Source organism: Homo sapiens, chromosome 8, assembly GCF_000001405.40.
Source record: "Homo sapiens chromosome 8, GRCh38.p14 Primary Assembly".
Taxonomy (NCBI): domain Eukaryota; kingdom Metazoa; phylum Chordata; class Mammalia; order Primates; family Hominidae; genus Homo; species Homo sapiens.
Genome location: NC_000008.11, coordinates 115,823,358 through 115,948,001, shown reverse-complemented (window position 1 = coordinate 115,948,001; position 124,644 = coordinate 115,823,358). Strand labels below are relative to the sequence as shown.

The window sequence follows — 124,644 nt, the reverse complement described above, 5'->3', positions numbered from 1 at the left end:
GAAATTGGGTCTCACCCTGTTGCCCAGCCTGGTCTCAAACTCCTAAGCTCAAGCAATCCACTTTGGCCTCCCAACATTTTGGGATTAAAAGCGTGACACACCTCACCTGGCCAGTTACACAATTCTTTAAGCCCAAATCACCACGTATTGGAAATGGGAATAATAATTCTGGCCTGATAGAATCATGAGAGGATTAAATGAGAACATTTCTGTGAAGCACCTAGCCCACTACCTACTAACATGGTAAATACTCATTACATGGCGCCTACCCTATTTTTATTCTCTTCTTTTAAGAATGATTTTTTTTTAGGATTATAAATGAGTTCTACTGATATATTGCTGTGAGGGCACACTTATGTGGTTATTTTTTTAGGTTAGACACCAACAAGTATTAGTAGAGACAAATTCTGGTTTTTGTGTTCTGTATCTTCAAAGCCACCTAAAAGATTATCCCCAAACAAGAAATATTTATGAGAGCATAGCGTAAACATAACAGGCACAAGTTAGAAAGTCCCATGGTTTGCTTTCCAAACTTAGTTTATAGCATTTCAGCTGCGTGATCTGAGGCAAGTTTCTCAGTCTTTAAGTACCTCATATTCCTCATAGGTAAAATGGGATAATACTAGCAATGTCATAGGTTAATTGAAGGAATTACATGAGATTGCCTTGAAAAGAGCTCAGCACAGAGTCTGACACAGGTTGTGTCAACTGTTCTAATTCTTGACTAACATGACTCCATTCTTGGAAGCTGCTATCCTGGAGACACTTTCAAAAAATGTAATTGTTAGGGTTTAAAAAAAGAGATGGTTAAAAATAGAGCATAGTTTTCTCCCAAACTGCTCTGTCATAAAGTACGTTCCATGTTTTTTTAGATTATCACATTTTTAACTTTTATTTCAGTATCCTTTCTTCTTTTGCATGTCACTTTACTGTTGACTCTCAGCCACTTAACACTGAAACTCAGTCTCCATGTGAAGTTTACCCTACAATCAAAGTGCCAGTTTTCTTCAAAAAATCCTTTGTGTGTGAGGTTTAGAATCACGAAAGACTGGAACCCTTTCCACCTTTTAAGACAGAAAGGGAGCATGCTGCACAGAATATTCTTGAAAAGACAATATTGAGATTTACATTATCAAAAATTCAAAGATGTTCTTTTCAAAAGCTGAAGCCACCAAAGCCCCAGGCAGATCTAGACAGGGTAATATGCAGCCAGCCAAGCTGGCCAGTGGTATTACTGTGGATGAGTTAAAGGAGGAATCGCCCCCAAGCCATGGTAGCTCTCAGAAGGAGGCCTGCCCTTCACAATTTAAGCTCTTTGAAGTTGCATTTCCTTCAAGCAATAAGAAGTCTTTGTGGTAATGGGAAACATACATTTATAATTATAGAAGAACATAGTGTACACTAGACATGGTAGAAGAGAATGCATGGATCTGAAGGGAAGTCCTAATATATACCCAGCCTTGCTCACACAGCATCTTTCCTGAAATATTGGATATTTCAGTTGTATCTGATTGAAATGCCCAGGAGGCAACACTTTTCTATGGCTTCTCTCTTTCCAGCACCCCATTTGGCCCTGAACCAACCATGCCAGCATGGTACTATGGGGTGGGGCTCTCTGAAAATCCAGCTATTGAAATTTGATATATAAAAGTCATGAAATGATTTCAAAATGAAATGAATATATTCACATATAGAGCATCTGAGAAAGTGGGCAAAATGGAATTGAATGGTGTCTAGAATATTTTTAACTCCTTTGAGCAAAGCTTGAGTTGATTAACCCATCCTACCTGATCCATTACTTTTTTACTATACAGGTGGAAACAATAATATCTCTTAATCATACTTCAGACTTGGAATAAGAGATATTCATGTTTGACAGATGAGAGAGAAAAGGACAAGATTAGCAAAGGGATCAGAAGAAATGATACTAGTACATTTATTAAAACTTCAAATTAGTTCCATATTTTTAGTCATTTACTAATTACTATAAAAATGTTATATTATAATTTAAAGTCTCGGTGGAGAATATACAAAATGAGAATCTAAATAATAAAATATGTAGGTAAAGCTTCCTCAATGGTCTTTAAGCATAAAATAAATGGAAAATAATGAAATTTACAACTTTTCACCAACAGTGGAAAGGCCAAAGATTAAAGAAAAAGCCTCAAAAAATTCCCAGAGAATTTTGTATTGAATGTCACATTGTAGATACACTACTAGAAATACAATGTAAAATATTTCTGAAAGAGATTTTAATCTAATAGTCAATCCCAGCCTGTTGAATGACAACAACAAACTCTATAATTTTATCTCTAAATGGTTGTTAGTCAGTCATTATACAATATGGTATAAATGGGAACACATGGGTTTTGGGGCCCAGATAGACCTGAGGTTTGCATTCTGGATTATTATTCACTAGCTACATGAATTTTAGCAACCAGTAACCTTCCAAGCCTTGTAAGTTCCTATGTATCATGAATATGATAGCCACCACAAAATGTGTTGAAAGACTAAAATATAAAGAGCCATATAACAAGGCTAGCTGAAGTACTGGAATATAGTTAGTACTTAATAAACTGCTTTTTTTCTCTTCCAGGCTATTTTTTCTTCTGGAATTTGAATATGCTTGGGAGAGAAATAAGATTATTTTCACCATAAAAGACAATTTTGGTCCTTTGAATGGTAATGTTTTTAGCCTTTTTTTCAACTTTATCTTTCATGTGTGCATGTACCTTTGTGCATGTGCATATGTGTGTGCATATATACAACCACCTGTTTCTGTGTGTGTCCTTACTGGCCATGAGTAAGGTAAGTTTGAGGCAAAGCAAAGTCTAATTTATACATAAGTTATTCTAAAGTTCAGAGGGTGACTCATTATTTAGTCGTGACTTAATAGCCTACATAGGTCACGGGAGGTAGAACCAGATAATGAAGTAAGTGATTCATTGAATTGACAAGATTATTATATTCATATATTTCAATTTCATTATGATGAAGTAGATGGCACATTTGACTAGAAATCCTCACTAGATTCTCTTCTTGACACCACTACTGATTTATTATATGATTGTAACTGGGATGTGTCAATTTCTTATTTTCAAAATAGAAATGACAGTATAGTTTCCGTCTTCCCCACGGCAATTTTTTTGCGTATAAATTCTATTACATTGTTAGTAATTTGGAGACTGTGCTACCAATTCAAAATAATATTTTTAGCATTTCAAATTTGCCATAAAAATCTCCAGTCTCTTGATTTGTCTCTGCAGTGCCTCCTTTGAATATGTTATTTTGGAAATATGCTGAATATATCTCTTTTTGAAAAAAGAATAAAAGAAAAAAATTGTGATGATATATAGCTAGGAACTTCTGGTGGAGTTGAGAGCAGATACGAAAAAAAAGCATTTTGGAAGTGATAAGCTTTGATGTAGTCACTAGTAAGCTCAGTAGCAGAAACCACTGAAGATAAGTGGCAAGTGTCACGTGGTGTTTGGAAGCGTTGACAGCAAGAGGTGATATCAAAATCTGCATCACAAAAGGGCCATGCCATTTTCCAGGTTATTAGGAAGGCGGCTGAGGGATAATGGAGACCAGATACAAGCAGCTCCGATGGAAATGATAGTTGTTCCATTGTATTTAATGTTTGACAATACAAATACAGCCAGTACCCAACTACCTATATATGAAAAACATGTAGTATTCTTTGGGAAATAAATAATTACAAAATAGTTATAGGAATCATGGAAGAGAACTCCCTGGAAATGAGTATCAGTCATAATGAAGGACCCAGAAAAGAGACTTAAATGGAAGCTCCATGAGGACAGAGGATCATGCTTGTTTTCATCATGGTGCTTGACACAATGCCTTACCTGTAATAAGGAAGCAATGCATATTCATTGAACGAATAAGCAGCATTAAGCAGGAGGTAACTCTCAGACTCTTGATGTGAAGAAGCTGGTGTTCCCACATAAATTGCTATCTACATAAATTCAAGAACATTAACTTACAAGACTCCACTTTAGCACAGTTACCCCTAACTCATACAACCAGAGGAGACGTCACATCAAGGTGTAATTAATCAACTGCAAACACCTCCTTCCTCCTTGGTACATCACCCTCTTTACATCTCCCCATTGCAGTCTCCCCTTAGTTGATTTCAGCTGTGGCATGCTCACTAGCATATTTACTTTAATTTATAGCTACGCCTCCCTCTAGCCAGAGGGCAAATACAAGGGCTTAAACTATATCTGTATATTGCTTCACTAAAAAGATTAAAACTGAGTTGGAGAAGCTTGTTCTTGTATATCTCTCACAGAGAAGTTGATCAATAAAAACCTCTAATAAGCTACCATTTATTTAACATTTACTACGTGCCCCACACTCTCCTGAGGGTTGTGTCATTTTTAATCCTCAAAATAACTCTACAAGTTGGGTAGTACTTTTGTCTCATTTTTAAAATGAGAAAATGGAAAGATAGAGGTCAAGTAACTTGGCCAAAGTTGGTCAGTTATTAAAAGACAGAACCAGGATTTGAACAAAAGTCTGTCTGATACTAGATCAATAGATCAATCCATTGTTTCAAATCATTTGTCTTTTCTTTGCAAATCTGTGACAGGAACATTTCTAGTGACAACTAAAGTCTTCTTTATGTCAACACATCATAACTTATCTTTTACACCTAGCACTCTCTTGAACTATCTCTGAATTTTTATTTTGCTCAGGACTACTACATTTTAAGGAGAGCCGCCCTATTGAACTAACCGTATTGAAAAAAGGTTAATTTTTAAATGCCCCAAACTCTTTGCTCATCACATTTTGAATTATTGTTGGCTTCCTCATGAATATCCCATAAATCTCAATAGTCAAGTGTGGTATGGTTAGGGTTCTACTCTCTGCCACAGGCACTCTTAGAAGCAAGACCACAAATAAGAGCAACACTCTGTCTACTTCTCTCTTTCTTTCTGTGTGGATAGTTGACTCCATTCTGAGACTGGCTCCCTCTGTATTCCAAGAAACACAGCCACTGCAAGGGGGATGCCTCCCTTCCTTTAGGCTCATCTGAAAAGCATGGTGGAACCCTACCCATCTCTGCTCGGCCCTACATCTGAACCCATCACCTGTGGCCAGGGTAGCAGTTCTTATTAGAACCACATGGAGCATACAGAAAGAAACAATTGTTTAAGAAAAGGAGGAGGCTAGGTAAACAATAGATTTTCCTTACAGTCTTTTTAGGAAGTATCCTTAAGTAATACAATTTTTAGATACTTCTAAAAAGAAAAGAAAAGGAAAGGGCTAAGACATATTTTATTCTAAAGTTAAATAAGAAAATATAGAATAAGTCTGTTATTGGTATCTGCAGTCCCCTTTTTTCAGGGTAAAAAATAGATAGCTGGTGATATACTTCTTGGGATCAAAGAAGAGTTCTTATAATGCTCCCTTAAACTGCCTAGCAGAATGCTATCCATTCAGCCTTTACTATGTAAGGAAAAAAAGAAAAAGGAAGAAAGAAAAGAAAAGGAAAAAAATGGAAGAAAAAAGAGAGAGAGGTAGAGTAAGAAAATACAAGAAAAAAAGATGAGAAAGAAAATCCTATTGTTCTATAATTCTAGTGAAATTTGGCATGAAGTAAAATAACAAATGATGTATATACGTGGGAAATTTTAACTTATACATGACCTCATTGGTTAGACATTATGTAGTCATAGTTTTATTTTCTTATGATTAAATTTCATGTCTTTTGATAGCACGTTGAGCTCTTCCAGGGAGTCAATAATGACTGTTAAATTGGATTACTCACATATATCCCTTGCATTCTCTCTTTGTTCTAGCTCATCAGCTGGCAAGCAATTGCAAAAGGTCAGCCAGGAACTCAGGATCTTAACAGGAGTTGTCCTTATACTCTATATTTACCCTGCTTATTCTTAACAGTACAAAGCAAGAAGTGTCACTTTGCAAAAATGATGTTTTCTAAAAGTCCAAAGTTATCTGAACCTATACAAACCTAAAAAAAGTCTTGGGTTGGGCTTATGGTTTGAGGTTTGGATTAAAGCTTAGGTTATTTTATCTGCACTAGTTTTCCATCAGTAATTATACTCTTTCTATATCTCTGTCTTTCAGAGGGGGACATTATCATGGGTTTGGATACAGTAAGAATAAACTAACCAAGTTTTCTGCCCATCTTTCAAAATGAACCTGGGCTAAACATGTCTACAGGTTCAAATCCTTTTACACGTATGTTTGGTTCTCTGTGCTTGGTTTCCTTTTCACAGTTTTTAGCAGGCCATATTTGTATACCAGAAACATATAAGATACCTGGATATTTCAAATCCCAATATTACACAAATGGCTAATCATAGGATAAGGGCATTGATATACTTACTTGAAGAGAAACTTCTGGATTCTTCCTTGGTGAATGAACTCCATATGCCTGTTATACCTATAGCTTCTTCTATGTGAGATAAATCTGCCTGTAGTTTCTGACAACAAAAAAAATTTGACATATTTTGCATTAGCAATTACATCCTCAGTTCCACCTCTCTCATAGCATTAGGACAAGACTGGGTATCTGACCCTAAAGTGGCCAATCTACAGCCCAGCCATGTACCTATGAAGTAGTCTGCTATGAAAGATTATATAGTCAATAGATTACTTTTTTGAAAACTTCAATTGGAAAATATGGAAATAATAAAGAAGTTAGTATGGAAGCCCAAACTTCCAGGTAGTGTTGTGAGTCAAGTCAGGACCATGATAATCCTTAAAATAGTAATAAATTAATAGTCAATTGTATTGATCTCTTATAGGAGATATTTTAGTAACATTATCTCATTAAAATAAATTGGTTACTACTTTTATTTATCCTGTAGATTATAAAACTGAATATTTAATGAGATAAAGTATATTGCCTATGTCTGAGCAGTTAACTATTTGTAAATTTTGAATTTAAATCTAGATCTATATCACTTCAAATTACGGTAATTTTCACCATCATATATTGTAAACCAGAATTACAAGGAAGCAGAAACAATGAAGAAGTTAAATAAAGAAAAGACACACAGCAGAGGAAAAAAAAAACAAAAAACTATGCCCACTGGTATTAGAGGAAAATGAAACTACAGGGTAGAAAGTTGTTACGTTAATTTAATGGAGTTTAAAAAGTCTTCTTTTAGTGCTGCCGTGATTCCTGAAATTAAAATCTATAGCCTATGTTTCTGAGGAAGCCTCCTTCTGTGGCTTCTATTTGGGGATAATAGTAAGATTCCTAACTCTCAATTTTTCCTCTGAAGTACTTCTAAGAAAAACTCTTCATTTTGAGCTACCTTGAATGACAGTCCAGCCCTCCCAACTAAAAGAAGAAGCTAATTCAAACCAAGCACTGACACCTTAGTGAGTTCTACTTAACCACTTATTCATGAATAAGTTTGCCTATACATGAGCAAACTAATAACTGAGAATAGCACTATCTAGTTATGATTATTTTTTTCTTGGAAAAATAGAGGCAAGACATTCTACTGCTTTTACGTAGAAAGAATTTAAAGATGCTCCAGTCTGTGCAATTTACTAATTCAATTGGAACTGCTTTTCTGTTTAGACAACAATGGAGGGTAAGGGACTAACATCACTGAAGGAAATGTCCCTAAGCACATAAGGACATTTCAAATATATTTCAAAGTATGTTAAATAGAAAACAATATGAAATTCACAAAGTAGCTGCAAATATTTTGCCATCATATAGTGCAGAAGAGGGATCCTTTTACATCAGTACATGGATTATAATAATCTAGGAAAGAATAATAGAATGTGAAAAGTAAAGACAATGTAGCAAGCTTTCCATAAAAGATAGATTGTTTATTTTGGGTATAAAAGTTCCTTTGTTTTATGAAAACAAATGATGACAATAATTGTAGTTGCTTTTATAATACAAGAATTTGGCAGAATAATAGATTGCTTACTGTATTTTGGTCTTCAATTTATATTTATTTGCTTATTATTTTCTTATAGGTAGAATTCTAAATTACTGGTGTTGAAGATGACCATTACAGCCAAGCTGATGGGAAGTTTTGGTGATTAGAAAGGAAATATGGGCCGGGTGCAGTGGCTCATGCCTGTAATCCCAGCACTTTGGGAGGCCGAGATAGATGGATCACCTGAGGTCAGGAGTTCGATACCAGCCTGGCCAATATGGTGAAACCCCATCTCTATTAAAATACAAAAAAAAATTAGCTGGACATGGTGGCGGGTACCTGTAATCCCAGGTACTCTGGAGGCTGAGGCAGGAGAATCGCTTGAACCCAGGAAGTGGAGGTTGCAGTGAGCCGAGGTCATGCCACTATACTCCAGCCTGGACAACAAGAGTAAAACTCCATCTCAAAAAACCAAAAACAGATCAAAAAAAAAAAAAAAAAAAAAGGAACTATGTAGATGACAAGAGAAAATGGCTTCTATAAATTTATTCTTTGGGAATAATTTTTTAAAAGTTAAGAAGGAGAAAGGAGACCTTTGAAAAGTTAGAGGCTTTAAGAACATTTACATTTAAAAGCTATTCTCTTTTTTAATATATATAAACATTGGGCTATGTATTTAAGAGTTATGATTTTTTTGAGGTTTTCTTATTGTTGATTGTATTTATATTTATTTATTGTCCATGTGAAAGAATAACTGAGTGATTGATAAGATAGTACTCATAAAGCAAACATCTAGAGTCATTTTCATTAAAAAGTCAGAGCTAATCTTACCACAGAATCTCATTGGCAGAATATGAAAATATTGCAACTCACCACAATAAAGTAAATATTTTAACAAGATGAATATCCATTTAAAAATGAAAACTGCTGAACCGTGGCAAGTGGAAGCCACTAAACATTTTGCTACACGTTTCCGTCAGATTCTAGCCAAACCGTGGAATTGTCCTGTCAAGTTATGGGCATCACATAGGAACTCAGAGAGGAAGAGAGAGCAGGTCCTGGAAGGCAGGAGAGAATAGGAACAGGTTTAGATTTCAAAAGTAGCCCTCTAAGCTTTGTGGTTATTTCCTGATGCAAAAGACACTTTTTCCCAGTGCAAAAAGACATTTTCCCACCTGTTTTAAGAGCGATTGGGTTTCAATTATTTTCAGGTAGCTTAGTTTTATTTTGCTATTTGCACGTTCTTGTTTTCTTGCCAGTTTTGAGTAGCATCCTTTGTCATGCCAGATTCTTTCCCTCAGTCATCTTTCCTCTGAAGTTTCAGTTCACACTTTCTATAACAGACAATAAAATAAATATCTATGCTTATTACAATGATTTTCACAAACATTTTCATTATTGAGATACAGGGAATTATATATGGAAAAATGACTCAAAAGTGCATTATAAAGGCTGACAATTATAGTCGTGGAAATGGACACTTAACGTATAAAATTCAAATGACTTTATTCTCAATGCAGCTTAATAATTCAGATAGAACTAAATTTGAAATGGAAATAATTCAATCAGAGTAGAATGAAGATTTATTGCCTACTATCCTTAAAGCAGGGGAATTCTACACAAATGACAGTAAATCGGATTAAGTAAGAAGAAAAGAATCAGAGAAATAATGTTTAATCTTCAGAGAGAACAAGTGTAAAGAATTAAAATTGTTTGTATACAAGTGAATGCCATTACTTCTTCTTTCAAGCAAATGGGAAAGATGTCTTTATTCATTATTTATGATGAACTGACCTTAATAAAATTAAATTTTATTTAAATATTCTCTAATTTTTAGGTTAACAAATAATTCTCTAATCTGTAGGTTAACATTTCCCTTCATTAGTCCCAAATCATGAAGCTTTACTGGAGAAAAGGAAACCCTTTTACACTGTTAGTGGGAATGCAAATTAGTACAACCACTATGGGGAATTGTTTGGAGGTTCCTCAAAAACTCCTCCTGTCCCTTTGTGTCCTTAACATCTTTTCATTACAAAATTTTTGGGTCATGACTATTTGATCAATGTATTAAAAAAAAGTAGAGGAGTTGACAAAGTCACCTTATATGTCATAGGAAAGCTGAGTGAAGGAGATGGGCCAATTTACCATAATTCTGTTCATTGTATGGATAGATAAATGGAGGAAACCCCTCTTTAGTGTCTCTCTTTGTCTCCCAAGAGAAAGGCAGAACATTTATTAAAAGTGTTTAAAGCAGATTTTATTTAAAATGATGTGATATAACTTTCAGCAGAGACATGCTAAGGTGAAAAGAGCATTTTATAAATCCAGAAATGTCTAGCTTAAGGGAAGACACTGAAAATCAGGTCTGGAGTTGGCAGACAGTTTACTAGGGAAGGCATGTTATAAAATTGGATTTTTAAATTATATATTTATATATTTTTTATTATATATTATACATAACATTTTTATTATTTTAAAAATAGCCTGGACAATGAGGGTTATAGTAAAATGATTTTCATATTGGTCTCTGAGACGGCATTCGAGCCCGATCACTGTCTTTTGTCATGTCTGAAAGAGAAGTCATAGCTCTGATCTGCCTCCTGATTAGGTATAAGCACCATTGGAACAAGAACCCCATGGCCAATATTTGCAAGTATTGCATTTGGTCCTGAAATCGAGTTTCTTTTAGAAAACAAATTTTTTTAGTCAGTTTAACAGTACATGAAACTAGTAAAGGGAGGGCCTGGTGGAAAGTTAAGTACTACAGAGTTATGTCCTTGTCTTTCAAAAATAAGAGCTAGAAGAGTGAATACTAAAGAGAAAGTTGGCTTTTCAGGTGTCTAGGACACCTGAAAAGATAAAATTGTTACTAGAAATATGTGAAGGTAAGTTTGTCTTACTATTACATTTCACAATAATTAAGGAAACAGCAAAGAGATGAAAAAAATCGTACATATCTAAATTAGGTGGTTTATATGTATACGTTTATATATCTAGCTACCTAGCTAGCTAGCTCCTAAGTCTTATATAAATTTTGGTTCTGAAAACCTGTACTAGGAGAATTAATGGAGACTTCATTGTTGTTGATGTGGGAAGAAAATGAACAGTGAGTGAGTTTATGGAAAAGAACCAGGAGGGGATACCAGGAAGTTGGTTCTCAGCTGCTTCTTATTCTAGCTAACTATACACCATATTGTTTGACCCACCTCCCAAGCATCCATATGGTGTAGAGTTTTCTGGGAAGTAGTTGCCTAGCAGGGTCTACATTTCTAACCTCCATTAGTGAGGTTATGTGGATGAGAATAGAGTGGGGCACGTGTCTCAGTTTCAATGGGTGAGCCTTCCTCACTCTGTCCTCTGCCTCTGGCCTGATGCAGATGAATATGACAATCTTACAAGCCTCCTGTGGAAGATGGATGAGCCAAGTTGGAAAGGGTTTGGAGGAGAGCCACCTACTGATTAGAAAAGTAATTTGGACTGTATGTAAGCAACAAACTAACTTTGGTAATATTGTTTTCCTTGGAAGAGTAGCTAGCACTATCCCAATCAATATCTGAAGCATTTATATTTGAAATTAGATATAGCTTGGTTCTGGATCAAAAGTGAACATTCAAAATAAGTTTTCTCTAAAATCAAAGAACATTTTGCCACCAGAATCTTTGCAACAGTGACATTTCTTGCCATCTGTGGTCCTTGTTTCTATTTCACTGAAGTTAACACCACTTAACACCATAGTCTGTGTTCCACCCAACAAAACAGATAAGAATTTTGTGCTGTTCACATGTCAAAAAATTGTTTACATTTTTTCCAGTATTATTGCTTAATGTGCAGAGAAAGCTGCTGTTCATGGGGCCTTCTTAACGCTTCCTTTTAATCTTTGAAGCTTTAACTTTTTTGTTTTCTATAACTTTACTATGTCATTGGGTTATCTTGCTCTTGTGACCCTATACCATTGTGAAAACCAAAAAAAAGAAAGAAAGAACAAAAACTACTGTATGCTAATAGCACATGGCATCAGTTCTGTCAAAATATCAGCACATTAATGATATGAAAGTTTATAGTTAAGGAGATAGTTTTCTAAACTGTCCTTTTCTTCAGCATGTTGTTTTATTTCCACAAAGACTATGATGAGAATAACCTGGATGTAGGCTAGAGACGTGTTACACATCCTGTGAAATGAGTACATCCTAGTAGCCTCCTATGGCATAGAAATTCCTGGATTTAGTGAGGAATATTGGATATGTCATGTACTTGCAATTTAAACCAAAAGATCTCACTCTTGAATGAAGTATCTAAGAAGATGAAATCAATTCAATTTGACAAGAACTCAATCTCCAATCACCTTTCCTTCCTTCCTGGCAATATGTACTCTTTACCCTCAGAGTAATCATTTCGCTTACTGCTCATCTCTGATAGAGCAAATCTCAAGTACAGCAATAGCCCACAGCTGTCATTCCACACCCCATGTTTTAAAATCACCACACATTTCCTTTTCCCTCTTCTGAAATTGTCCCCTGCATAAAAACTTGTATTATTTCACAGCCAGATATTAGAAGGAAACTATATGATAAGAAATAATTAGAAAGGTGCTGTTTTCAGAATCTGGGATAAGACCACAGATTTCCTCTTACTAGCTGGCTGATATTTGGGTCTGTCCCTGAGCCTCAATTTAATCTTTCATAAAATGGGGATATAACATCTAAATCACAGGGAAATCACATATAGTGACTCTCAATAAAAAGTAGCTATTGTTATCATTTTCAGGAAGCCGTGTGATGTACAAGACCCTTTTCAACGCCCAAGTGAAACTCTTCTTGGTGAATTTTGTGGGAGGCAAAGCAGTACAATAAAGGAGAAGTAAATACTCTTAATTACAGTTGGACAAATTTTACTAGGCAAGGGAATGGAAAGAGGAGAAATAGGTCACATAAACGATAACAAAACATCTGTTTAAAATCTGCCTTTCTATTGCTGGAGGAGAAACTTCCTGGTGATCAGGTAAGTGTTTTATATTACTGCGTCTCAGTTGTCGTCACTACATAATTGAGAAAACTGGTCAATCTGCCTGAGACACTCCCTGGTCCTCCATGAGCAGATTAATATCTACTGACACCTCAGCATTTAGCTTAAAGCCATTTCCTTCAGCAGGTCTCCAGTGACCTCTTAAAACCAGGCTAGGTACTCCTCCTAAGTCTGCCCTGGCATCCTCTTCTCATGCAATTGTAGCACAAATAACACTCTCTTGTCATGGTTTTTACTGTTTCCACAGACTGAACAGTAAGTTTTGAGAACAGAAGACTTGCTTTGTTCCACATTGTATTCTTGATGCTTAGGGTAGTCCTTAGGTCACAGGAGACATTTAAAATATTGTTGAATGAATGAATAAATAAGTTAAAATCTTCCAAGTGAGAGAATAGAAAAGACAGACCACGGGGGGATAAATGTAAAGGAGAATAGGTTAAAGTAAAAAGTAAAAGTAACTGTAAAATATATTTCCTCAGAGATGTGAAGACTGTGAAGGAACATCATCTCTGTCTTTAAATTGTGGAAGGCTGCAAATTAATTGCCTTATATTTAGTCAGTTATTAAATGGAAGCCAACTGCTTATGAGAATACAAGGGCAGAGAAAGAAGGTTTCTGACCTCACAGAGCACAAAACATAGTGGAGGAAATACAGATGTTAACAAACAGTAACAATATGATATGACCGTTGCCACACGGTGGGGAGGATGTTCACCTAACTCAAGGTAAACAGAGTCCAGAAAGTCTTTTCACACAGTGTAATACTTAAGTTAAATCTGAAAGGTACACAAAAAGGGAAATAAAGAACTAGACAGAGATGACCTCTGGTACGCATCCTCCAGTTTTATCATGAGTCTGCAAGTCTGACATAAATTGTCTGCATAATGAAGAGGAATATATTGGCTCACAGAATTGAGGTCTTCAGGAATGGTTAAGTCAGGAGCTCAAAAGTTGTCTTCAGACTCTCTTTCTCTCTTTCTCTCTCCTCTCTCTCAATCTCAATCTCCTGGCTTTGATTTTCACTTTGTTAACCCCTTCTTTTTAGATTTTTACTCGTGGAGGCTAGACACCCACCAGTAGCTACAGATTACCTTTTCCAGATTACCATCTCACAAATTCTAGTAGAATGAGAATGATCTGCCCTACTAATAGCTCCAGTAAAACCACAAAATCAAGTCACATTAATCTGGCTCATTATATAATTGTCTATTTCTTAACAAGTCAGTGTAGCCAGAGAGATACACTGCTCTGCCACAATGTCTTAAATCCTTTGTCCACCTCCGGAATCTAGGGTGAGGTCAAGCCCATAAATTCACATGGCCCGAAAACGAGGGAGTTATGTCAAAATTAGGGGAGGGGCTGATACCAAAAGAGGACAGGGATGGACATCAGACAGCCAGAAGCTATAAGTATTCATTATATATATATACACACAGACGCACAAACACACAGACACACACGGACCTTAGACATGTCTTCTACATGTCTCTTGTGACCAGCTTATTATTAAATATTTAATTATTACTCCTGTACCCATATCCTTGTAGAATACCACACACTTATACACACAAACACACACACAGCAAATCACAAGAAAGCATAATAGAAAATTAACAATAACCAAAGTTATTTAAAGATGTATAATGCCGTAAGTATGATGACACTTTTTGGTAGAATCTGTACTAGCTGAAGTTCTGTATGCTTTGATTATTCACTGCTTGCATTAGTGCAGGCTCCTTCACTCATGGCCTACAATAATCATTAACAAGTGTGATACAGACAAGGCTTGTACTCTGCATGACTGTGAGCATTGATTAGGTAGGGATCACTGTAGTTTTTTAAACTGGAAGAGGCCTTAAAGACCCTATTATTTACCCTCTTATTTTATAAATAAGAAATTATGTCTAGAGAGGTTCAATACCTTGCAAAATTTTCAGATTTGACAATGATTTCCATAAAACACTGCAGGGTACTTATTTAATAGAAAGATAATTTTACACAAAGCCATTTCCCCTACCACTTTCTGCACATGAAAACCAGAGAAAGAAAAGAAGAACCAGGTGCCCTCCTTTCTGCCAGTGTAAAAACTCTCCATGATAAAACACCTAAAAATGCTGTATAACACATGAAAAACTAGTTTCCGTTACTTGAAAGCAAGAGGACACTTTACTTTCTAATCACATTACAAGTTAGAAAAGGTTGTGGTCATTCTAGGGATTCTAATGAGAAGTGATTTGTAGGGAAACTTGACCAAGCTGGGAAACAAGGACCAGTGCCTAATTTTTCTCTTGCAAATTCTTGAAGAAATGTGACAAGGTTTTTATATGACCTATTTCTACGCCTGCCTTAAATACCAGAATAAAATAGGTGAATGATTCGGAGGCAACATTGAGCTTCTGTATTCAGAAATCTAATCAGAATATTTCATGTGCCTTACTCAGAGGAGGCTCTACACAGAACTATCGCTATCCATATTTTTTTGTCATATGACAGCAAATTGACATTTGTTCTAACATAAAGAGGAAAAATAAAGGAGAAAAAAGGAAAAATTATTGCCATTTTGTACAAATGGAAACTAAGAAGAAGGAATAACAGTAAAAGAAATCAAAAGAATAACCCAAATATATATTTTATTGCTTTGTCAATTTACATATATGAAAAATTTGTTATTTAACATGAGCGTTATATTACCAATAATATTTATTATTAAAACATTTAATAACATATATTATTTTTCTCTTTGAAGTATTTTTGAGATCCGGAAACTATCAGCAAAAAATAATATTAGACATCACCTACAGAAAATAATTCTAAAAATCAAAGGAATCTTAAATCTATTTTATTTCTCATCAGAGTCTCAAATTCCTGAATCCTTGGATTATGGCCCATCCTGTGAATATTCCTCCCTCTTTCTAGAACTTGTTTTGATGTTCAAGATTGATGTGGATGATAGATGTAACTTGATATGGTAAACAATCTTATATTTTGATTTTGAGGATTACTTCACCCTTGTTCAGGAAGGCTCTGCTATATGGCTTTAAGAGATCCTACTCTTTCAGTTTTCTTTGACTTGAGTTTACCTACAATATCAAAAGAAAAAAAAATCCCTGTAGGCATTCACAGTTATATTTTACTCTAATTACAGAATTCTTCAGCAGTAGACTCTGAAACTTTCACTTTCTGAAATGAATGTTTTTGGGGTAGATTAAGGTGACAGCTATAACACTGGGTAGGACTTTGAAGTGTTTAAAAATTCCTCCCCACAAGATAAGCCTGAAGCTGAATTTCAGCCAAGAGTCTGTAATTGCCTCAAAGTGTGATGTTTTCCATTTGTCTCTTCAAAGTTTCTTCCAGTTTATCCACAAAGGCAGCATTTTCCTATTCCAAGCCTCTTCTTTTCCACAACATTTCTCTACCATTGGAGGTTTTAGAGGGCTTATCTCAGAGAAGGTTGATATGTTATGACTGGTAATCACCAGCCAATCAGTATTTAATTACCTATTCAATATATTTACAGTGCTTTTAGAGAAATATGATTGTTCAGGTTGGCCATCCCTAAACAACATAAACCCCCATGAAATTATCAGGCAAAAATACAAGCTAACTGTGTGTTAAAAAGTCAAACTGAAAGAAATGAAACAAAGAACAAAAATTGCAATAATGTCAAAAAGGTAAGGTTAAGGTGAAGGTCAGCTACAGTTTAGAACAATGATTTTTAAAATAGCTCTATTGAGGTGCATTTTAGATATCATAAAAATCACCCATTTCAAGTGTGTAATTTTTGTGACTTTACTGAGTGGTACAGACATCACCACAAATCAGTCTTAGATATTTTCATCTCCCTCAAGAAAATCTCTCATGCCTGTTTACAATTAATCCCTATTCCCACCTGCAGGCAGCCATTAACCTACTTTCTGTAGCCATAAACTTTCTTTTCCTGGACATGTCCTATAAACGGAATCATACAATATGTGGTCTCTTGTGTCTGGCTTTTTTACTGAGTAATGTTTTTGAGGTTCATTCATGATGTAGCATGTGTCCTTATTGGTTTCTCTTTATTACTGAATACCATTCATTATATGAAATGATTTTAAATGGCAGTATTGTAAAACTGTGTTTTTCACAGTGCCCTTGCAAGCTGTAAATGTTGTGGAGTTAAAACCTGTTTCCACAACAATCAGTCAACACAAGGGGTCCTATGACCAGGAAGAGCTTGCAAACCATTGACCTACGGAATACTGCACAGTTCTTTCATGCAATAATTCAACAAATATTTATTGAAGCCCTACCATGAGCCAGGTACCATGCTGTCCACCGAAAAGATAGGAAGGTGTAAAGGAGATGTAGTTTCTGTGCTTATCCGCCCGCCACGCCCCCCACCCCCCCCCCCAACCCCCCGACCAACACCATTATGGTCCTTTAGGAAAGATGGGATTTAAACAAATAATTAAACTTAAAAATTTTTGGTTAAGATTAAGATGAGTGCTACTACAAAAACGAAACAAAACAAAACGTACTTACTGTAAAAAATGAGTAAGAAAGACATTCAGCCTAGTCTGAGGCTCGAGAAAGATTTCCCTGCGGTAGTTATATTTAAGCTGAGATATGAAGGACAAAATATTTGGACAGGTTTACTAAAAATAAGGAAGAGAATGTTCTGCTCAAAGAACAGACTTGAGAAGGACTGATGCATCCAGGGAACTGAAAGGACAGCAGAGCTGCAGAAGCACTGTGTTGGAGGAAATCAGGGATGAGCGTGGTGCAGAAAGGGGGCTGGGAAGTGGAAGAGGCTGGGTTGTTCAGGGCTATGTGACCATTGTGAGGATATGAGATTTTATCTTGAGGGCAAAGGATGCCATTAAAGTGTGTGAGGCAAGAGAGTGCTATGATTGCCTTTGTGTTTTCTGAAAAAAGTTACTCTGGTTATTGTATACAGAATGAATATTTGAACAATGTCAATATTATAATAAACTGGTGGAATGAGATCACTTCTAAGGGAGTTACCATGTAATTTGTTCCCTGATAACTAATGTTTCCCCATTCCCTAGGACTGTTCCTATTATGCCACATAATAGGGTCTTTTCTGGGTATTTATCCAAAAGAATTGAAATCAGGAATTTGAAAAGATATTAAAATTCCAATGTTCATCGCGGCAATATTTATAGTAGCCAAGATGTGAAAACAATAAAAATGTCCATCGATGGATGCATGGATTAAAAATGTGTGGTATATAACTACAATGTAATATTATTCAACCGTAAAAGAAGAAAATTCTGCTATATATGACAACATGGATGAACCTTGAGGACAATATTATGCCCAGTGAAATAAGCCAGTCACAGAACCACAAAGACTGCATGATTCCACTTATACAAGGTACCTAAAATTATAAAACTCATAGAAGCTGAGAGTAGAATGTAGCTGCCAGGAGGTGAAAGTTCGGGAAAACAGGGAGTTGCTATTCAATAGATATAAAGTTTCAGTTATGCAATACGAATACATTCCAACAGTCAGCTATATAACACTGTGCTTATAGTTAACAATACTGTACACAAAAAGTTGTTAAAAGGATGTATCTCACGTTAAATGTTCTTACCACAATAAAAAATAATTGTTGGACAAATGAACAAATAATAAAGGCACCATTCTTGAATTTAACAATAGCATACTTTTTTATAAACTAGAAAAGTCTCTTGGTTATTGCATAGTGAAGTAGTTCCTGATCATTTGCTTGTTCATCTGTTTATTGAGTAGGAAAGAAATGGGTAAAGTGAGAGCTAGCATGCTAAGAAAAATGAATAACTCCAAGCCTGGGCAGGAAATGCTTCCATCCTTCTTCCATCACAGCAAGCAAAATGCTGAGTAACTCACTATAGATTTACCTGACAGAGGATAATGCTAACTTCTCTTCAACTAGAAATGCAAGCCTATTCTAACCAGAAAACAAAACAACAAAACAAGCCACTGATTATTTCAGGGAGAGTACATAGACTCAAATAGACATTCCCTGGTATTAAAATGATTTTGGGCTTCTGACTCTTGCTACTGGTAAAACTGTATGGCGAATGTTATTACATCACAGCTGCTCACCACCTGCTGAGTGATGTCTTTCTTCATCAACCTTGAGATTGGTTCTTTCATCTCTAAACTTTGCAAGATATAAAAACGTTTCCCTCTCTTCTGGACTATTTAGTTGCTAGAAACAGATTCCCAAATCCTCTGCTGACATGTTTACCAGGAATACTAGTTCTGCTGTCTTCTCCCATGAAAAACACCACCCGCCTGCTCAAAGCAAAGAACTAACATCTTGGGACAGCAAACCTGAGATGACCTTTATTATTAGTGCCAGTATTTTTTTTTATTTTAATATTTTTGAAGGCTCTACTTTTGAAATATCCACGAATATTTTAGAATTTCTTGTGTGTGCGAAAAATCTTGGCTAACTACTTGCCTCCATTTATCAAAAAATTGGAATGGGTTTATACTAGGCATGAAATGTCTCTTTGTATTTTTACTAATGAATTAATGGTGCTAATAAACATTCGAGGCAAAGGAAGAAAGCATGGTGGAATGTTTATTGTACTCACTTCTAAGAACCTGTTAAAAATAAATGGAATCATTTAATGATTGAATGTGCTTGTTTACATTTCAAAGCTGATTAACTTAAATTTAATCTTTGTTTTCTTTCATTAGATGCTGTGGAAGTTCTCTGTCACGACTTTAATTAGATGCATTAATAAGGTTTTAAGACATCTCTGCACAGAACTATGTGCAAATTCAAGAGGATGAACCCAAATCTGGTGATGTAAAAGTCTTATTTTCGATGTGCTAACTGAAAGCTGCTTATTTTTTTTTAGCCTTTTTAAACTATTTATTTTAATGTATGTATGTGAGTGTTTATAGAATCAGTAAGAAATCATAATTCATTTTAGTTCCCATTTGGGTCTCTAGAATGTACCAAAGCTCTTAGGAGGAACTCAAGATTCTTATCTGCCTTTCATATAATGAACCTAAATACTGTGGTGCTGAGAATAAGGACAAAAAATGTAAACAAGCACGGATTGGCTCCTACAGGAGACAGAGAAGGCTGCATACATACCCATAACACGAATTCCATTTTAAGTATATGTCCATTTCTTATTTATCTCAATGGAAAATAAATGCAAACTTGAAGTCCATTTTGGAATTAGCTGTCTCTCTGGCACTAGATGAGTTCTTAGGAGCTCTGGGATTGTGAACCCTTATAAGTTATAAGCCAAGGAATCCACCTTGACTTATAATGGTTAAATGGGTTAACCCATTTAAGATTGTGAACCTATAAATGTGGTTAACCCATTTAAGATTTGGAAGGGTGGTAGATTCTTTGGCTTAAAATCAAAGATAGGTTTGAAAACTTGGCGCAGCTACATTTGATGTCTGAATTATATTATACTTGACCAATCATTAATGGAGGAATTCATGTGTTTACATATAGAAATAATAGAGATATGTAGAGAGCATTTCAGTATTCAATGTTTTAAAGTTTGCCTTAAGACTTAGAGTTTATAACTTTCTTTTTATTAGTGACAATTTTTGGTCTTCTTTTCTGGAACCCTATGCTCAGTTGACAATAGTGACAATTTTATATGTATTGATGTAATTTTCTTTCATTTGGGAATTATCTTTCTCTTACCTGCATACAGAACTTGAACATGTAAGCTAAGATTTATAAATATGTAATTGGTAGTCTAGATCAGCATGAACTATAAGATTCTTTCTTAAGAAGCACTCAGTAATAAATGACTCCTATTAAAATGGTCTAATTAGTTTTAAGTATTTAACTAGAATTAACAGAGATTCAAAACCCAGCCTACCTAGACTGCATATTAGCTTATAATGACTTAGGAGTAATCAGATTTCCCAGATGGCTTCACAAGGAAAAAAGAAAATAAAAATAAAACAGTTTTAAAACCAGGTAACTAATTATACACAGATTATTTGCAAACAGCTTCCCTCCTTTGAACAAAAGAAATAAGCTTAGCTGAACTGAACTGAAGCTCTCATTGCCAAACCCACAACGGAATCATTTTCCTAGAAGAATAGGCCCATATTATGAATGTAATGATGAGTGATATCAAACTGGGCCATGATCAAAAATGAACAGGTACTTGCTCTAGCTAATTTGAATGGCTGGTCTTTGGGGGCAGCTGGGTTGAAGTTTGCATCTTTTTCTTTCCTTCTTTCTTTCTATTTTTTTACTTTTTTTGAAAAGAGGCCTTTGTCTGAATTCTGAGTGAAATGCTGGATTGCAAATGACTGTATTCTTTCCCACCTCCTTTCTAGTAGCTACAGCTTTCCAAGGAGGTCTTTGCCTCTGTCTTTTCTACTCGGAAACAATGGGTTCTTGGAACTCATAAGGATAGTTGGAATCCCAAATAGATGAAATTGGAGAAATTGGAAATTTTATTTCAGGTATCATGACTTCCTTGGCAATAGTCTCAAAGTTTCAAAATTATTTTTTAAGTAAATCAGATCTGTGTTTACTTTGAAACAAATCGTTAATCTCTGAGTAAGTTTTGTTTCTCATTATCATTATATTAATTGAAGTTCAGTTATAGTAGTCAGCAGCTGTTATTGTTTTCCAGGTGTTGAGCTAGTGCTTGACCCTGGCTCTCATTTATTCATCACAATACCCTATTATCCACATTTTAGAGATAAGAAGAATCCGAGTTACAAAGGTTAAGAACTTATCCAAGTTACATAGCCAGTGAGTCAGAAGGCAGGAATGGATCCACCTCCGCCTCACTCCTATGTTTTGTGCTCTTAATCATTATGCTAGAGAAGAGAAAATGTTTTCACAATCCTTACTTCTTATACGAATGAAAAATTGGTTACTCCACATAACAAGGATCCTGAATACTATGAGGAATAGTTTTATAAAGTCTAAATACAGAAGGCTACACCAAGGAGTTAAAGTTGTTCTTCATCCATTGTGTTCAGAAAGTGCTCCATAATCAACAAGCATGTTTATCTTTCTCAACAACGTTCATGTGGTTGCTTTGCAAAGATTATGGATTTGCTTATCCATATTCTGGGTCATAAGTAATGTTCATTTACTCTAAATTCTTTCATAAGGAAAACTGTCGAAATATTTTCCCAGAGGTCATTTTTCATATGAAAGTGAAGTATGGCAGAGTATATTATGTTGGTCTAGAAAAATAGAAGGCTTTTAGGAGAACATACCCAACGTTGCATTCCAGCTTGGCTAGATTAACTATTTCTATAACACTGGACAACATATTTAACTAGGAGCCAGTTTATTCAGTATGGAAAAGCCAGGGAAAATCAAATGAGATAATGTGGTAACATCATCAGGCATAGGGATGTTTATTTTCTTTCATCAACCTTATTTTTCTCCTTTGTTCTTTCCCCACACAATTCTTTGCTTTCTATTTTTCTTTCTTTCTTATATCCTCCATTCATATTTTTAATTTTGCTACTCATTTTTGATTTGTTATGGGAGAAGTTAGGAAAGGTGGTCTCTGAATTCTCTAGAAGTCATTCTGTTTTGCTACTGTTCACTTACCTACTTAGGATGGTCGCATCACAAAACCTTTCTTAAAATTTTCATCTAAATAATTTTTGAAGATAATAGATACGTGAACAGTGGCCACTAAGTCTGTTAAAAATGGATTCTACTTTTCAGAGTAAATCTTGAGTTTTGTGCTTATTTTGTCATTTTTTTCCAATAAAATTGCTTGATGGAAATTTTCACTTCATATGTGACTTTTATAGAATGACCTTTGTAGAATAATGAGGATTAATTTTGCTAACATGTTCTATGTCTTCAATAATTTTCCCAAGGCATTCATTAATTTCTTGTTGTATATGTTGTATTCTTTTCAACTACCTAGACTGTGACTGTCCTTTTTTATTTTCTCTTTCTCAGTTGATAACCGGTAGGGATAGATCCAAGTTTGTGGGAGCCTCCAAGAAAAAGAATATAATATTATGGAAACAATGGTTAAAGAACAAACAGTTTAGAATGAGCAAAGGAAACACAATAAATTATAAAAATCTGACAAATATCTCAATCATAAAATCCAGAAAAATCACAAAATGTTTTTGTTAATGAACTGCTTGGTGTACATCCATGTTAATTTTTACTACTTTATTTGGCTGCATATGCTTTGATTGAGTCTTTATTTGACAATGATTTTATATTTTTTGTAATGAATGCAAGCATATTTGAGATTTTCCTCTAGCATGACCAATAAATATTTTTCTATTATTATAGTTTAGAAGATTTTATTACAGCTCTACCTGATATTGCCAGTGTCATGTACCTTTCAACATACATGTCAAATTTTGGAAAAAAACTTCTAACAAGTGTATATATATATATATGCACTTGTTAGAGATATACATATATATACTTGTTAAAGGTATATATATACTTGTTAGAGGTATATATATATAATGCAGTAAGTTTATATATATATATGCAATATATTTATATATACATATATATATGCAGTAAGATTTGGAAGAATTTTTTGTAGAAAACTAGCTTCTGGCTCTAGCCAACTGTTTTCATCTGGGACTGTTTGCCCTGTGTTGCCAAATATTTTAAGAGAACCCTGAAATGCACATTTTGTATGAACTGTCTAGACAATTTCTTTTCTGACTTTTAAATGTTGGTAATATTCGGGTTTTTAAGAAACACTGTGAATAAACAAAATTTATCTGTTGTTCTACACAATGGAAAATTAAGATACTACATTTTTATTTTGTATTCATTTTATTCTTATTCTTTAGGGTTTATATTAATGTTGTTTTCTCATACCTTGATACTGACCATTCTTTAAAATGATACTGTTTGAACCAATCTACAGTTTACAATGCTTGCATCATCATTTTATACATTTATAATGCTCATATTTGGATGCCAAAATACAAAAGCGGGGGGGGAATATAGAGAGGTAACACGTGAAGTTGGAATATGGCCAGTGTATTCGCCCACAGAATAGGACACAACTGTAGAACGCCAGAGTGAAGTCCTGAAAGCTCTAGCATGAACTGGATTCCTATTTGCCTGTGTCAAAGAACAATGCTTGAATTCCACAGCCTATTTATGAAAAAAAAATTCTTAGCAAAGAAAGAATAAAAGAAATTTCCTTAATGTGATAAAGAGTATCTAACAAAAACATAACACCAAATGTCATACTGAAAAATAAATTATTGAAAGCCTCTCCCTGAGATTCAGAATCAGGTAAGTCTATTTTTTGTCACCTTTTATAATCAACATTATCTAATAGAATTTCAAGTGGGAGGCCCATTCAGTTCCCTTTTCCTCATTCTTGTCCAGTTTCTCTTCTGCTTTATTCCGAGGCTCCTAAAGGGATATATAGGCTAACTTTGCAGCTCAGGATCCCATAAAAGTGTTCATTGAAAAAAAGCCTTCGCCAACCCAAAACACAAAAATCAAAACATAAAAATCCTTAAAACTAGTGCCCCGATTCGTGGTGGCTCACGCCTGTAATCCCAGCACTTTGGGAGGCCAAGGCGGGAGGATCACAAGGTCAGGAGATGGAGACCATCCTGGCTAACACAGTGAAACCCCAGCTCTAATAAAAATGCAAAAAATTAGCCGGGCGTGGTGGCAGGCACCTGTAGTCCCAGCTACTTGGGAGGCTGAGGCAGGAGAATGGTGTGAACCCAGGAGGTGGAGCTTGCAGTGAGCCAAGATTGTGCCACTGCACTCTAGCCTGGGGGACAGAGCAAGACTCTGCCTCAAAAACAAAACAAAACAAAACAAAACAAAACAAAACCTAGTGCCCTGATTGCCCTTATTACAATGCATGCCTTTTCTTTTGGGACTAATTTCACCAGTGGATTTAGTTCCTTTTGTCTAAGTCTTCTCCTCTTTTTTCCCATTCTTCTTAAATTTTAGTAAGTAAATGCTCCATTAAGATTCCAAATAATCCTATAAGCAAACAAATCTCAAAATCTATTTTTGTATTTTAAAACTATATTTAAAATAATGATGTGTACTCACGTTATCTTGTAGTCCACTGAAGTTCCATCTATTTTTGCGGGGGGGGCTTTAATAAACAATGAAGAATATATAAATGATAAATGAATTCATTCCCTGCTATACTTGTTATCTACTGCTGCATAATGAATGATCAAAAACGTGATGTCTAAAAACAACAAACAGTTATTAGCTCATAGTTTCTGTGGGCCAGGAATTCAGAAGCAGCTTAGTTGGGTGGGACTTGTGAGTTAGAGTCAGGGTGTTGTCCTGAGCTACAGTCCTCTAGGACTTGTGTCCAGCCTCACTCATGTGCATGTTGGCAATAGGTCTCAGTTCCTCATAGCTGTCAGTTGGAGGCCTCTCTTCAAGACACGGCAGCTGACTATCCCTAGAGCAAGTGATGGAAGAAAGAGAGTGAAAGAGAAAGCAAGCAGGAAGCTTTGGTGCCTTTTATGACCTAGTCTTAGAAGGGACATGCCATCATTGCTGCTGTCTTATTTATTTATTTAGGCAGAGTTTTGCTCTTGTTACCAAAGCTGGAGTGCAATGGCGCAATCTCGGCTCACTGCATCCTCTGCCTCCCCCAGGTTCAAGCAATTCTCCTGCCTCAGCCTCCCGAGTAGCTGGGATTACAGGCACCTGCCACCATACCTGGCTTTTTTTTTTTTTTTTTTTTTTGTATTTTTAGTAGAGACAGGGTTTCACTTTGTTGGCCAGGGCTGATCTCAAACTCCTGACCTCAAATGACCCACCTGCCTCAGCCTCCCCAAAGTGCTGGGATTACAGGCATGAGTCACCGTGCCTGGCCGATGCTGTCTCTATCGGTCACATAGACCAACTTTGGAAGCATGTGGAAGAGGACTACACAACAGGGTGCATGCCAGGGACCACCCTGAAGGCTGGCTACTGCCTATGATGAAGGGAATTCCTTTCATATTTCATCTTCAATGCTCATTTCATCTTGGAAATAGCTGGTGAAACCAGCTAAATTAGTTGAACCCCAAAAATCTGTTACAATTTATGTCATAGTCAGCTAGCCATTTTCAGAAATTTTTAACAGTGATTTTCCAATTGGCAAAATAGGGCAATGCTTTAATTTAATTTAAATATACGTCTAAGTCTATCTAGCCAACTTTCCAAAGCCAATTTTTTTTTCTTTTAAACTTGAAGGGATTGGATATTAGATTCCAAGTAGTATTTTACATTGTCATTGAAAAAGAAATGGTTGAAAGTTTTATATTCTTTCAGAATAAGTGAAATTCGTAGTAGATGGCATGCAAAATTTTGTCTCTTTGCAATTGAAATGAAACAAATGAAACCCAGACTTATTTTGAGTGAATTAACTCAACCTGAGCCTATAGCCCAGCTACTGGCTTGGCCATAATTAAGTGCTAATCACATGGGTGTGCTGTTTTGTGAGGCAGTAAACCAGTTTCCTGAGTGTATAAACAAGGAGATTGAAAGCTGAGGATCTTAAGCTATCAAGGAACTGCAATTTTCTTGTAGGAAAAAAAAAAGCAGACCTACCTGTTTTTGCTATTAGAATAAGAGTGAAAATTCCAAAAAAGTGAAAGAAAGGGTTGTTTTAAAAATTGGCTAAGGGCAGTGCTGAAGTAGAAAAGTGTTTCATATGCTCACAGTCTCTTTGTTAAGTATCTCCTGTACAATTCAACAATCAATATGTTTGTCAAATACTTTCTATCTGTAAAACATCATTCCATAGGGGCATTTAAACCCATGAGGGTTAGAGCAGAAATGAGCTACAGATTTCATTTCATCTATAACCAGTTTTCTATCCCACTCACATTATGAATTTCATAGATTAGCAAAAGGGGATTCTAAATTGTTAAGTAATTTGTCCAAAGTCACATATATGTGACTTTGACATATGACACACATACAGAATGTTGTTACAGAAACGTTGTTAAAATACAGATTCAGAATTCCAACACTGGCTTAAAATTAAACCCCAGTTGTGCACTCACTATTTGACACTGGGAAATTTAAGCTTTGCGTGGTTCAATTTGTAAACCAAGGAAGCAATCCTTACCATAATCATAAATTCTACATATATGAGCCAGGTAATAAGGCTATACTGCCCTCAAAAAGCTTTTAGTCTATGAAGGAGATAAAGGTAAGCAAAATGTGCTTTGGAACATGGATATTGCTATGGTCTAAAACTTCATATCCCCTTGAAATTCATATGTTGAAATCCTAAACTCAAGTTGATGATATTCAAGATGGGCTTTTGAGGGAAATGATTAGGTCATGGGGAAAGAGCCCTCATGAATGGGATTAGAGTCCTTATAAAGGGGGCCTAAGTGAGCTTGTTTGTCCCTTTCCCCACATGAGGACACAGCAAGAGATCCTATCTGTGAGAAATGAGCTCTCACCAGACACCAAATCTACCAGTGCCTCCACTTTGGACTTCCAGCCTCCAGAACGATGAGAAATAAATTTCTGTTGTTTATAAGCTACCCTGTATAAGGTATGTTTGTTACAGCAGCCCAGAGGGACTAAGGTAGACTCCAAATCCAATTTCTCATAGGTGGTCACATATGAGCTTTGCATAGCAATGGGAAGGTGAAGAGGGAGACAGTGGTCTGGGGGAGAGTGCAGCATGTACACAGGCCCGGAGACTATAGCTGGCATGGCAAGGCAAGGAAAGGCCACACTGAGGGTGGCTGGATAGAGATGACGAGCTGGGCTGTTGAAAGGACTCACTGAGGAAATAAATGAAAAGAGTTTATCCCAGCTCATGGTACACCCTTGGTAAATGATAGTTGCTGTCATTAATTTTATTATTGCTATCATTAAGCATTAAAACTGCAATTGGGAATCTAAATTCCTATTTGAACTTATCTCTGATTACCAGTGTCTTTTTTTTTTTTTAACTGTATCAGGGTGATGTACCATAGAAACTTTCCAGTGACAAAGATTTTTTGCTTGGCTGCTCTTTTCCAAGCACTGTTCTGTTCCAGGCATTGGGGATTCAGCAACAATAGAAAGAAAAAAAAAAAGAAAAAAAGAAAAAAGAAATCAGACAAGGAAGGCCCTGTTCTTTCAGGAGAAATGGATTTAAAAAAAAAAATGGGGAAACAAATACATAAATGAAATAATTTCAGTTGGAAAAGTGCTCTGAAGAGAATAAACTAAAGGAAATGAGGTGGGACATAACAAAGTGCTGGAGGAATGCAGGGAGACAATCAATGTTCCTCCAGCTCATGATAGTCAGGGAGATCTTCCTGAGGCCATGGCCATGGAGCGGAAACCTGAAGGATGGGATGAAGCCAGCCAGGCAAAAAGAGCACTCCAGGCAGAGGCCCTGGTCAAGATCCAGACAGACTTGAGAAAAGACCTTCTTGCTTACAGTGAGGAATGAGACTGGAGGGAGTTAAGAGTCAGGGAGACCGAGAGTGAACAAGAGTGAATTTAGAGGACAGGACGGGCTCATATATGGTGAAGTGACTGGGTTTTATTTTACATATATTAGAGAGATTCAACCCGAAGCATAATGTGGTATATGATTTATACTTTCAGACACTTGTTCAACAGTAGCACTCTCCACAGGTGGGATTAGGTACTTTTTTGTTATGGGCGCTGTCACATGGCAGTGTAGGATGTTTTGCCGCATCCCTGGCCTCTCCCTGCTAGATGCTGGTAGCAGCCTCCTAGGTGTGACAATCAATATTATCTCCAGGCATTGCCATGTGTCACAAGACAGGGGACAAAACCTCTTCCAGTTGAGAACCACTGCTGTAAAAGTATATCTTTTGTTGCTATACAGAAAATTGACTGGAGAGTTGGAGAAGTGGGGAGGGCCAGGGTGGAAGCTAAGAGGCTCCTGTGAGGCTATTGTAGCAATCCAGGGGGAAAAGTCACTTGATGGTGGAGCAGCAGAGACTGTCAAAGGGGCTGGGAGGCAGGGTACCTTTTGGATTTATTTTGAACAGGCAGAAAGTGTTTTGGAAGTTAAAATGACACAACTTAAGTGACCTGTCAACCATATATCTCAATTTATTTGAGAAACACTGGTTTCCTCCTATTTTCCTGGTACAATTATTTATAGTGCCCCTTTCCATTTCAAAAGTATCCTCTTTGGACAATAAATTACAAAATTACATGTTTGCACTAGGGATACTTGAATGACAGGGCTGAGATATCCATTTTATTTTCCATATTACCTTTCTCATTTAAGGGCCTTTCATTTTCAGTCTTTCTCACCTGATGAAATGAAAAGAACACAACAAGTAGATATTTATATAGAGTAAGAACTAGATTAATTCAAAGGGGGATAGAAGCAAAATATTATACACACTAGTCTACTCATTTATAGTGTGTTAAATATAGATTTATAGTTTAAATTACCGTTCATTTCTGAGCTTTTTATAGATGGCATCTGGGTGAAAGAGAATGTGGCACATATAATAGCGATGTACATATTTGTTCATTCCATTTAACATATCTGAAAGGGATATTCTTTTCTTGATTCCATAGGTTATGTAAATTACATATATAGTTAGACATTTTAACAAAACGTGAATTTGCAAAACATTTTTAAACAAACCGTCAATTTAAATAGTGTAATTTTCTTATTTTTACTGTACACGACTAATTAGTTTTTGGAGCCCACCCTTTTAGTAAGGTTGAGGAGGGGTTAGCCCCCATGTGGACTGGGAAGGACACTTGCCAGCAGTATTTTTTAAAATAATGCATTATTTTTGCCACACAAAAGAAAAGGAGAAGAGAAAAGAAGGTAAGGAGAAAGAAAATTAGTGTCTCAGCACAAATTCATCTCTATTGCTGGAGATAAACGAACAAATATACAAGAAAACATACATGCCCAAAAGACAATTTGTGGGTATACATTATATTTAAAACAGAATGGTTCACCAATGTTCAGAGTCTCTTCTAGTTATTTGTTTTCCATTATTGTGGGTTAAACTACTACATTTGAGGAAAGTTCTCTAATTTAATCTATACTTTAGCCTTGTGAAGTTGTTACTATTTAAATGGGTGAGTTCCCTGACCCCCTCATAGGGGTGTGGCTTGTTTATTTGGCTGCTGGGTGCTCAAATCCCTTACAAGAGGGGAAGCACACAGATGGGCAGGTGCAGGAGCCAGGGCAAGTGCTTTTGGGCTCTGGCCCCACGGAAGCATCTAGAGGTGTGTTACAATTAATACTCTTTTAGCAGTTGCTGTCCGTGGGTGGCTAAGTGTTAAACAAGCTCAGTGGAGAGTCAGGGTCACAGTCTTTTACACCCTGCCTTCTTGGTACCTGGCCCCTTTTTCAGTACCCAGGAAGAATCAGGTCACTCGGAATTAAAGGATGGTGAATGCAGGGATTTTATTGAGTGGTGGAGGTGGCTCTCAGTGGGATGGATGGGGAGCTGGAAAGGGGATTTAGTGGGAAGATGATCTTCCCCTGGAGTTCGGCCATCCTGTGGCCAGTCTCCTCTCTGACCATCCCCAGCCGAACTCCTCCTAACGTTCATATACTCCTTTTCTCTCCTTCTCTGCTGCACTGCTGTGCTGCCCTGCTGCTCTGCCGCTCTGCTGTTCCTCTGCTCGTGGAGCCTGAGGTTTGGAGTTTATATGGGTACAAGATAGTGGGGGACATGGTGGGCCAAAAGACAACATTTGGGCATGAAAACAGGAATGCTTGTTCCCATTTAGGGCTGCGGGTTTCCAGGCTTGAGGGTGGGGCCTTTGCTGGGGCACTGCTCTCTTCTGCCCAGTATTTCGCTGCCTACTGTCCATATCACTATTATCATCACCATTACTCAGACAAAGAACATGAGACTCAGAAACGTTTGAGTAATTTGTACAAGGTCACATGACTCCTCACAAAATTCCCATCTAGGCTCCTCTAGATCCAAAGTCCTTCTTTTTTCTATTTTACCTCTTTAACATTGTAATATTAGCGAGAAAAGTTCTGTTTTATAGTTGGGAAACTGATGTTTAGAGTGGTGAGAAATTTGCTCGAGGTCCCACTCACAATTAGTAAAGAAAGGCCTTGAATAGAGGTCCTCTGATTCTTAGTCCAGTTGATACCATAGTATTTCAATGGTTGGAGCGCTCAAATCCAATGAGTTACTCTAGCATTTTCACTAGATTCATTTTCTCAGATTGTCTCAGGAAATTAAGAAAAAGTATTTTCACTTAGACCAAAGGAAGAGGAATAATACAAATAAGCCCATCACAGAGACACTGGAGTTTTAAATGTGACAGTGTATGTTCTGGCTTGAAGCACAAGCTGAAGATGTCTTTACTTTACTATGCCATCTACAAATGGTGATCTAGAAGAGTGCTTATAATTACACAGTGATTAGTAGAGTTTGAACAGTACGAGACTAAATCCTGGTTTGCCTCTTAGAACATTCTGAGTCTATAATGGTATCTCAGTTGACTTATGTATAAAATTTATATAAAACGGCATCTATCTCAAAGGATTGTATTGGACTAAATAAGACTTTCTACAAAAGTAATTCAAATAGTAAATGCTCACTAGATACTAGTAAATATTATTTATGAGTGTTCCTACAAAAATTTATTTGACTATTTGTCCTCTTTGTAGCTTTCAATAATAAAAGGTGTTTTTGAAGATATCTTGACAATTTATAGCTGGATCTTCCCTTTTATGCATACATGAAACAATTACTTTAGATTCTTTTCCAATAACCAATCCACATAACTGTCTTCCTTCCTTTAGATTCATAGATATTTTTGAATCACAGAGAAACTTAAGAATAATCTGTTATCCTCTTATTTCCAGACATGTAGCCTATAGATTTCAAAGTCTAAGGACTGACCAGAAGTCACACAGCTATGAGAGCAGAGCTGCGACAGGAATCTGGTTCTTAGCTCTTTGTTCTTCATTCTCTTGCCATAATACCATTTTATCTACATAATATGCCGAGCTTATTCATTTCTCCAGTCTATTTTTTTTTTGTTTCAACAAAATGCAATAGAGCAGAAACAGCTCTTTTTATTGCTGTAGTGGATGGAGTTCAAAGGGAACTCAAATTTTAGAATTATCTTTTTTTTTCTTTGCTAGCCAGCCTTTCCCAGGCTGCCTTTAAAGGTGTCTGGAAGCTAAATATGTATCGATAGTAGGTTTGCCTGGGGGAGATCTAGTTCAGTCTAATTGACCCAACACTTTCAATTCATTTCTGCTGAACAGGCCTTTGATATGAAGAGATTTATTGCTCCTCTTTTTTTTCCATCTAGAGGATAAATACAGCCTGAGATCAGAAAAGCCTTCTTGTAAACCCAAGAAGGTTTTTCAGATTAATGGGTTTTTATTTGTTCTAACTTGTACTGGGCTTTAGCTCTGACCCATTGCTGTTTTCAAATAAATTTTATTTTAATTTACTTTTACATCTTTCTTCGATCAGCTGACCTATGTCTCTGCTTATTCACTAATTTGTGTTAACTGAATATTGTTTAAACCAATGGATTAAGCAGGGAGTCTGTATTGCTTAATAAATTTGCCAGAAACTGGGTAAGTCACTTTGCCACAGTTCAGGGAAATCATGAGTGTTTTACAGTTCATTCTGGGAAAACTTATGAACCCATACAAAAGAACAACTTGCTGTCTTGGACTTTGAACACCACAAAGAACTATTCAATTAGAGCTTCCATTCAATCATAACTGAAAACAGTGTTGGGTGAGAATATGCTCACTTGCAAATGGGTAGTTGAGTAATTGTCTCTTGATAATCCCTTCTTGATCAGTTCTGTATGTGCCCTATATTTTTCTTTCTTTCTTTCTTTAGTATTTCATCTTATTCACAATGTCTGATTACAATTTAGTCCCACGCTAACAGAGACCTTTTAAAGATTCTTTTCTTCCCAAGGGTCTTGACCAACTGGCTTTCCGTTGTCTTCCACACCCATTTCATGTCCAGCGTTGCATCTCCACAGCTGCTTCTTCATATCTCTCCCATCTTCCCTTAAAATGATGTGTCCTAGAAAAGACTTCAGATAAAAATTGTTATTAAAGACTCCAGGCCCCAAATATAACTAATATGAATTAATATGAAATAACTTATGTGAATTAATGTGAAGACAAACACAACCAGAACCACCTACCTCCATCTCCATACCTCCACCCCTACCCAGTATATATCAGGATATTCTCTAACTGGGCCCAAGAGAGTCTCAATAAAGGTGTTCTCATCTATTTTAAAAACCAACCATTTACATTGTACATAGCACCCTGGTTGCAAAAATTAACAAAATGTGATCCACCTACTGAAGGAGACATGTAGCCTGCTAAGGATGGAGGTAGAGCTAGAGGAATTTGGAAGAACCGCACATAAACCTGAAAAATAGAGTTGACTTGCGTGTACCATGTACTTCTGTGCTAAATGTCATTTCTAGTCCATTTTGAGTGTCTTCTGAGTGAAACATAGAATGCTATTCTTGCTGTGGGGTGCCATTCCTGTTGTGATCTCACCAAAATTCTAACACATACCAGTTTGCTCAAGATTTCTACACTTACGCGGGGGAAATCATATCATTATAAATGTTTCTAAATTTGCAAACCATTTTGAAAATGACACGTATCTTTCTTTGTACGCCATAGGCTCTGATCAATATAAAAACAGAGGCATACATAAAGAACTATTAAAACAACTAATGTGTAATCCCAGCACTTTAGGAGGCCAAGGCAAGGGGATCGCTTGAGCCCAGGAGTTCTTCAAGACCAGCCTGGGGAATATACTGAGACCTAATTTCTACCCAAAATAGAAAAATTAGCCAGTTGTGGTGGTGTGTGCCTGTAGTCCGAGCTACTTGGGAGGCTGAGATGAGAGGATTCCTGGAGCTTGGGAGGTCAAGGATGCAGTGAGCCATGACAGCCACACTGCACTCCAGCCTGGGCGACAAACGAGCAAACTAACTAATGGACAGGCACTGAGCCTTCTTCCACTTGGTAAGAACTATGAAATTGTGACCATGAGAAATGTAATGTATTGTCTTCCTCTTCTATTTATTTTTTGCTTAGTTTCTTAGCTAAAATGAATTTGTATATCCCAGGGAAGAAAATCTGAGGTAGGGCTTTTCCAACTGTTCCTAGAGACTGAGTAGGGCTTAATGGTTGACTAACAAATGAGCAAAGTTAACTGGATCTATCTTAGTTGTTTTCACATTTTAAGTTTTATATAAGAATTTCAATTCAATTTCAATTTCAATTATTCTGAATTCAATTTCTTATTCTATTTATAGATTATATTATTACTTCAACAAGAATGTACTTTTGCAAGTGAAATCCACAATCATGCTAGAAAATGAAGAGTACAAATATTGTTACTTTTAGACATAAATTGAATTAAATCTAAACAGCCAAGGTGATTTTTAAAGAGTGAACAATGTTGATATGACCTTTCAAACTTTCATCCCCTGCTCTTTTTTGTCCAGTACTTACTATTTTAAAATTTTAATTTATTTTATATATATATATATATGTGTATATATATATATATATATATATATATATATATATATATATATATATATATATATATATTTTTTTTTTTTTTTTTTTTTTTTTTTTTTAACCTCAGAGTCTTGCTCTGTTGCCAGGCTGGAGTGTAGTGGCGTGATCTTGTCTCACTGTAACCTCTGCTTCCTGGGCTCAAGCGATTTCCTTGCCTCAGCCTTTCGAGTAGCTGGGACTACAGACGAGCGCCACCACACCCAGCTAATTGTTGTATTTTTAGTAGAGACAGGGTTTCACCATGTTGGCCAGGTTGGTCTCGATTTCTTGACTTCATGATCCACCCGCCTCTGCCTCTCAAAGTCTGGGATTACAGGCATGAGCCACCGGGCCTGGCCATTTATTATAATTTTTAGATCCAAAAACCGAATTACAGATGTTTTAGCAAATTTAGACTTATCAAAGATTAAGGTGAGATAGAGACATATACTTTTCTGAAAGAGTCTTTCTGACAAAGTTTTCCTCTCATTTTATTTCCTCTAAATTGGTTTTCACACAAAGCAAGATGACTATCTTTTTAAAATATGGAGTTTGGTAGAAGAAGCAATTGACTCTCTCTAACTTCCCATAGCCTTTCTTCTTAGTACGAATGATCTAGTCAGAGGCTTTTATTTGTCAGAGGTCCAATGACCACCAAAAGATTTGTCATATCACATCTTATAGCAGGAATATTTATTTGGGAGGCCAAGTTAGGAGGACTGCTTGGGCTTAGGAGTTCAAGACCGGCCTTGACAACATAGGGAGATGTCATTTCTACAAAAATTTTTAAAAATTAGCCGGGCATAGTGGTGTGCTCCTGTAGCCCCAACTACTAAGGATGCTGAGTTGGGAGGATCACTTGAGCCCAATTAGCTGAGGCTGCAGTGAGTAATGACAGCACCACTCTACTTTAGCCTGGGTGACAGAGTTGAACCCTGTCTCAAAAAATTAAAAAGATGGCATAGTTTACTAGGGCTTATGAGAAACAGAAAAATGAAACATGAATTAAATCTTTTAAGTTACTTTCTGAGTTTTTTCAATATGAAAAGTAAAACAGCAAATGACTTCTAAATTGCTTTGAATTCCTCAAACATTCATGAGCAGTTTGGATTAATTTTATTGCACATTTTACCTAGCATGAATAAAAGTTTGAAAATTAATTTTAGTTTTGCTAATAAAATGACTGCAAAATAACTTCCTCAATGTGCTAGTAATCAGGACATTTATTCATGACTCTCAGTAGCAAATGCTGGTAACCCAACTTGCACCACCTTAGGCATATAGATTTATTGGCTCATCTGATCAAAAGATGCACAAATCAAATCACACACTCACACCCTATACAGGTGTTAGGGACAACTGGGTGCATGAGCAAAAATGTTCTCCAATTTTAGACGCTTTCAAAAAGGAGAGCAAAAAATATTTAGCTTCCTCATTGCAGTGATGATTTTCCAGGTGAATAGATATGTCAGATCAAATTATACACTTTAAGTATGTGCAGTTTAGTGTACTTCAATTATACTGCAATATATATTTTTTTAAAAGGGAAAAAAATGAGAGAGAAAGGAAAGGAATGGAAGGGAAAGGAAAGGAAAAAGAGAGAGAGAGGGAAAGAAAGGAAAGAGGAAAAGGGAGGGAGAGAGAGAGAAAAGTGGGGAGGTTCCCAACTGAAGTTTCCCGAGTTTACCTTAAAGGGACTGAGTCCTGCATGCTTTTGCCACAATCCCAAGAGCTCTAACTGCTCTGGCTCTGGTCAACAGCCATTGCTGGGCTGTTGCTATGGCCAGGGAGGTGGGATCTCTGAGAAGATGGCCATTCCTATCCTATCCACATGGTTAGAAAAACATTTTTAATGCCCACACGCAAAAAAAGGAAGGTGCTGTTATGATTAGAGAAAAGAATATTTGTGTCCTATGTTTGGATCTCTGATATTCATGGGCAAAATATGCAAGTGAATCTCAAGTTTATAGCATGAAAGAAAAGTAGTGGTTAGAGAAAGGCTGGTAAAAGTTATATCAATCGTTGTTGGGGTGTGTGTGTGTGTGTGTGTGTGTGTGTGTGTGTGTATGTGTGTGTTTAATATGAAAGGATTAAAAGCCCATGGTCAGGATTTTTAAATATTAGGAAAGTTTCTTGATGAAAAGTTCCCATCTATTTTCCTAGGGCAAAGCACCTTGTGAAGAGGAGTTGATTGGGAAGAAAGGGAAGGCTGACATTAATTATGTAATTATTCTCTTTTTTAAATTCAGATTTAAAGGTTAGTTAATTATTACTTCTTAAGGTCCTCAATAACCTTCACCAAATATTGCTATTTAAGCAATAGACAAGCTTTGCTGAAAAACTGAGGAAAGCAAAGTGGTAGAACACATACACATCCAGTGTTTCTGTCTTTTCCTAACTTGACAAATACTGATAAAATACAGAGAATGCTGTAATTTGGTTGGGCCAGGGGAATATCAATTTAATTAGTGTAATACCTTCTGGTTTCTTTCCATTTTCTTTTTCTTGGGATAGCTCTGAGTCATTAGCTGGTAAACACAAAAGGAGAAAGGGAAAACAAAAGAGAATAACTAAAGTTTTATTTTTTAAATCTATCATGAGACAGACACTTGAAGACTTTACGTCGTCTTCTTTAATATGAACAACACTTTTTTTTTTTTTTTTTTTTGAGAAAGGGTCTGGCTCTGTCGCCAGGCTGGAGTGCAGTGGCGGGATCTCGGCTCACTGTAACCTCTGCCTCCCAGGTTGAAGCGATGCTCCTGCCTCAGCCTCCTGAGTAGCTGGGACTACAGACATGCACCACCACACCTGGCTAATTTTTGTATTTTTAGTAGAGACGGGGTTTCACTGTGTTGGCCAGGATGGTCTGGATCTCTTGACCTAGTAATCCACCCACCTCTGCCTCCCAAAGCGCTGGGATTACAGGCGTGAGCCACCATGCCAAGCCATGAACAGCCCTTCTTTATTATCCTTGTTTTACAAAGAGAAACAGGCTTAGAAAAAATCCAATTACTTACATTTAATCAACATAGTAAATGCTAAATCTCTCAAACTCCAAATTCCATCATGTTCTTTATATTTTACTAGGCTGTTTACCATTTACAACCTGACTGAGTAAGGAAGAGAAAGAGCATTGAGGATACTTATTTAATTCTACAAATTAGTATGGGTAAATTAATTCCAGAAGTCCTACTCTCTTGCACTCATAGTCTAATCTGTCCCTTCTTCTCTTGTTTCCTTTTCTCTTTTACATTTTCAGATAGCCAGGAGCTTCGGTAGGTAATTCATCTTTACCACCCACGAGATAATTCCTATTTCATGTAAAAAACAGAATTATCCCCATTTTATGTAAGAGACATGAGTCCTCAATAACTTACATGATCATTAATTGATGGATTCAAATTCAGATCTAACACCAAAAGTCAGACTCATTCCATCTGATAAACAGAGAATAATTATGTGTTCCATTTATGAAAGATTGTATTCTTAGGGGGTTTGATGTATAACCTACTCTAAAAGACTCACTTTAACAAATATACAGTTAGGTCTTAATTTATGCCTGTCACTAAGCTAGGTCCTTGGCTAAAAAGAGGACTAAGACATTCTTCATCCTTAAGGGACTCATAATCTTTTACAGGAGACAGAGCTCTCCCATATAAGAGAAGTACATACAAATTAATACCTATGTGTCTAATCTCGAGAAATCCTTTTCTTATTCTAAAAAATACACACATACACACATTCTACTTCTGTTTTAATTTGTAGTCTCTTACTTAATAAAAAGCCTACGTTCTTAATGATGAGCTCTCAGGTTTAGCAATTATCTTTGTAGTATTTGTCTCAAGAGTGAAGAATTTCCTCACAACACTCATAAAATATTTTGAAAATTTTCTGATTCAATTTTTTTCCTAAAAATATGTATCACTTTCAAAAGAAACCTTGATTCTAAAGCTCTAATGTTTCTTTAGTACTAATATAAAATGACATATTCTTCTATAATTTTAAAAAGCTAAGTCTTAAGTGAAAAAAATTATAGATTTCAAACAAACAATCTAAAAAAGTTTGCTCTATTAGACTTGTAACAAATTTGGTTAAAGTCTTATAAGAATTTTATAATTATTTTCAGAATGGAAACAACTTTTCATTAATATAAACTGGCAAAAATATTTTTATGATCTCCCTCTGTGCCAGCATGAAAATTAACTCTAGGCAAAGCCAAGCTGGCTTTCCATGGTTCCCAGGTAGTTTAGGTTTCCTTGATACTCAAAATATCTCCTTGGTAGTTTAATTTCACAATTGAATATTTAGCCCTATGGTGTAAGAGTTGTTAATGCTTCTTAAAATGTAAATAAGCCAGAGAAAATAACATCTTAAACTTTGCCAGTCCAGTATCTACTAAATCTAAGCATACGTCTATCCTTTGATATTGTAATAGCTCAATTTGATGTGTAACCAGCAGAAATATATACATATGTTCAAAGAACTATAATGTTCTGACAACACTCTCTTAATAGCACCAAATGAAAACTATTTAAATAGTCATCAATAGAAGACTTGATACATAAACTGTAGTTTATTCCACAATGGAAAATGCAGCAATGAGAATGAATGAACTGCAACTACTACAACAATTCAGGTGAATCTTACAAACGTAATGCTCAGTTAAAGAATTCATACACAAGAAAATAACATGCTCTATGACTTCATAAATACAAAATTCAGAAAAAACTCAACAGTAATCTTTGATGTTAGAACTCAGAAAAGTAATTCCCCTGTATGGGAGTGAGATAGTGACTGAAAGTGGGCAAAACAGGTTACTTTGAGGGGGCTGGTAATGTTCTGTTTTTTGACCTGAGTTCTCATTATACATACATGTTCAAGTTGGGAAAAAAAACATTAATCTGTCCTTTTTGATTTGTGCAGTTTGTGTATGTAAGCTTTACCTCAGTAAAAATATAAAAATAGGAAAAACAGAAAGAAAAAAACCACAAAGCTTTGCCAGTCATTATAATTCATATCAATGAGATGAATGTGTTTTTTTGTTTGTTTGTTTTTACTAAGGTGTGTTCCAGAGTCAGAATACTCAAATACGAGGTCAGAATTAGCACAAAATACAGGTGAACCAAAAAGGAAAGGTTATCAGATGCTGGCTATATACACAGTTATACAGGTGAAGACAGAAATGGGATCAGTGATTTGCCAAGAGTTCATTTCATTTCACCCTAACTGGGCTTTGATCTCCAAGAGAAAGACAATTTATTTCTAAGTGAACACACTCATTAACACCCGAGCATCCTTTATTCTCTCTCTCTCTGTCAATCTAGGTGGAAAGTTCTTTGCTTCCAAGTCATTTCATAACAACCTCATATTCTGTAGGTACACACTGAATTAAGATTACCATTTGGCTGCTTCTTGGTGCAGGTCTGTCTTTCTAAACACAACTTCGTCAAGTACCATAACTGGCATCTTGAGTTCTAACTTTACACAAATCAAAAAGTACCTTTAAATATTTCTCACGTGATAAACACGCGCGCACACACACACACGTAAGCTATGCAATCTCCACATCACAGTGCTTCTGGTTTACTTTAAATTTTTATTTTATTAGCTGTCTATTTCCTTCTGTGTGTTTACGTATGTAACACTTGTCCTAGTAGTAACTGATTCAGCTAGTTGGTGGGCAGGGAACATTGGTAGCCACAAGATGCCATGCTTAGCCATAGAATAGTAAATACAATTCTTTGATCTCCTAATAATCAAAGATTTTTACTGCCTTCACCCAACATAACTCTAGCTGAAAGAGAGCAAATATCTAGCTGTTTGTTCACTTACTATGAATATTGTTTTCCATGTCACTAAATAGTAATGGAACAATTTTTAATGGGAAAATTTTATTCCGAATTCCAGATTTGCCTACTTCAATTAGTTGAACCTCTACTATTGGATATTGAAGCTATTTTCATTTTTGCTTCTACAAAAAAAATCTACATAGGTATATTTTGCACACATTCACAGTTATTATCTTTGGGAAAATTTTAGACGTAGATTTGCTGAATTAAAAATTATGCACATTTTAAGTTATTAACTTGATAGAATCATTTTTATCTTTCTTCAAGTTTTCCAAAGGGATTAATTTGGCTTTAAAATAACATCATCAGTCATAATTGAATTCTCAAATGCTTCTCTATATTGAATAGAAATAAGTTAGCGCTAACTTTTTTTAAAGATATAGACTGTGAGATGGAAACATATTACAAAGTAAGAATTCTTTTATTTTGTTTTGTTTTGTTTTGTTTTGTTTTTGAGACGGAGTCTCCCTCTGTCGCCCAGGCTGGAGTGCAGCCGCGGGATCTCAGCTGACCTCAAGCTCCACCTCCCAGGTTCACGCCATTCTCCTGCCTCAGCCTCCCGAGTAGCTGGAACTACAGGCGCCCACCACCACGCCTGGCTAATTTTCTGTATTTTTTGTAGAGACGGGGTTTCACCATGTTAGGCAGGATGGTCTCATTTTCCTGACCTCGTGATCTGCCTGCCTCGGCCTCTCAAAGTGCTGGGATTACAGGTGTAAGCCACCATGCCCAGCTAAGAATTCTTACAGACAAAATAGGTAATAGTTCACCTGGGTAGATTCATAAATGATTGAACTTCTGCATTCAATGTGTGCTGCTTAACAACAGTCAATACCAATATGTAAGGTGGTCTACAGTGCAGTGCCATGGGAGGCTATATTCATTCTGCCTTGTCCAATAGTTTTATTAATCATTTTAATAAGAGCACTGACTTGTATTTTTGCATATTGATTATATGTTTAGTTGACATTGTTTAGGGCAAAAAATCTAAACTTTTGGAAGATAAAATTCTAAAGAGACTATACAAACTAGAATGGTACATAAAATTTAATATAAGGACAGTCAACTATGATAAATTTGCTAATTATGAGGAACGACAGAAATCTATTAGCAAATATGAAAATAAGAAGTTTTATTTTACCAAAGTTGCATAAGAGGTTAATTGTGGTATAGATAATCAAGTTATTATGATTTGAGATTTTGTTACTAGATACATATACTTTGGAATGAGGGAGGTGATATCACAAATCTACTCTATGAGTCTCATACCAAGAACATTGGCAGACTAGAATTTATTCAGGGAATAAAAATTATCTTGGTGTGATTCCCTATCAAAGATGTTAATGTTTCATTGGACAATATAATGCCTTTGCAACAAAAGTCATGAAAATAAGAAGTGAGGGAGGGGAAAATGGAAAGGAAATATAAGGTGGTATCTCACAGAGTAGTTCAGAGCCTCATAAGAAAACAGCCAATTGCCTGGTCTTTTGCGAGGTCTCCAGAGAGATACATAGAGCAATCTGTATTGAAGATGAAGAGTGACTTACTTGTGTGCTTCTTCCCATATCTTGTCCATATTGGGTTAAAAGTTGTCCGACAAACTATTACATGTTCTGTATTTCCAGCCTGAATTTGCCAAGCCTTCTGGTTAGCCACGTAGAGGCCAGAGACTCCATGGATCTGGTTGCTTTGGCATTGAGCCCAGAGCTACTGGACCTCCTGTTGTAGTAGCTATGATGAAAACCTTGTAGAAGCCCGTATCTTTGAAGAAAGGTGCAACAGTTGGAGATCCTAGGAGTCAAGGCAACAGAAAAAATGAGCAGGGCTCTCGTCATGAGAGAACAGATTACAGGCCCATAAATTGTATCCAATATAGTCTACTACTTGAGCTACTCAGATGCATTTTCACTCTTTATCATATCCATATTTCATATAAGAACTAGACAGTCTCACCCCTGAGATGAAAAGTGCAAGAACATTCCAGGAATATGGTGACAAGGCAACCTCCTAAAAATATTTAAAGAAGATTAGCCAACCAAGCCACAGTCCCTCACTGAGGTAGCTAGACCTGGAACTCCAATATGTATCATTACCCTCTTTTATTGCTCCTTCTAGATTTCCTCATGTTTGGCCAATATTTTGGCTGGTCTCTGTTGCTTGATAGATGGAATAGTACAACATCCATTTTTCAGGGGTCTTCATTTGCCCATTCACCATTATTCTTAGCCGTGGAAACAGAGTTTCTCAATGAATATTCTGGGTTCCAGACAAAATCTACCTCTAATATATAGTGGCAAACCTATTTCTTCACAATAATCAGAGCTCATTATCCCAGTCAGTACAGAATCTCCCTTCTTTGTCTACTGGCTCACTGGTATGAGGTATAAAAAAATGACCAGGTGAATTTAACTTCTGACTTAGTAGGAACTTTTCTGTGTCCCCTTGTGGAAGCATCCTCCCTGGGAATTGGACTCCTAACTGTAGGGATGAGAGGTACCAATTTTACAAGAGGATCTCTCAGAATGATGACAGGGGCTAATGATCTTCTATTTTCACTCCTTGATTAAAGCCATATGCTTTGTTCATTTGGGACACAGCACCACAAAAAACATTATCAGTTGCTTAGCATTTAGGACATCTTGAGGTCAAGAGAGGCAGGAGGCACTTTCTTCCCATTCTTGCCTTTTGTTTGTCAGAGTGCCTCATCCCATCTTAAATCCTAGGACTTCTGGTTCTATTGCCAATCCCTCTGGGAACCTGGGAAAACTAGAGTCTTCATGGGTCCAGTAAGATTGGACCTGGGCACTGGAACTGTTATAAGTAAGGCTGAGAAAGCTGGTGCTATTAGGTGGGGATGTGGTGGCATAGGGCCAGATGAATTTGGAAAGGCCTTATACAGTGAGGAGTATAATAAGGAGAACTAGTATATGTCATACGAGGACCTCTGGGAAGTATTACATTCATTAAACTCCAGGGACGGGATACTTAACTACCTTCACATGTTTAGTCTCTTCAGTCAGAAACTTGACAACCATTTATTGAAGAATCATATGAAGGAATTTGAATAGTACCTTGATTCAAGCTCTGTAGGTGAACTTAATCATTCTGCCCAAACATGAGGCTGTGATTCTTAGGACAGTAAAGCTTCACTTATTAGTTAAAATTTTGAGTTTCAACCAGCCTAAAAAAACCTAAATAATGCACAGAACACCTTTGGAAATCTCTGGTGTAGTAAAGCCCCATGACCAGTTAAATCTATTTTTGTCTAATGAGATTGTGTATCTGAGTTTTTCTTCCTGGGACATAAAAGAGACTAGATTATGAGCAGAACCTGACTGCAGCCACAGGTTGAAAGTGATAAGTTATACTAGGTGACTTCAGCCTTAGCTGATGTCCACCAGCAAGCTGGCGACACTCAATATAAAAGTATCCAGCCCCCATAACCTGTACAATATGACCCCAAAGAACCATTAAAAAAACTGCACTTATGGTTGGCTTACTCTACTTCCATGTGATAATGAATATTACACTATATTTTAGAAAAGTCTTTTTATCATATCTAGTTAAACAAAATTATTTTGTTGACAAGACTAATTTAACTTAATTATTTGTAGAACACTTACTTTAAGTGAGTCCTTGTTTTCATATACAGAATATGAGATAGATGCCTCGAGGGTGCAATAAATATTTATTGATTGATTATGGATGCATTTAATGCAATATCTAACCAATGACTATATTCTTTTTAAGTAAAGACTAACTTGCCAGGCAAGAATAAATATTTCTGCTTTATATGATTCTAAAAGTGCTCTAAAATTATAAGGTATAATTTTAAAAGCATCAGCCATTGTTTCATTTATCTAGGTATGTGCCAAAAATCACAGAAGAACTTAGTGATTTAAAAGAACAACAATCGTACTACTACTTCCAAAGTTTTTTTTATGGCTCCCAAATTTGGGTGGTGCTCTCCACTGGGCAGTTCTTGCTCAAGGTCTCTCTGATATGGTTATGGTCAGATAGGAACAGCATGGGGCTGGAGTATCTGGGGTTTGTCCTCTCACGTCTCTCTCTTCGGGCAGTTTCAGGGCTTTTCCATGTGGTTCCTTTGCTTGTGCTAGGTTGGGCTTTCTTACAGCATGGAGGCCTCAGGGTAACCAGATTGCTTACATTGCAGCCGAGGGCTTCCCTAATGAATTCACCTCAGAAGTCATTGTTCATAATGGCCACAGAGCCCCACTGATTTCAATAACAGAAAGCATCAATCCCACCTCTTGATGGGAAGATTGTCAAAGTCACCTTGTAAGAGGGGAATATGGGATGGGAGATATTGTTGCAGCCATATTTGGAAAATCCAGTCTACTACAAACATGTTCAAAATGTGAAAACTAAAAATTACTTGCTGCCATAGCTATAATAATGTATCCATGAGAGCATGTTTACGCTGTTGCATTCCACAGAAAAACACTGATATTTTTCTAAAAATTTAAACAGTACCTTTAAAAAGGTGATAATATTCAATGTAATCTGCATATTCTTTAGGTTTATATAATTCCACATGTTGGGGATTAAAAAGGCAAGGAGTAACTAAGAGCAGATACCCTTCTGCTTCTCCTTTTCTGTTCTTGATTAGAGAATAAAATAGAATTCTTTTGGAGGAAAAGGAACTTAATTAATATTTTGCTCATGATGAGTGAATCTGGAAAGCAGTGAAGAACTCTTGGCAACTTCTCATATTGTGTAGTCTGAGTGATGACAAGCACCTCCAGAGTGGGTGACCTAGTATATTATAAAATACATTGTTCAGAAATGAAGAGTCTGCACAACGATGTGTTGGACGATTCTACGGGGTCCTCATAGTGGCTGGGTTACAAGTGCACAAAAGCAGTCTCAGAGATTCTTCTGTGGACCCTCATAAGAAGGAGAAAAATAAGAAGGAGAAGGAAAGGGAAGGAGAGGGGGAAGGGAAGGAGAAATAACTAAAACTTCTAGCTATTGGGAAGAAGAATATTCCTGGCTTTATCTCAGTGCATGCAGTTAACAGATCAAATCAATATCTTCTTTTTAATATTCTTATATTTCACTGTAACATAGTTCAGCTCTTAAGAATTACTTTCTTTCTGCTTTCCCAAATTTGACTAGCATTCAAGTGTTTTTAGCTATTGTGGATTTTTATTGTTATAAAAGTAAATATGAAAAAAGAGTTTTTATTTCACTAAATTCTTTTTAGGTGTGTGTGTTCACATATTAACAGTTTTTTATTGACTGAAAATGGGTTTATTTTCTTTTTCACCTGTAAATGAAGATTGTGGTCCCCAGTTTGAGATCCTATCAATTTTACCCTTTGGATCAAAATGGATTAAAAAATAAAAACATATTGCTTGTTTTAAGGAGAAGAGAACAAAAAAAAGATGGTGCAAGTGGCATATTCATTTTAGACTGCTTATTTCTATAAGATAATGTTGACATATGAAAATTTTTTCTGAAGGATGTTTTTAAAAGCATAAACTGTTATTTGGGGTTTTCTCTACCTGTGGTGTGGTATTTAGAGCACAGTTATTTTGAAAACTTGATTTTTGTTCCACTTCAGTAAGGGAATTTCAGCCTTAGTATAGACCTGTAAGTAAAAAGTCAATTCCTAATGTAGATTCCTTTTTAAAAGCCACTGAAAATCCAAGTGTCAAAGCGGGAGAATTATGACTTCGTAATGTGGCCCTAGCATTAAGAAATGATTCCTAAGGCAATTTCAATCTGCAACATCTTTTTAAAAAATTAGTAAGAAAAATGACCTCGCTTCTAATTCGTTTTCCCAACATTGATGTATTTGACTTAGCAGTGTCTGGATCTAAATTAAGATTAGTCTCTAAAGTACCTTTTGGCGAAGGAAAACTATAATGATTTTATTACTCTTTTACATGAACCAGGAAAGGAAATTTTACAAGCATGAAGAGGTTCTTAAATACAGCGGGTAATGGAGGAAAATGAAAGAACAAAAAGAAAAAGTAAAATCAAGATCTTTTTTCCATTGCATTGTTTAGCTTCCCACATCACAGAAAGAAGTAAGGCTATTTGCTCACTTAGTTAATCTCATTTTTCCATTATCAATCCACCGGGCGCGTTTTCAACTAGTTTTAGCTGGAGCTGTAAAATGGACTCTAGAGTAATGTGAATGAGAACAAACAAAAGGGGCTATTCTCTCATCACTGCCTGTGTGTCATTCCCATTAATGTCAGCAGGGATTATGTACTCACATGTAGGAAAATGTCTGTTTACAAATGGAGTGGATGCATTACTCTTCCTGTTACCACCATTTCCATTCATTGAAACTGGAATGGATTTGTATGGGGTGTGTTTGTGTTTGCTTCAAAAAGGCATTATTTTAGAATGGGCCACTAATGTCATAAACCTAATTATATTCTTTTTTTCTTATATACTAAAGTAATACAACTGGCTTTACGTATTCATTCTTCTCTTTCTGTGCCCTACCACCTAAACCTGAAAAAAAAAAAAAATACAGGCAAAGCAACTGTTCAACTTCTAGCTCATTTACATTATTTTTTTAAGGCAAGCAATATAGTTGAGTAATGCTAAACTCAACAGATTGTAAATGGAACCCAAAGTACCTTGTTAAGACAAGATGTGTTTGCTGTCCACTTAAGCACTTCTTGTTGCTGGTAATTTTCCCAAAATATCTGGATGTAAGTGATGTAGCCGGTGGTACTTAGGCCATGGAAAGAGCTGTGACCTATATTTTCATGCTTTGGATTAATCCTTATTCTGCTTTGGGTATTGATATTCTCCACTTACTCTTTTCTCATTCTTTCAAAGTAGGTACTCTCAGCATTTTAAACACACACACACACACACACACACACACACACACACACACGCTCTGCTAATACAGAAGCTGCAGATTTGTAAGCCTGCTGCAAAGATCTCTGACTTGTCTTTGAACAAAACACATTGGTGTGATTAACATAATGCTGTATGTTAGACCTCTTGCTTGCTTTGGTTTCTGTCAGTGTACCAGTCAATAAGGCTAAAATTATACAGTCGGGAGTTGTTTACTTTAAAGCTGCTTGCAAAATATCAGGAGACTTTTTAAAGCATTAGCCACCAATTTAAGAGAAAATGAGTGGTAGAGAGGTCAGGGGGAAATATTTACTTGGGAAGGTCAATTGAATATTTGAAGAGAGTAACAGGTTTGGCTTCTAGGGTCATGTTAATGTACCTAGTTGTCTATTTGATCCTAAATAATTAAGCTGTAGAAGCAGGAGGTTGCAGAGTTGGAGATTCGGTCCCCAGCAGGGATCATGCTCAACGTGGTTGGAAAATAGAAGGGCTATGTCTTCTATGTAAAGTATGGTTAGTTGCTAGGGCAGGTCATAGCCTGCTGTCCTGAATGCTTAGTCTGGACTCCTATACCAGAAATCAGGGCAGTCACGTCTTCCTCTGTAAAGCTATGTGGTCAACATTTGTCCTTTGATTTTTATTTTGTCTGTTACTATCACAAATGCTATTGACTCTACAGATGACTGCTCGAGAAAGTGTATAACCTGGTGGCTTTTTGGAAGAAAAATATCTCCAGTCTTTGAGTCTAACACACATTCCAACATAGTTGGCCTTCTTCAAATTGAAGTACAACCCTTAATGTGTTAATTGCAATTACTGCACTTGAATTATATCTATGGCAAACGAGCACTGACATCTATCAAATTAACTTTTTTTTAGTGGAAGAATTTGTGTCTTTTAAAGTGATTGTGTTATCTGCAAGAAAATTTATGCTATAAAAATAAGGGGGTGGGAAGTGGGAAAGGATTGCGCTTTTCCAGTAGTAATTGTACTGTGCTTGTGGCTGACATAATCCTCACAGATGGATGGCGGAGCTTTTCTTTTTACACATCACACTCTATGAGTTAAGTGGTCACAAACTTAATAATGATTAAAGTAAACAAAATGCTGTGTTTTCTATTTTAATATTAATTTGATTATATGTTTTTAAATGTACCAGATCCAAAATCCTCTTTTCTTGCATTATTTAATTTAAAAGTAAACTGTTTAATTGGAAGTTAAATAATTTTTGAGCCTCTATCCTCTGATTTAAGGAAACCAAAACCAAAGAATAAAATCAATTTTATTATTAAAAATTACATTTACTTGGAGACATTTTCTTTGTTATTTCTATGACCTGAACTTTTACTGGTTCTATTGGAAAAGTTCAGGAAGAAATTTAAGGTTGTTTTCATATATAAATCTTGCTTGTACTCACCATGAATCTTGAAAAAAAGTATATTTCTTTGCAAACTGATATTTATGCCTGAACTTTAAATATTATAGAATTTTAAATAAGGACTGGATTAACTCACCAGGTTCAGAATACTTTTCGGTTAATAAAATCAAACTATGTGAAATTCAATTTTACGTTAATGTGTATAATCATGGTTAGATTAGGGTATTTTGTTTTATGGAAAACAGAAAACCAAAACTCTGTTGACCTCAATCGAATTCAAGTGAACAAAAGGAATTATGTAGGGTTGAATGGAATGATTTTTACAAGTTTCATTTTTACTTCCCGGAGATTACTCTCAAAGGTGTTTCCGAGATGTTAATACTTTAGGTATCATCCGCACTCAAAAATATTTTAGATTTTGTAATAGCAGTCATTGTCATCACATAATGCAGAAAAAAGAAACATCAGCCAGCCTGGCTCTGGTATAATCATAATATAAAATATATTTTACATTTAATAAAAGTAAATTATGTGTTGAAAGGTAAAGCAACCTATAATTAATAGCAACTTGGCTTGCCATAGCAAAACACATCAAAGCAGTCTGTTTCTTATTGACTAATGTATGTGCTCTGGGCAATCGCTCCCCCTACCCGCATCCCCACCCACATCCCCCCGCATAAGGTGGGATCTTTTAAGTTTAATGGTATGAGATGTCAATTGAAAAGATTATTTTTAAAATATGATATCTGCTTGTCGTTAAATTTCCTGGATGATGGATGATTATTCTAATGGACTTTTAAACATTATAAGAGAGGCAGACAAAATTGTACACATGCATGTTTGTGACACAATTGCACAGCCTTCACTTGTAAGATGAACAGGGCACACACAGATACCTTTTGTGATTAAAAATTAAGCAAGCACACATTTCCCCCTTAAAGGAAAACTGTGTTTGTAAATGAAAACAATCCCCATGAACTCTGCATTTGACACTCCTCATGCCAAATGAAGAAAAAAAAAACAGATATATTTAAGATATTAGGGAGAAATACACATTTATTACTCCTGAGCATTCTCTCCTGTCAAATTGTCAAGGTACACTTCCACTATAGCCTAGATTATTCCTGTTTGTTTTTAAGGAACTTTAAAAAGGTTTGCAAAAGACATGGTATTGAAAACATCAGACACTAGAAAAAAAATTGTATCCCCCTTATAGGAAGTAATAAAAGTAAAACAAAATTGTTTAAAAATGTTTTCTAAAAGAGATTGGAGAACTGGACTAGAATGTCTTACAATTGTCTTTTTAGAAATGGAAGCCAAGCTAAAACTGCTCATTTTATTGTTATTTTAGTTGTAGTCGCTCCTTTTGTTGTTTTGATCTAGTTGAATCTTTTCATAACTGGGCCAGCCCACAGTCCAAAGGAGAACTGCATTTGCTAAGTATCCTTGCCACCTTTCAAAGGCAATGATTTGATAATGAGTTTATGCTGCAAGCAGGAGTTTGGGAGGAGTCAGCTCGCATATATTCCCATTTTTAGAAACTCTGTGACTAAGGGTTCACATAATTAAGAATTACACCAGAAGTACACACAGACCCCAGATCCTTCCCTGCTTTCCTAAATGTCATTTACTTGAAATCTTCCCAAGTAATTTACCTATTACAATTGTTCTAACTAGAATTTTAAAAACCCACACATTTTCCCTAATTTCTCTACCTCAATCTCTTCTAGATGATGCCCCATCTCTGTTTTACTTATTTTGTGTAATGTCTTTCTTCAAAAACTTTATTTTAAACAACATCCAATAGAGATAGAATGAAGGAAATGTGTTGTATATATCAAGATCATCTCTATAATCTTAACAGAGTCATCACATTTGGTTACAGCCCTGTTTTATTTTATTTTTTTCTCAAATGCTATTTTCTTACAGATGATAGCCTTTATGCATATCTGAATAATGGCTTGCTGTTTGCTGAAGAACTTCAAAAAGTATTCAGAGCAAGGCTTCATTTTCTGTGTATCATCACAGGGTAAGGGATTATTGTAATCCCCATTTTATAGACAAACCATTTGAGGTTTAAGTAACTTGGCCAATGCCTGTAAGTAGGTTAGACATTAAACTAGAGTAATATTTGCAGTTTATGATTTTGATCTCAGGCAAACTTCTCTGTCTTTTAGCAAATGGGCTTGTTTTCCAGTTTTCTAACCTGCAAGAACAAGGTTATTTGGTATGACTATCAGTAAAAATCAGAACTGAACTCATAATGTTAGATCATTTCCTGACCCACTTTTAACTCTCTTACAATCACTGAAATAGTTAAAAGTTTATCTTCCTGTTTGCACTTTAGTTTTCTTATTAATCAGAAAAACAGCTTTTGTTAGACTTTTGCAAGGGCCAAATATACCATTGCCAGTTCTATCAGTGAAAGAAGTGCTAAGTAAATAGCTTTTTTTTCTTGTTGTTGAATTAAATGTATGGATAATAATATCTACATTACCATACTCCCTTTAAGATAATATGTATAGTTTAGAATGCACTTAAGATTTTTCCTAAGTGATGACTTCAGGATTTCTAGACTATATAACATAAGGATTGCTAAGCTAAAATGTAACTCCACTGTACTAGAAATATTCATTTTTAGAAACCAGCTTTGCTTGTTATATTGCAATAGTGATAGCAGTTATAAGGCTGTGATACGAAATGTGATTTTCTTTATCAAGAGAAAAAAAGTCCATGTAATTGAAAAAGTTGAGTTTGTTTAAGCTTTTCATTTAAAAAAAGAAAAGCTCTGAAATTTTATAGGAAATAGTCTGGGATTTCTGATGTCAGTTACAACAGTTTCCAAATCATAAAATGGTTTCTTAATCAAAAGGCAAATAATTTTATGAAGTAAAATTAAGCTAGTTCTAGAAAAAAAATAAAGCAGCTTTATTTTAACCTGCCTTGAGCATTCCAATTACAATGTAAAAAATTAATAAAAGCCTTTTCTTCTATTTGAGACGTGGGATGTTTTATAGTTGACTTAAAGATTCTCATTTATAACTTTAATTGCTTGCAACATTCTGAATCATTTTCCTTTCAGTCTAAAAGTTTCCATAGTTAATCTCAGGCAATAGTAACTTTTTGTATTTTAAAAATATTTAAGGAAGAAATTAATAGAACTATTTTGGTGATTCTTATATCCTTTTACACTTAAAATATTATCCAAATAATTCAAAAATACACTCTCAAAATGTCAAACTTTCCTAAGGTCTTTAATTCAATACAGGATTATTGCTCTTTGAAAGTTTAAACATATAACAGCAATACATTTAGATGTTAGAAATACTTTTAATACATGAGTTATATAGCATTTCTACAAATCTCTAATGCATTGATTTTAGAAGCATACACTCCAACATTGTACACTCCATAATTTCATAGCACGGTAACAGAGAATGTTACAAATCTAGAAGACAGCATTGCCTAAAGGTAACATAATTAGAGAAATTTTAATTATATTTCACCAACTTCGCTTTCGCTGATTAAAAAAAACTTTAAAGTTGAAACAGTAAACGTTAAAGGCAATTTTACATTGCTAGTTTTAAGTGAATAATATGTAAATCAAAGCTGAAAAAAATGAGTAATTCAGGCACATGTAATATTCTTCTTAATATTATTGTAAGACAGCTACATGAAAGACAGAAGGTAATAGTTGCTAATGTATTCGAGATTCAAATAAATCGCCTAGTTGTGGTATTCATATTCACATTTTATGCAAAACTAGTTTGAAACAATGCATACATCCTATTTAAATAAAGCTCAGTCAAGCACTTTGATCACTACACAGAAATAAAGCAGAAAAAATAATTAGTAATTAAAATGCAAGTTCCAAGGGGGAATACCTTTCAGAAGAGAGCCACAGAAGCACCTGATTCTAAAAATGTCAGTTTTCATAACTGTGAGTGCCATTTGTTAGCAGGTGGAGGTACAATTTTTATAACAGCACTTGCCTGTCAATAACTTTATTACAAAGCTGGTAATTTAGTGAAAAATTTAAAAGAAACCTATTAAAATAATCTCTCACTCACCCTGTTAGCCACCATTTTAATCACTGCAGACAATATCCTTATTTAGTGATTTCTGCTCTCTCAGTTCTTCAGTGTTTTCAAAAATTAGTGACTTTTCTAATTTGTTTCTGTGAAATACTGAAATGCATACTCAGACATTATATATACTTTTAAAAATATAAACAAATACTTTACATGAATGTGTGTTACAGAGCAATATAACAGCATTTATAAAAACAGTAATATAACAAAATAGTTCAGTTCTTACCAAGGTGGCTCTTTTAATCTATCCACTATATCTGGCAAACATTTAAGATCTCCATGTGAACATAGTAAACAGGCAGAGAATAAATCCCTTCACTGTTATTATAAAACCATTAAAAAACTGAAATAAAATGCTGATTTATTTCATCAGCATTTATCTGAAATATTTTCTCAACCAAAAGATAATTTAAAATATACTTTTCTGTACCTAAACGTTCCTTTTATATTTCATCTTCCTTCCCTGGGCTAATGACTTTATTATTGGAAATAGCCAATTCAATGTTAGTTTCTCCAAACCCAAAAGTAAATCTTGAGCTATGTCCATTAGCTTTCACAGCCCCTTGATTTGCTCTAGGAATCGTTGCCTTAGACTTACCTTAGTAACCTTGAAAAGCCTTCACTTTTCTCCTGCATGAACATATATTTTTTAAACTCTTCTATCTTAATCTTTCTAGTTCTCTTCATTTTTACATTTTGGGAACTTCTATAAAGGCTCGTTAAGTACCAAATATAGTTGGTGGTTGCCCAATATTGACGGGTACCAAGTGTAAACGTCTTCTCTCAAATCTTTATTGAATTCCTACTATGAGAATTTAATGTATAAACTACTTTGCAATTTACATTCATGTTCCTGAACAGAAACTGATTATATAGATAGAATTCATAGCCATTATTGGGTGAATAAGTTAAGATGTACACACTGAAATGTATACCAGAATATCCCTTTTTTAGCATTCACTCTGTCCTAGGCATTATGTTTGATACTTTATATGTGGGATCTCACATACTCCTCATGATAACCAGAGACTTTGCAATTTTCCTTGAACTCTCTCTTTCTTTCCCATCTCATATCCAATCCTTCAGCCAATCCTTTGTTCTATTTTTAAAATGTATACAGAATGTGACTGTTTCTTACCACCTCCCCTTCTATCACCTTGGTCCAAATTTCCATAGTTTCTCACCTAGAATATGGCGTCAGCTTTCTATGGGGTCTTCCCTGTTTGTATTTTCTACAACACAGTCTATTCTAAGCACAGCAGCCAGGATGAGCTTTTCAAAACACAAGTCTGATTCTATCACTAATTTGCTTACTGCCCTCCGTTGACTGTCCATTTCACTCAGAATAAAAAACCACAACTATTTCTTTGACTTCTTTTTTTTGCTTTATTATGAGAAATTTATTTTTATTTATTTATTTTTTATTATATTTTAAGTTCTAGGGTACATGTGCACAGTGTGCAGGTTTGTTACATATGTATACATGTGCCATGTTGGTGTGCTGCACCCATTAACTCATCAATTACATTAGGTATTTCTCCTAATGCTATCCCTCCCCCTCCCCCCACCCCATGACAGGCCCTGGTGCATGATGTTCCCTACCCTGTGTCCCAGTGTTCTCATTGTTCAATTCCCACTTATGAGTGAGAACATGCGGTGTTTGGTTTTCTGTCCTTGCGATAGTTTGCTCAGAATGATGGTTTCCAGCTTCATCCATGTCCCTACAAAGGTCATGAACTCATACTTTTTTATGGCTGCATAGTATTCCATGGTGACTTCTTAAATCCTGTATCATCATCCCTCTTACTTCTCTGACTCCATCTCCAAATAGGCTCCTTCACTCATTCCACAGCCTCCTCCAATACAACAGGTCTGCTCACAACTCAGTCTGCCTTGGGTCTTTTTGCTTCTTTTTTTCTTACAGATATTTCCTCAGATCAACCTCGTCAGTGAAGCCTATCCTGGACTCCACATCTAAAATGAAGTTATTTTCTCCATCCTGATTCTTCTCGCCACCCTTATTGTTTTGTTTTTTTTTCTCCACTGCACTTAACACTATCTAAAATACTATATGTTTTGCTGTACATTTTAACATATATTAATCTTGTCTGAGCTTTGCCTGTCCAAATAGAATGTAAGGTACATAGAGGCAGATATTTTTTGCTGGGTGTAGTGGCTCACACCTGTAATCCTAGCACTTTAGAAGGCTGAGATGGGTGAAATGCCTGAGCTCAGGACTTTGAGACCAGTCTGGGCAACATGGTGAAGACCCGTTTCTACTAAAATACAAAAAAATTAGCTAGGTGTGGTGGTGCACACTTGTAATCCCAGCTACTCGGGAAGCTGAGGGAGGAGAATTGCTTGAACTGGAAGTGCAGGTTGGAGTGAGCCGAGCTCGTGCCACTGCACTCCAGCCTGGGCAACAGAGCAATACTTTGTCTCAAAATACATATATATTTTTTTGTTTGTTTTCTGTTCCATTTTATAGAGGAGAAAGGTACCTGGCACATGGAAGACACTCAATTAATATTTGTTGAATCAATGGATGAGCATCTGTATGACATAATATTATTATCTGCCTTTTAGTGATAAATACACTTACAGTTATCAAATAATTTGTCCAAAGTCACAAAGCCAGGCTTGTCTAAGTCCAGAACTATGGTCTTAATCACTTCTTCATCTGGTCTGTCAAACTGGACTCTCATTCTTGAGCCTGATGCTTGTACCACTTCACCATGCAATTTCCTACGTACCATGTCCTAAAAGACATGAAGCCATGTAAACAAAAACAACAGACAACATTCTAGCTGTGCAAAATACAATGACTTGCATAGAGATGGCATGAAACACCTATTTGAGGGCATGAGATAATTGAAGGATTAAGAATTATCATATGAGTGTGTGGAATTTTTCCAATTTAAGAATTATCATACTTATCAGCAAATGTCTCTTTCTTACTAGCTGGCTAACTTTGGTAAAGTTTCTTTATTTCTCTGTGCTTGACTTTCCCATTTATAAAATGGGGATGGTGATAGGAAATAGATGAGGTTATCTGTGTTGCTTAAAGCATTGCCTAGCACATAGTAAGCACCCAATGTGTTCCCTTCCCTCTTGTTATTAGCTAATTGTGGTTATTACTATTATTTTAGGTTGACTATAATACAAACTCCCTACTGTGGTCTAAATAGCTCTACATGATCTCACTTTGCCAAACTGTCAACTTCATTTTTTTTCACTTGTCTCTCCACATGCTCAGCTCCAACCACCACGCCTCTCTCTTGCTTGAGCATGTCTTCTCCAGCTCAAGGCCTATAAACTGGCAGTTCCTCCAAGAGAAAAAACACCATCGCCACCTTTTCATTCCTGAGTCTCAGCAAAGTGTCCCCTGCTTCTGTGTGTGTGTGTGTGTGTGTGTGTGTGTGTGTATGTGGCCATCTTTTTACTCCTGTGTCTCAGCAATATCCCCTGCTTCTGTGTGTGTGGCTTCTGTGCATGACCCAAGCTAAAGAAGTTCATATCTCCTGTATCAGCCTCTCTCTACCAGTTTCCTTTTGTGATTTTTTTTCCTTCCCTATTTGGAGTTATTTAGTTCTATATTTTTTCAACTGTCTGCCCCTGCTAAGGGATATAAAATACAAGAGGACAATGAACTTCTCTCCTCTTTACCAAAGCTCCTCAGTACCTAAAGCATTGCCTAGAACATATATTTTTTGTAGGTGCTCAGTAGATGTTTGTGGGATGAATAAATGAATGAGTGATCATGCTGTCTGGTTCTGGTTAGGATGTTCAGATGTTGTAGGAAATAAAAGCACCTCTGATGGATAGTAGTACAGGGGTAGTACCTCTGATGAGGTCTCTAAGTTGGGGACAACCCACAGACAAAGATTTACGTTTTGTTTAACTTCGGGTACAAATATTGTATACATTCTTCAGATATAGCCTCTACATGTCCTCATAGCATTAAAGTGTGGCTTTCAAAAATGGTACAATTACAGACCATTCCGAGGCTTGGTTCCCATCTGTCTTGAAGGGTATGATTTTGGCACATGGCCCATTTTCACTGGGCTCTGTTCTCTAATGTACTCGGCATATCATTTGACCCCCTAATTACTGAAGAGAATCGGAATCCCAGTGCTTTTGAAGTGCCTACAGGTAATGTGAATCATTAAAAGCATATGTCATAAAAACTGCAGACATTTTTCAAATCACTTAAATTATAATAATTAATTTAATATGCTTCATATGTTTAAACTATATTTACTTTCAAGCCATATGCTTTCCTACATGAAATGGAGTTCCAGATTTTTCTATTGCTTTTAAAATACGGTGTCCAAACTGGAATTTGTCCAGCACACCAAGAGTTAACATGCCTACACTAGAGAAACATGTCTTGTGTCTGTAATAAGTATTAAGAATTTTTTAAAATGACCCACTTTTGAGTAATGCCATATCCTAAGTCAGTTACTTCTGCATTGGTTAATGCTTACTGTATCCAAGTCGGAGCTTTCTGCTCAAAGACCTGAGCAGCCAACTCTGCTAAGAATACTGATGTCACAGCCTAAGACATGTTACTGTCACAGGTTCTTAGCTCTACCCTAAAGATGTTTTTATTCCTCCAAAGGATCTGATTTTTAAAAACTATTTTAGGAATTAAGCTCTATGTTTTGTTCTTACATCTTTCTAGTTTCTCTCCATTCTTTCAGAGACGAGTTAGTCGTTTCAAAGTTTATCACTGCCTTGGCTTTTTATGTATGTTTACCTTCATTCATTAATTTTTGTTGTTTTAAATAAAAATCATGTATATTTAAGGTGCACGATGCGATGTTCCGATCATTGCCTCTTAAATATTTCCCTTAGTTTACTTTTCAACTGTTGCTATCACAGGCCATGTAATAGCTAAATCATGCTATTGTGGTTTTAAAGAGGAATCAAATATGAGGGAAAGATTGCTGACCATTTACACAATGCCAAATAAAAGATTTTATGAAATAAATATAACTTAAAGTGGAAATATTTATCAACCAGCACTGATTTCTCTTCTGAGACTTGAAATCCTTTTTTGTTTTAAGAGGATATTTAATTTGTGGCTTATCTGGCAAATGCCAAGGAGTAGATTCACTTTAATTTGCTCTCTCTACTGCTTTGGACAATTGTTGGGTAGCTGAGCTGATGACGGCATGAAATGAAGAAAGACTACTACTTTATGTCATGACAAGTCAAGACTGCAGGTATACTAATTGTTTGAATTCTACTGTGCCAGTAGACTTTCATGGACTTATATGTAAATAAATGATGATGTCATCTGAGGAAGCAATTCTTGATAGAGATGGAGGGTTTTTTTTCCACCTGGATTCAGGATTTCCAATGATTCTTTAGTTTATTTAAGGAAAAAAAAAAAGCCCCTGTTTCAATTTGCATACGTTGGGTTACTTCACTGATATTTTAACACCCTGTCCCACTCACTGTCTATTGTCAATTGTGGAGAATATCACCCTGATATTAATCTAAGGAGATTCTGGCAACCAGAATTTACCACCACCTACATAGCTAAATTTTGAAAGGTTCTTATTCCCAGTATACGTTTATACTTGTTTTTTTGTTTTTGTTTTTTTAATACAGACAAGTAGTTTTGCCACATGTGTAAATCTTCAGGAATCTAGTTGACAGCACATGATATTCCCTATCCGATGTTTGTAAACTCAAATTAGCTACAGAAAAAGTGATTTCCAGGCCAGTGTGTAACGCTGCTAACCAGCTGCATGGACAGGACTGGCTATCTGCTTCTGGACTTGCTTTAGCTGATGTCCACTGGAACATGAGAAGAAACATAAATAATTTTTCTTTTTGCAAAGACTACTTCATTGTAGGCCAGATGTAACCTTAATGATCAACAGCTGTAAGTACCATCAGCCAAAAGCAGAGAAGAATTAAAGCACAATAGAGATTTAGAAAATAGATGAACTGATAGGTGTTAGAAGGATGTACTGTTGCTTAAAGTGGTAGGTGATTTAAGGTAGAGTATTATCGTAAAATGTTTATAGGAAGGCTGTTCCTAGTATTTAAAAAGTACGAGCAATTAGTTTTTCGGCATTAAGAATTGATCCTTGGTCTTAATGTTTATCCACTCTTCTACCCTCATGCAGTATTCTTCACAAATGCTATGCCAATTCAGTTGGAGATCAACAGTGCACAGGCATAGATTTTTATTTTGTCATATGTACATTTTTTAAGTGCACTTCTTTTTACCTTGAACTGTGAAATATTTTTTGAGAAATAATTTTTCCCACATTATATTGTTAAAATTTTATTTACCAATTATACATATTTTTGCTCAGAAAATCAAATTGAAATTAGAGCTATAGCTTAAAAAGCTTGGATTTTTCTCAAATAAAAGCCAAATTAATAATTTTATAGTATCCCTCGGGATGTTTAAGAGATCTATTTCAGTAAATTTTGAATACTACTGAACCCATTAATGACACATTTAAAAATTTTGCTGGACATTTGTTCTACTGTGCTAATTATTTATTTAAAAGAACTGGGCCTAGAATACCAAGTAATAAAAACATTGTTTCCAAGAATTAATTTCAACTATAAAATGACTCTTTCTGACTTTAAAAATGTCATCTACCCACAGGTTCTCTAATTCATTGGATTCTTAAAAATATAAATGTTTATGTGAATTTACAATATGCAAAGTTGTGCACTCTCTATATTGTTGCTAGTCAAAAAGTATCACTGGGGGGTTATTCACATTTGCATAATAAACAAATTATGTAGTAAAATTTCAAATAGCTGTTTGAAAACAGTTATTTAGGCAACCAATTTGAGTATAAAGAATTAACGTTTGTGGGTTATTAGGAGATAGGCTGGAGGATAGCGGGGAAAGAATTCCTTGCTGATCAACTCTTTGTTCATTTGTATTCTTGGAACTGACAGGTGATGATTTATATTTATATCTTTTTGTATAACACAATTTGCTAACTTCTCTGAGACTTGTAGCTCTGGAAATTTAAGTTTCATTAAAACGTCAGCACCTGCTTGAACTTCTCTAGGTTCTTTGCTGGTCTTGTTCTCTTAATCTCTTTCTGCAGACTTTTTACCAGTGGGAAATGCGAGCAATGCTTTCTTGCATTCGGTGATGCTGTGCTGTCTTTTTACGGTGCATTGTAAACACGGTAAACATGCCAACCTCAAAATAAGCAATGTGAGAAGACTGCAGAAGTGCCTCTCTTTACACTGGTGATGCCAGTTACAGCGTTCTACAGAACTGCCCCCTCCAAAAAACGTCATTCAAATAACACTCTTCTCCTCTTCATCAGAATTGTGTTCTTCTTGTGTTGAAAACCTTTTCTCTTCTCTTACTTTTGCTAACCAGTTTTTAAAATAAAAGAAATGAAAGCAGACATATTGGACATAAATGAACATACGTTAAAACTTATCCATCTGCCTCTCTTCTCACTTCCTTGTCTATATAACAACAAGGTTCATAATGTCCTACTTGTGTTCTTGCTATTAAAAAAAAGTTTACAATTTATACTGCAAAATATTCTGGTAAAGCCACTGGCAAATGCCTACAGTAAATCAGCCCTGCACTTGCCGAAGTTTTAATTTGCATGCCTGTGTCTCTCTGGAAACATTCTGGAGTCTTCTAAGAAAGCATTCCAGTGTCTGCCTCTGTAAGAGTCCATATGGAAAATGCCTCTGAGATCACAGAATTTTTCCTATTTAAGGCCAAACATATCCCCTTTATGTTTGGAGTGCTAAGTAGGAGCCTAACAAAGATTCTGGAAATTATGGGGAGAATAAAGGCAAAGTGGAGTCAAGAGAATGAAGGAAAGCATACTGGAAGACAAAACCTATAAGTGCTGATTAAGCGGCACTCACATAATGCACCTCTTGGAACGAGGCACAGTCCTCATTCTTTGCTTCAGGAAATGAGAATGGAAAGGACATATATCAGATGATGGAGTTGATTAGGTTAGCAGCTCAATTAAAAAATTTAAATGTCCTCTCTGATACATACTGGTTTTTTATTTATTTTACTCAGGGGATACCAACCATGAGTGTTATTTAAAATGAAAGAGGTAGGAATTTTAAGAGTATTTGATTTTTTGAATGAGGCACTTTAAAATTTCATGAGTGCACAAACAAAACTTTTAAGTGTATACTCACCCAGTCCAGCCCTAAATGTAAAAGGCAGCCCTGCATCTAGAAAAAAAAAATTACATCAATTCTGTCTCTGAAATGCAAAGTTACAACTTTGAAATTACATTTAGGACCTTGTGCAAATGATGAAAGGAGCATACAGGGAATAATGAAAAGGAAGATATTTGTGAGTGAGTCTTTTCCCCAAAAGACTTTGGTGGTATCCATTCGTTTCTCAAGTATTAATGGAGAGCTTTCTCTATGCATGGGCAGTGGGGAAAAAGACAATTACACCATAGTTCATCTTTTTAAGAAACCCGCAGTCTAGTAGGGGAGACAGGCATATAATAGATTGTTGTAAAACCACACGAGGAACACATGACGGAAATGGCTATGGAGTTAAATTCCTCTTCCCATCGCCACCTCTAACCTGATGGGGCTAAGGGCTTTGTAAGAAATAATCACTGAACTGAGTCAAGGATAGGATCTAACCAAATAAATTGATCTTGGATTGGGGTGGCTAAGAAAAGTGAGTATGAGCATGGTTTGCAGGAAGTAAGAAAGAGCTACATGTAGTTCTGCATGACTAAGGTTTAAAAGGTGAAGAATGGAGTGGCGGAGGGTGATGTTTCAGACGTGAGCAGGCATAAACTAGGCAATAGAGGCTCTTCAATGCTTACAATGATCTTGGATTTATTTATTGTAAAGTTAAGATTTTCCAGACTTCACTACTTTTGCCATAGCTCTATATCTCATTAAATGTGTTCTTCTTTACATTTACTTAATTTTTTTTTGCTTCAATACATTTATTTTAAAAACAAACTTGATATATGGGTCTCAGAATCACTTAAAGGAAAGTATTTGGAAGTTTGCCAATGACAAGCAAGGAGGAAGGGGGGAGATGGGATAGAGCTGGATGATGAGCATCACAGGGAGGTGAATAAGCTCTGGAGGTAGTGATAGGGACCCAGGAAAATGCTAAACTACACATCCTGGTTATGGCTTCTGGCAGAAAGAGGAGTCCCAACTACACAAACCACAGGAAAAAATATTTCGAAGGGAGAGCTAGGTTCCAGTTCAGGCCAAAGGAAAAAGATCCCTCCACCAACATTGGGAGGATATAGTAGAAACTGTTAGAAATAAATGAACAGTTCCAGTGGCAAAGCAAGAGTGATTGTGGTCTATGGTGAGGAATTCCAAGTGAGAACATGGATGATAAGAACCTCTCTGATATGAGGATACCAGAAAGGATAGGAGTCTTTCTAGGCAGTGGAGTAGTGACAGTGGGGAGATTAATGTGGGTTCTGAGACCTGGACAGGGACTAAACTCAAATGGTCTGATTTTTGCCCAGTCGTTTCAGTGCCAGAACTGGTTAAGCCATTGAATAGCCACACTGGTACTAGAAGAGATGTGTGATGGTCATTTAATAGTGCCCTTTATCAACTCTCTCCCAGAATCCAAGCTAGAAGGCAACTTAATTCTATAAGTTGGACTGCAGTATTGAGTTGGCTTTTTACTCATTGTTTGACCTTGTGCTTCAGTTTCTTCTTTATGAAAATGGGTATAATCATGTCTACTTCATAAAGTCAATGCAATTGTTAAATGACACAATGCATATAAAGTGCTTATCGGAGAAAGTGCTTGAAAACTCTAACTAGTGTTGTCATTATATTGAACTTGAGTCACCTGGAATGTTTAAACCTATTTCCACTGTTGCTTACCAAAATTTCAGTGGAATATCTTTGTGGAGAAATACTTACATACTATTCTTGAGCCATCTACGGAATGCTTAAAACATTCTTGTAACACTCGTTTATTTTTTCTTTGTTTCTAAGAGCTTGAAATTTCCTTTTTTAATGAAAGATCAAAATCATTGGTACAGGCCCTCTTCATAACAAGTATTTTAACCTGAAACACAAAGCCACAAGATAGGGTATATGATGGCTAATCTCAAACTCCTGACCTCAAGTGATCCACCCGCCTTGGCCTCCCAAAGTGCTGGGATTAGAGGCGTGAGCCACCACGCCCGGCTAATTATGGCTAATCTATATACCCATGTGGGCTTGGCAAAAGTTCCTACTTGGTAGTCATCTCCTTTTGCTACCACTGTAATATAACTACCATTTTCCCTCAGGGGAAATATTTTTTTTTTTTCTTCTTGCTTGTATGGCTTCTTATACCAAGTCTCACCCAAGACCAGTTCTCACATTTCTTACATATATGAAAAGAATGTTTTCCATCACTGAGAAATACAGTAGAGCCTCAAATATTTTTCCATGAGCCAGACTCCACAGGCTTCTTAATGAGAACAATCAATTAGGGGAAAAATGGATATTATGGGTAGGCAGACAGAATGAAAACTAGTGATGGCTAAGCCGAAGGATAATATTGGGGGAGTTATGGGACCAAAAATAGAAGAATAGATGCTCCAAGTTTCCCTGCCCTCACACCCTACACTTCCTTTCTTCTGTCTGTAAGTTTGCCTGTCATCATCATTCCCATTATAAAATTGTCTGGCCAAAGGTGAAGGAATGAATAAGATAGAAGGCATATTCTCAGAATCTCAGGAAGCAATGCCATTGGCTCCATGACTGATCGTCATACTCTTGGCTACTGTCCTATGGATCAAGTCAAAGGAAAGTAATAGGAACTGGTGAACAGTGCACTCAACTCATCTGTGTTTCAGCAGATGCCACTAAGTAATCTGGATTTCCAGAAATGATTACTTCTATGCAGATTCTTGCTGCTCTCTGAACTGGCCCCTTAAAAAAAAAACAAACGGTAAAAGTTATTGTCTTCATTCCCACCTCTTTCTTTTTAAGCGTCTGATGCTAAAAACTTTAAAGCCTTTTAAAATACTTTAAAACAGAATTTTGCCAAGAAGAAAAGTGATCTGATCAATCAATTTACATTAAAATGATTGCGATTAAAATGAGTTTATTCTCTCTAAGGTGTATTTAGAGTGTTGTTTGAAGCAAAAGAACAACTCATGAATAATAAACTTTTAGAGAAGTTTTATTGAAATAGAAATTTCAGACACCTTTACATAGTCCTTCACTAATATGCGGATACTCCTAAAGGCAATATTAGGTTTATTTTTCCTCTTCATGTGCTACTTGATTTATGTGAAAATTGTACTTTAAAACATTTTTCCCCATAGTTAGATCATGATAGTAGTTATGCCGGGCTGTAGGCAAATTGTAACTATTCACTTCAGCCTGATTGATCCTCATTTTTTCTTTCTCTTAAATGCATTTTCTCCAATTTCCTCCTTGAAGTCTGACTCCATCTTATCTTCCTAGGCAATGAAGGAAAAATAAGAAAGAAAAAAGAACGGAAATTTTTATCTGGACTTACTTGTATCTGAAAAAACTATTTCCCTTAATCTCAATATAAAAATGTGGATATTTGTTTGTCATTTTATAATTACTTGTTGATACTGAATATGGAAATCATATCATGGAAAGTGGTAGATTGGACTCTTCATGAAAAAAGAAAATAGATCATGGAATGGGTTCTTATCATTCAGGTAGAGAAAATATAACACATTTCAGATTAGAAGATATGTGTGTTCATAACCTGTGTGTGCTAAATGGTAGCTTCTATGTTGTTTTAAAAAAGTGGAAATGGCATCTCACCTTGGCTTAAGCATCCGTTATGTGCCTTTTAGCTTAATTCCAGGGAATGTATAAATGTCGTCCAAACAACAACAATAACAACAAAAAATAGAAAGCAAAACCAAAAACTTCCGTCAAGGATTCATTTCTTCACAATGATATTAAAGAGGCATTTGGTGGGTCTCTACTACCTCCAATGATGACTACACTGCTTGCATCACCAGCATCTAGTGTTCACCAGTTATAAATTTAATGTTAAACAAGCCACCAAACAAATGTATTTCAAAGCTTTCAGAGGATGCAGGGCAAATATATGTTGGGGAATGAGTTGGGCACGAGAATCAGAATTCTCATGGGAGAAAAAAAATGTAGATTTTTCTGCACCATAATAATTCTGCCAAATCATAATTTCTGTGAGTGGGTGTCTAGAACCTACATTGTAATAAGTATCCCTGGGTGGGTTATTTGCCTTTATCATACTCCAGTATCAATCTAGAATCTACCACTTCTCACAGTTTATGCTCTTTACTGGTGGACAGTGCTCTTCCTCTTCCTGGATGATCACAATGGTTTTTTTAACTTCTGCTCTGGCCTCTTAATTCTCAAAACAGCAGTCAGAGTGCCCTTGACACAGTGCAAAGTACAGCACATTACCCTTCCACTCAACACATTCCAAAGGCTTCCCATCTTGCTCAGAATAATATCTTGAAGTCCAGGAAGGACCTGCGAGAGATTCTACATACTCTGGCCCCTCATTGACTTTCTGTCTCCTATTTCCCTCTCCCACTTGTACCCAGTTACAGGTATACTGACCTCCTTGTTACTTCTTCTGTTGTCCGCCTCTTCAGGACCTGTGTATTTGCCATTCTTTCTGTTGGGAGCAGCACTGTCCATTAGAACTTTCTGCGATGATGGAGAATTTTCACACCTGTGTTGTCCAATGTGGTGTTTACATGAGACTCATGGCCAGTCTGTTGGACAGCACTTGTCTGGAGTGATTGTCCTTTAGATGGCTATATTACTCATACCCTTCCTTTTTCAGGTCTTTGCTCCAATTCTAATATACTTAAAATATTAGTATCCCCCTTCTCAGCATTTTTAATCCCCCTTCCCTGATTCACTTTTTTCTTGATATTTATCAGTATCTACTATGCTATACATGTATTAATTATCTGATTATTGCCTGTTTGCCACACCAGCATGTAAGCTCCATGAGGGCAGGGAATTTTTTGTTTTGTTTTGTTTTCACTCAGTGAAGCATCCCCAAGAACCTAGAATAGTGCCTGGCACAGAATAAGTTACTCAGAAATATTTGCTAAATAAATGAGTAAATGACAATTAATTAATAGTGTATAAATTAGCTATCACAGCACTTGTGTTGGTAGCAAAACTTGATGGGGATTTTGGAAAGGGATAAAATATTTCAGTGCCTCTAAAATTCCCCATTTGTTCAAGTTCCGAAATACCTAGGCCCCGAAAAGGAACTATTGTAATTCCAAGCACTAACTATTCCTGATGCTGTAAGTTAATGCATCAGTCTGTGTAATTCTAGTGTATAAATTTTGCTCTTGCTGGGAATACACTCTTCCTTTTTTTTTCTAACCATTTATCAGTAAAAAGACAAATTTTTAGGTTGGGTCAAAAAGAAATTTCCCAATACTAAAAACAAAAAGACATTCAAACAAAATTATTTCACAATTATTTACTGTCTAAAATATCAAACCTACTGCTTTAGCTGCAGCCACCTGGACGTTTGTTATCTAATAGTATCATGCTCCCTTATGTTAAGCTGCATAAGAAGATAGAAATCTAATTATGAAAAGCATACTCCTCTTTAAGAAGTGCATATAATTTAACATATCCAATAATAGCTCCGAATAACTTCCAAAAAGACTGAAATAACATATACATAAAAATTTTCAAATAAATCCTTTGGCATTAACAGTCGTAGTGCTCAGATGGTGGTTCTAAGACACATGGAAGAGCACCAGTAACAAACTGCAAATTTCATCTGATGCTAGAAGTATCTTGCTAAAGAAATATTAGAGAACGAAGCTTAAATTTGATTTTATTTAACCGAATACTGAATGTGGTACCTTTCTTCTGATTGATCTTGGGAGAAGGTGATCAAAGGTATTGAATGTACCTAGGATTCCAACAGAATGGGAGGCCAACCAGAAGTCTACATTTTTAACCACTCCCATCCCAACTTGCCCCTACCCAGGAAAAATGAAAAGCCTGACAGAGACACATCATCAAGCTATTTTACCGTGATTACTTGCAGGTTAAACACTAGTCTCTGAAGCAGATGGTCAATTGCCAGTCTAATAGAAGGAATTGCTATCCTTCCTCTCATTCACTGAATGTGCTTTTGATACTCTTGGTGCCAGCAAATTGCTACAGGTTCAAATAGTGCTCTGTGTATCATAGAAACACAAAATAATTGAAGCTGTCAGACAGCCTCTCCTTTCCCATCCTTTTCCTTTGTATAGGAAAATTGTTCTACTTTCATATAATTAACGTTCAAGAACATAGCACAGGGGAATACCATGATGAGATCTTACGACCCCATTGAAATGAAAATCATACCAATATGTAAGATAAATAAGTTTATCATACCAATATGTAAGATAAATAAGTTTGTCATACCAATATGTAAGATAAATAAGTTTATCTTACATATTATCACATATAAGCAATAAATTTAGAAGTCTCAGAGTAAATAATGTATATTTTCACCACTGGGCATACTCTGGCATGAACCACAATTCTTATTATTAGCCAAAAAAAAAAAAGGCTAAATTGAACTTAGAGGTTTAGTTGAAACTTTGTCACAAATGTGTACTATCCACCACAGTTTCATCATAGTGCTGTTTTGTGTGAAACCCTATTTTTTGGATATTTGTACCTACTCAAAGTGGAAAATTCTTATAGTTATAATGTCATTTATGTAAGATATTGAAGCTTAAATATCTTACATTAGGTAGACAGGCACAGTGATGTGGAATGAGCATAGAAAAGCAAAACTGAGTTCAAGTTTAGCTACAACACTTACTGTGTCCTCTTTGGCAAGTTTGAATCTCAGTTTCTCTACCCTCCTATTTTACATAATTAATTTAGTGATTAAATGTAAAATAGATAGCATACCTGGTACATTATAGGTACTGAATAAATCATAACTATTATTATTATCACTAATAAATTATGCAAGCAGTAAAATTACAACTAAAAATATTTTAAAGAATGAATTCATTGTGAAACAAGAATTGGAGGATACACATTAAAATGTTAACAGCAGTTATGTTTACATGGTAGAGAAGCCTTTTAAAAATTTTTTCCATATTTTTATGAATTTTCTTTAATACACTTAATTTCTTTTTAATGAAAACATTTGTTTCAGTTTCCATACTAAAAATTCATTCAATGCGTATCAATATGTTCTCCTATTAAAAAATAATTCAAATAATATATTAGTTTATGTAAACTATAGAAGTACTTTTAAAACATTTTATATTAGAGAAAAGTCAAAATTGATTTGCCAATTAATTTCTCCCTTAATTAAATCCTTTGGAACCTGAAGGAAAACTAGTTACAACTTATCAAATAATTTTTATAAGAATTATTTTATAAAGAAATATTCTTGGATTTTAGTGAAGTTTTTTTTCTCTGAAATGGGAAGTTCCTATTTACCAAGACTGAACTAACTTCTAGCCTAAAAACTACATACAATTCGAATAGAAACTCTGGACAACCATTTTTCCAGTTTTAATTTCTACCCCAAATCACAGGAACTTTATCTTTGACAAATGACAACCGCTTTTTATTGAAGCTGTATAGATTCACACGTGGGTAGAAACTTCAGCCAGCGTTTAAAAATCACTTCGTTTTTCTGCATTTAGTAACCAGAAGTAATCATTTTTTTAGTGGGAAACTTTCCATAGTTTATACATGTATTTCTAAATGCATACCGTCTCCTAACACTCATCCCAGGGAATTGTCCTGACCAGATTTCTGTTGGCTTTTCTTTGTATATTTTTTCCTATTTATTTCTCCACCTAAACCTTTTCTCTGTAAGCTGATTTACTTTTTGTTTTTCCTTTTGTCAAGATGTTAAAGATTGTCTTTAAGTTGAAAGAAACCAAGAAAAAAAAAAGATAGAAAGAATGGAAGGAAGAAAAGAAGGAAAGGAAAAAAGATAAGAAAAAAGAAAAAGAAAGCAAGCAAGCTAGGATGAAGTCTTCTTAATTCTTAATGTTGATGATGATCTCAGCCTCAATGGCTGGCCAGCAGTCACCTGCGTACCCGAAAGCCTTAGTATAAAGATTAAACGAAATTTTGCCGGAATGTGAGGAAAAACGACTACTCTCTTCTATCCACACAGTAAAAAAGGCAAACAGGCCTTCTTCGAATGTAAATCTCTCCAATGCTACCATGAATATGAGGTAGCAGTATTCTTTTAAAAGATGTTTTCCCTGCTCCAAGCATCATTCCTCTCTGTGGCTTTCAGCAAATGACGAAGGTTTGTTTTGTCAATTTTTCAACCTTTGCATCAAGCTAAGACACCACGTCAGCATTCTTATCCCATTTCCCAGAAGGTGGCAGGTCACTCATTAAGCGCACAGAAGGGGGTGTATTTTTCCTTCACCGCTCTATTTATCATAGCTTTCCTTGGGAGGGAAATCTAAATGTCCCTAGTCACCTTGAGTCTTCTACAAAATGGAAGGAGCTTTGCTAATATCCTCCCCAGAACCCTCTGATTTCATTCACAACGTGACATAAGAGCCCAGAGTTGTACTTTATCTGTCATTAATCCTACTGCAACATGCTGCAGTCATTAAGGTGGTTACTTACCAGCTCTCTCACTGATGAATATACAGAAAAGAGTAGAGAGGAAAGTTGGCAGAGTCCCTGACAAACGATAGCAGAAACTGCGAATAAAGACCCGGCTATGCCGGCTATTGGGGAGCCATTTTTCCTGTGTCAACACAGAGCCCACAGGGCAAGGTCGTTTTACCATTTTATGATCTACTGTACTTGGCATTTGTTCTGGCACTGGAGCCTGTGTCTATTTTGGGGATTCGCTGTATATTCCCAGATTGCCATTTTCCTCTGCCTTTCTCTCTGTTAAATATTCTACAGTATATTATCACTTCATTTTACTTCAGTTATTTCCTCTGACAGTGGTGCGGGGCAGTCTGGACTCAGAGTCACTTCCTCTCTCAAACTCAATCTGTCTAAATGTCAAAAAGGAAAAAAAAGTAGGGCTCTAAAATCCCAGCAATCTGGCATTTCTGAGGAACTACTTGATAGGTGTTGCGTTTCTGAAGCTCTTTTGCTGGAGGAAGGGGGATAAGAGGGACACTTGAGTTGGAAAATACTGTTACATTCATGTCTAGCTTTTTCTGAAAAGTGGTATTATTGTGTTCTTAAAAGCCCCAATCACAAAAGCAGAAGCCGTGTTGATGTAAAGATCTGTTCGTTCGTTGAAATATATACACCTACTGTGTACCCACAAAATTAAAAATAAAAATAAATAATTTTTTAAACGAGAATGTTTATTAGGGATGATTCTCTCAACCTTTACTCACGGATTTCAGATATCTAGTAATGAATTTGAGTAATGACCTGGTCAACAATTTGATGAAACTCACAAAACTGACAGATTATTATTTCTGCCTCTTCTCCTCCCCTCCCTTTCCCTCTTCTCTCTGGTTTCCTCCTAATCTACCCTCCCCTTTCCCCCACTCTCTCTCCATGCTGAAAGATTGTCAAATCCAGTGACATAAAAGAACAAATCTCAGAAAAGGCCTTATTGAAGGTTTTGCTACTTGCCTTTTGAGACAAGTGCTGGCGCTGAATATTTTCAGGCTATTTCAGACCATCCTAATTATAGACTTTCAGGAATAAAATTAGAGATGGCTTAACTAGGTCAACAGAATTCAGTGATAACACTATGCTGTGGTGGAGTATCTGGAATTAATGAAGTGTTTTACTAAAAGCACTTCTATTGAACCACATTCAGAAATGCTCCTGTGCCTGGAAGCAGCAATGTGTCTACTAATAATGCTGAATAACTCATGCTGCACAGAAACAGGATGTGTCTGTGGCACCACAGATTTCATAACTTTTAGAAGTCAGGGAAACCTTTTTTATTCCTTTACTTGTTTCAGGGGGAAAAAGAAGGTCAGTAAGTTTGAAAGCAAGCATGTGAAGAAGAAAAGTCAGGCACAAAATCAGATGTTTAATATAAAAATAAGTCATTTAATTGCCAGGACATCTCTGGAAGGTGATCTCCCCCTCCCCTCCACTGTCATCATTTAAAAAATTGAGAAACGGAAGCAAAGCCAAAAACAATTTGCCCAAGATTACAAAATCAATAAATAGCAGAGCCAGGTTTATTTTTTTTTTTCTGTAAGTGTTTCTTTATCATTAAAGTCCATGTAATTTCCGTAACTCTAAGCTGAGATCTCAAGTCTTTTCCTTCTTTCTTTGGGGACTTGCCTGCTTTCTAAGACTTGGAGCAGATTGTCAACCTTCAAAATAATTGCCCACTCATCTGGCTAGAATGCATACAAAGCAAAAAGAAAATTTATTCTGGATTAGGAAAAATATCACTAATTGTATTTTCTAAATCCCATAGAAAAAAGCGTGTTGACAAAAAACACTGGGGAATCTAATAACTATTGTTAATTCATTTACAATAGGAAAAGGTATTTTGAAATTTTTTAAACTTAACTATTTTACATTTAAGGACATTATGATCACTAAAGTTATTTATTTCTAAGCACTGAATAAAAAAAGGACATATGAAAAGATTAGCCAAAATTTGGTATTAGGTTTTAGAACACTACAGCTCTAGCTCTAAAATATAAAACTAAAAATAGTTTCTGTATGTTTTAAAAATCCATTGCCATGAAAGTACATAGGATCACCTTTGTTCAATTCATGACAAGTATGAACCTTATTTTTAATGTCTCTTCATATGTATTTTTAAATCAATAAAATTTCCAAAGCAGTGTTTCCTTTTTTTTTTTTCTCCCAAGTTTGGCAGAGTTTTTATGAAAAATTCAGGGTCGCTTCTCATCCTTCCAATGTGGGGTTATTTTCCAGAAGAACTGCCAATAATTCAGTTATCTTCTTGGAAGAAGCAGAGTTGTTGGAGGCGCTGCAATTCTCCTGCTTTCTTATGAGTTACTCCTTAACTCAACAGGAATCGTCCTTCCCTGAGACTTACATAGCAGAGGTTGTATATTTGAGCCTCTTCTTGGGCTCTTTCATCCGTGTTCTTTCTTTCTGACATCCCTGTACTCTGGATGGTTTCTCTCTTTGCAGAGACATTCCCTGTCTACATGTTTATGAGTCTATATCATAGCTTAGGAATGGTGGAGGCAAATGATCATGGGGACATTTCTTGACCCTAGACAACCATACAACCTGTGACTAAAAATATCTCTGATAATAGAAACATGTAGTCTGGCCTGGCTCCAACTTGAGGGATGGGGCAAGGGCAAATTACTCCATATTATATTTTCCTTTTACTTTGATTAAAAGTGGTCTCTAAATACTCTGGAGGGGTAACAACTAACACCATGTCAAAACTTTTTCTTCTTTACTGGATTAACAGAAAAAAAATGCATGAAGAAACAAAAAGCTCTATGACTTCTGACAAAATAATTTTGAAAGGTGAGTGATAGCTATAGACCCCAATCAGTCGTCTATAGAAACACTATCTAAACAGAAAAAAAAATAACTATGGAATATTGAATTTGCCCTGACAGCATGTTGTAATCTTTATGAATAATCTTGGCAGCAGGTCTGGGTTATAGTCATGGAAACTCATCCTAACATACACATTCATGCATACTGTTTTAGTCACTGCAAACACATACATGTGTAGATAGTATATATGTGTGTGCATATTTTATATATACAGTACATGAATGCTAAGCTGATTCTCTTCAGAAACAAAGTAGTGAGTTTATTTAGGATATATAAACTATATATACAGAGTACACATATATGTTCTATGAAGACACGTGGCTCTGTGTCAAATGTTAAGTGGGGACTGTGTTTTCCTTGAGTCACTGTTAAGAACAATAAAATTGCTTTATCAAGCCGTCATCAAAGAAGCTGTCACCTTCATCTCTTTGTCACACAGACGACAAATTAGTACGGAATATTCTGTTTCTAGCTGCATCTCAGGAGTTTGCAAGCAAAACAGAGGGGTGGGGCCACACCAACATTTCCATTTCCAACTTTTATTTTTTAATTTGCATGTTGAAATGAGAGAATTATATGAACAGAAATTTATGTTCTTGGTAAAAGTCTGATTTATACCATTCCAGTGGCATTATATTTTATTTTCACCAATCACTTGGAATTCACTTGTAAAGCTGCACTGCATCCATCAAATGGCTTCTAGCAAAAAGGAGAATAAGGCCATGTTTTTCAATCAGATTCGTAGAAGAGGGTTCCTTTCAGGAAAAACTGAATCGCAAAGCATTTGCCAAGAATGTGAAATTTCTGGAGTATCTCGACTTCAAGTGTCTTCTTGGTGGTTTTTGTGTAGCGGAATAACTTGAAGTAAAGAATAAAAGATTTTTTTAAATAATGTATATTCAAGGGGAGCTGGGTGGAGAAACTGGACAGCTACAGTGGTGTTTGGAAAACAGTGCTAACGTACAGACTGTATCTGACTTCAGATAGTCCTGAAACCTTCATTAAACTATTTGTACTTGAAATAAAATTGAGTTCCTTCCACCTCATTAGTTCACCAGTATCTGCTAGCTGCCTCAAACTGTGCTGTATGCTAAAAATACAAGAACACAATCCCACAAACTCATATTCTAGTGGATGGGAAAGAAATTTATTAGAAGAAAGAATATGAGAGGGTTTCTGCAAAAGCACTGAATCCAGTGAGGCTTGAAGAGGATATCCAGAGAATGTTTTCTGCAAGGTGTAACAACACAGGTAAATGTCCAGAGATGAAATTTTGAGGGGAAGGGTGTTCTAAGCCTGCCCAAGAGAAAAGGTCTGGAAACCTCAAGTGGTTTACCAGCATTGGAATATGGGGTCCATCCTGAGGGAAAAGCAAGAGTTGATCCTATACAGTAGAAGAGGCTCCCATCTATTCCTTACGTACTCCGGTGGTTGGAATTTATCCTCAAAGCTGTGGACCTTCTGAAGGATTTTAAGTAAGGACTTGGCATGGTCAGATTTTTCTGCCTCCTGTGACTGAAGACAGGGTGCTATGGTGATAGGAGATAACAGTTTGTAAGATGGCTGTAGTTCTTTGTGTGGGGGACATATTTATCTTCATGTTCATTGTTCAGAGCAGAGTCACCAAAAAGGTGGAGATCCATACATGCCAGGAGCATCTGTGATCAGACAGGAAAAGACTGATGCTGCCCAGGAATTATACATGTATAGCTGATAGGAATTTATATTTATTCCAAACTCTTTCAACTTAGATTGCTGCTCAGCCTCGTTGACTATTTATCTTTGACTTTGTTTATACAACAAAGAGCAGTTCTGTTTCCCTTGAATCTTGTATGACTTAGGACAAACATTTCATCTCTTATTTTCATCTCCAAAAGTCAAAATGATTTTCCAGTAAAAGTAAACTTTTAATTTAAGCTTCATTTGTAGTGAAATTTATTATTTTGTTAACTGTACATAATGGCTCATCTTTATCAAATTTTTTCCTGTTTTGGGAAGTGAAGGAGGGACATATCTTACTTAAAATAGCTTCAGGCAAAGATATTTCCACTTTTGGCAATTGACCTGCCATTCCTCCATTAGGACACACCAATATTTCTTTACGTACTGCTGGCATTCTAGGCAAGCAGTGGTTGCTGATATAAATTAATTAATATTTAAAGGTTTTTCATGTATAATTACTTTTCTAAATCTATATAGTATGCTTCATTGTTTCTTAGAATGGAATCCTCAATAAAATGATCTGCCAAAATAAACCAATGTTCTTATAGATCATTAGAAAACTTAGTATCTTTTTAATTCTTTAAATTAATCCATGAGGTTGGATTAAAGAGCTGACTTTTCACAGTGTTCCTTTACTTAGAATAGCTTTACTTTGGTTATATTTATTGTTTTCCTAGAAATATATTTTCTTTATTTTTAAGAAAACTCCATAAGATTTTGCTAATCAAGTCAGAATCCTCTGAAGGAATATTTAAGAACATAATTGGGAAATGTAATTATGTTTAAAGGTAAAGATAGATCTTCCAAAATATCAGATATTCTCAGCAACCGTTTTTTTATTAGTTTAAAAACCATTCTCATGTACAGTAGAATAAAAATTTTGGTTGTATATTTGATTCATGCCCTAGGAACAATTTTTTCTAAGCCTTGTTTTTTTCCTTAGACTGTTTTGGACATCCATGCTACCTCCATCCTGTTCTAGGTCACTCTCTCCCTATTGCTTGTCTCTTGCCCTTTTCAACCAGTTTGTAATGTCACTGTCCAGGAAGAAAAAGTGGGTAGAATTTATAAAGCATTACAATACGAGGCCCCTTGCTGGGAACCTGGTGCATATTATTTCAGTCAATTCTCTCAATAGCCCTCCAAGGTAAATATTACGTCCTACTTTATTACAAAGAAACTGAAGCTTAGAAATGTTCAGTAATTTGCCCACGGTCATACAATTTACAGGCTCATCTGAATCCAAAGGCAATGCGTTCTCTCTGCTCTAGCAATCAATCTTCCAAAGCATGATTATTTATTTACACCGTAACATTTCCCTGATCAAGAAATCTTCATTAATTTATCACAACCTGTCGGAACATCCCTGCTTGATTTTGAGAAAAAATCTTTTCTAATCTGCTTCACTTAATAAATAGTTATTGAGTGTAGGTCAGGTACCAGACACTATTCAGGGTACTAAGGATGTGAAGAAGGGTAATGTGTTTTAGCCTACACAAGCAAGGTCATTTGCTATCAGTCCCTGGCCTCTTCACCTCTATTTTTGTCAAATCAATATCCTTGTTCTTTCTTCATGCCGTGATCTTTCCTACTCTCATCACTTATTCCCTCATATCCAGTAATGAGTTTTCTTTTGTGTTTTCAAATTATATTCTTCATTCAAGGCCTAATTTAAATTTCACTTTTTCATTGAGACTTCCCAGTCCTTGGTGCAATAGTTAGTGCTTCATGGTTTAAGTCTTAGTATCTTCTTGTTTTATATCTGTTCTTTTGATCTTGCCAGCAAGATTGTAAAATGTGTCGAACACAGGAACTGGAGGCACTCCCTTTTTTCATTTCTCACATAACACCAAGCCCACAGTAAGTTAATCATTCTGTCTACCCATTAGCAGTAGGGAGAGAAAGCAATAGGGACCTGCTGGAATCTGACTCAGCCTAGAATTCCGGGAACTTTCCCTCTGCTTTGCTGAGGAGAGATCCTTGTCCAATATCATGAATCATGGAACATCACCAAATCATTTCTTCCGTAATGTAAGAAAATAAAACTTGTAAAATTTTATAAATCATAAGAGTAGGCATTATGAATTGTGGGCCATGTTTCTAGCTGTAACATTTTCAGACATTGAATACACCAATTAACATTGTCTTCACCTATTGAATAAAAATAGTTGTATATAGGCTGGGTGCCGTGGCTCACACCTGTCATCCCAGCACCTTGGGAGGCCAAGGCCAAAGGATTGCTTGAGGCCAAGAGTTTGAGGCCAGCCATGGCAACTTAGTAAGACCCAGTCTCTACTAAAAACAAACAAAAAGTTATGTATAACTATTAAAGTTGATACATGCAAGGCAAGAATTAAAGTTCTTAATTTACTTTATTTAAAGAAAACACTCTTGACCTCACAATAATACTCTTTTGAATCAGGCAGCTTTCTCTGAGAAACTCACTAAGAAGATGGCTTCTGAGATTAATAAAGAACCTTACAATAAGATTCCGGTTCAATAAGCAATAAATGAGTGTTCACCATGGCAAAGCCACATGCAAGTCTTGTTGGGGGCAGCTGGGAGGTGATAAAGCTAAATAAGACAGGTTTTTCTGTCTTCTAGGAGTTATAGTTTCTAGGCTTCCTACTGACATTTGATATCTTGTTACGAGTTGCATATGGGTAAGAAGCGTTGTGGCACTTTGGGTAATTGTCTGGGGAGAGCAGTCTCCACATTTATTCCCATAAAGCAGAACTGAAATAGAGGAGTCGAGAGAAGTTTAGGAATATCAAAATTTTATGAAACAAGAAAAATAAAATTGTGAGACAGACAGCTTCAACATAGATATAATTTTTTTTTTCCTTTACTCTCTCCTTAGACATATTGAAATTCTGGTGCTTTTAAAAAGTGAAAGATTACTTCTAGATGTGATCTCTGGTTGGCAAAAGATCAAAGTTTTCAGATAGGTCAGGGAGTACGGTTTTCAGATTTTTTTATAAAGCTATCAACTGAAATCATAGTTCTTAGTACAGAGTCAAACATCATTCCAATATCCTGCTGGGGTTATCTTTCATAGAATAAGAGAGACAACAATCACATTACTAAGCATCAGGTTAGAGCTAGATCATTTTCACCTCCAGGAATTTCTATGTAGGATATGAGAAAACTGTCAAGATAAACCATTCTTCTTTTGGCAAGAGAGTTCCTGATGTACCTGTGAGGTTTCCCATGTCAGTCAATACTTTCCATTTTCACTTCACTTTCACTAAAGACGCTCAAGATGTCTATCCCTTGTTTCTTTGCACAGAACATTAAACACAGGAGATTTTCTTCTGGTTCTAGATAGTCAAGAGAAGTGAATTTAACTGATTCTAAAAGGGCCCAGAAATAAGCCTCTCTGTGAATGAGTGCTACCATTTTCACCAGGAAAGGAGATTACACCTTTTATTGTGGCTGCAAAGCAGATTGTGATGTTTGAGAAGTTTCAGCCATTTCAAAACATGTCTTTTCTTTTCCAGTGACCCTTCTGCACTCTCCTGTTAAGATTCTGAAATAAGGAAGTTAACAGGCTTAGAGATCCCACTGTTTCCTATTTCTGTTTCCAGTAATAGCTCTCAGGGCTACTTTGTCACCAAGATCCGTAGAATTGAATGCGATTGCAGCAAAAGGTACTATGAGTAGAAAATAAATTCCTTATGTCGAAAAGAGAAAAATGTGTGGGTGCTTTAGGAATAAGACTGTAGACAATCATGTGCTTTTCAACAGCATACTACAAAGGGGTGGCCAAACTGACAGATGATTAGATGATTGACATAATTTTTGGAAATAACAAAGCGGAATTTTCTGATTTATTATGGCTTTTATGCATTTTCTTTTTAAACTCTTGGTTATAACATTTACCAAAAATTTGTGTGTCCAACCTATTCTGATGTGTTTTGTCAGCAAAATTTCATGAAGTAATGTGAACTCATATAAAGTCTATTTACCTTGTAGTTTTCTCCCAGGAAATAAAAGTATGGCTTAAGTCATGGCCAGTGATTTTTACATTTAAAAAAAGGCACTCAGTTATTCATGGATCCTCAATCAAAATGGAAATGGGGACATCATTTGAAATTTGGATGCTTAGTGATCTAATGAATTTAGAGAAGACCTTTGGGAATTTAAACAATTACCTACTATAGTGTACCCTATATTTTAGTCCATAATACACACACACACACACACACACACACACTGTACTGTTTCACCTTTCTGCCATCACTGATCTTTTCAAAATTTGAGAAGAAAAATTCAGTGGCGTTGCATCCTAAATAATGGTTAAGTTAGAAACTGAGCTTGTAAATTAGTAATTACACATAGAAAAATTACCATTTAAAACCTCTTCAATTACCCATGAAGTAAAATAAAGTACATATTGTTTTTATAAATAACTTCATATATACACATGAATGTATACCATAAAGCACAGTATAATAATGAATGCATTCTTAAATTATGGTAAAATATATATAAAACATAAAATTTACCATTTTAACCATTTTCAGCATACAGTTTAGTGGCATTAAGTACATTTACATTGTTTTGAAACTATCATTTCCACTCATTTCAGAAATTTTTTCTCATCTTCCAAAACTAGCCCATTAAAAAATAACTCTCCACCACCTATCCCCCCATGCCCTCAATCCAACAGTCCCTGTCAACCATCATTTTTCTTTCTGTCTCTATGAAATGACCTCTCTAAGTACCTCACAGTAGTGGAATCATATAGTATTTGTCCTTTTGTGATTGGCTTATTTCACCTAGCACAATGTCTTCAAAATTTATTCATGTTTTGAATTCCCTTCCTTTTCAAGGCTGAATAATATCTGTTGTATGTATTTGTCAAATTTGTTTATTCATTTATTCACAGATGTACACTTGGGTTGCCTCCACCTTTTGGCTATTGTAAATCATGCTGCAATAAACTTGGTGTGTTAGTCCGTTTTCATGCTGCTGATAAAGACATACCCGGGACTGGGTAATTTATAAAAGAAAGAGGTTTAATTGACTCACAGTTCCACATGGCTGGGGAGGGCTCACAATCATGGTGGAAGTCGAAGAAGAACAAAGGCATGTCTTACGTGGCGGCTTGCAAAGAGAGAGCATGTGCAGGAGAACTCCCGTTTATAAAACCGTCAGATCTCAGGCTGGGCGTGGTGGCTTAGGCCTGTAATCCCAGCACTTTGGGAGGTGGAGGCGGAAGGATCACAAGGTCAGGAAATGGAGACCATCCTGGCTAACACGGTGAAACCCCGTCTCTACTTAAAAAAAAAAAAATACAAAAAATTAGCCGGGCTTGGTGGCAGGCGCCTGTAGTCCCAGCTACTCGGGAGGCTGAGGCAGGGTAACAGCGTGAACCCAGGAGGCAGAGCTTGCAGTGAGCTGTGATCACGTCACTGCATGCCAGCCTGGGCAACAGAGCAAGACTCCATCAAAAACGAAAACAAAACAAACAAATAAAAAAACAACCATCAGGTCTTGTGAGACTTATTCACTACCATGAGAGCAGTATGGGCAAAACCACCCCCATGATTCGATGATCTACCCCCAGGTCACTCCTACAACACACGGGAATTATGGGAACCACAATTTAAGATGAGATTTGGGTGGGGACACAACCAAACTACATCACTTGGGTATACAAATATCTGAATCCCTGTTTTTTTAAATTCTTTTGATTGTATGCTAGAGGTGGAATTGTTGGATCATATGGTAATTCTATTTCCAATTTTTTGAAAAACTGCCATTCAATTTTTCATAGCAGTTGCACCATTTTACATTGGGAGCAACAATACACAAAAGTTGTAGTTTCTCAACGTTCATGTCAACACTTGTTAATTTCTATTTGTTTGAGGTTTTTTATGGTTGCCATCTTAATGGGAGTGAAATGTTTCAATATGGCTTTGATTTGCATTTCCCTAATGATTGGTGACACTGGGCATTTTTTCTTGTTCTTATTTATTAGTATATCTTATGTAGAGACATGTATGTTCAAGTCCTTTGCCCATTTTTTAAAATTCAAATTGTTTTTGTGTGGCTAAAGTGTAGAAACAATGGATGCATTTTTAGTTTCATTATATACATTTGAATAAGTTGAATGTGTCATGTGATTTCACCATAATGTATTCTGGGTAAATTCTGGTTTGGGATGTAATGATTTATTATGAAACAGCCAATGTTTTGACAACATACTGGGTACTATCAATAGTAGAGAACATATGATGGGGAAGAAGATATCTAATTAGAAGAGGAGGTAGGGAGAAGGACTGGGTTGCTCATTCAAGTAAATTTTGTCAATCATTGTGTTAGTTTTAATGGGTAAGATGCAAATTTAGGAAGTGAGTGATTCATTTTTTCATTCTTAATGGTTGTATTACAAAAGGCATTGCATGCACTCACTTATGCATCAGCAGTGAGCACCCAAACATAATAGGTCAGTGTGGTGAGTGTGTTTCCAAGTTGTCAAGCAGGGCTGACTTCTTAGTTGCTAGGCTGTACAGAAACAGTCTCAAATTTTCTTCACAGAGCAGGTCACTGTGACCTGAAGTGCTTTGGCTCCACCTCTGAAATCCCTCCTCTAGTTATGAAAGTTCTGCCAAACTCTCTTGACAGTAAAACTACAACAGATTCGTCTACCACTTCTGCTGCAGCTACCGCTACTGCTCCTGCTACTGGTCCTGCTGAGATTTCCTAGTTGTTTCCTACTTGCCTTTGTCCAGCCCCAGCTTGTCCATTATCTGCCCACCCTGCCTATTGCTTCCTCACTTCAGCACCCCCTAGAGTTGTGCTTTCGGATCTTGGCAACATCCATCCTGAGCACGTGTCCAAAGTCATGGGACCTGTTGCAGCAGGCATGGTTGAGGGCTTGGCTGTGTTCCAGTAACTGGTTGTAAGGGCTCCTTCCTACGGTTTAAGATTAAATGAGGCTCAGGGATGATGCTGATGAAATTGTTTAGAAAACTGGATGTGATGTCTCTTAGCAGGTCTGGGTCCTACTATCATTACAAAGATTAGACTGACTCGACTTTCAAGTTTGGGCGGATGCACATTTGCAGGAATGCCCTAAGGACTTTCTACTCAAAATACATGCAGGGCAAATCCCGTTTCGAAAATTCCAAGAGTTTGTTTATTTTGCCAGCACTGCAAAGGTTCTTCCCTGATGCACAGACAGATTTTTTTTAACCACATTGATGTCATACAAGTTTTTTCATACTTCTATCATATTCTTGAAGTACTCTCTATCATGCACTCCTTTCTTTATTCAACACATAGTTCTTGAGTGCTTATCAGGTACCAAGCACTTCATTAGGGAATAGGAGGCAGAGCATCCTGGTGGATAAAATTGTGTTCTTTGGAGTCATGTACGCTTATCTTGCATCCCACCTCTGCTACTCACTGATTAAACCAAGCGCAAATGTCTTGGCTCCATTAATACTCACCTCAATTGTAAAATGGTGAAAGTGATAGTACCCTTTATGATGTAGAATAACATAATAAGAACTATGTAGTTGTATGTAAATTGTCTGGCACAGTGCCTGGCACAGGCTAAAAATTTAACGTATGTTTGAAGTTACAGTCTTGCTGATATTCTTGAATTGGGAAGTAGGATCTAAGATTTTCAGCCACAGGTAATGCATCAGCTAATATGAAGACAAGCCTGTAATCAATTATAAGATAATCTAGGTACTATAAAGAAGTTAGTGAGATAGAAGTCCTAAGGGGGAGCTAATTAATTCTGCCTGGGAGGTAGAGTATCAAAGTTTGTGCAGATAGCGCCTCTAAGGACATTTTTCTTATACTGAAACTTAACAAACAAAAAAGACTTAGATACATGGTTTAATGTTACAAAATTTTGTTGTATTTAATATGCTTCTTAAAATGTCCCAGCCTACATTATCCTTTGTCCCTTCCATTTAATTCCAAATTTTAACAGCCCTCTAATCCTTCAAGGCTCTGCTCAAATGTCTAATATTCTTTGATTCCTTCCCTAATGAGTGAATAAATTAAATGTTACTTGAAAGTATATTTGTATGGCAATGCCTGAAAATAATTTTCCTTATGCAGAAATTTATTTTGGCATGAGAAGTGTTGTAATAGAATATAACCTGTATTAACATGAGTGCCGTCAATCATTCTCAGAGATGAGTACGATAAACATTTCCATTTTTGATCCAATTAAAGCTAGCGGAGCTAGAAAAAACCATATGGGCTCTTTTCTTTTTTAAAATAGTGTAAATTTTCATGGAATAACTACCCAGCTGATTCAGAGACAATAATATGCCAGTAGAGTTTGGATATAATCTGCTGATATAACATAAAGGTCTTAGAACAATAAATAAGACCCATCATACAGGGAACTGATGGCATCAAGATAATTAGATCCATCAGTACACTTAGTAACAACTAAATGAAAGAAAACTACAACCTAGCAAGCTAGAGGCACACTGCTTGTCCCCTTTTGCTAAATAGCTCCAACTAGATGATAGTCAGTGATAATGAAAATAATCAGTAAAATTTACTGCATAAATAACCAAGGCAAATTATACCTATAATAATTCCAGAATTACAAAACCCAAGAGGCAGTACACAACATACAGCCAAATTTCTATCTTCCACAAAGTGTTGCCCAAATCCTAGTACTGAGAATCTAAATATTGGTGAGAGCAGAGACAAGGCCATCATTCAGATATAAAATGATAAATATATACCAAAATGGTTCTAGCAAAATGTTAGAGAGAAACTAACATTGGAGAATCTGCAGTATCTAATGTCCAACAGCAAATAGGAAGATGTGAAAGTTTGATGGAGAATGAGTTGTGCATGTTAAAGTAGCCCTGAAAATGCAAATTTTCATTTTTGCATTGAAAATTAGTAATAAGTGGATTGAAATAGGTTGAATTTTAAAGAAACCACAAACAGATTATCTACTATGTACATTTGATTAATTGACACATCTTGTTTATTTTTTGCCAGCCATACAGTATTTAAAATATTTGTTTTCTTCAGAGACAGGGTCTTGCCCTGTCACCTTGGGAGTGGTGAGAATATAATTCATTGCAGCCTCAAACTCCGGAGCTCAAGCGATTCTCCTGTCTCAGCCTCCTGAATAGCTGGAATTACAAGCATCTGCCACCATGCCCAGCTAATTTTTGTATTTTCAGTAAAGATGGGGTTTTGCCATGTTGGAGAAACAGGTTGGCCAGGCTGGTCTCGAACTCCTGACCTCAGGTGATCCATCTGCCTCAGCCTCCCAAAGTGCTGAGATTACAGGCGTGAGCCACCGTGCCTGGCCAATAACTCTTTATTAAATAAATCAAACAACACTGGGCCTATATTTCTGCATATAGTAATTAACACATGCTCAAGAGAAGCTGTCTTCATTGGATAAGTCCCACAGTTTCCAACAAATCATTAATCCCCCAATCTTCCCATCTTAGCCCTTTCTTCCTCAGTACACAGTTTTAAAACATGAACTTCATCCTAACCACACAGAAATACTATCAGAATAAATGGATATGCAAAATATTTTTTTAAATTATAATTTGCAAGACCTTGTGTAAATGCTTTTAGAGACATCAATATCTATTTTACAGAAAAAGAAATCTGAGGTTCTGAGGGTAGAGTTTGTTGCCTAAACAAGGAGACTGAATTTAAATCCTGATTTACCTAAACTAAAACTGTGCGTTAGCCCTATGAGACCTTGAACCTAGTAAGACACAACATGAACATCATCATGACAAAAGATACATCAAAACTCATTTATAAAACCAAGACTTTAGTCATCCTAAATCTAAGGAAAACAAAGATACCTGCACTAGGAAAGAAAAAAAAGTATTTCAATAGATTACTCAAATATCCCTTATTACAATAAGAAATGATGTTTGAGCTGAAGGATAAAACAAAGAACCTGAACTTGGTCTTTGGGGAATATGTAGTCAGTAGAACAACTGCAGATTCTTTGAGTAAATAGTAAATCCTCTGACCAGTCCCAGTTCCATGCAGTGCAATTGCAGAGACCTGGCAGAATCAGTGGTTCTGAACCCCTCCATGGGAAGAGATGACAGCCGTGTGATTTGACTGCCAGTCCTGATCTTACAGGTGCTCTTGCCAGATAAATAAACAGAGAATATGGCATATTTTGCAACTCTATTTACTCTTCATGAGTTATGTGATTTCAGACACATCTCACTTTTTATTTCTTTTTGACATAAGCTCAGCTATGGGAAGATTGCATTTCCCTCCGCATCTCATCAGTGGTGAAGACAAACGGGGCAATAACACTCCCTACAGTCTTCAACTATAAATCCACAGAGTACATCCCCCTCACTCCACAAACCCCTAATAGTACTTTCATCTTCTGTTCATACTTGCTTTTCAAAACCCAACCCCAGATAACATAGCTCTAATCGTCCAAAGGGAAATGTTGAGCTATCACTGCTTTCAATCAAGAATGGCCTTGGAGAGTATAGACCCAAAAAATAAAATAAGACCATGTACCCCAACATCATTTTTCTGTATTTATGCCATCTTTATAAAGCGTATGTTCATTGCAGCACTATTCACAATAGCAAAGACATGGAATCCACCTAAATACCCATCAATGGTAGACTGAATAAAGAAAATGTGGCACATATACACCATGGCATACTTATTTTTTATTTTTTTTTTTTTTGAGACAAGGCCTTGCTTTGTCACCCAGGCTGGAGTGCAGTGGCACAATCTCTGCTCACTGCAACCTCTGCCTCCTGGGTTCAAGCAATTCTCCTGCCTTAGCTTCCTGAGTAGTTGGGATCACAGCTATGTGCCACCACGCCCTGCTAATTTTTGTATTTTTAGTAGAGACAGGGTTTCGCCATGTTGGCCAGGCTGGTCTCAAACTTCTGACCTCAGGTGATCCACCCGCCTCAGCCTCCCGAAGTGCTGGGATTACAGGCATGAGCCACCACGTCCAGCCTACACCATGGCATACTATGCAGTCATAAAAAAGAACAAGATCATGTCCTTTGCAGGAACATGGATGGAGCTGGAGTTCATTATCCCTAGCAAACTAACACAAGAACAGAAAACCAAATACCGCATGTTCTCACTTATAAGTGGGAGCTAAATGGTGAGAATGCATGGACACATAGAGGAGAACAACACACATTGGGGCCTACCAGAGGATGGAAGGCGGGAGGAGAGAGAAGATTAGGAAAATTAACTAATAGGTAATAGGTTTAATACCTGGGTAACAAAATTATACAATAAACCCCTGTGACAGGAGTTTACCTATGTAACAAACCTGCGCATGTACCCCTGAACTTAAAATAAAAGTTAATAATAATAAATAATAAAAGAAATAAAGGTGGACTCAACTGCATTCAAATATATTAAGTTGACATTCCAGGAAGTTGGCCATCCCTCAGGCTCCCCAGTTCCCTTCCTCTCCATTTTCTTCCTCAACATGCACCGAGGTAAGAGCTGGTTTCCTTCTGTTGCCTGAATTCTAGATCTCAAAATCCCATCTGCGTCCTATTCCCCTCTTATATGATAGAAATATTCACATGTCTGTATCTCCCCTTACATGCATAATGTCTATGTGGAAGGAAAAAAAGAACTAGCCTCATTGACTACCTCTAGTCCTGTTTTTTATTGGTTGGTTAATTGGTTGGAAGAAGCATTATGGTTTTTTTTCATTCTGTTTCTGATTATTATTTTTTTCAAATGTCTCTTAAATACCATGATGGGGTATGTTGGCAGCTTAGAGAGTTATACGAGTCTGGTGAGATACACAAAATTTGGAGGTGGCCCCTTTGTTATTAGGCAGGTCCTGGCAGGAAACGCCCCAGGTCTCGGCCAGAGGAAGCCTGGCAGGACAGAACCTGCAAGCCCTGACGGCACAGCTAGAAATGATGTGCACAGTATGATGCTTTGTGCGAACAAGTGGCACACTCTGATGCTATAAGGACACCAAGACACTTTAAAATGGAATTTGGGAACATTTGTACTTCTTTTTGTGACCACTCAAATTTATAAATAACCCATAAAATCCCAAGTAGCTTGATTTTACCATGAAAAATTAAAAGGCAGGAAAGGTGGTAATTTTCTATGATCTCTTAATCAGAAAGATCAACTACTTGGTTGGGTCAAACAAAAGCTTGCCAAATTTAGGTCAAATGCAAAATGTCTTAATCTTCTGAGAACATTAAACTATGATACAAATGATCCAGAGGCTAAATGAGAGAAAATTAGAAGTTGGTATCCATAGCATTAATATAAGACATATTTAAAGATGTTCTTTACTATTGATGGTATAGAAGCTTCATTAGCTCATTAATTGATAAAGGAGATGATTGATTTTGATATGCACCTTTTTCTCACAATACATTTTTTAAAAGATGGCTTTTCCAACAGAAATATTTTTATATGCAGTCTAAGTAGGTCTCCTCCTGAAAATTTTCCTACATTCTGAAGTCTCTATGCCCTTACTGTGGTTTGAAGATGGCTGCCGAGCTCAGAATTTGTTTTTCGCCCCTCTCTCAGCTGTCCTGCATACTGAGATCATGAGGTGCACTCATTGGGAAGGAAAAGTAAATACTGGGTTGCACTAACTGAGGTCATAGTTTCTCCATGTCTAGACACTACTAGTAACCGGTGCCTTCTGTACCTGCTGTGCTTTCCATGGATTCATAAATGTGTGAACTGCTTTGTATTAGATTGCATAAAATGTACTGCACTTTCAGACAGGTTTTTACACTGTATTTTAGATCTTTCTGATAAGTCTCTGCTCAAAGTATTTTTTTCTCCACCTAGAACAAATGACTCTATGTAATGAATTGGTAGACAATACGATGGCTATTTTCCATATTTTCAAACTCAACAGGCAAACGTGTTTAATTTTTTGTAAGCCCGCTATACTTTTACTCCTGTGGTGGTGTATCTTTCTTCAACCACTACAAGTTTAAATAAAAGAGAGAGAAGAAAATGAAGTATCAACTAAAAATAACATGAGAAAGCAATTGCTTTTTATAGAACAAAATCAATAGAAATTATTTTTTCTTTTTACGCTTTTTCTTTCTGCTTGTATAGCTATTTGCTTTGGTTGTTTTATTGCCTTACTATGTCACAATATATAAGAAAAGTGAAGTATGACAAAAGGCACACTCAAACACATATGTTTTTAAAGATAGTCCAGGGAAATAAGTCTTTATGAATAGGCCTGAATAATGCTATAAGTTGCATGACTTTCAAATTCTTATATAGTTACCTTCTGAAATTCACCAAATAATTATAAATGCAGATCTATATATGCACTTCTGCAAACAACAAATAATATATTACTTGTTATGCCAATGCCCAAATAACATTTGGCTGTGTGTGTGTGTCTCTGTGTGTGTGTGTGTGTGTGTGTGTTACATACAAATGTATGTTCTAATAAATACCAATAAATATCTTGTGAGGCTTTGTAAATATTTCAGGATATAATGAATTTTTTTCACCTTCTATTCTGAGCATAGAATATTTAATAATTTCTGAGTTTTCCGTGGATTCACATTATATTATTTAGAGAAACACATCATAATGTATTGTTTGGATATGACTTCTAGTGATGTTTCAGCAATTTGCATTTTTTAATTGAAGGTAAGATACTAGAAGCCTATAACAAAACCTGAAAATAAGAACTCTCTTTACAGTTGTTGTCAAAATGTTTTAAGTTGCATTGATTTGTCTGAAGCTAGTTGCTCTCTGTAGAAATATCTTACCAATGATTCTGCTTTGTCAGTTTCACTTTGGTGAAAGAGAAAAGCTGCCTTCATGACTCCAGCATAATAATAATAGTAGTAGTAAAAATAATAGTCATAGCAAACTTTAATATTATTTTATTAATCAGTCATTAATTCAGGAGATTACTCCCCCTGCCTAAGTTTCAGGAGGGCCACACTCTAACAGTAAAAGTGCTGCAATCTGGCTTTCTTGATTTATACAGTGATTTTTGCTTCCTTGAGAGAGTGGGGAGATGTTGAGAATCCATATGTTGTTTCATTCACTCCTTTCAAATGCTTTTCCTTCTTGGTAGAAGTCTATTCCCACTTTCTCTGCTTGGCCTTTCAGTTTGTCCCCTTATAAAGGCTTCGCATATCCAATTTCTGTTAAATAATCTCAGGGTTTCCTGTAATATTTTACACTTATCTCTGTTGTAATACTGGTCATGTTTCATTATACTGAGTTATTTCTTTGTCTCTTTCCTTTTCTGTGAGTTTCGTAAAAGCAGAGACCTCCAGAGCCTTGTCCAAATAGTCAATAAATATGAATTAATTCATCATTTAATATTTATCTAATAAATGTTTGTTAAACTTGTTTGTATTTTGAAAGACAATTAACTTAGCTCTGTAAGTGTTACAAAAAAAGATTAAAGTTAGAATAAAAGGTTGAATTTTAAACATGATACTGGAATGAAAATACCAGTGTAACAATTGGGGAAAAATTGTATTTGTCTCAGCAATTGAATTTGTTCCTAAGAAATGACCAGTTTTTATTGAGCTAATACTTAGGTTAGCTGCATAAGGTAAGATAATGAAACCTCAAAGAGCAAGCTTGAGCAATAGGAGACAGTCACTTGTTGAGTTTTAAGTCACTAAGCTCAGTTGAATATAGAGCTTTTTTGTCCCAATTCAGATTAGGCATGCATACTTAGAGCAAGCACTGAGTTGTTTCAGGAAATAGGATTTCAGAGACTGTAAAGGAAAAAAAAAACATGGAAAGACAAGACAATAGGAAAATAAAAGAAGGTTTTGACATAAATAAGGGGAATTTGAGGAGAACAGGGATGCTTACTGAAAATTCAGTAGTTATTAAGCATTCAGTATTTATTATTGCCATGCAGTGTATCTTGTAATACCTTTTCTTTTCTTCCCCATGAAATCTTTCGCAAAATCTATATGACTCATGAGTATATCTTGGAGAATGCTATGAAATCATAAATAAAGTTTCAAGATTGGTATCAGATAAGACCACATCATATCTGGGTTTATACTGGTCAAATTAAGAAGCATGTTTAGGGTTAATGTGAAAGTACAGTAATGCTTTAAATGCTAATAAATAGGAAAAATAACAAAAAATGACATTAGCCGGTTTAATTGTAATAAATTTAAATGTTTATACCACAGAAAAAAACATATAAAATAAAATAACCACGAAGAGCATATCTGTAGAAAGGGTTAATTCATGTGTAAGAGCTCATAAAAATTCATAAGAAAACATCAAGACACTAATATGGTAAAAAGATGAAGAGACAGTTGATAATTAGTAAACAAACATATGGGAACATGCTCACACTCACTGGTTATTAAAAGAAGGTAAAATTTTTAAATGTTACCCTTGTATATTATTAAATTAGTAAAGTTTTAAAGTAATGTTATAACCCCATGTGAAAGTAGTTTTTGCAAAGTAGTATAAATTTATCCTTTGCTATTGGTGGTTTAAATTGAATAAGTCTTTCAGGGAAAAAAAATGTTACCTTATGTTTTAAAAGCCATAACTATGTCCACACCCTTTAAACTAGTATTTCTGGAATTTATGCCAAGGAAATAATCCAAAAGGCAGAAAATATCATATTGATGAAGTTCATCAATAGAGTTTTTAAAACTAGATCTTTTGTTTTTCTTCTATGAGAAAATAGTCAAGATCATAATTTCTTTTTATTGTGCGTAGTTTTGCTCGAAAATAGAGTGAACAAATACTATACCATTGAAATGTAGTTTGTAACACTGCTTTGATTTGAGTTATCATGATGCTGAAAAATAAACTAATTGCTATTCCTTGAACTTAATTTATATATAGTATTAAATTTTAAACTGAAATGAGATTGGATTTTTGGTATAATATTGGCACTTATTTTGGACCTCCAAATAAGACAAAAGATAGAAGAGACTTATATTTTAATAATCTCTTTTTTATTATCAAAAGATAACATGTATTCATTGCAGTAAATTGAGAAAATAGCAAAGTGCATGAAGAAAAAAGTAAAATCCTGTTTCTCATCGCCCAAAGATAACACTGTTAATATTTGACCTGTATTTATATAGTTTTCATAAACAAAAATGGAATACTAATGTGCATACTGTTTTGTAAACCTCTTTTGTCTTTATATAGCATGATACAGTTTTGCATTTCATTAAATATTTTAATCTCATAACTTGTAATCCTGTGTTGTATTTAAATCTGCCTTATTTAAGTCAATATAGAGTGTTAAATCATATCTGTTTCTCTAAAAAGAATGCCAAAAAAGAAAAGTCATACATATACCTCATAAAGAAAGAGAAATAATAATACCAAAATATGTTTTGAGAAATAATATTTCTTTCCACTGAATTCCCTATCTGTCTGCTTTATGGAGCAAATGTCAAATATTTTTGTTTTATTTTTATTTTTACTGTAGCTCAAAAGTCAATATTCTGCCATCAAATGTGGGCTTACATGTGAAGAATAAGAAAGGAACTTAACTAGGAAGCACTGAGCTTAGGGAATTGAATTTGCATCTAATTCACTAAGCATACATGTTTACATGACCTTTAGAAAAAAGAATTAAACCAGTTTTTCACTAGCTCTGGGCAATCCATGTTAAAGAGGTGATTGAATCAAGAATCTAAAATACTCTTTACAAGATAGCCAGGCTAACAGAAAACTACATTAATGCAAATATATTTCACTATTAAATTCATAGTGATGTTAGCTGGCATGTTGACCCTAGTAAGAAACTAGTGGTGTGAGTTTTAATTCTAGTTGAGTTGTTACATGATCCATAGACTATTTTACTAAGCACCAAAACAATTCTGCCTTTCCTTGAAAATTCAAATGCAATATTTTAAAATTTTATTTCAGGGCACGCAGAATTTCTCTTGGCAAAATTCTGAATCAATTCCAGATCTATGATTAATGATAATATCTAGCATAAAATCAATGCAATGTCAGGAAGCAAGACCTAGTGGCTAGCTCCATTATTAAATGTCAGCTACAAAAAGCAAGTAACTTAAGCTTTCTAGGACATACTTACTTTTATGGCCGGTAAATAAAAATATGGCATTATGTAATCTCTGTGATCCCATGTAGCTTTAATGTCTTGGAATACTAGTCCCTATCACTCATTTTTTTCTGAAAAAAATACCAAAATATTACCATTATATTGCAAAGGACCTGCTGTCCATTGTGGCCGCAAGAATGGAATCTATTTTGTTCTCAGGCTTCTATATTAACCCCAAGGAAGATATCACTAAATATTTAGTGAATGAAATGAATAAATGCATTAGTAAATTGCTATCTATCTATCTATCTATCTATCTATCTATCTATCTATCTGGCAAGGAGAGGATTGAATTATTGTGTCAACACAGTGTCATCTATTGCTGAACTTGCACAAAGCATGGCTACATTGAGCTGGCCTACAGTTCCATCTTCATTACTATATATTTAACTACAAGCTTGTATATACAAAAGATCCTAACTTTAACTTTAAAGAAAAGGCAGCAAGAAAAGGCATCATTGAAGACCAAGCAGATTAGAAGGGAGCAAAATACACCAGTTGTTAAAAAGTATTCAAGGATTTGTCTCTTTAAAAGTCCTGCCTTAATTTCCTTAGCTGTGTAACTAAGCATTTCATTTCCTTAAAAATAGTAGGAAGAGCTAGGAAATGTAATTGGCGGGAAGGGAAGAATCATCAATTTGGAAAAAAATCAGAGGAAAAAAAGCAATTAACAAGCTCCAAGGATTTCAGAAAAATGATTAAAAGAATTTTACGTAGCCTAACTGAGCAGAGACTGAGGAGCATAACGGTACCCATCAAGCAGTATCTGAGGATTTAACGATGTTTTTGTTACATAAAGGTTCAATTCAGTGCATTTAAGTAAGAGTTAGTGCTAGCCAAAGCTTAGCAAAAAGAGTGGAATACCTTATGGAAAACAAATTAAATATAAATAATAATTTCATGGATTAAGGGTTAATTTATATGCTTATGGAAAAAGTAGACTGAGAAAGAATAGACTCTTTTTTGGACCAAAGGAAATACTTAAATGAATGATGAGGAAATTGAATAGAATTTTCTTTCAGTTAATGTTTCTTTGGAAGCAAGCAAAAGAAACCAACTCTGACTAGATTTTTAACAACTATTTCAAAAACTATTTATTTACTACCAAATACATGCAAGAATAACTCCAAGCTTTGGGACTACAAAAGTAAATAAAACTGAGTCTTGCCCTCACAGAGATTACACTCTAAGAGGGAGAGGGGAAGAGAGAGAGACAATTAACCATAGTTTCACCATATGTCAGAAGATGACCAGTGGGTGAAGTTAAGCAGGATAGGAAAGAGAGTGGCTGAAGTAGAGATTATTTTATGTAGATGTTCAGGAAAATTATTATTATTATTATTACTATTATTATTATTTGAGATGAAGTTTCACTCTTGTTGCCCAGGCTGGAGTGCACTGGTGCTATTTCAGCTCACTGCAACCTCTGCCTCCCAGGTTCAAACGATTATCCTGCCTCAGCCTCCTAAGTAGCTGGGATTACAGGCATGTGCCACCACACCCAGCTAATTTTTTTGTATTTTTTAGTAGAGACGGGGTTTCTCCATGTTGGTCAGGCTGGTCTCGAACTCCCAATCTCAGGTGATCCGCCCACCTTGGCATCCCAAAGTGCTGGGATTACAGGCGTGAGCCACTGCTCCCGGCCAAGGAAAATTATTTTTAATAAAATGACATTTCAAAATTTTTGATAAGATGACATTTGAGCAGAGAGCTGAATGAAATGAGAAAGCAAAATATATGGATCTCTGTGGGAAGAGCATCCCAAGAAGAGAAAAAAGCAAGTGCAAAGATCTTGAGGTAGGAGTATTTTGGACATATTCAAGGATGAACAAGATCAGTATGGAGGATGTAGAATGTGCCAGGGAGATCAAAGTAGAAGAGAAGTTCAGAAAGATAGCAGAGGGCAGATCATATCTGGCATGTAGGTCAAGATAAGAATTATGGATTTTCCTCTGGGTGAAGTGAAAAGCTACTGAATACTTTAAACAGAAAAGTAACATTTATAACATGTTTGAAGAGAATCTTTTTAATTGCTGTAGAGAGATGAAATTGTATAATGGCAAGGGCCAAAGGAAGGAAATGAGTTAGATTACTGAGTAGCTCACCTGGGAGATGGTGGTAACTTAAAGTACAGTGGTAAGAATGGGGTTAAGAGAAGTGGTTGAAATATGCATAATGTTTGAAAGGGAATGCCAAAATGATTTGTTAATAGATTTGGATGTGGATGTGGAGGCAAAAGGGAAGATAAATGTAACACCTATGATCACTGCTAAAATTTAAGTACTGGAAAGGAAAAGATATTCACCTATCTTGTTCACTGAAGTGTTCTAAGCACCTAGAACAGTGCCTGAAACAGCAAGTACTCAATACATATGTGTCAGATGTATAATTCCTGGTCTGAGATATTTGGAAAAATGAATTTGTCACTTACTGAAATGGAGAACGCTGTGGTAGGAGCAGGGTGCAGATGAGAATCAGGGCTTCAGTTTTGCATATATTAAGTAGTGATATTAATTAAACATCCAAATAAAAATATAGAATAGGCAGTTGAATATGCAAGTCAGGACTCAAGGGGTTGGGCAGGACTGGAGAAATTAATTTGAATGTTTGGATATTTGAATCCATAGAAATGGATGAGATGACCTGGTGGTAACTGATTGTAAATGGAGGAGAAAATATACCTATGAATTGAGTACTAAGATATTCCAACATTTAGAGTTTGAAGAGATAAAAATGATCCAGCAAATGGTCCAAGAAACAAGGACCATGAACTAGAGAACCATGAAATGAGAAAATGATAGAAGCCAAGTGAAAAAAATGTTTCAAAAAGGAAGAATCAATTAGCACTGTGGATTGTTGCAGTTAGATAAATTCAGATGAGGACTGAGAACCACTGGGTTTATCATTATGACCCTGAGAAGAATTACTTGGGTTGGGACAAAAGTTGGAGTAGATTCAATAAAACATGAAAAAAAAAAAAAGCATGGGAAGTGAAAGTGAGCTTAGACAACACTTTCAAGTAGTTTTACTTCTAAAAGGGACTAGACAAATAGAGAGAGATGAAGAGTTAAGGGAGGGTTTTACAAGATGGGAAATATTATACCATGTTTATATGTATGTTGGTAACCTAGCAGAGAAGGAAAAAACAAGACATTACATGTAGGAAAATTGCAGGAACAAAATCTTTCAGAAGTCCCAAATTGATGAAATTCAAGGAATAAAGGGTGGGATTGGCTTTAGACAGGAGCACAGAGAGTTGAAAAGGGAGGCATAATTTATAGATATGAATGCAGATATATTTGGATTTTTTCCTTAGAGAATCATGTGGATGTTTGGAATAATTCTTTATGAAATAAGAATTCATCAGCTTATACATTAGCCAATAAAGAAAAGTCCCTCAGCTAATAATGAAAAGTAGAAAGAAGTTATTGTGAGCTGGAAGAAAGAGAAGGAGTGAAATAGCCTTCTGTATGAATAGAAGAGTGATTGGCTTAGAAAAATGTGTGATAGGATTTCAGGTAACACTGGGAAACACTTAATATGATGAGGCTCAAGAAGTCTACAATCTATGGTCATAAATTGAAAGTGAGAATTATCAGTGTAATTGTTTTTCCCAGCCATGTTCTGAAGCTTGGGTGCAAGAACCAGGTAGGAGGATGGTTAGATTTAATCAGGACTGGGAGATTTTCCTAGAAATGTTGACAGAGGGAGAAAAGCTCAAGAAGTTGAAAGTACGACAGAAGAGCCATTATAGTATTGAACCAGAAGAACTCCAGTTTACAAGAAAAAAACAAACAACCCCATCAACAAGTGGGCGAAGGATATGAACAGACACTTCTCAAAAGAAGACATTTATGCAGCCAACAGATACGTGAAAAAATGCTCATCATCACTGGCCATCAGAGAAATGCAAATCAAAACCACAATGAGATACATCTCACACCAGTTAGAATAGCGATCATTAAAAAGTCAGGAAACAACAGGTGCTGGAGAGGATGTGGAGAAACAGGAACACTTTTACAATGTTGGTGGTACTGTAAACTAGTTCAACCATTGTGGAAGTCAGTGTGGCGATTCCTCAGGGATCTAGAACTGGAAATACCATTTGACCCAGCAATCCCATTACTGGGTATATACCCAAAGGATTATAAAACATGGTGCTATAAAGACACATGCACACGTATGTTTATTGCGGCACTATTCACAATAGCAAAGACTTGGAACCAACCCAAATATCCAACAATGATAGACTGGATCAAGAAAATGTGACACATATACACCATGGAATACTATGCAGCCATAAAAAATGATGAGTTCATGTCCTTTGTAGGGACATGGATGAAACTGGAAACCATCATTTTCAGTAAACTATGGCAAGGACAAAAAACCAAACACCGCATGTTCTCACTCATAGGTGGGAACTGAACAATGAGAACACATGGACACAGGAAGGGGAACATCACACACTGGAGCCTGTTGTGGGGTGGGGAAGGGGGGAGGTATAGCATTAGGAGATATACCTAATGTTAAATGATGAGTTAATGGGTGCAGCACACCAACATGGCACATGTATACATATGTAACAAACCTGCACGTTGCACACATGTACCCTAGAACTTAAAGTATAATAAAAAAAAAAAAAAAAGAAGAAGGAATGTGAGGTCATGGGAGAGGAATGAAAGACAATGAAAAAGTCACAGAATCAATGGATCAGAAAGTTCCCACGGAGTTGTTGGAATTAAAGTACAAGTGGGGTGCACTAAATTTAAAAAGGATGGTAGTCAGAGAATGGAATGCTTAGACTTAAAATGACAGGGTTCAGCAGGTGTAATCACCATGTAAATGGGCAGTTGACCTGAGATGGAAAAGAAGAACATTACATAATCTAAAAGGTCTGGTGGTAAAATGATACCCAGATTGATACTGAAATCACAATAACTGTAACAGGAGTAAAAGTGCACAGAGATTAAGATAGTAAAATATTCAAGTAATGAGGAAAATAAAAAGAGATTTAATGAAAGAACACGCTGTAGCTCATCCATTAAAGGAAGAGTTAAATAGCCAAGACTTGAGAAGGGAAGGATCTGAGCAACAGGAATCTGAGGACCTTCTTTCTAAGATTTTGCCATCAACTGTCTCAGCTGCTTCCACCTTTCACTTCTGTTTATCCCTGCTAAACAAGAAAATACTAGGGAGAGCCTCTGCTTGATCAGCTTGGTTAAGGAATCAGTATCTTAGGTCAAAAACAATGTACTAGGCCCTCTCCTTGGAAAACAAATGTGGGGATCTGATGCCAAAAGAAGTTTAAGAATTAATGTTGGGGTGACATACAGAATAGACATTGCAGAGGATACCACCCAGTATGAGACAAACTAGAGATGGCAAAATGCCCCAGTTGAGGCAAAATAATTCTTAAGTGCCAAAAGAAGGTTCAGCAGTTGCTGGGAACTTTGAGAGCTTCTGGAATAAAATCAAAGACAAGCATCTGATTATACTGTCAACTGCAACCTTGCCAAAGAAGACTGGTACTATTACTTTTGGAATATTTTAAAGGTTTCTTATCCATGTTATTTTTGAGACTATTGAATTCATTTGTCTGCACCATTTACCTATAGAAGAAAATTCTTAAAACCAAACCAACCAACCAAACAAAATGACACTTTTAACTTTGAAAAACAAACAAATAAAAACCACGCATTTATTGTTCTCCCTTTATGTTCCTGGTACTAAGTAGGAAATGAAGGGGGAAGCCAGGTAGCTGTCATCTCACCCTTCAAGTAACTTTTGAGGAGAACACAAAGGGCAACAATTGGTTCTGTCAGATATATATATATACACACACACACACATACACATATACACATATATATACACATATATATACACACACATATATATACACATACATATATATATATATATACCCACATATATATATAAAAGCACAGGTGTTTATGGAATAAAAAGTTAAAAAAATTTTTATTCACATCTCCAGATCTTTAACATCTCACTCTTTTCATCACTTCCATTCTGCCAAATCCTTTATGCCTATTATTTTATACAATTTTAAAATGTTAGCCATTCAAGCATATCGCTCTCCTCCCCTGAATCAGGCCTATCTCACCTCAAGATTATAAAAAATCCTTTAATGTATTCTTCCAAGCTTTCAGTTTTGTTTCATTATTATTATTTATTTGGTTATTTAATTTATTGTTGTATATGCTATACAGTAAGTTAAGCTAAGTCTATTTAACTTTCTGTTTCTAAAAAAAATCAAATTGTCCCAACAAAAGTTCCATCTTTTCTCCACTAACTTAAAATAGTGTCTTTAGCATATGTTGGACAGCTGCTCTTATATCTGACCAACATCACATCCAGCTACCTTCTACCAAATATAGTTCCATCTTCTTTGAAAGAGAATTATCAATCCTTTCTTCCATGCATTTCTCACAGGGCTGTCAATAATATAATCTGATCCACTGGGGAAAGAGGAATGATCAAATCACCCAAGGAAGGTCGGTCTAATTATGTCTGTCTGAAATTTGAATCATAAGAGCTGATACACCATGACAAAAGACAGCTAGAACTGAATCTCTCATTGGCAGCATCTCAAGATAACCCAGGAGCTGTTTTTGTTTCTTTTTTTAAATAGTGAAAACCCCAGAACTTCTCTGGCCTTTATTGGGACCTATTTGTTTAGAACAGCCTCCATTTTGTGAGCTACTCAGAAAATTTCTGAATTAATCAGTGTTCATTGCTGTTGCTTGCAACTAGGAACTCTAACTTATACACTCATATGTTAATCCCTACCTACATGAGTCATATTTTGTATTCTTCAGTCTATTCCTTACATTCATTCATCTACTCCAAAATGGGTTTTATGAAACTTGCATTACTATAATAACAGTGAGTTTTCATATCAGAAAAGCAAATTCCCCTTTCCTTCTTTTTTAATCTTCCAAAAGTTCTGCATAATCTTCTAGATAAACTTAAAGTTCTTAAAAAATCCTATTGAGAATTTCATAGAATTTCAAATAATTTATAATTTTGGAAGAACCTATATATTTACACAATTAAGTCTCATCATTTGTAAATATGGATTGTTTGCCTTTTGATATATTTAGATCTTTTTTCATGTTCTTTATTAAAGTTTCCTTTTTTTCAGTTTGGACTTCCATGTTCCTTCTTAAGTTTAGTCCCTAATATTTTGGAATTCTTGCTGCTATTGTAAATGGGATATTCTTCACAACTTGGCACACAATCAGCATTGTTTTGAAAAGGGGAGAGAAGTTGGCTGAGTCTCTGGAGACTCTTGGAATGAAGAGAAAGTAAGCATGGAGAGGAGTGCTGTCTTGGACATGAGAAAGAGACCTAAAGCTGAATGGAAGAAGGACCTCTTGAAGTTCCTTGCCAGCATTTATTGTATTGCATAGTTTGTATTCTCTTCTTGTTGCCCATAAAATGAGTTATTAGGACCAAATTCCAAACTTCTAGATACATATATTGTCATATATTAAATGCCAAAATCTATAATAAAAATTTAGTGAAGACAGATTGTGCTGTAATTCTGAATGTATTGCAATCCTGTTGCTATAATTTTGCTGATTTACTGCTCAAAGGATGACTGAAGATATTATCTTTGAGTAATGAAGTGTTATGTGACTTGGGTGTTTTTAGAAATGGTTTTTCTCCCACCCAGTTAGGTCATTTGGAGCATTCTAGCTAATGGCTGCCAAAATGGGGTCATGTGAGACCATAGTCATTAAACTTTACATCAGAGGCTTCCATCTATGGATGTGTTTCCAAATGATGCATTTCTCTTCGAAATTGCCTTTTATCTTGGTGCGAAAGTCTTAAACTGTGTGTTGCTTTCAATAGTAATCTAAAGGGCCATCTTGTCCTGATTTTACTGAAAAGTTTCCCACCTTTCTCTTCTCAATCTGAATTGAAGTTTTACATCTCTCTCTGTGGTAGGCCATCAGGTCTTTAAGGGTAGAGATGGCATCCTTTATAGCCCCACTGCCTACCATAGTACCTGGTGCTCAGAAGGCACACAGGGAGTATTTGTTGAAGTAATAGATGTATGCTTTAAAATAGAGTTTTTAGTAAGTTGTACTGTTTTTTCAGGTATTCAGCAAACATTTCTTGATGACTCGCCCTATGTCGAACACTATATTAGGTGCTGTAAACAGCACAGTAAGCAAGACTTACAAGTTACAACCTAGTGAAAGTAAGCAATAAGACCCTAAACAATTACACAAGAAAATTTCATAAAGAGGAAATAGAGCAAGAATGAGGGCCAGGTTCAGAGCCCCGGGCAAAAGGTAGAGGAATGTAAGAGGATGGGGACTGAGAACAGGAGACTGAGAAAGGGCCCTAGCAAGGCAGGTAGCAATCTTCATGAATGCAGCAGTGTGAAAGACTGTAGGAAAGGGCTTGAGGTGAGACTGTCAGCCACATCACATGCTACAGAGAGAAGCAACAGAAGGAGAAGAATGGGCATTGACTGGCAAAATATAGGTCGCTGGTGACCTTCACAAGGTCACTGAAACAGTGAGGAAAAACAAAACAAAACAAAAAACCCTCCACATTCTTGTTAATTAAAGAGAAAATGGAAGGGAAAGAAAGACAGATAACAAATATACACAACTGTTTGGAGGAGTCCTGTTGTGAAGAGTTACAGGAAAAAAATGGGTACAGGCCAAAAGACACTTTAGATTAAGGGAAAGTTTGGGTTGTTTTACTTTTTAAGCTGTATAATCTAAAGGCATATTTGCAAGCCAATTAGTATGAGCCAGTTCAGAGAGAGAAATAAATAATGCAGGAGAAAAAGTGTGTTATTTCAGGGATTCCTTCCCAAATTCCTTAGGAAAACAAGACAGAAAACACAATTTTTAATAAGAGAAGGAAAATTTATTTTAATAAGAAGGCATATGCAGAAAATTGAAACTAAACCCCTTTTTCACACCTTACACAAAAATTAACTCAAGATAGAATAAAGACGTACATGTAAAACCCACATCTATTTAAAAAAAGAAATCCTAGAAGAAAATCTAGGCAATACAATTCAGGACATAGGCACGGGCAAAGATTTCATGAGAAAAATGTCAAAGGCAATTGCAAAAAAAGCAAAAATTGATAAATTGGATCTGACTAAACCAAAGAGTTCTGCACAGCAAAAGAAACAATCATCAGGGTGAACAGACATCCTACAGGAGAGGAGAAAATTTTTGCAATCTATCCATCTTACAAAGGTCTAATATCCAGAGTCTATAAGGAACTTAGTTTACAATAAAAAAAAAACATTAAAAAATGGGCAAAGAACAAGAAAAGGCACTTTCCAAAAGAAGACATACATGCGGCCAATAAACATGAACAAAATCTCATCATCACTGATCATTACAGAAATGCTAATCAAAACCATAATGAGATACCGTTTCACATCTGTCAGAATGGTTATTACTAAAAAGTCAAAAACAATACATGCTGTTGAAGTTGTGGAGAAAATGGAATGCTTATACACTGTTGCTAGGAGTGTGAATTAGTTCAACCATTGTGGAAAACAGTGTGGCAATTACTCAAAGACCTAGAGGCAAAAATACCATTTGACCCAGTAACCCCATTACTGGATATATTCCCAAAGGAATATAAATCATTCTATTATAAACATACATGAATGTGTTTGTTCATTGCAGCACTATTCACAATAGCAAAGACATGAAATCAACATAAATGCCCATCAATGACAAACTGAATAAAGAAAATAAGGTACATATACACCATGGAATACTATGCAGCCATAAAGTGGAATAAGATCATATCCTTTGCAGAGACATGGATGGAGTTGGAAGCCATTGTCCTCAGAAAACTAATGCAGAAACATAAAACGAAACACCACATTTTCTCACTTATAAGTGGGAGCTGAATGATGAGAATGCAAGGACACATGGGGAGGAACAAGACATACTGGGGCCTGTTAGAGGGGTTGGTTGGGGGAGGAAGAGCATCAGGAAGAATAGCTAATGGATACTGGGCTTAATACCTGGGTAATGGGTTGAGCTGTGCGGCAAACCACCATGGTGCACATTTACCTATATAACAAACCTGCACAACCTGCACGTGTACCCCTGAACTTAAAATAAAAGTTGAAGAAAAAAAAGAAGTAGATAGAGTATGTGAGTTCCGATACAAAAAGAATAGTGGAATCTGTAGTGGGAAGATAAGGTAGTTCCTGTCTGTTTTCGTCTATTCTTTTCTGTGAAATACACAATGAGGCCATTACTTAAAAGTGAATCAGAAATGGGGAATTGGGGATGTTGACAAAAAAGGGGAAGGATGAAATAGTCGCTTCAGATTAGAAACTGGAAACCAAGTAAAGGGAACTGAAGCAATAAGATCTCTGAAGAGTAATGTAATGTGTGAAGTAAGCCCAGTCAGTAAAGATATGTGGTTTTTTCCCCACAAAATTTAGCTTCCCTGTTAAAGAAATGAGAACATGGACAGTAAGATTTAGCACAGAGTTAGGATTGGATTATTTTTCAGACAAGAGGAGAGTTTAAGAATCAAGCTTATTTGCAATGAGATGTGATGTGCTGAGTCACAGAATTTAGTCTGGGTAAAGAGGGGATTGAGGACATGAGGAGAATGAGGCAGAGTGAAAAAATAGTACAGTCCATGCATTGGGAGTATCAATGAGGTTCAAGACTTTCTGGAGGAAGAGAACTGGGACTAGGAGTGAGATGGAAATAGTAGTGAAGGCCAGAGATAAGATGCTTGACCTGGAGATTTTAGATTAGCTAAAATTATTGATGTCATTAGGAAAAGGGTAGAGCAACTTGAGTGGGTGGCTGAGATCACTGGAACTAAAAGGTCACTAATTAAATAAGTCATAGAGATGAGTGGGTTAGAGTGTGTGAATGTTGAAGTCACTAATTGTGGTTCCAGTTGCAATAGTGCTGAGAGAATCAGTGAGCTAGATACTGATGAAACTAATCAATGAATGAAGATGACGCAGGAGGGGTAAAAGGTGACACATGCTTCAAAGAAGTCCTGAGAAAAGAGGAAGGAAGGAGAATTTGGGAGGAGCAATATGGTGAATGAAAGACACTCCTGAGCATTAGGCATTGGGGGATATAAGGTGTGGGAGAAAAATCAAATTCCACTTAAGAGGTAGGTAGGGAGAACAGCATCTTCAGTGTACAACCATGTTTTAGTTAATGCAAATGGACGAAAGGAGTGTTCATAAAATAAATAAATGATTAAAGCAGTTTGTTGATGATGGACCGTGAGTTCCAGAGAGTAAAGCGAAAGAGTTCTGGGAAGGGGAGAGAGATTCCAATTAACAGCTATACAGAGAACTATGAAATGAGGTATTTTTCTTTCGTTTTCCTTTCAATTTCCACTAAAAATTAAGTTGGGGATCTTTAGATTAATATCAAAGGAATACACTATAAATGGCATTTAATAATGTACATAACATTATCAATTTTATTTTAAAAATATTAATGCTTAAAAAATAAAAATAGTATGAAAGGTTGTAAGTTAAAATGTAAATGCCCTCTTTTCTAAGAACTCACTCACAAATATACTCTCTTTAAGAAACAATTGTTGACAATTTTTATGTATCACTCCAGAAATATTAAGTCCAGAACCACATAGGACAGTGTCCTATATGTGTCCTATATGTACTTGCTTTTTTTTTTTTAATTTAATGAGATTCTGGATAACTGATATGGTTTGGCTATGTTCCCACCCAAATCTCATCTTGAATTGTAACTCCCACAATTCCCACATGTCATGGGAGGAACCTGGTGGGAAGTAATTGAATCATGAGGGCAGGTCTTTCCCATGATGTTCTCATGATAGTGAACAAGTCTCATGAGATCTGATGGTTTTAAAAATGGGAGTTTCCCTGCACAAGCTCTCTCTTTTTGCCTGCTGCCATTCACATAAGATGTGACTTGCTCCTCCTTGCCTTCTGCCATGATTGTGAGGCCTCCTCAGTCATGTGGAACTGTAAGTCCAAAAAACCTCTTTTTTTTTGTAAATTGCCTAGTCTCAGGTATGTTTTTATCAGCAGCGTGAAAATGGACTGACACAATAACTGTCTCTAAAATATGCACACATAAACATATCTCATTCTTGTAAAGGTGAATAGTTTTCCATTATGAGACATACCCTACAAAAGGATATATTTAATCTTATCATACTGACTACCACTATTCTTGAAGACTCAGAAACATCAGAACTAATCCTGATTATGGGTATCAATCAAGTATCTTAGCAAAGACTATTAAAGAACCAGCTCAGATAAAACAAATAAATGACCAGACTGAAGTATTGCCTCTCAGCAAGCATCTAACCTGTGTCAGTAATTTGCCAAGTTTCCCTGCTGCTGTCATATATTAAAGAAGCAGAGAGTCAAAGCCTTGATCAGTGGCAGTGGTGCTGCCTTTCTGAAGAAAGTGCTTGCACTGATGTTATTGAAACTATTTTTTTTACTGAATTAACTGAGAATGGGAATGATGATCCATATGAGAACTGTGATCATTCACTGGTCTCATCATGCCCTAGGAAATGGAATGCTATTATCCTCTCTTTATGGATAATTTCTATTTGTCTTATTTAGCAAAATTTATTTACTTATTTAAGTATTCATTGCAGTGTAAAGCAATAGCAAAAATAAAAACAGACTTTCCACAGTGAAAGACTCAGCATCTCGCACATTCTAGAACCAACATTTCTACAAACTAGTTTTTATAGAGGTACTCTTCAATTAATGGAAAAGATGCATTCCTGAAAACTTGATATTAAGGTGAAATCTCTCTTCCCACTGAATTTATGACAAAATGGAAAATATGTTGCCTCATAAATACATCCACTAATTTTTTTAATCTTAAAAGCAAACAACTAATGTTTTGGTAATAGTATAAACTCTTTCGCTAACGCTTGCGGCATATTAGCTATTTCCCAGCTCTAGTGCATCTCTCCTGTTACTCTTTGAGTTCTCTGGTGTTTTTATCATTTCTTAGGGAAATCTTCAAACTCCATATTTAGTTTCTAGGGCTTAACTTCCCTATATCTTATGGCAGAATATCTTTATCATTCTCATTCGTTTGTATGACAGAACACTTTCTTTTCTCGTGTCAGAGTATTTTTGCCTGCCTAGCATTTAGTCTTTGAACCCTGCACAAAATTTCAGTTCATGAGTTTGGGTAGGTCTCTTGTGCTGCTCTCAGTGGTGGAACATGGGACTCTGTTCTGGCCAATCAGTGTTCCAAGGCCCCCTAACAATATTTCCTGGGATGAAGGCAGTTATATGGTTGGGTAAGTAATGAGCTCATCTTGGAAGCTGTGTGAAATCTCCTGAGAAGAGACCTTTATTTTTCTTTTGGTTTGTCACTGTGAGGATACTGGCTTGAAACTGCTGGTGCCATTTGGACACCACATGGAACCTGATAATGGGGTCAACATGAACTAAGAGAGATACAAGAGATAGAGAGTGACCAGGCTAGGACAACATCAATGGAATCTCTGAACTGTACCATTCCTGAAGACTGCATCAGTACTGTTCTGTTATGTTATTATGCCATTAATGTTATTATTATTTGGTTTAAGCCACTTTGAGGATTGCTTTCATCTCTTGTGACTGAAGTATTTATAACTAATGGAAGGACATATGAAAATTCCATTTACCTTAGCACACACTTGTAGCACCCAGCAGTGAAGAGGAAACATGGAGAAGGAGACTGAAGCCGAACTCACAGAGCCTCACAGGCCATACTTAGTTTTTGGGGTTGGTGCTGTATGAATTTGCTAAGAGTTGGGAATTGGGAAATGATGTAATTGACACTGAAGAGAGGAGAGAGATGGATGTAGGGACCAGGTAGGAGACTCTAAATAATCCACTTGACAGATGACTTGAGCCAAGTGGTGGCAGAGGAGATGGAAAGAAGTGTACGGGTTTGAAATGTTTTGTAGAAAGATTTATAGACTATAAATCATAGGCTTCTCCAGCTCTAACATTGTAACAACTATATGACCAAGCAATACAATTGTTAGAATGAATTCACTATGCTTCTTTGATCTTCTGTGGCTTTTTCCCAATTCAGTTTTATGAGGCTCTGGATGTGTTCCTTGAGTATCATGGATCATTCTCTTTTTCCCCTCCCATGTCCATTACCTTGCTCCTTCCTCATCCTTTCCTTTGCCAAAGGAATGTTATAGCAAAGATAATCAATGGAATTTGTGTTTATTTTCTTAAAAGACAGCCAGTGTCTCTTTCTCTTTCTTTCTTTCTGTCTCTATTTCTCTTTCTTTCTTTCCTTCCTTTTTTTCCTTTTTTCTTTCCTTCTTCCCTCCCTCCCTTCCTTCCTCTGTTCCTTCCTTCCTCTCTTCCTTCTTTCCTTTCTCCCTTCCTTCCTTCTCTTCCTTCCTTCCTTCCTTCCTTCCTTCCCTCCTTCCTTCCTTCTCTCCCTTTCTCTATTTCTGTATTTCCAGGGTTTTGCTTTGTGGCCCAGGCACAGATGATACAGTGGCACCAACATGCAATCATAATTCACTGCAGCCTACAACTCCTGACCTCAAGCCATCCTCCCATCTCAGCTTCCCAAGTACCTGGGACTACCGGTATTCATCACCATGCCTGGCTATTTTTTTATTTTTTTTGTAGAGACTCCTGTCTCTCTATGTTGCCCAGGCAGGTCTCGAACTCCTGGCTTCAAGCAGTTCCCCTGCCTCGGAGTATCGTTTCTTAATTGCTGCAATGGTATTTTATTCAACACTGTGATTAGAGAGATAAGTTAATCCAGCTGCCTGGATGACATGAAAGGAGACATAAAAGTTACTGCTTTGGGTACTGCTTCGGGCAGCACTCTTTCATTTTTCCTTGCTGTCTCCCTATCTGTCAGAAAGAGAAAAAATATATTTGCTTTTAGCTGATCTCTTACACTGTCATACACAACTAACCAAGAAATAATATTTCTCTAGGTAATGTACTTTCATGTTTGATTCGATGGAGTTTCATGAAGGTTTGGCATGGTTTGAAGTTCTCTTTAAAGATCTGGTGGCTTTTGCATTTACTGAACTCTGCCTTACAAAAATGTATTCTTTCAACCCTCTGAAAAAATCTGCAATAGCGTTTATCACTTTACTCCTTCTAAACCTAAATAGACCAACAGAGTAAATATAAGCAGCTTGATAAGTAATAAAGTGTGGGAATCTACAGATTCACCTCACTTTACAGAATGATATGTTCCTGAAAAGCTAATCGGTTTTTAAATACATCCAACTATATTTTTAAAACTCTGAGAAGTGGACTATTTAAAGAAACTCAGCAGCTAATCTTTTCTTGTGTGAAGTTGTATCCTTTTGTAATGCAAATATTCATGATTAAATTTATCTGATTTGTTATCTAAGTGAATTGTATTTGCTTTTTAAGAATGGCCCGTTTATATTTTACTTTTTAATGACAGTAATTATAATGACAAAAATCTCTTTCTCAGTAAGGTACACAAACAGTACCAAGAGATAATACTTAGTTCCCCAAAATGGAACATTTCATATATATTTCTATTCTTTCTAAAAAGAACATCTCTACATTAAATCATCCAAGGTAGCTAAAATGTCAATAATATTAACATGTATTAAAATAAACAGGTAATTGGCATCTTATTTACATAACTATTGTCAAGCACAATTTTTTTTAGTCTTGTGTCTTGTGTTTTCTTCATTAAGTCATTACCATTACTTCTAAACAAATAAAATACTTGTTTAAATTTAAAAGATTTTTTAAATCTTTTTTTAAATTGCACATGTCCTATATTTGAGAGCAGGAATTAGACTCTTGACAACATATCCCTGTGTATACACTCATAATCAAAGTATTCTGTCATTATTTAGATAACAAATGTCTAGAAAAGAAAGAAAACAGACTTAAGGAAAAAAATATCTTGTGCAGTTACATGTTACAGAAAATATGTTTGTCGTATCAAGGGTTTTGAGGATCTCATATTGAACAGGTACCAAGGGAGGGCTGCCTGTGGTTCACAGGAGTGCAAGAGAGAGCTTCTGTCTCCCCCTGCATAAGACTGTCTTTTAAAGCAAAGGATGCAGAGTATTCTTGATGGACCAGGGGAAAGAAAATATGGGAGCAAAGGAACAACGATATGAGCATATAAATTCGGAATCACTTAGATAAAGAAGAATGTGCTGTGTGACATGGGTCAATAAGAGTAAGTGAAGGGATAGAGAAGAACCAGATGAGCATGTTGCTCATGCTATGACATGAGGGTGGAGTGGGGTCCTGAATGGCTAAAGCAAAACTTTGGAACATTAAACGGTTAATTTCTTAAGACAATCCCTCTGATATTTTTTAAGATAGTATTTTCTTTCAAGAGTGAAGTTTCAGGGTCTTAGCCTAGAAATAGAATACTAAAGAGAAATACTAAATTTAGAATACTAAAGCGATAATAAAATCATTCTAGTAGTGCATATCTAGTGGTCTACTAATAATGGGTCTAATACTCAGCCATCATAAAATCATCATGTTTTCCTAACATACACAATATGAATTTTCTTTCTAAGAGTAATCCCACCCTGAATCTCCTCTATCTTCTGATACATAAGCATCTTCTGTTGTGCTACAGTGGTCCCAGGAAAGATTTCCTTTCCTTCCACTGACCCCCTATCGCTCTTAGTTGGCTCCACCTCACTGAGTCTATGCAAGGCTTATGAAAAGTTAACATTTCCTAAATTGGGATTTAAAACAGGAATGTGTACTTGTTTAAAAAGTCATCTTTGATATATTTACAAAGTCTTGTCCTGGTAAACTTAATGAATTCATTCCAACAATGCCAGATATCTATAAGGTAAAAACTATGACCAAAATCTTTGCTTCACATAAGTCACCATTTCAAGATTTCTCATATTCTTTGGCCATATTCCTTAAGAGCTTACATGGTCATTCAAAATCTGTTTTATCAGCAGATACTGCTAATACAGTCAGTAGGGATGGAGGTTCTAAGAGTATTACAATATTGATCTTGCTCCAAGATGCTATGGTCTAGAAGACAAAAATAAGAAAGCAAAATAAACAAACAGCAACAATATAAACAATACAATTATGTAAATGTTATGATGGTTGTAAGTCGGGGCACAACTGGCCCTCAAAAGGGGCTGTACCTAGCTCTTTTTTGTGGAAACTATTTTTAGACTTGAGAAGATTATAGGATCTGTCTTTCCATGTTAAGTGGCAATGATGTTCAACTTTAATTGGGCTTTTCATTTTTATTTCAGGCAAAGAAACTAAAACTGAAAAGAAAGAGGATAAATTTAGCAGTTAAACCTATTAGAAAATTTTGCCTTCATTAGTCTTCTTCTTGCCAGTTCCTTTAACATAGAAGTGGAATTATTTGCAGAGACTGTGACACTCAATGACTTATAAAATGTAGTAAGTAAAATCTGGTATTGTTTCTAAAGGGATCACATTGAGATAAGAAAACAAATAATAAATTTGAATAGAAATAAAGGTCTTAACTTTCATATTTAATCAAGGAGAAAAGTTATAATGTAAAGCAAATGGAAACCAGGTATTACAATAGGTTAGTGCAAAAGTAATACTTAGTATACTTATTTTCTTACTTTTATGTATTTATACTATGCCCCAATCTACAAATCCTTCTGATAACTGTTGGAATTTCATAAGCAGAGTGAAGAGTATTGCCAACATGATAAAATGGGGATGTGGTTTTGGATTAGATATATTTAAATAGATTCAATGTTTGATCATGATAGGGAAATTATTGATTATGAGATTATAACAGACATAGAGGCAATCACCTCAATTATGCAAATAGATTAATATAAGAATATTGGTTTAGTTGGTTTATACACATACCATAATCAAAAGGAGATTATTTTCATATTACTGGTCACAGTGACCTAAAATTCCAGGAAATTAAATTCAATTAAATATAGAATATGTATAAAATACGCACCCTGGGAGAAAAAAAAGGCCTCTTCGTTCTTAACTAGTAATATAAACTTCAGTGATATTGAGAAATTTCATATTAGGAAAACACTAGGAAGACTTTTTTTAATCCTCCTAGGAAAATAAAATGCTCATAAACCAGATCATTATTCCTCTTTACTATTCCTTTTACTCTATCACAGGTTCTGATGTGATATAACATGTTTTGTTAATTTTTTTCTTCTACCTTCATCTTTACTACATACATTTCTGGAATATTTAATATTTCTTCTACTGTGAACTGCTTTTTATGACAGCAAAATGAGCTGGTGATAACTTTGCGTATGGTTTAACTTGTTTCAGAATAATCCACTTACTTGGTTTGTTAAAGCCGTGGTACTACCATCCTTCCAGATTCAAATCTCAGATTTACTAGCCATATAAAAGCAATGCTGTTCCTTCAGTGGAAAGGTTACCCTAAAGGATGTCCGCAGCTTGGCACCCCTCCCCAAGGAATGCCGTAATGTTAACTCACGCTTCCCTCAGAGGGAAAGCAATTCAAAAGTAAACAATCAGCTACCTCTCCCAGACATCTGACACAATATGTACAAAGTACCCTCAGTCCTGGAGGCTATTTTGTCAGCCTCGATCTTTAAAGTATATATATAGCATAACGATTTAAAAGAGCCACCCAACAGGGGCATGGACATGCCCCAACCTTCACTTGGCTGCCTTTCAAAGAAACTTCACTGGCCATCTGAGCTGCTCTGCTTTATATTCTACAGAAAAGACAAACCTTCTCAATAAGAAAAAAAAAGATCTACCAGACTAGAAACCTTTATGGCCAGCATGGTTGTGTAAAACAGCACACCCAAGCTATAATGAGCCTCATTCACACAATATGTAAGTTTTTGTTTATTTGGTTGATTGGTTGCTTGCTTTTTACCAGTTCTTTCCAACTGTAGGAGCAGTCTGGTTGTGAAGCATCTACTTGGAAGACTATGACAATACAACATCAAGAAGTTTACACTTTTGAACAGTTTTATAAAGATCTGTCCTTAATAGGCTGATATATCATCTTATTTTCTTACTTTGCAATACATGGTTTTGTATTTTAAAATCATCCTCATTTGTGGCAATTGCATTGTGAATGCTTCAGTTTGTGCTAATTTGCACAATTCCAGATAAACTGGTTAAAGGTCTAAAAGCTGGTTTCTACAGGACTTTTTTATTTTTGAGACGGAGTCTCACTCTGTCACCCAGGCTGGAGTGCAGTGGCACGATCTTGGCTCACTGCAACCTTCACCTCCCAGGTTCAAGCGATTCTCCTGCCTCAGCCTCCCAAGTAGCTGGAACTACAGACATGTGCCACCACACCCAGCTAATGTTGGTATTTTTAGTAGAGATGGGTTTTCACCATGTTGGCCAGGATGGTCTCAATTTCTTGACCTTGTGATCCGCCTGCCTTGCTTGGCCTCCCAAAGTGCTGAGATTACAGGCGTGAGCCACCGTGCCCGGCCTCTACAGGACTTAAAAAAAAAAATTATGAGGGTGTCAGTAGCATTTGCAGTTGCCTCCATTATGTAATTATGAACAAATACTATGAGTTTTACCAAATTGAGTCTATTTTTTTCCACAATGCAGTTTTTATATCCATGGGCATTTGTGAGTGCCTCTATAGGTTTTTATCTGTGAAGAAACATTTTGGAGTAAATTATGTTTGAAGAGGCACATTGAGTGACACAAGAGTATGGTGTTAGTCACTAGTTTTTCAACAGGGCTCTGACATTTACCCAGAATGACCAAGCATGTTTGGACTCCAATAGGGTCCTCCTCTGTGTGTCCTGTTTAGTTCCTATTCCATGTTGCTTAGTCTGTTATAATGACTGCTCTTGCTCCAAGGTCATACGTGTAAATCTCTGTTTTAACAAAGAGCTTGCTTTTAAAAGAAAAAAAGTCATTAAATATGAAGTCTGGCAGGGTGCAGTGGCTCATGCCTGTAATCCCAGCACTTTGGGAGGCTGAGGTGGGTGGATCACAAGTTCAGGAGATCAACACCATCCTGGCCAACATGGTGAAACCCCGTCTACACTAAAATACAAAAAATTAGCCAGGCATGGTGGCGCATGCCTGTAGTCCCAGCTACTTGGGAGGCTGAGGCAGGGGAATCGCTTGAACCCAGGAGGAAGAAATTGCAGTGAGCTGAGATTGTGCCACTGAACTCCAGGCTGGCAACAGATCGAGAATCTGTTAAAAAAAAAATTCTACAAGAATTGATGTCAGTGTAAAATTTAGCCATCATCAGAAATTTGTGAAGCAGTTTGAAAGCGAATCATTTGATGAGTGCTTGCTTCCTTTTCTTCTCTGTGGGCTCAAAGATCCCCTCTTCCAGCCTCTATGCAGCAATCCTCTGCAGAGTTAGCAATAGGACAGTAGCTTTAAAGTCCTTTTGCCCTAACGATTATTTCTTATTTAAAGTCTATATTGAAAAGAGCCTTTTTCCCTGCTATAGGCCCAACCCTCCACTGCAAGCCCGCAAAATTAGAAACAATTTAATTTTATAATTAAAACAATTAATAACACAACTTCTTCATGGGATACAGAGAGATACAGATGCTGGTGTTTGACAGCTTAACGACTTGTTCCAAATAGCAGTTCCTCACTATCTGTTGTATCTTAGACAATGCAGTGCTTTAGATCTGGGATACTATTTAATAATGATTATGAGATATAATGTATACCAAAGTAGGTACCACATTAAATATTATAATTCTGAAATATGTGGCATTAGTGGTAGTGACAATTATTGGAGAACTGGCAATATGCGAAACAAAATCTAACTACCCAAAAATGTAAAAGAAAGTAGGAATTCTGTTTAAGTTTGCTGCATAGCTAAGTCGGCTCACAAGAAGGCATGTATCCTAGACAAGTGCTGTCACCCACTCAGAAGTGCTGGTTCTCAAATTCATAGGTTGGGCTGGGAGTTGCCATGATGCTTGACACACAAGATTCCCTTCAGACATTGTGGTTCAGATGACACTCCCCATCTGTTCTGCTTCCATTTCTAACTGGGTAGGGTGTGGGGCTATATGTCTTGAAAAACAACTGCAGAAGTAGGTATAGTATATCTTTTATGCACCTCACACAACCACCCCTTTCCTTTGCCTGTGCCCCTAGTCATGCACCTCTATTCTTTTTGTCCCACTTCCCTTTCTCATCTTTCCTCTTCAAATACTGTTTTGTTTAGTGTCTTCAGTTATCACCTACCGTTTTTTAAGTATTTTAGTTGCAAATGGAGAAGTATCTGTGGTAGTGCGTTAGTTCTTCTTCTCATTCCCAGCTCCTCTGCTGTTTCCTAGGACCATCCTTGCTTCACAATTTTTTCTCCACTTTCAATTCCACTCTCAAACTTTTGTTGGACAGGTTTATATGTCAGTTGCTAAAGCCTAATAAAATCAGACCAGTTCTTGAAATCCATTTACTGATATTATATTTGTTTATTCACAAACTGTGGTTCGAATGACTATAGGTGTCAATTCTTCATTTTACCATTGGTAAGGAAAATAAGCTCATTTTCACAATGAATAGTGTGTGAGGTGGAACATGAGGATATTACACGAGTAATTATATAATTGCAAACTCTGATTTAAGTGATTTAAAGACGTAACAAATGCGATTACAGAGACTGACAAGGGAACAGAAAAACTAGTTTTGCATATCTTGTGGTCTGTTAGGAATACCTGCAGGCAAATGTTCAATTACAGTGAGAAAGTAAGAGCCAAGGTGGGTAAATAAATATTCTATGGGAGCATAAAAGCACTTTCCAACCCAGATGGACTGGGGTCAGAAAAGACTTCCCAGAGAAAGTGAGATCTAAACTAAATGCAGAATAGGAAACGTATGCAGGCATTATCTCATTTAATATGCACAAAACCTCTATGAGATAAGTACTATTATAATATTTATTTTATGAGTAGGAAATGGAAGATCAAATATTTCATGAGTAAAGAGAATATTTTTGATACCCCTAGTACACCGTAGGCACTGAGTAAATACATGTGAAATAAACAAAATAAGTCGAACCAAGGGCACAAACACGAAAGTCTGTGCAATTCATCACCATATTACTTTGTCTCGAAGAGACATGATTAATTCTGAATGGAGAGTTTGGGAAGATTTCTTTTTAAAGTACTACTCCAACAATTTTTTAGTAAATACATTTTGCTTCTTCCTCCAGCCTAAGGTATTTTCTCCTTCCTCTATTCAGAATCCCGAAGTTTACAATATGAAATGAAAGAAAATGTAGGGAAATGGCTAATTTGGAAAATGAAGCTCTTTGGAAAAAGCAATTTTAAATACACATCTCCAATTTGTTCCATCTTTTTATTATAAAATCCTGTGGGCAGCAGTCCTAGTTTATTCTGTGTGTACTTCTGTAGTCATGTTTCCTGGAGAGGTACCTTTGATTTTTAAAATTATTCCCTTTGAAAATGTTTCTACAGCCCAGGTAACTACACATGTTTATATGAGAGTATCTTCATTGCACTGAGAAAATATTATCTTTGCTCAAAATCTTTCAGAGGTTTTGTATGTATTCACTTTTCTTAGATTTGTGAAATTTTGAAAACTGTAGAATGAAAAAAAAAAAGAAGAAGGGTAAAAAATTATCCAAATCAGGGAAGGCATCCTGAGAGAGGTGATGCTTGAGTGAAATTTTGAAGGATAAATGAAGGTCAGCAACACAAATAAGATGAGAAAAAAAGAATACCAGGAAGTAGGAAAAACATAGCAAAAGCATAGAGGCATAAAACAGCAAAATGTATTTGAGCAAATACAAGTAGTTCCAGATGTCCAGAAGGAAAGATCCATGTTGGTAAATGATAGGAGATTAGAATGGAGAATAAAACATTTGGTATATGTCTGCTATACAGCGAATGTCAAAAGCCCAGATGGAGCAATTGATATGTACAAAAGAAAAGGCATTCTAATTCATTTACAGATATTTTCCCCAAATTCTACCTCCCTTATCATATTACATCATTGGAAAGCATATAACTAAACTAGTGTTCTCAACCTTCGACGTGTATCAGAAGTATTTGGGAAACTTTTTTAAAATGTGAATTTCCTGAAGCTTGACTCTGTCTAAATGAAACAAAATATTTTCTGATGAAGACGTATCTTAGACATTTCTCTATTATGAATACATAAGTGTAGCTATGTATTATCCTTTTAATCTCCCTATGTCTTTTATTGAAAATTCACTATTCTATGTACAATTCCATTATAACACAGGCTGTTTCATACCTTCCAAGGTATGACAAATAATCTGATAAATAAATTTGTTCTACTATGCTAGAGATAGAGAGAAAGCTGTGTTGAATACACATTTAATTTATGAAAGCATTCTGAAAACAATGTCTCCACCTTTGTTGCCTAACTGGAAAAAGTGACTAACGTTGTAAATTTGGGTGAAATACAAAGGTTGATGTTATGACACTTACTAGAGCAGATATCTGGGAACAGGTGGAGACCTTGAGTCACCCCTCAAGTCATTCCATGTAAGACTCCGCCCACTGTACTTTTGCATAAGGCAAGGTCTCTTTGAAATTTAGAACTTTCCCTAAAGGCAGTATTGTCACTGAGTGGGGCAACAGGTGGATAAATCAGCAGTGCTGGAGACAAGTGCACGAAATGCCTTCCTCAGCCCATACTGGATTACCCAGAATGCCTCTCTGCATGGCTTAGGAATTTGCCTTCAACCACTCATTGAACAGTCTCTTTAGAGGCTTTGTCTTAACTATTATGGGCTCTCAGAAAATTTGGCTCTCAGAAAATTCATGTTGGTAAATTGACAAAAATGCAAGCAATGTCCCAATGTCCGAAAACAGAATTAAGTAAGATTCCCCTAAAGTTGGACTTATTTATATCAATATTTTATACCATTTTATTTTAGCAAGGACGGGATTATATTGTACTCAATTTCATATCTTTAGGGCCTACAACATCACTCAATTCTTTTTTTGTTTTGTTTTGTTTTGTTTTGTTTTGTTTTGTTTTGTTTTTTGAGATGGAGTCTGGCTCTGTCGTCCAGGCTGGAGTACAGTGGTGCGATCTGGGCTCACTGCAAGCTCCGCCTCCCGGGTTCATCCCATTCTCCTGCCTCAGCCTCCCAAGTAGCTGGAACTACAGGCACCCACCACCATGCCTGGCTAATTTTTTGTGTTTTTAGCGGAGACAGGGTTTCACCATGTTAGCTAGGATGGTCTTGATCTCCCAACCTCGTGATCTGCCTGCCTCGGCCTCCCAAAGTGCAGGGATTACAGGCGTGAGCTACAGCACCTAGCCTAACATCACTCAATTCTTAAGATATTCAATAATTGTGAGTTCAATAATTTTTAATTATTTTAGGAGCTCAGAAAAAAGCTACATAAAAGTAAAAAGGAAAGGACTTTTCACATATGGGAAATGTTGTTCAACCTGATTTTCAAAGAGAAGGGATAATAGGATTATAGGAATACATAATGTCTTTTTGCTTTTCCTACTACAGTGTGTAAGGCAGTTTCATATCTAGTACTCTTTTTCTTCCTCAACATGAAAACATGAGGAAATCTGTATAGGGCGCAAAGCTAATAGGTGGGGAACTAAAACTGAGTATAGGACTCAAGATTCTGAATGAAGTAAATTGCAAAATACAAATTTGCTACTCCTCCCATTGAAAGGAAGAGTCTATTTCCTCAGTCTGAGCTGGATTTGTGACTTATTTTGGCCAACACAATTCAATAGAAATGAAGCTACATAAGATTCATTCATTCATTCAAGGGTAGGATTAAAGTTGCCTTTGAGTTTTCCATTTGGTCTCTTGAAATGGTTGTTCTTGGAACCCTCCTCCTTGAACCCAAGTATGATGCTGTAAGAAGCTCAAGACATTTTGACAGCTCCAACTGAGTTGTCATTGATCACAGTCAGAATTAATGTCCAGTCATGTGATAAGCCATCATGGACATCCAGCCCAGTCCAACCTTCAGATGACTGGAGCTCCAGCCAACATCTGATGACAAACACATGAAAGACCCCAGGAGAATCATCCCTCTGCCCCCAGTTGATCCTTAGAATCATGGTAAGTAATATTAAGGTTCTGTTTTAAGCTAATAAGTTTGGGATGGTAGGTTATGAAAAATAGATAACTGGAATGGAATTTGTTAACAGAAGTGAGGAGCTATTATAACAACAGCATAAAACAGGTGGGACTAGCTTTGGGACCATGCAACATGTGACACCAGATAGTGTTGATCCAGTTGATAATGTGTGATGGGGTGGAGGTTGGAGTTGGAAGAATACAAAATAAATTAGTAATGGGATCTGGTAAAAGGATAAACTTTGTTATGTGATGGAAGAAAGTTTAGTGAAAGTGTGGCTAGCAGCAATGAGAAAAATAGAAAATGAACCTAATGAACTAGGAGACTCAGTAAGGACATTTTTCAGACAAAATGTTGAACGTACCAACTGATTTCCTTTAAGAACATATAGTAAAGGATGAATAGGGAAAAATGTGATATAAGGAACATCAGTTTTCAAGCAGAATTTTGATGAATATAAAGGCTACAGGACATATTGTGTTCAAAAATAAAACTCTTCCTAATCACCAGCCTCTCCAGATTGCAAAGCCTCTCAAAGTAAAAAAGAGACCCAAGGGGAAGATTATCTTAAAGGTGAGAAGGTAAAACTTCAGAGAAATTTAAGGGTATGCTGGTAATGTCTCTGAAGTTGACAAGAGGTCTCCTAATAATCTTAAGACCATAATTATATAGCACTCTCACTCCTAGTCTTAATTTCAAAAAGAGGCTTGTCTGGAAGAAATATATAGATGTACTTTTTGTCCAGTGGAATGAATCACAATAAATCTCATAAGAAACCCACAAAGTTTGAAGAGAATTGAACTGGCAAAAGCAAAATCTGCTTGGATATTTTTTAAAAAGGGAAAAGAGACAGTTCAAAATGAAAAGAACCTTTAGACATTTAAACTTATATGAATAGGAAGCAGACTGAGAGGTGTTCAGTTGCAAATATAGTTCCTTTTTGCTTTCCTACCAAAAAGCAAGCATGACAGAGTATATAACCAAATGTCTGAGAGCAGAGTAAAAAGCCCAGTGGTGGAGCCAAGTGCCACAGAAAACAGCTTTCAGGAGGCAAAACTGAGCATTTAACAAGGAACAGGTGACCTGCACAAAGTTGAATTTCAAAAATACTTTAGATGAGTGACTGTTACATGACACCTGTTCTTTACCCTCCAAATTAAATGGTAGTATTAATGGCCCATTAATTAATGTTAAGAGAGCAGATTACTTGTCTGTTTAGACCAATATATTCAGATCAAGAGAAACCACACTACGTATGCTTCATTCAAGAAGTTTTATGCACAGTTGAATCTAAATTAGATGAAAAAATCCTGGGCTTGGAGCCTGAAACTTTTGTTATAATGCGTACAAGTTTTAGAGGCCTTTTGAAGGTGACTGTACATAATTTGTAACGCTATGGCAGCTGCAATAGCAAATTCTTTGCTACTTTTCCTGTTGTGAAGTGAAATCTAATTTTTCCCCTTCAATCTAAGCTGACCCTATGCAGTGTTTTGACAGAGAGAATGCAGTGAAATTGATTTGAGGTTCACAATCCTAAATATTTTCCCAAATATTTACTAGTGCCAATGAAACCACTTAAAGAAAATGTTTCCATAATCAAAAAGTTTGGCAAATACTACAAATTGCATGGTCATTTAGGAAATTCTTGATGTACAGCAACTTTCAGAAAAGACCTGCACCTATAACTCTCTTTGGCTTTATGTGATATATTATTTCCCAAACACTTTTGGCCCCAGGACATTTTTTTTTTTGGTCATGATTTCTATAGACCTTTCACATAATATACTTTGAGAAAAGTGATCTAGGGAAGGTTTATGACATTCTATGGTTCTTCATTAATGCATTCATCTTTTAAAGAAAGGCTTACTGAGTATAACTCAATATAATGCTAGGCCTCAGGCTACAAAGGCTAATAAAAAACATTTGCCTTTAAAGATATCAGTAATGAGTAGAATAGAAAAAAAAACCATTTAAACATATAAGTTAAATATTATAAAAAATGTTATGATAAACTGTCTAGGTAAGAGCACATTAATATCAAGGAGAGGAAAGTACACATTATTTTTGTCAGTAGAGTTAATCAACAAAGATAGTTGAGTAGGGCTAAGAATTTGACATGCATGTAAAAGAAGAAAGTGAAGATGGAAAAACATATTTTCTTAAAGTCAGAGATGGAAAAGTCACAGATTAAAATAGCATGGCATAATTAAAAAGCACTTTAGATACTTCAGAAAGTAAAGATTTAATATAGAAAATGTGATGCTTACAAAAGTCTCCGTAAGGATGGAGGAAAAACAGACAGGAGAGGCTAACAGTTTTCAGGCATGCTATTGTAATAAACTGCTGCTGATGACTACTGCTGTTTTGATTGATTCATTCAAAAGCACACAAAATCTACTGCAGAATGTTACATCTACCAAAGTCCACACATGGGCCTCCATTGCATATCATAATCTACCTGCTGAAAACCAGAGATAAGGGGAAAATCTTAAAGTAGCCAAAGTAAAGGAGGAAAAAGTTCAGAATTAATTACAGCATTCACCTCATGAGAAACAATGTAAGCTGTTGAACAATGGGAGATCTATTATGTACTGAATGAAAAAAAAAGAACATGTCCATAAAAAAGTCTGAACATAGAAGAACTATCTTTCAAAAACCATAGGTAAAATAAAGACATTTTTAGATATGAGAATTCAAAGGTAGCTCATTGTTAGTACATCAGCACTATAAGAAATGTAAAAGGAAAATATCAGAGAAAAATTTGTGTATACCAAATATAGTCCCATCAGGATATAGCAAATGAGCACAAAAATAGAAAAATACATATATAAAAGATGTTTTTCTTGTATTTTAAATTACTTTATATGATAATCTATTGTTTAAAGAAAAACTATACTAATGTCTTACGGAGTTTATGATGAATATATGACAAGGATAGTACAAACACCAGAAAGAGAAAAGAAATGAAATGCATTATTGAATGTTTCTTTATTTATTCCCCCTTTTTTTTTTTTTGAGATGGAGTTTCACTCGTCGCATAGGCTGGAGTGCAGTGGCACAATCTCGGCTCACTGCAACCTCTGCCTCCTGGGTTCAAGCAATTCTCCAGTCTCAGCCTCCTAAATAGCTGGGATTACAGGTGTGTGCCACCATGCCTGGCTAATTTTTGTGTTTTTAGTAGAGATGGGGTTTCACCATGTTGGCCAGGCTGGTCTTAAACTTCTGACCTCAGGTGATGAAAGCCTGCCTCAACCTCCCAAAGTGCCGGGATTACAGGCATGAGCCACTGCACCCTGCCAATTGAATGTTTCTTATACTATATTTTAAGTGGTATAACATCATTTGAAGGTAGACTTTAAACACATCATATAAATAAATAAATAAGCCAAAAAAAGATAAAAGAAAATTATAGAAAAGTAATCCGAACTGCAGGAAAATAAAAAAAAAAAAATAGGCCAGGTGTGGTGGCTCATGTCTGTAATTGCAGCAGTTTGGGAGGCTGAAGTGGGTGGATTACTTAAGGCCAGGAGTTCGAGACCAGCCTGGCCAACATGGTGAAACCCCATCTCTACTAAAAATACAGAAATTATCCAGGTGTGGTGGCACACACCTGTAATCCCAGCTACTCAGGAGGCTGAGGCACCAGGGAGGTGGAAGTTGCATTGAGCTGAGTTCACACTGAGCCGAATTCACACCACTACACTACAGCCTGGGTGACAGAGCAAGACTTTGTCTCAAAAATAAATAAAATAAAATAAATAGGAAAATGTGGAATATAAATTCAGACTTATGAATAATTACACTAAATGTAAAGGATCTTAAACATCAATTCTAAAAGTCAGAGACTATAACATTAGCTAGAAAAGATTCAACTAAATGATGCATATTTTTAAAAAACTACATTGAAGAAGTAACAAGTACAAAGTGAAAAACTGAAAAAGATGTATAACATTTAATAAAAAATAGTTTGAGTGGCTATCTTAACATCAGATACAGTAAATTTCAGATAAAGAAATATTACCATGGAAAAAGTTGATCATTTCATGATGATAATAAATTCATCAAGAGGATATAACCATACAAACAGTTTATATACCTATAAAAGACCTTCTAGTTAAATGAATCAAAACTGAAAAAATCAAATATAAAATGAAGTAAAACCACTATTATAAGGAGAGATTTCAAAACTAATCTCTCAATAATTGACAGAAAATATAGACTGAAAATCATTGAGGATACTGAAGACCTGAATAACATTACCAAACAACCTGACATAATTGACAGTTATATAGCATTTTACCTGACTCCAAAGAACACACATTCTTTTCAAGATCACAAAAACACACACACAAATATGTGCATGCACATGCGCACACATACACACACGTTTACCAAGACAGACCAAAATCGGTCCTTAAAAATAATTTTCAATAAATTTAAAATGGTTTGAATAAATAAATGTATGTTCTTAGGCTACATTTAAATTAAATCAGAAATGAATAATATAAGTATAAAATCTCAAAATATTTTAAAATTGAATGCTATAAATACAAATAACCCATAGTTCAAGAAAAACTAGGGAAAGGGAACGTGGAAAATATTTTGAACTAAATGAAAATTGAAAACAAAAACAGCAATATCTGAAGAATGCAGTTAGTTCAAACAGTGCTGCCATAAAAGTTACCCTTAAGGCTTATGTTTAAAACAATGGAAGAAATTTCTATTTAGAAATTCAAACATAAGGGCAAATTACAACAAAAAAGAAAAAAATAACAAAGACAGGAAATAAATAAAAAACAAACATAATGTTAAAAAAATGAAATATAAAGCTGAATATTTAAAAACAATGAGTGTCTAGCCAGACTCATTAAAATAGAAAGAGGCCAAGTGTGGTGGCTCATGCATGTAATCCCAGCACCCTGGGTGGCTGAGGCTGGCAGATTGCTTGAGCCCAGGAATTTGAGACCAGCCCGTACAATATGACAAAACTCCATCTCCCCGCCACCCAAATTAGCCAGGCATGGTGGCATGCACCTGTAGTACCAGCTACTCAGGAGGCTAAGGCGGGAGGATCGTTTGAGCCCAGGAGTTAGAGGTTGCATTGAGCAAGATTGTACCAATACACTCCAGCCTCGTGACAGACACAGACTTTGTCACAAAAAATTTTAAAAAAGGTAAAAAGAGAGATTATGTAAGTTACCAATATCAAGCGTGAGAGATATAAAAGCACTAGAGTTTCTACTGGTATTGAAATGACATAAAATATTAATAGCTTTATGGCAATAAATTTAAAAACTTAGATGAAAGAGGAAAACTCCTTGAAGCTGCCAAAGTTCAATGAAGAGGAAACAGATAACCTGAGTCATGTAAAGAAACAGAATTTATAGATAAAAACATTCTAAGAAAGAAACCACAAGACCAAGAAGGCTTTACTAGTGTATTCTATAAACAACACCAATTCTACTCTAACTCTTCCTGGAAATAGAAATAAGTGAGAACTTCTGAACTCATTTTATGAGGCTAGTATTACCCTGACACAAATACCAAAAATAAAAAATGAAAACACATTAGAAAACAGAAAACTACAAACCAATAATCAACATAAAAATCCTTATCAAAATCTTAATAAAGTGAACTCAACAATATATAAAATGGTTAATATAGCATAATTAAAATTTGATTACTCCAAGTAAGGCAAAACTGATTTAATATCAGAAAGTTGATCAATGAAGTTATCACAGAAATAAACAACATACGTAATCATCTCAGTAGATTAAAAAATGTTTACAAAATTAAACACCCATTAATAATAAAATCTAATAAAGACCATCTAACAAAAACCTAGAACTCATATCATATTCCATGTCAGAGAAGAAATAAATGCTTTTTCCCTCAGATTGGGGATATAAAAAGAATTTTAATTCTAACCACTTTTATTCAGCAATTTACTGGAGCTCCTATACAAGGAAATAAGACAATAAAAATAAATAGTCTCCAGATTGCAAAAGAGACTGTAAAATTGTCTTACTTACAGAAGTAGTTATCCATGTAGAAGTGCTGATGAACTACAAAAAAAGTAACAAAACTATTAAGTAAATATAGGAAGGTAACAGGATGTAAGGCAAATATACAAGAATGAATTGGAAGATGTCACCAAAAATGGTGGAGTGAAAATTACAGGACCCCATCTCTCCACACACAAAAATAATAAGCTAGGAAAAATGTGTTAGAGTCAACTTTTGCAGATCTCTGGAATCTAGTCAAAAACTCACAATAAGAAAGGAAAAATTTGGTTAAGAAAGAAGCTGCTGCCTGCAGTAAAACTATATTATGCCATTCTCTGTTGCTAACCTAACATCTCCAATGCCCAAATTAGCAGCCATGAGGACAGCAGTTGGACTCTTGGTGCAAATTCCTAGCGTCAAAACAGCAATATGGACCTCGTGCTCTAAGAATTGTGGTTATCTGTTTCAACCTTTCTGATATCTCCCTGAAGGTCCAGCACAAGGACTTACCTTTGTTTTACCGGACTCAGAACACTACCAAGGATGAAGTAGCTTCCCATGTGGCATTTTCTGAAAGAATTTAGAGGCACAGTATTGGCTATATCAGGTCAATATAGGGACAATAATCAGCATAGGCAATAAACATATCAAAAAGCCTGGAAAAGAAGTTGAGAAAGGAGATATATGGAGTACAAAGGCTTTTAAAAACTTCCACAAATGCTGAAGAATTGAGAAGGCCAAGCAAATACCCACAGCAGGATGCCTGCTCAGAAAAGGCTAGAGACAACGCTATACTTCTAACTCTGGCTGACCGCCAAGCTCTGCTCAAATAGGATGTGAATGGTAAGGTAGGGTTGTAAATGGCTTGGTTAAGGGTTAAAGGAGTGACATAACATAAAGCCCATCTGCCAATACTATGAAGACATATTTTTCTTTCATTTTCTTTCTTTTCTTCTTCCTTTCTTGATTATAGGCATTTAAGGAAACTATCAAAACACTAGCTGACTACTAAACTAACAGAATGCAAAAGTCAATAGCCATACACAATAAAGAATAAAGAATTCAGAAAATTGGTTTTGACAATTCAATAAATAACATTAACAACACTATCAAAAACATGCAATATAAAAGCTACATTTAAAAATACATATACAACATTTATGAAAACTACAAAATAATGTTAAAAAACTTCAAAAGACCAAAATAAATGGAAAGTTACATTATGGACATATATCATAAGACTCTTGTTATTAAAATGATACTTTTTCTAAAATTGTTCTATGGTTTAAATCTAATCCTAATCAGACTCATGACAAGCAGAGCTCCACTTCCCTACTTTCCACATAAGTTATGAAACAATCACTACTTATGAAAATTATGCAAAAGTCACCATTTAAAATACCTGAAAATTGTTTTAAGGACATAAAGCAAATGTAGGAACATTCATTCAAGAAAAATTTCATAAGAAAAATCAGAGTCCATGGCAATTGAACCATAACCTGCTCTTTCCCTTCCTATTCCCAGCTCAGTGTGACAGAGACACCTCTATAAAAAGACGACACGGAGATAACAGTACTCCTGGTCCCTCAGTTCCCATCTCCTTCCTAGTTAGTACCTCCTTCCTACAGTTAGGCCACCAGTATCACTAAAGTTCCATACGTACGTGTTGCAGAGGCTAAGACCCAGGCAAGTATGGCCAGGAATTTAAAGATTTCCTCCCTGTATTCATTCCAGACTTGTGGAGTAGAAGCTCTATGTTAAGTACAGCATGTTGTGGTTACTGGGGCCCCAACTGAAATTATCCCAGTTTGTAATGAGCAGAGGTTTCATGCCAGGAGAGGCAAGCTGAGGAGACAAATGATACAACCCTGCACAGTTCCCTGTGCATAAAGCAGGGGTGTCAATCCAAAAAAAGTTGAGCATTGCCCCGTCTCAAGGTCTGCAGCTGTATCTTAAATATTTTCTCTAGAGGAGAGAAGCATAAGAATGGAGACCCCCTGAAGCTCCCCACTCCCTTTCAGTCCCTCTTCCACACACAAAACATTACTTTGTTTGTACTAGAGTGAGGGACTCAACCCTAAGGGCATTCTGGAAAACAATGGAGATTTTGGTGGCAAGCAAGTTAAAAAGGCTGATAGCTTTATGAGAGCAACAAGCTACATCATTTGTTAGCCATTTAATTAAAGAGAACCAGAGAAATGGTAGCTAATAAATGACTTTTTCATATCAGAGCAACTTTCCACGACTGGCTTCAAAAATTATCCTGCAAAGGAACCCAAATTTAATAGAATCAGACTATGGAACAATATGTGTCCCAGGGCATGGTTGAATACAATAGAGCAATTAGCCAGCAATTAGTGAGGACAAACAGCTGTTTATGATACTAAGCGCGCAATACAACCGAATAGAGAGATCAGGCAAATCAGAGAATCAAAATAGCCCTGGTAAAATTGCTGTCAACTCATGTGACTGTGCTCATGACAAAGCTGTGTTCTATGAGGAGAGACATTAGAGGGTGATATGGTTTAGCTGTGTCCCCACCCAAAATATCATCTTGAATTGTAATAATCTCCCCATGTCAAGGGCGGCACCAGGTGGAGATAATTGAATCATGGGGACAGTTTCCCTCATACTGTTCTCATGATAGTGAGTGTGTTCTCATGA

General features: G+C 36.0%; 3 long non-coding RNA genes across 5 annotated transcripts; all 3 read right to left on the bottom strand.

Moving 5' to 3' along the window:
• Positions 1-3,135: 3,135 nt before the first annotated feature.
• Positions 3,136-25,074, bottom strand: LOC107986903 (uncharacterized). Of its 2 annotated transcripts, none has more exons than XR_001745737.3 (4): positions 24,958-25,074; positions 9,074-9,232; positions 8,772-8,956; positions 3,136-6,473 (listed from the first exon to the last, which is right to left on the bottom strand). It is a non-coding gene; the product is annotated as an uncharacterized LOC107986903 (long non-coding RNA). The 2 variants fall into 2 exon arrangements; XR_007061063.1 differs by lacking the exon at positions 24,958-25,074 and adding an exon at positions 17,442-17,676.
• A 4,454-nt stretch (positions 25,075-29,528) lies between these two features.
• On the bottom strand, positions 29,529-53,914 carry LOC107986902 (uncharacterized). Its single transcript, XR_001745736.2, has 3 exons — positions 52,564-53,914; positions 41,814-42,057; positions 29,529-32,916 (listed from the first exon to the last, which is right to left on the bottom strand). It is a non-coding gene; the product is annotated as an uncharacterized LOC107986902 (long non-coding RNA).
• Positions 53,915-53,946: 32 nt separating this feature from the next.
• LOC107986968 (uncharacterized) lies at positions 53,947-69,328 on the bottom strand. Of its 2 annotated transcripts, XR_001746037.2 has the most exons (6): positions 69,202-69,328; positions 65,164-65,278; positions 63,405-63,495; positions 62,494-62,641; positions 60,760-60,795; positions 53,947-55,343 (listed from the first exon to the last, which is right to left on the bottom strand). It is a non-coding gene; the product is annotated as an uncharacterized LOC107986968 (long non-coding RNA). The 2 variants fall into 2 exon arrangements; XR_001746036.1 differs by lacking the exons at positions 53,947-55,343; positions 60,760-60,795; positions 62,494-62,641; positions 63,405-63,495 and adding an exon at positions 63,775-64,031.
• Between the last annotated feature and the right edge of the window lie 55,316 nt (positions 69,329-124,644).